Source organism: Bubalus bubalis, chromosome 1 (genome assembly GCF_019923935.1).
Source record: "Bubalus bubalis isolate 160015118507 breed Murrah chromosome 1, NDDB_SH_1, whole genome shotgun sequence".
In the NCBI taxonomy this organism is placed as follows: Eukaryota; Metazoa; Chordata; class Mammalia; order Artiodactyla; family Bovidae; genus Bubalus; species Bubalus bubalis.
This window is the reverse complement of record NC_059157.1, coordinates 92,141,005-92,285,183: the sequence shown is the minus strand read 5'-3', so window position 1 is coordinate 92,285,183 and position 144,179 is coordinate 92,141,005. Positions and strand designations below refer to the sequence as shown.

Sequence of the window (144,179 nt, the reverse complement as noted above, 5' to 3'; positions counted from 1 at the left end):
TCACCAACTCAGTGGACATGAACTTGAGCAAACTTTGGGAAATAGTGAAGGACGGAGGAGACTGTCATGCTACAGTCCATGGGGTTACAAACAGTCAGACACAACTTGACCATTGAACAAAATAAGAGCAATGGACTGAGGAATTAGATGTCAGTGTTTAGGGTAGCTGAAGCAGCTGGAATCTGAGGGCATCAGACAGGAAGAAGCTGTGGAAGGGATAGATAGAAATTTATATGAGGGTTCAGGCAAGCCCTTCATTAAAGGCTAAGTTGCATATGTACAAGGTGAGCCTTCAGTAGACCTACCAGAAAACAGCTGGTATAGGGTTCAGAGCCAACATTAGGTATTGGACAGCAGTGGAAGTTTTGGTCTTGTCCAGATAGACAGTGTAGATCTATATATTTATAAAACACTAGGGGTATCCTGGGAATCCAGGTGAGACATCACAAGGTTTAGAACAGATTTCTCTAGATTTGCCCAACAAAATGAAAAACCAAATCCTAACAACAACAACAACAAAAACTCAAGTAAGATATAATTTGGAGGAATTTGAATCCTGGGAAGTTGCAGTATCTTGGGAAATACTTTATACTTTTGTGAGATATACATTAACCAAATGAAAACCATGCTTATAAAAACTCAAGGTGTTTAATAATTATTAAATTTTTTACTAGAACAAAATTAAGACACTTAGAAGGAAATGGCAGAATCCATATTCTCTACAATTTATTATTCCAAATATAGTACGTAATAATAAATTATATGATATACAAAGAAATAGGAAAATGTGATCCATAGACACAAGAAAGCAATCAACAGAAACCAGCCCTGTGACAGGCTTATTGTTGACTTTAGCAAACAAAGCTGTTAAACAAACTATTGTGAATACATTCTAGGAACTCAAGAAAAATATAAACAAAAAATTAAAGGAAAATATAGTAATAAAAAGTAAACTGAAAGGAGTCCTTAGCAGGAAAAAATGAAAATTTAGAATAATAAAAGAACATTCTAGAGCTGCAAAAGTAATGAAATGAAAAAGAAAATCACTAAAAGTCACTGCTTATCAACAGAAGGGACAAGGACTCAGTAAATTTGATGATGGGTCAGTAGATATTACCCCATCTGAAGAATAGCAAGAAGAATAAAGAAAACTGAAGAGAGTAATAGTGACCTGCTGGAAGGCAGAAAGAATGGTCTAAACAGGTATGTAACCTGAGCCTTAGGAGCAGAAAAGATAGTGAATGTAACAAAGTATTTGAGGCAATCAATTTTTCCCTGTTTTGATGCAAAACATTGATTTATGTATCCATAAACTCAACAAACATCAAATAGTATAAATGCAAAGAAAACAATATCATACTCAAATTACTAAAATATAACTATAAAGAGAAACTCTTGGAAAATAGAGAAAAGAGATTCATTACACACAAGAAGAAAACAATGAACTTATAGCTAACAATGATATAAATTATAATTGTTTTCTCATAAGAAATAATGTAAATCAGACAACAATGGAAGAAAATATGTTAAGTGCTAAAAGAAAAAAAATGTTAACTCAGAATTCTGATCCAGTGAAACTATCCTTCAAAAATAAGAATGAATTATAAACATGTTGAAATATTAAATCTGATAGAATTCATTGCCCACAGAACTTCACAAAAGGTAAAAAAGGTGTTCTTCAAAATGAAGAAAAATAATGTAAGGTAGAAATCACATCTATTGGAAGGTAGAAAGAATACTGGAAATGGTAGATAAAGAGGCAAAATAAATAACTACATTTTTCTGGTCATAACTTTCTTAAAAGACATCTGACTCTAAGGCAAAATTAATAATGCTGTAAGGTGGTGTTTATAACATGTGTTGAAGAAAACAATATGAAAATAAGAGTACAAAAATGGATATAGGGTAAATGAAATTAAATGTCATGTTTTTTACATTTATCAAGAAGGAAATGGAAGATGGAGACTATCAGATATGAAATGAAAAGTGGAAAGTAGAAATTCATGCAATATTAAATTTACATAGAATTTGATAAGTTAGGCTGCATGTTGTTAGGCTTAGAGCAACAATAACAACAAAACAACTTAATTAATTAAAAATGAATAGAAATAGATAAAATACAATTTACTGCTAAAAGCATTGAATTAGTCTCAAAGAAGTAGGAAAGGAATATAGAGTAATAAAAAGACAAAAGAATAAATGGAGCAGAAATATCAAAGGGGAAAAGGCAACCTACTAAATGGGAAAATATATTTTACAAATCATATACCCAATAAGAGGCTAATATCCAAAATAGATAAAGAACACATATAACTCAAAAACAGCAACAAATTCAATTAGAACCAGAGATCAAATTGCCAACATTCATTGGATCATTGAAAAATCAAGAGAGTTCCAGAAAAACATCTACTTCTGCTTTATTGACTATGCCAAAGCCTTTGACAGTGTGGATCACAACAAACTGGAAAATTCTGAAAGAGATGGGAATACTAGACCACCTGACCTGCCTCTTGAGAAATCTGTATGCAGGTCAGGAAGCAAAAGTTAGAACTGGACATGGAACAACAGACTGGCTCCAAATAGGAAAAGGAATATGTCAAGGCTGTATATTGTCACCTTGCTTATTTAACTTATATGCAGAGTACATCATGAGAAATGCTGGGCTGGATGAAGCCCAAGCTCGAATCAAGATTGCTGGGAGAAATATCCATAACCTCAGATATGCAGATGACACCACCCTTATGGCAGAAAGTGAAGAAGAACTAAAGAGCCTCTTGATGAAAGTGAAAGACGAGAGTGAAAAAGTTGGCTTAAAGCTCAACATTCAGAAAACTAAGATCATGGCATCTGGTCCCATCACTTCATGGCAAACAGATGGGGAAACAATGGAAACACTGACAGACTTCATTTGTTTGGTCTCAGAATCACTGCAGCTGGTGACTGCAGCCATGAAATTAAAAGACACTTACTCCCTGGAAGGAAAGTTATGACCAACCTAGACAGAATATTAAAAAGCAGAGACATTACTTTGCCAACAAAGGTCTGTCTAGTCAAAGCTATGGTTTTTCCAGTAGTCATGTATGGATGTGAGAGTTGGACTATAAAGAAAGCTGAGCACCGAAGAATTGATGCTTTTGAACTGTGGTGTTGGAGAAGACTATTGAAAGTCCCTTGGACTACAGGGAGATTCAACCAGTCCATCCTAAAAGAAATCAGTACTTAATATTCATTGGAAGGCCTGATTGCTGAAGCTGAAACTCCAACAGTTTGGCTGCCTGATGCAAAGAACTGACTTATTTGAAAAGACCCTGATGCTGGGAAAGATTGAAGGCAGGAGGAGAACAGTGTGACAGAGGATGAGATGGTTGGATGGCATCATCAGCTCAATGGACATGAGTCTAACTAAACTCCTGAAGTTGGTGATGGACAGGGAGGCCTGGTGTGCTGCATTCCATGCTCTCACAAAGAGTTGGACATGAGTGAGTGACTGAACTGAGCTGAGGACATGAACAAAGAATTTTCCAATGAATACACAGAGATAACCAACAGGTACATGAAGAGATGCTCAACATCACTAATAACCAGAGAAATGCAAATCAAAACCATAATGAGATATTATCTTACACCACTTAGAATGACTATTCTCTAAAACTTAAGAAAGAACAAATGTTGGAGAGGATATGAGAAAAGCGAACACTTATACACTATTGGTGTTACTATAAATTGGTACTGCTACTGCTAAGTCGTTCAGTCGTGTCCGACTCTGTGTGACCCCAGAGACGGCAGCCCACCAGGCTCCCCCATCCCTGGGATTCTCCAGGCAAGAACACTGGAGTGGGTTGCCATTTCCTACTCCAATGCATGAAAGTGAAAAGTGAAAGTGAAGTCGCTCAGTTGTGTCCGACTCCCAGCAACCCCATGGACTGCAGCCCACCAGGCTCCTCCATCCATGGGATTTTCCAGGCAAGAGTACTGGAATGGGGTGCCATTGCCTTCTCCGATAAATTGCTACAACCGCTATAAAAAACAGTATGGAGATATCTCAAAAAATTAAGAATAAAACTATCATATGACCCAGCTATCCCATTTTTCAGTATTTATCTGAAGCACACAAAAACACTAACTCAAAAATGTTGCATGTACTCCTATGTTCAATGCAGTGTTATTTACAATAGCCAAGATATGGAAACACCTAAGTGTCCATTGTTGGATGAATGGGGACAAATGGATAAAGAAGATGTGGTATATTATATGTATCCACACATACACATATATACATGTACATATTACATACACACAGAATGGAATGCTACTTAGTTATATAAAAGAATGAAATGTCTTGCTATTTGCAACAACATGGATAGACCTACCTAAGGAGACAAAAGACCTGTATTCAAAAAAGTATAAGATACTGATGAAAAACATCAAAGACAACACAAACAGAGATATATACCATGTTCCTGGATTGGAATAATCAATATTGTGAAAATGACCATACTACTAAAGCAATCTACAGATTCAGTGTAATCACTATCAAATCACCAATGGCAATTTTCCACAGAATTAGAAAAAAAAATATAATTTGTATGGAAACACAAAAGACCTCATATTTCAAAGCAAACTGGAGAAACAAAAATGGATCTGGGGAAATTAGGCTCTCTGACTTCAGACTATACTATAAAGTTATAGTCATCAAAACAGTATGGTATTGGCACAAAAACAGAAATGTAGATTAATGAAACAGGATAGAAAGTTCAGAGATAAACCCACACATAAATGCACCTATGGTAACCTAATCTATGACAAAGAGGGCAAGAATATGTAAGGAGAAAGTCTCTTCAATAAGTGGTGCTGGGAAAACTGTACAGTTACATGTAAAAGAACAAAATTAGGACACTCCTTAATGCCATACACAAAAATAAACTCAAATGGAGTGAGGACTTAAACCTGGACACTATAAAACTCTTAGAGGAAAACATAGGCAGAACACTCTGAAATAAATCTCAGCAAGATCTTTTTCAATCTACTTCCAAGAGTAATGAAAATAAAAGTAAAAAATAGGACCTAATTAAGGGCTTCCCTGGTGGCCCAGTGGTAAAAAATCCACCTGCCAATGCAGGAGAGGTAGATTCAATCCCTGGTCGAGGATGAGCCTCTGGATAAGGCAATGACAACCCACTCCAGTATTCTTGCCTGGAGAACTCCATGAAGCCTGGCATGCTACAGTTCATGGGGTTTCAAAGAGTCAGACACAGTAGCAACTGAACAACAACCACCACCTAATTAAACTTAAAAGCTTTTGCATAGCAAAGGAAACCATACACAAAATGAGAAGACAATCCTCAGAATGAGAAGAAGTATTTGAAAATGAAGCAATGAAGAAGGGATTAAATCTCCAAAATATACAAATAGCTCACACAGCTCAATATCAAAAAAATAAGCAACCCAGTCAAAAAATGGATAAATAGATATTTCTTCAAAGACATACTGATGACTAAAAAGCAAATGAAAAGAAGCTCAACATCACTAATTATTATAGAAATGCAAATACAAAACTACAATGAGGTACAGCCTCACACAAGTCAGAACAGCCATCATTAAAAAGTCTACAAACAATGAACATGGGAGAGGCTGTGGAAAAAAGGGAACCCTTCTACTCTGTAGGAATTAAATTTATGCAGCCACTATGGAGAACAGTATGGAGGTACTTAAAAAACTAAAACGAGAGCTACCATATGTCCCAGCAATCCCAATGCTGGGCATATATATGGAGAGAAAACCATAACTTGAAAAGATACATGCACCCCAAAGTTAACTGCCAACACTATTTATAATAGCCAAGACATGGAAGCAACCTAAATGTCCATTAACAGGGGAATGGATAAGAAGATGTGGTATATTATATATAATGGAATATTGTGTGCTGTGCTTAGTAGTTCAGTCATGTCCAACTCTTTGTGACCCCATGAACTGTTGCCCACCATGGGATTCTACATGAAAGAATACTGGAGTGAGTGACCATGCCCTCCTCCAGAGGATCTTCCCAACCCAGGATCAAACCCAGGCTTTCTGATTGCAGGAGAATTCTTTACCATCTGAGCCGCCAGTTTCCCTGGAGACACCAGAGACACAGATTCAATTCCTGTATCAGGAAGATCCCCTGAAGAAGGGAATGGCAACCCACTCCAGTATTCTTGCCTGCAGAATTGCATCCATTTGGTCACAAAGATTTGGACACAACTGAGTGGCTAACCCTAATGGAATATTACTTGGCCATTACAAAAAGAGAAAAAGAATCCTATTTGAAGCAACATGGATTGATCTAGAGATTGTCATACTGTGTAAGGTCAGACAGAGAAAGACAAATACCATATGATATCACTTATATGTGGAATTTTTTTAAAGGTACAAATGAACTAATCTATAAAACAGAAAGCTACAGATGTAGAAAGCAAACTTATGGTTACCAGGGATTAAGGGGTGGGGGGAGGGATAAATTGGAAGATTTGAACTGACATATACACACTACTATATGAAAAATAGATAATAATGACTTACTGTATAGTATGGGGAAATTTACCCAATACTCTGTAAAGCATTATATGGGAAAATAATCTTAAAAAGAATGCATATATGTATATGTATAAATGATTCATTTTACTGTATACCTGAAACTAACACAAACTGTAAATCACATATATGGTAATTAAAAAAAAATTTAATATATATATTATAAACAAAAATTTTTAAAAGCATATTCTATAGATCAGCAATTAATACCAGAATTTAAAATATGCAAAACAATATTGCCAAAATATGAAATATCAGGGGTTGTTCATTTAATTGAGCTGTAGATTCAACACAATTCCAAATATAATTCTAACAGGCCTTTTTTGGCAGACACTGACAAGTTTATTCTAAAATTTATATAGAACACAAAGTCTTAGAATAGAAAGAAACAATTTTGAAAAAGAACAAAAGTCGGATAGCTTATTGGACTTAGTTGCTAAAGCTACACTAATCAAGGGAGTGATATTAGCATAAAGGTAAGCATACAGATCAGTGGAAAAGCATAGTGTTCAACAGTAGACCTGTACATATAAATCAATCCATTTCAACAAAAGTGCCCACATAATTTAATAAAATCAAGCTTTATCAGGAAAAAGATATTCATTATTTTCTAAGCACAGCAGCTGAAGATGGGAGGTAGAAGAATCCCTCCCACAGATTCAAAAATTCTGCCTTAAGGACTAATATAACTACCAAGAAGTCACAGATAATTGGGCAAAACAGAGATTAGTTCCACAATTGCCAGGCTTCCTGTACTTGATTCAAATCACTGAGTCACTCTTTCCCTATATCTGATTTAAAGTAGCATATTAAAGGTTTTACAATTGACTTGTAAATAATTAGCAGCCAAATTGCAGTTATATTTTTAAAAATACATATATGGGATGAGCAACATAAAAAGAGGAGGGACTATTTTTTTTTTTTAATCAAATGGATTTAGGTTTCACTAATCTACTTCCTTGTTTGATAATAGAACTTCCTGGCAGAAAAAAGAAATAATGTATTTGCATTCATTAGATCTAACCTGCCTCAGTCATGGGTGAAGGCCCTTTAACAGAAAATTGATTTTTATTTTATATGATAAATAAGTGCATCTATATATAGAACATCAACTTTTGTCAAAAATATTATCTCTAAGTTATTTTTAATTGCATAGGCTCATTTTGGTAGAATCATTTCTTAATGAGATTTAGCTTGATTTGAGTAAGAAAAAAAATAATTGTATAAATGCCTCATTTGTTCCTGCTCATTTGAATGGCAGCCAAAGTAATACTGTCTCAAAGAGATGTTTTTTTCCAAATGTGGTTTATGCAGTAATGTTATTGATGTTAACATTTCCAGTCATTATTACTACGAAGCTAAATATCACCAATATCCATTCATTTCTGTTCAACACAGAAGATGTGGGGCAAGTTTGGGAGGCCCTATATTGACCATATTCCATTTTCCCTTTATCTCCTCACAAAGTCCATGAAGTTTATTTCTTTGTTGTTGTTGCATCATATTTTGATAGTGTGTCCATTTTTAAATGCCCTTCTTCCCAAATAACTGAAACACAAAAATAGTACAGGGAAGGAAAGTCATGTTAACACTGACCGCCCTTTAAATACAAAGGCTGTTACTGGTGGCAGATGGATTTTTGCCCTGAAGAGCTTCATCTTCTCCTTTTCTCCTGTCAAAACAAAATTAAGCTTTGGTAATTAAATATTTCAGTGAATTTGAATTGTGAAAAAAGCTAATTTGGACCTTAGACCATTTAGCATTTATTGCCTGTGAGAGAGAAAGGTGGATGCTTTAGCCTGAAGTATGTTAACTGTCTACAAAGTAATTTCAAGAGGTAATTCTAAATCCTGCAATGTAATTTGAGTCCTCTGGATCAGGCAGGAATTCCCTGCTCTATTTATTTATACTATTTCACCAAATATATGTAAACAAAATCGTGAACATATTCATTTTTATTCTCCCCTTTAACCAATTTTACCAATTTTATAAGGATCTAACTGAAATTTGTATTCACTGTTTCCATTTTTTTTTTCTTTTAGAAATAGGCAGATTATCATGGAACATGAAGAAGAAGTACAATACATAGGAATATAGGGAGTTCATTGTATATAAAATTTTTTTGCATTGTCTCAATGTTGAAACTGAGACATTTACGAATCGTGTCTCCAGGCATATTCTGCCATTACCATAATCATGTAACGGAGATGTATCATCATTAACGTGACTGAGGGTGACAGAAATAAGCTTCAGAGAAAAGGACACAACTGTTGGAGTCTTCAAATTCCAAGATTCAATTAATACAAATATGCACTGGCCGAGCAGTGGATACATCCTGGAATGTGAAGTCAAGAGGGCCTTAGGAAGCATCACTGAGAACAAAGCTAGTGGAGGTAATGGAATTCCAGTAGAGATATTTCAAATCCTAAAATGATGCTGTGAAAGTACTGCATTCAATATGCCAGAAAATTTGGAAAACTCAGCAGTGGCCATGGGACTGGAAAAGCTCAATTTTCATACCAATCCTTAAGAAAGGCAACGCGTGCCAAGAATGCTCAAACTATTGTACTCATCTCACACGCTAGTAATGCTCAAAATTCTCCAAATCAGGCTTCAACAATACATGAATCGTGAACTTCCAGATGTTCATGCCAGATTTAGAAAAAGGCAAAGGAAACAGAGATCAAATTGCCAGCATCTGTTGGATCATTGAAAAAGCAAAAGATTTCCAGAAAAACATCTATTTCTGCTTTATTGACTATGTCCAAGCCTTTGATTGTGTGGATCACAATAAACTGGAAAATTCTGCAAGAGATGGGAATACCAGACCACCTGACCTGCCTCTTGAGAAATCTGTAGGCAGGTCAGGAAGCAACAGTTAGAATTGGACATGAAACAATAGACTGGCTCAAAATTGGGAAAGGAGTCTGTCAAGGCTGTATATTGCCATCCTGCTTACTTAACTTATACGCAGAGTACATCATGAGAAACGCTGGGCTGGAGGAAGCACAAGCTGGAATCAAGATTGCCAGGAGAAACATCCATAACCTCAGATATGCAAATGACACCACCCTTATGGCAGAAAGTGAAGAGGAACTCAAAAGCCTCTTGATGAAAGTGAAAGACGAGAGTGAAAAAGTTGGCTTAAAGTTCAACATTCAGAAAATGAAGATCATGGTATCCAGTTCCATCATTTCATGGGAAATAGATGGAGAAACAGTGGAAACAGTGACAGACATTTTTTGGGTGGGGGCCTCCAAAATCACTGCAGATGGTGATTCCAGCCATGAAATTAAAAAAGGCTTACTCCTTGGAAGGAAAGCTATAACCAACCTAGACAGCATATTAAATAGAAGAGACATTTCTTTGCCAACAAAGGTCCATCTATTCAAGGCTATGGTTTTTCCAGTAGTCATGCATGGATGTGAGAGTTGGACTATAAAGAAAGCTGAGCACCGAAGAATTGATGCTTTTGAACTGTGGTGTTTGAGAAGACACTTGAGAGTCCCTTGGACTACAAGGAGATCCAACCAGTCCATCCTAAAGGAGATCAGTCCTGAGTGTTTATTGGAAAGACTGATGCTGAGACTGAAACTCCAACAGTTTGGCCACCTGGTGCAAAGAGCTGACTCATTTGAAAAGACCCTGATGCTGGGAAAGATTTAAGGTGAGAGGAGAAGGAGACGACAGAGGATGAGATGGTTGGATGGCATCACCGTTCAATGGCTATTAGTTTGGGTGGACTCTGGGAGTTGGTGAGGGACAGGGAGGCCTGGCTTGCTGCAGTCCATTGGGTCACAAAGAGTCAGACACAACTGAGCAACTGAACTGAACTGAAGATGTTGTCTTAGAAGCCATTCAAATTAGCATTGCCCATAGCATTTTCTTATATAGCAACATGTTGCTCATAATGGCAATACTGAAGAAAATACTTCTTCAGTATATGTCATACAACACCCCAGACTGTCAGAGAAACAGATTAAGCAGAGTTTAAAGGCAGCATTTGGAAAACAAAGGGACAAAGCATTAGGAATTATGCAAGCATTTATACATGACTGTTCCAAAAGTCTTATGTTTATACCTTTACTGCAATTTTAGACTATGTTTACATTGTAAAGAGGACATAACTCCTCTGTGTTGGGTTTTATAGAGGGTTTTTTCAGACATTTACATTAGGAATTTAGTTTTGAAATAAGCATCATTCCCAAATTAGGCCAATGTTATATATTAAAATGAAATTTGTCTCCAAACCCCAAAATGGCTCTGATGGTTATTAACCAAAATCAAGTACTGGAATACTGCAATTTTTAAAAACCAAGTTGACAGTTTTTAAAAGAAGACAGTCACTTACTGTAGATCAAATTTTAATGCATTTAATTAATCTGCCATTATTTCAAGAGCTTTGTCAAATGTTTCCTATTTTCCTATTAAAAAGAAAACAGTATCACATTAAAAGAAATCTCTGTACAGTGATATTTGCAGAAATGTACTCAGTTGAGCTTATTTATGTTAACTCTTCACTTGCAAACACTTGTTGCATTTTGTCAGTTGGTTAGTCAGTTTAGTCGCTCAGTTGTATCTGACTCTTTGCGACCCCATGAATCCCAGCACACCAGGCCTCCCTGTCCATCACCAACTCCCCGAGTTCACTCAGACTCACGTCCATCGAGTCAGTGATGCCATCCAGACATCTCATCCTCTGTCGTCCCCTTCTCCTCCTGACCCCAATCCCTCCCAGCATCAGAGTCTTTTCCAATGAGTCAACACTTCACACGAGGTGGCCAAAGTACTGGAGTGTCAGCTTTAGCATCATTCTTTCCAAAGAAATCCCAGGGCTGATCTCCTTCGGAATGGACTGGTTGGATCTCCTTACAGTCCAAGGGACTCTTAAGAGTCTTCTCCAACACCACAGTTCAAAAGTATCAATTCTTCGGCACTTAGCCTTCTTCACAGTCCAACTCTCACATCCATACATAAGCACAGGAAAAACCATAGCCTTGACTAGATGAACCTTTGTTGGCAAAGTAATGTCTCTGCTTTTCAATATGCTATCTAGGTTGGTCATAACTTTCCTTCCAAGGAGTAAGTGTCTTTTAATTTCATGGGTGGAATCACCATCTGCAGTGATTTTGGAGCCCCAAAAAATAAAGTCTGACACTGTTTCCACTGTTTCCCCATCTATTTCCCATGAAGTGATAGAACCAGATGCCATGATCTTCGTTTTCTGAATGTTGAACTTTAAGCCAACTTTTTCACTCTCGCCTTTCACTTTCATCAAGAGGCTTTTGAGTTCCTCTTCACTTTCTGCCATAAGGGTGGTGTCATCTGCATATCTGAGGTGACTGATATTTCTCCCGGCAATCATGATTCCAGCTTGTGCTTCTTCCAGTCCAGCGTTTCTCATGATGTACTCTGCATATAAGTTAAACAAGCAGGGTGACAATATACAGCCGTGATGTACTCCTTTTCCTATTTGGAACCAGTCTGTTGTTCCATGTTCAGTTATTTTAGTCATCACAGCATCTCCATAACATACTCCATCGTGTGTAGAAATTAGCATTTCCATTTTCCCAGCTGAGTAATTGAGAAAAAAGGTAACTCTTTTCTGGGGTCACTCAGATGAGAACTAGCCTAAATACCTAAACAGAATTTATGCCCAAGACACTTAGAATTCCTAAAATAGATTATGCAACTCCTTTGAGCTTTTCTTTCATGAATTGTGTGTGAACAAAATCCTACCATTATGTAGCACTTAAAGTTTACAGAAATCTTTAGCATTCATCATTACACATAATCCTTACAACTGTGTAAAGGTAGACGTTTTTATCCCATTTTGCTCATTAGAAAAAAATTGGAAGCTTGAAAGAGATAAATTGACTTTTCTAAGGTTCAGATATGATAATTGGCAGAGGTAGTCTAGAAGGCCAGGTGGATTTCAAAACCAGCATTCTTTCCTATTCCCTATGATTACAGTTGCCTTGTCTTGAGTCCTTGATGTCTCTGCCTGTAAAAGCATATTTTATACTTCAAGATCTATCTCAATACCACCTACCACACAAAGCTCCTAATGCCTCAACGTTCCCACAAGCAATTGATATAAATGTCTTAAATAGAATAATAAGATGTGGCTTATCCCTTTTTCTAGAATAAAGCAGTAAAAGGAAAGAACTGGTGAGTCTTGCATACAGTACTTGTTCCAAAGACATATTAGATTTAATATGAATTAAAGGATAAATTAATGGAATCGTTGCTGCTGCTGCTGCTGCTGCTAAGTCACTTCAGTTGTGTCCGACTGTGCGACCCCTGAGACAGCAGCCCACCAGGCTCCCCCATCCCTGGGATTCTCCAGGCAAGAACACTGGAGCGGGTTGCCATTTCCTTCTCCAATGCATGAAAGTGAAAAGTGAAAGTGAAGTTGCTCAGTTGTTTCCAACTCTGAACGACCCCATAGACTGTAGCCTACCAGGTTCTTCCGTCCATGGGATTTTCCAGGCAAGAGTACTGGAGTGGGGTGCCATTGCCTTCTCTGATGGAATCGTTAACCAAGGGAAATAATTGTTTTTTAATGTTTACATATCAACACTCATAATAGTTGACAGGATGTTTCCTAGAGGCCTCCCCTCCAGGAAAAAAGAACATCTGGTTCTACTCTGGCCTTGGGATAAGAGAAGGCAGGGGTGCATGTCTATGGTAAGGAGCAAGGTGGGAACTGAGTCCCAGCCTAGGTGAGGGTGGTGCAGGACACCTGGCAAGTTCTGAACATTCAAATCAGAGGGAGCAAGCAGGGATAAATCCCGGATGCTATAGAACTGTATATAGTCCTGCCATAACAGAAGCTTGGTAACCAAGTATTTTTATGAACCAAGAGATATTTCTCCTGTCTTAGCAACTTATCTACACAGGTCCCAAAGCATCTTATGTGTCTAAATCATCCTTAGTGTTTGTAGTCTCTGGCAGGCAGAAGTTAAGAGGAGAAGGGGATGACAGAGGATGAGATGGCTGGATGGTATCACCGACTCAATGGACGTGAGTTTGAGTGAACTCTGGGAGTTGGTGATGGACAGGGAGGCCTGGCGTGCTGCAATTCATGGTGTCGCAAAGAGTAGGACATGACTGAGCGACTGAACTGAACTGAACTGAAGACAGAAGAGGACTTGCACGCTTGTAATCTCACTTGACTCTAAGGTCATTGACAGCCAGGGCTGTGTCTTGGATCACCACTATGTTGCTGGTACAAAGTAAAGTGCCTGACACTTTAGGGATACTCAACACCTTTAAAAATAAATAAAAAACCAAAACCCCAGATTACCATAGAGGAGTAGGGGTTCTCTGTGGCAAACCAACTTGCCCTCCTCCCAAAATGCTTTGTGGGATGAGATTAGCTTGATAATTGCCCCATGGCAGCCCCTGGCCCTTTATCTTGAAGACAGTGAAGACTTGTCTGTCAGCACACATACAGTGATCTGTCTCTCAGCTGCAGACTTGTATTAACTGAACTCACAAAACTGATTAAATAAAACCAGAGTGACAAGTGACTTATTTTACTATAAAATCTACTTAATTCAGTTTCTCAATTCTAGCTGACACATTATTTCCCTAAAGACAAAATGTATGAGAAGTCCAAACATTTCCTTAATGAGAATACAATTGAAAACTTGGATATTCATATAAAGCCACCATCTCCTATAGGGCGAGGGAGGAGGGAAGAGGGTTCAGGATGGGGAACACATGTATACCTGTGGCGGATTCATTTTGATATTTGGCAAAACTAATACAATTATGTAAAGTTTAAAAATAAAATAAAATTTAAAAATAAATAAATAAATAAATAAATCATTAACCAAAGATCTTTTTCCACTTACCAGACTGTGCCAACGTGGATCTAGTCCCCCTTTACCTTTCTCTTTTTATTTGTCCTGGAGGCTGTTTTAACTGATATTAACATACTAAATTGAAAGTGAAGTGAAGTTTCTCAGTCATGTCCGACTCTTTGTGACCCCATGGACTGGACCTGCCAGGCTCCTCCGTCCATGGGATTTTCCAGGCAAGATTACTGGAGAGGGTTGCCATTTCCTTCTCCAGGGGATCTTCCCAATCCAGGGATCGAACCCAGGTCTCCTGCATTGCAGGCAGACTCTTTACCATCTGAGCCACAAGAGAAGCATACTAAATTGCATTACTATCAAATCTTACATACCTAGGAGAGTTACTATAAAATCTTATAGACCTAAGAGCTAGTCTGTCTCTTTGGCAGTTCTGTGGATTTCTCAGCTCAACTGACATTAAATTTTACTCAGAGCAATTAGACTTTCCTTATTTCAAAGTTCCTAGGGAAAGACCCACTGTATCATGATGTCATAACAATTAGATAAAAGAAAAACTAATAAGAGGAAAAAATGTTTCCCAGTAGGTAGAGAGTCAAATTTGTATAATCTTCAGAGGAGTCTAATTGCAGCTGTGCCTTGCCTGAGTCTGTGGTGCCCTCCTGACATCACAGATTAAGCTAGTTAGTTCCCTAGTTAGTTCATCTAGCCCACCCAGGTCTATGATCACAGCCAAAGGAGATCTAAGATCCTGCCCCACAAGTTGGATTTTTGCATCACTTGGTGTTCAGTTTTCTCTCTCCCTACTAGAGTATGACAATTGACATGTCACATTGCTAGTGACTGTGCTTCAGTAGCAGATGTTCTTTGAAATGAGGGACACAGGCAGCCTGACATGACCCGGTAGAGAGGGACCTGGGGGAAAAAGTAATTTGACCTCACTTTTCTCCCTAACTCGCTCTAACTTCCCTCTAACACTCTCCTGTCTGTCTCTTAGGGTAAAGATCGAGGTAAAGATCCAAGGGGCAAAGATTCAAGACGCCTATCTGAAATGGTAGATAAAAATGCAAATAAGACATCAGTTTCCCTTCTTTTAGAAGGAAAATAACAATATCTACAGAATTATTGTAATAAGTAAATGAGCTAGTTCATGGAATAATACTTCACAAAGCACCTGGTATATAGCAAGAGCTTTAGCTATGACTGCTACCATTCTTGCCGGTGTTATTAACACAACAACTACCCCCAATCCACCCCTCTGCCCCTTTCACTTTGAACAATCCTGTCAGTTAAACTCCATCTTCCTGAGGTTGGATTCTTGTTTATAAACCCTGGTTTGTAAGTTTGCCTTCATACCTGGTGATCCAAATGATGGATGGTGGGTCCTTGCCTTCCAGATTCCCCATAGCTGGGTTCCACTAACAATGATCACATCCTAACTTCACTGAAGAGAACAGCTTTACTGAATTACCCACTGATGAACTATGCTACACCTGCTGGATATTATAATTTTATACTATAAATTTAGGTAGGAGGACTCGGTTTCAGACTTACCCCATGTCTTTGTCCTAATTGGCTACAGTTGATAATCATAGTCCAAGATATAAAAAGGACAAAAGTTTTGTTTTTAAATTCTTAGTGCTATTCAGAACCATATGTACTACCTTAGCATTTAAGAGTGACATTTAGAGAATGAAAGGATGCACCATTAGGAATTATGGGTCTGTATCCAAATGAATACAAATACAAACACAAAATGCCTTGGTTATTCCCTGTTTCCTTCCGGAGTCTATGGTTTATGGGTGAAAGCTTCATTGGCCACAGAAACCATTCTGGAAGAATCATTACCAACTGCATAAAGTTTGACAGTTAAAACATATTAGGTGATTGTTGGCCATAAGTCACTGAAAATATGACCATAATTGGAGCAAAGCTGAGACTTGAGGACTGTTCTGAGACTCTGAATACCAACAACATATTTGAATCCAGTAATTTACTGTTGCCAGCTTAGGTTGGCTCTATGAAATGCTTTAAATTCAATTGCTGGCTGGAGTGGTCATTTGATGGGTGAGAGGTTTTTGTTTTATTTCCAACAGGTGTATTTGTATGTATTTGTTTTCTCTCCTTCATAATAAGATTCCACTATCGCTTTTCTACCTGCAAAGCCCTTCTCTCCTCTGTCCGGCTTGTAGTGTTAGTAAATGGTATGCAAAATGATTTTATCTTTACTCTAGGAGTGTGCCCTCCAAATGAAGCTCAAAGGCTAGCTTTGTTTTCTCAAGAATGTGAATCTAATAGGACTCTAACAGGCTGAGCTTCACAGGGATGAGAAAAGGGTGAACCTGAGAGAGGAAGACATCTATCACTTAACCTGGGCACTTGAAAGTGACTAAGTGGACATAATTTATACCTCAGGATTTCTCAGTTTGATTTAATTTCTTACACTTTAAAAGGCTGGCTTAATATGATATATTTTCCATGGAAGGTAACATTACAAAATTGTAATTGGGAGTATATAAATAACAATGTCGATAATAAAGGGTAATCAGAATATGTGAAATCTTCCAGTGCTGCAGATTCCTGGCTTAAGGTCTTGCATGTACGTTTGCAGAGCTTCAATGTGGCCATGAAATAAACCAAAAGAAAGCATAATTATGAACTGTATTGATGCTGTGACTCACAGTATGATCGCATCCTTTGAAAAATGTAAAATGGCATTACAATTTAGTGTGTATAAACATGGAGGAATAAATGAATTTAAGTATTTTAATGTGGAGAAATATAGCTATTTCAGCCATTTGTCAATAACTCAAATGAATTCTGTGGCCTTTCTTTGATCTGTTGATTAAGGATTTTAAGTGGTGAAGAAATCACTCGAAATAGGATTTCCCTGTCAGTATGCAGAAGCACTGCTCTCAGTGTTCTAGCTAAAACACAAAATCTAGAGGAAAAATGTTTTCTGCACCCATTTAACTAGTAATTCATAATGTAGCAGATAGACACTAATCAGCTGTGTGATCTCAGACCATTCACTTAGTCTATTCTTCAACTGCGAAATAAAAGCTTTGGGTAAGACAATCTATATCCCCTCATAACTATTAAGTTAAATATTCTAGGGTACTTACACCTGACTTCCTATATAGTGGCAGGACAGTTTCAATCTCTTGCAAACCAAGTTCAAATGAACAATTATATGCTATATTTTTTGTGGATGATTTGGTTGACAATTTCATTACCTAAGTTTTTTAAAGGGCTAAAAAAGAGCTCAAGGGTCTTCTCCATAACCAAAAATATTCAGTTCCAATGCATATGTCAATATTCTTTGGAACATATCACCCCAACACTTTGTTATCGTTGAAGAACCCATAAACCAAAGGCACTCAACCCTACAGAGACTTAGTCTGTGATGTGTGTCTTATAGTTAAACATCTACTTATTGTAAGTATTCCTTTCTGGACCATAATTATCTGCCCTGATTAGATCCCTTCTCCTGAGAAATTTGAATAAAAAATAATAAACATAGAATGTATAGTAGCACAGATGGAAAAATGCATGGAGAGTCTGCAATGAACTGGAGCCATGAGACAGGGGGACCATGTGTAAATGAAAGCAGAAGGTAGCCTGATCTCACTCAATAGCAGTAACAGCAGAGAAAGAATTACAGAGAATGTGAAACTTACATGGAGATAACACATTACTAGAATTATTGTTGGACCACTGTGTTAGTCACTCAGTCATGTCCGACTCTTTGTGACCCCACGGACTGTAGCCCAACAGGCTCTTCTGTCCATGGATATCTCCAGGCAAGAATATTGGAGTGGGTTGCCATTTCCTTCTCCAGTGTAGGACCACTAGAGCAGCTTTCATTCTTACCAAGTTCCAGTTCTCTATGAGGCCTGATTATGTATCTGCCTGATCATGTATCTGTTGAACAAAGTTCAACACATTGTTCAACACTTCCATGACTCCCCCATGTGAATCCAGACCAAAAACTCATATCATGAAAAGAAACTTTCATATCTTTCTATCCTTTGCAACCTGAAAGAGTACAACACAAGTAAGGTTCAAAAAGTGAAATAAGTCAGAGAAAGACAAATACTATATGATATCACGTATATGTGGAATCTAAAAAAATACAACAAACTAGTGGAGAAGGAAATGGCAACCCACTCCAGTGTTCTTGCCTGGAGAATCCCAGGGATGGGAGAGCCTGGTGGACTGCCATCTATGGGGTCGGACAGAGTCGGACATGACTGAAGCAACTTAGCAGTAGCAGCAGCAGTAAATATAACAAAAAAGAAGCAGACTCACAGATATAGAGAACAATCTAGTGGTTACCAAGGGGAGAAGAAAGGGGGGAGGCAATTAAGAGGTACAAACTATTAGGTATAAAATAAGCTAAAAGCGTATGCAGTACCACACAGGGGGTTTGGCCAATATTTTATAATAACTATAAATGGAATGAAAGTCGCTCAGTCTTGTCCGACTCTTTGTGACTCCATGGACTGTAGCCTGCCAGGCTCCTTTGTCCATGGGGATTCTCCAGGCCAGAATACTGAAATGGGCAGTCCTTCCCTTCTCTAGATCTTCCCAAACCAGGGATCTAACCCAGGTGTCCCACATTGCAGGCAGATTTATTACCATCTGACCCTCCAGGGAAGCCTGCCTATAAACAGAGTATAACCTTTAAAAACTGTGACTCACTATTTTGTGCACCTGTAACATATAATATTGTACATCAACTATACTTCAAATGTGTGTGCACTAAGTTGCCTCAGTCATGTCCAACTCTTTGCAACACTATAGACTGTAGCCTGCCAGGCTCCTCTGTCCATGGGATTTTCAAGACAAGAATACTGGAGTACATTGCCATTTTCTCCTCCAGGGGATATTCCCAACCCAGGGATGGAACCCTCATCTCATGTGTCTCCTGCATTGGCAGGAAGGATCTTTATCACTGGCTCCACCTACGTCAGCTATACTTCAAATATATACACATATATTTCAAAAACCCTGTATACAAGACAGCAAAAGAGACACTGAGGTATAGAACAGTCTTTTGGACTCTGTGGGAGAGGGAGAGGGTGGGATGATTTGGGAGAATGGCATTGAAACATGTATAATATCATATATGAAACGAGTCACCAGTCCAGGTTCGATGCACAATACTGGATGCTTGGGGCTGGTGCACTGGGACGACCCAGAGGGATGGTATGGGGAGGGAGGAGGGTTCAGGACGGGGAACACATGTATATTTGTGGTGGATTCATTTTGATATATGGCAAAACCAATACAATATTGTAAAGTTAAAAAAAAAAAACCTTTTGAAAAAAAATATATATAATCCAAATAAATAACTACATAATAAAATCAATGGTTGTATCTGGTCCACTTCAATTCAGTTGCTCAGCGGTGTCCAACTCTTTCTGACCACATGGACTGCAGCACACCAGGGCTCCCTGTCCATCACAAACTCCGAGAGCTTATTCAAACTCATACCCATTGAGTCAGTGAGGCCATCCAACCATTTCATCTTCTGTCATCCCCTTCTCCTCCCGCCTTCAATCTTTCCAGGCATCAGGGTCTTTTCAAATGTGTCAGCTCTCCACATCAGGTGGCCAAAGTATCAGAGTTTCAGTTTCAGCATCAGTCCTTCCAATGAACACTCAGGACTGATCTCCTTTAGGATGGACTGGTTGGATCTCCTTGCAGTCCAAGAGACTCTCAAGAGTCTTCTCCAACACCACAGTTCAAAAGCATTAATTCTTTGGCGCTTAGCTTTCTTTATAGTCCAACTCTCACATCCAAAGATGACTACTGAAAAACCATAGCTTTGATCAGACAGACCTTTGTTGGCAAAGTAATGTCTCTGCTTTATAATATTCTAAGTTGGTCTAACTTTTCTTCCAAGGAGCAAGCATCTTTTAAATTCACGGCTGCAGTCACCATCTGCAGTGATTTTGGAGCCCAAAAAAATAAAGTCTGCCACTGTTGCCACTGTTTCTCCATCTTTTTGACATAAAGTGATGGGACTGGGTGCCATGATCTTAATTTTCTGAATATTGAGCTTTAAACCAACATTTTCACTCTCATCTTTCACTTTCATCAAGAGACTCTTTAGTTCTTCTTCACTTTCTGCCATAAGGGTGGTGTCATCTGCATATCTGAGGTTATTGATATTTCTCCCAGCAATCTTTATATCAGCTTACACTTCATCCAGCCCAGAGTTTCTCATGATGTACTCTGCATATAAGTTAAATAAGCACAGTGACAATATACATACTTGACATACTCCTTTCCCAATTTGGAACCAGTCTGTTGTTCCGCGTCCAGTTCTAACTGTTGCTTCCTGACCTGCATACAGATTTCTCAGGAGGCAGGTCAGGTGGTCTGGTATTCCCATCTCTTTCAGAATTTTCCAGTTTGTTGTGATCCACAGAGTCAAAGGCTTTGGCCTAGTCAATAAAACAGAAGTAGATGTTTTTCTGAAACTCTCTTGTTTTTTCAATGATTCAGCAGATGTTGGCAATTTGATCTCTGGTTCCTCTGCCTTTTCTAAATCCAGCTTGAACATCTGGAAGTTCACGGTTCACATACTGTTAAAGCCTAGCTTGGAGAATTTTGAGCATTACTTTACTAGTGAGATGAGTGCAATTTTGTAGCAGTTTGAGCATTCTTTGGCCTTGCCTTTCTTTGGGATTGGAATGAAAACTGAGCTTTTCCAGTCCTGTGGCCACTGCTGAGTTTTCCAAATTTGCTGCCATATTGAGTGCAGCACTTTCACAGCATCACCTTTTAGCATTTGAAATAGCTCAACTGGAATTTCATCACTTCCACTAGATTTGTTCACAGTGATGCTTCCTAAGGCCCATTTGACTTCACATTCCAGGATGTCTGGCTCTAGGTCAGTGATCACACCATCATGATTATCTGGGTCATGAAGATCTTTTTTATACAGTTCTTCTGTGTATTCTTGCCACCTCTTCTTAATATCTTCCACTTCTGTTAGGTCCATACCATTTCTGTCCTTTATTGAGCCCATCTTTGCATGAAATGTTCCCTTGCTATCTCTAATTTTCTTGAAGAGATCTCTAGTCTTTCCCATTCTATTGCTTTCCTCTATTTCTTTGCACTGATCACTGAGGAAGGCTTTCTTGCTATTCTTTGGAACTCTCCATTCAGATGCTTATATCTTTCCTTTTCTCCTTTGCTTTTAACTTCTCTTCTTTTCACAGCTATTTGTAAGGTCTCCTCAGACAGCATTTTGCTTTTTTGCATTTCTTTTCTTGGGATGGTCTTGTTCCCTGTCTCCTGTACAATGTCACGGCCCTCCGTCCATAGTTCATCAGGCACTCTGTCTATCAGATCTAGTCCCTTAAATCTATTTCTCACTTCCACTGTATAATCATTGGGGATTTGATTTAGGTCATACCTGAATGATCTAGTGGTTTTCCCTGGTTTCTTCAATTTCAGTCTGAATTTGGCAATAAGGAGTTGATGATCTGAGCCTCAGTAAGCTCCCGGTCTTGTTTTTGCTCACTATATAGAGTTTCTCCATTTTTGGCTGCAAAGAATATAATCAATCTGATTTCAGTGTTGACCAATTGGTAATGTCCATGTGTAGAGTCTTCTATTGTGTTGTTGGAAGAGGGTGTTTGCTATGACCAGTGCGTTCTCTTAGCAAAACTCTCTTAGTCTTTGCCCTGTTTCAGTCTGTATTCCAAGGCCGAATTTGCCTGTTACTCAAGGTGTTTCTTGACTTCCTACTTTTGCATTCCAGTCCTCTATAATGAAAAGAACATCATTTTTGGGTGTTAGTTCTAGAAGGTCTTGTAGGTATTCACCGAATCTTTCAACTTCAGCTTCTTCAGCATTACTGGTCGGGGCATAGACTTTGATTACCATGATAAAGGGGCTTTTTCCTATATATGCAAAATCCCTGTGTATCTCAACAAGAGTAGGCAAAAAGGACTGACTGTAAAGCCCACATCAGTCTATATTTCAGGTTATAGTAAAGCATTTTAGGAAAGGGATAAAAAGCCAAGGAATCTAAAGCTAAAAACTAAAAGTTACATGAGATGAGTATCTATCAATTGCATTTATCCAAGCTGTTCTCATCCAGCATTTGCAGGCATATTCATGACTGAGGTTTAATGCAATTATTTTGTAAATAGAGTTTGGCTAATGTTATTATTGCTTTCATGAAAGCCTGATATCAGCAATATGGTTTATCATTCCCTACCAGAGAATGTCAGAAGAATTGTATAAATTAAACCACAGAATGCCAACTCTGTATACTAGTTGTTGAAGTATTTATCAGCATTCTAATTAGAGTCCTGTGTATGAGGCTGAAAGAGCTTGAGGCCAATTTCTCACATAGCTCCTGTTGGTGGGTATAGTTTCCAGAAAAGCTTGGTTACATCTGGTGTGTAACTTGTAGCACAGCGTTGATATTTTATTCATTTTATAGCTAGCAGCAGTTTTGCAGGCAATATCTTTCTGAAACAGTGGATTCGGTACAAATAGCAATGTATTCTGATATGGTTGTTCTGTTCCATCAAGTGGAAAACTTTAAAAAGAAAACCTGTGTGATTTGAATATCCCTGTAAACTGTGTTTAATGCACCTTTTAATGAAAGGAGAAGAGTTGGTCACAGAAACAAAAGCACTCAATACATCTCTTTTCGCAATCTGATGCAAAGTAAAACTCATGTGATGTTGGGAGAATGAAAGCCATCGCCACAGGACCATTTCAGGAACCAAGGAACCCAGAACAACATTTTGACACATGTGGTGGGGGGTGGGGAGGTAATGCTTTCTCCACTCTGTTCATTAATATTTTGTCAGTCAGGCGACCTGCCAACAACAAACTTATTGTTTTAACCAGTATAATTGCTAATTTGAGGATGAATGTATTTTCTTTATCTTTCAGTCCATCTATTCTTTTAAGTGGAATTTAAAACAGGAGGACTAAGATATTACATTCCTCACAATAAAGATGACTAGTCTTTATTGTCCATAGGGTGAGATACAACTGTAGTTGATGGCCAATTTCATTCATTTATTTAGAAAGATGAATGGCTCTCCCTAGATTTTAAAATTCTTAAAGGCACAATGCTTTTTATCCAGTTAATTACTCTATGAGAGGTACAACAAAAATTTATAACAGTATCTTACCCAGAGCTATCAATATTGTTGTGATTCCCAGGTGACCCTTCCCATTACATCTTCTGCAGAGTTCACAGTGATTTACATGAAGGATGAAAGAAGATTTGAGATGACTGAAGCAATCCTCTCGATGTTGCCTAATTGGTACTTGTGGTAAACACTGATAATCCTACACATTGGTGATGTGGAAGGCCAATAAAGTATTTTCTAATTGAATCTTTCAATCTTCCACATCTCACAGACACACATACAAAGCAATTTGGAGCTAAACAGACACCACAAAATACTGGGGTGGAGGTAGGAGCACAAAATGAGGACAATGGCCATTGAGAAAATGCTGTGTTGTTCTGTGAATTTTCACCTTACTCTGAATACCAAATGACCCCATCAGGCTAATACAGGTCGTCATCAAATGGAAAAAAAAAATAGAGTTATAGGTGTGTTTTCTGTTGTTGCTGTATGACAGGGAGGATGTGTCATACGTCTCAGTTAGACACTTCATTACAAAGATTCAGTCCACAGTGGAACTTTGGTTTGGGAAGAAACTTTGTTCTCCCTCCATCTTTCATCTGTGACCTTCGCCTACCATTTTTATCCTGGCGAATTCTGGTTAAAACAAATATCAAAATAATGTACAGACTAAGAGGAGTACATGAGAAAAGAGAAGGGGGCATCAAAGCCAATCTCTATGTCCTCTGGGGGGATATTGGGGGATTTTTTTCTTCAGTTTGCCTGCTGCTCAATCTTTTGTCCCTCTATTCCTTTACTGCAGGTTACTATTAGCAAATACATCTATAGAGAAAAAGACAGTGTCTTTTCTCCTAATTTAGCACCTTCCTTGTGAAAGATGTTACACAAGGCACTATGGAGGGTGGAGGGCAAATAACAACCCAGTCTTCGTCCTCCAGACTTCTCAGATTAAGTCATAAATGGCAAACTAAGAAGAAAGGATGAATATAGAGTCTAGAAAATGGAGAACAGGTAAAGAAGAGGTGGATTCCCACCTGAAAGATGCAAGAAAGTTAAATTTTAAAAAAAATTAAGTAGAGCTTTAGAGGATAGGAATTTAAGTAGTCAGGAGAGTAATAGACCATTCAGTACAAAGAGAAAGCATACAAAATTTTTTTCAATAAATATTTGTCCAACTAAAGAATCAACTACGATGTATATAATGGAATGTAAATTGTTTCAGCCACTATGGAAAATAGCAAGGAAGCTCCTTAAAAAATTTTAAATGTAATTATCATATGATCTAGCTATTCCACTTCTGGGTATTTATCAAAATGAAAACGAAAACACTAACTCAAAAAGATATACGTACCTCCATGTTCACTGAAAATTTTACAATAGCCAGGATATGGAAATATCCTAAGTATTCATCAATGAATATAATGTTATATCTCAATTATACCTCAATAAATATAAATCTTTAAATATTAGAACTACTTAGTTAACCATTCATATAAGGCAATGTTAGAACAAATTCAGAGGAAGACATCTTTTGAAGTGATGAAGAGAAGACTGTTAGTGGTATTTAAGGGGAAATGTTGGAAGGCAAGGTTAAAAAGAGAGGCAATGACCCACTTTAGTAGATTGTTGTCCATCTCCCCTATCATGCCTAGGGGAGATATAAAGTATTTGAGAAAGGTAGTGATCTAAAAAGAAATGCTTCAAAACATACCTATGGTAGCACTGCTAAGAATGGATTAGAATGTGAAGTGACTAGTGGCAGATATACCAGTTAATAAATTACCATAGTTCTGGGAAGTTGCAATAAAATATTAGAAATAACCAATAATTCTTTAGTCTACTAGAATTTATAAAGTTCTCTTGCACACACTTTCATTTGAATACAGGCCGATACAGAGCAGAAATCTAGGACTGAAAATAAAGCATAGATATAAGATATTGTGAGCTTCCTCAGTGAATCAGTAGTAAAAAAATTCACCTGCCAATGCCAGAGATGCAGGAGATGTGGGTTTGATCCCTGGGTCGAGAAGATCTCCTGGAGGGGGAAATGGCAACCCACTCCACTATTCTTGCCTGGATAATCCCATGAACAGAGGAGCCTAACAGCCTACAGTTCACGGGGTTACAAAAAGTCAGACATGACTGAGCAACTTGGCATGCACTCATGCACGCGTGAGTTATTGTAGAGGCTGAATTAAAGGGTCTGACTACTGCTTGAATATGGACAAAGGGAAAACTATCAAAGAACTTCAGTTTGAGTTGAAAGCTATTCACCATCATCACCAGGAACAAAGGATTTAGGACATACTAAGTCTTAGGTCCTATGTTCAAAATTTGTATTAGACAATCTCATTTAATCCTCACAACTACATGTGGTCACCTAATTTCACAGATGAGGAAACTGAGGTTTAGGGGATATTAAGAAGTTTGTGTAAGATCACATAGCTGGCAAGTGGCAGACCTAAGATTTGCCTGAATCCAAATCTGTCAACCACTTTAGCTTGTAGTACCTTCCATAATATCAGTCAGTGACAGGCACAGAAGCAAACTCTTTGTTTATATATGAATTTCCTATGTAAGATATGCAGATCTTATAAAAAATTTAATTTGGCTTTTTTTAGGTTATTATTTGATTCAAGGATAAACAGTACATCCTTTTAAAAATGAGCCAGGAGCTTGTCGGAATTGATTATAATGGCAACAGATCCCGTTTAGAGAAACTGGCAATCTCTTGTCACACTAGATTTTGATTAAAAGGGTTTACAAATAATGGGACGCTTTTCTGCCAAGATGCTGTAGCATTATAATAGAGTCACCTTCACTTTTGGACACTGGTTACATCAAAAATCCTCAAGCATCAAGGAAAGAAAACCATTTTCCTTTAATCACTTACTCACATATAATAACATTCATATTCTCAAAGTTATTATATGCAGTCACAAAATCATTTCCAGCATGCCTGACTTTTCGCACTCCTGTATAAACTATCATGGGCTTCTTCTGGAGCCTAACAAATCTTTCCAGCCAGTGAAGCCACTTAGAAGGTTATTGCTTCAGTCCACTAAACGGTCCTTGATGGCATGAAGCACTTAATGACTTGCCCAGAAATGCCTGGTGATAGCATCAAGAAAAAGAATGCAACTTTCTATTGCTACATCTTTTACAGTATATTTTTAAATAAGTGTACATGTATACATTTCAGATTGATTCTCTATGATTTTATTCAATGTTGTGTTTGAAACCAGAGGCCACTAAGTGAAGGTTTCTCTTTTTCTATGTATTTAATTTAATTACTTAATTATGTTCTCTAGAGTAGGGTTGTATTTGAAATGACCTAGGCAAAGGAGGGCTTAACAATGGAGAGTCATATAATTATGAACATTTACAGATCCTAGTTAAAATGACAAACACGCTCAGTCACATATATTAAAGAAATTATGAGTATCTTTTTTCACAAGGTAAATATTATCATGTTCCTCATCTTGTCTTTCCTTTGTATGGTGTGTTACTTATTTTATACATAAATTTGTCCTTGAGTAAGAGAAGAAATAAACAACAGTATGTGTTAAAACTCTTTGCAGAGAAAGAAATCACTAGCAGGGCAAAAAGCCTATTTAGAGTATTGTCTTTTTGGTAAAGCAGGAAATGAATCTGCTACAAAGGATTGGAAGCACTCTGATAGAATTGAAGGTAATTAAAAATCTAATGGTAGAATCTAACCATTTAAATTGCAATTTTAATTGGTCAAGTCAGATTGAAATCAGAATACCTGGCAACCTTAAAATTGGACTATAAGAGATTTCAGTGTGTGCGTATGAAATATTTGCTAACTCTGGACTGAAATGAACAGCACATGGATGAAATGAAATAGTCTCCCAATATATATGACTTTTCATTCATATAGAAAGATAGTTTTGAGGATTTGCCTCTTACAATATATAATGACAACAACTGACATAAAATTAAAAGCTTTTAAGTACAAACAAAAAATGATTATATGTTTGCTGTTTATAAGATCTTATTATTCTAGCATGTATAGTTTATTATATAAAGTCTGAAGATGCGAGTTTTAAAATACCAAATTATATTTATTGCTGGCTTAACCTAAATCTTCATAGTTAGGCTTTTAGTTTTTTTTTTCTTCATAGTTAGGCTTAACAGTTACCCTCTCTCCAAGGACAGACAACTTAAGGTTGCAATGCATATGTTTCTACATGTAATTATACCACTTTTGTTAAAATGTTAATGTATTAAAGTAGTTTGACACATGAAGTAGAAGAAATGCTGATTGCATTTCCAACAGGAAATTAATAAAGCACAAAAATAAGGGATCGAATGGAATTTTAGAGAAATTACGATTTGTCAAAGTGAATGTCAGTCTCTCAACTTCTTGTTCAATATTCTTTCTGGTATATCACCAATTGTTACTGCTTTGTATGTTACCTAAGACCCTGGGTACAGCTTACTTTGTTATCAACCTCCAGAAGTTCAGGGTTTTTGAGGATATTATGCACTGCAGCTGCATCTGTCAGATTCCATCTTGTTCCAGATGACCAGGGAAAGGGTTTTCAGCCTCACTGGCCAAATAAAATCTAGATCTCTGGACAAGACTGTGAACTAAAATATACTGAGAGAAGAGCAGTTAAAGTGCCAAAAATAAAAGACAGATATGGTTTAAATCAACTTTTATTTTCTATTTCAATAGCTTTTTTATTTTAAATGAAATTGCTTTCTAATTAAGGATTCTTTTCTTGGTTGTAATACATTTATATATACAACAACCCCCCATACTTACATGCATTGTTAAGAACGTTAGTTTCCTAAGAATTTAGTAACTCAGGAAATGAATGCTTCATTCACAGTAAAAGGTTCAACCACCACATGGCATGATCACATAACCTAAAAGGAAATCATTATCCCAAAAGGGAAAAATAAGGAGGGAAAAAGTTCTAACAGAAAGAAGAAAACCTAGGTCTCTGTCCTTTAGGTTTATTGAAACTATAAACAAGCAAATGTTCATGAAAGACAGTGTATTTATGTATTTTCCCATAGAAACAATGTTGAAATTGGGAGCTGTGCTCTTGTCAAGAGACTGGCATAAAAGTAAGGCTAGCTGAGGCCAATGATGTCATAAAAACAAGCATAAAATTCTTCCATACATTTAATACTAAAATGATGTTCAGAGCCCAATAAAATGAGCATCCCTATATGCATGGAATATACAAGAGGGCACTCTACACTATAAAGACTATATGCCACACATAAATTGCGCTATAAATTAAAACTACTTAAAATTAATATGCTAGCTATAATAAAGATTAAACATTTAATTAACAATATTTTTGCTTGCCTTCTTAGAAATTTTATGATTTGAATGGCTTGGGTCTCCTAAATTGCTGTTTAGGAAAGTTTGAAATGACCCTTTCTCCTCAATAGATTCCCTGCCTTGACCCACATGTTCCAGGCTGTAAGATTCTGAAACTGCTCAGCAGACTACAGCGTAAAAGAAATAAGCCAAAAATGCACACGGTTAAGAACCTACATGCAGTGACTCTCCTGAAGGCCAACCATCTAAAATTAAAAATCAAACCATGGTCAGAGTTAGACATAAGCTGGGCTGGTGTAAAATTCCATGGGGGAGAAGTGAAAGAAGAGTCCCCAGAGGGGAATCTTCTAATACTAGTGACACCTTTGGTCAGGAACAATGCAGCTCATGATTCTAGTTAACAGCAGGACAGGACCTGGTAGCAACTGGTAGGAGCAGAGGCAGAGAAAAGCGCTATGCAGGCTGTCAGGAAAATGGAGAACAAGTCAGGAATTAGAATCCAGTCGTGGAGGGTGACAAGTAACAGGAAAGTATGCGCCCTGATGGACACACAGATGTCCAGGGAGTTCCCAAAGATCCAGCAGCGATGAATCTGAAAAGCAGCAAGTCAAACTTAAGACCCTGTCATCACAGCCCTGAGGGAGAAAGGACCCTCATCACTGCCATGTTTCTTGGCTCTGAAGTGGATCTGTAGTAACCTGTAGTTCAGCAGCCTGGAGCAGGCAAGGAGCCACAGTGCCCCCAACACTCGGATGTCGTTCAGGGTGCAAGAATCCAGTCCTCGTTTTCAGAGTGTTATCTTGGTGGTTGATAAACTTTCTTTCCAACAAATAACCTTGGTAATATGCAACATTACAGTAGTGTCTAGAGCTTTAAGTTTTTGAAAAAGAGGAAAATCTTGTGAATTTGGCCTTTCTACTTTATTTCACACTTGTTAAATAGTTTGTTCTCACTCATCTCATCCTACTAAGAGCACGAAGGTTGTTAAAGAAAATACAAGTAGGAAGCTGGGGGATGTGTTTGGAAAGGAGGAGGAGTAGTTGTATTCCTCTACCCTGATGCTATGCTATTTGTATATGATTTGATTATATATGTAAGGTCTTGAGGCTTCTCATTTCAGTTTTTGGAATCTCATTTACTATCTCATTTTATTTACAACACTCTAACATGGATACAGAAAGAATTATTGTTATCCATGTTTTACAGATTAGAAAACTAACCTGGAGACCTGGAGAAGAAGTAAGTGGTAAATTCAACTACGTCTTTAAAAACAGATTTTGAACAGACAGGTTGAGGCAGCAATCTATTGCTGCTGTAGTCCTTTCACACAGTTCAGTTCAGTCACACAGTAGATCTTCAAAAATAATTGCTGAATGAATGAGTGAATAGATGATTTCTTTCCACTAAAGTACTATTTTCAGGGTACAAGCAGAATAATAAATAAAAGTGAAATCACAACAGGCTGAGGAATGAGGTTAAAAGTAATAGCTAACATTAATGGCATGCTTACTGTCTGTCAGTCATTTGAAAAGCACCTTATATTCATTTATTCCCTTCCCTTGTGAAGGTAAACAGTATTATTTTTCACACTGTACACATGAGGAAAACACAAATATGTGGGATTCAAACCCACAGCCCATGCTCTTAACTTCCCACCACCCTATTAGAAACAAAATTAAGTCAGAAATCACAATAATAGCCAACAAAGATGCAAAAGGAAGGGGAAATCAAGTTGAGTGGAGGGTCAAATATCTTCCAAGTGGCAGGCCTTTCCCTGGTGGCTCAGATAATATAGAGTCTACCTATAATGTAGGAGACCGGGGTTCAATCCCTGGGTGGGGAAGAGTCCCCTGGATAAGGAAATAGCAACCCACTCCAGTATTCTTGCCTGGAGAATTTCATGGAAGGAGGAGCCTGATGGGCTACAGACCATGGAGTCCCAGATAGTTGAACATGACTGAGTGACTTTCATTTCAGATTATCCCTAGTCCTCAAATTAACCCCAAAAGTTGGTATAAGAATCTTCACTTTCCTAGATAAAGAATCTGAAGTTCAAAGAAGCTAAATGACTTCCTCAAGGTCATACAGCTAACAAGTTACAACTGATTGAAATCAGGCCTGACTATTTTCTTCTACTATAGAATATTTCTGGAGACCAAATCAACACAATCTAGACAATAAAAACTTTCCAAATTCTGGAGCACTCTCTGTCCTTAAAGAATATGGTACAGAGGAATTCAGGGATGTGGACGTTTTTGACCAAAGAACCATCCTTCTCAATCTGGAATGTTCATCCCCTTTCACTAAGCATATAAAATACTAAGCATAGATAATAAGCAAGGAGAAATGAGGGAGAAGGTACACACCTGCCCAGCCAGTTCTGAATCAGCCCTGGTAATCATAAATGATGGATAATTGTAAACATTTGAGTCAAAATGCTATACATAATAGAGGACTTCTTAATCGAGGTGTTAAGAGCTCCACACACTAGGTAGTGGCTCCTTCTTTCTGTGTGGGGTTATACAGATGATGCCATATATCCATGGTCATCTCTTTTCAGCTTTCTGGAATTGCCTTCAAGCTTATTTCCAAGCAGTGGTTCTCAAACTTTAGAAAGCACCAAAATCAACTAGACAGCTTGCTAAATAGAAAATATGGGGTTCCACCTCCGGAGTTTCTGACTGAATAGATCTGAACTGGGTTCTGAGAAATTCCATTTCTGACAAGTAAGGGTCAGGGGATCATACATCCAGGACTAGCATTCTAGGGTTATTGTAAGTTTCCAGTTTATTTCTCTTTATTCCAGACCAATGTTGGCCATGATGTGCTATCAGCTCTCAGGAATGAGCAACTTGTTTTACAAGCAAGGTGCTCAATCTCTTGACTTCAAGTAAGGCCCCCAGGAAGCTCTAAGCACTGATTTTCAGAGCTTCTGCATTTCATAGTCAATTCTATATTTTCCCTGAGAGTAGAAAGCACAGATAAAGATATCATCTAAGATAAAAGTTAAAAACAATAATGCCTGTGTCTTTGCAATTTATGCATAGGTCCTCAAAACTCAATTTTGTCCTACATGGTTTAGATTCCTTGAGCTAGCCCTGCATAATCAATATAATCTAGAAAGCTTCACCTAGTCAATATTGTAGAACTTGCTCATTTTTCTGCCAATATCAGATAGAAATAAGGTTTTGCTCATGTTTTGCAAATGAGTTTTTTTAAAAAATTATTTTCATAGCTTCACTGTAAGCCTTAGACTTTTATGGTTGTCAGAGCTCAGCTAGGAAAAGCTATAACTGACTGTTTCATTTGACAGTTCCTTTGGAACAATTATTTAATGTGAGCATTATTTAAATGTGAGAGGGGAATGAATATATCTTGGTGTGGTTTTAAAATTTAGCCTCAACATCTTATCTTCCATCTACATTTAAAACAGCACATTATTCTTTGCTTCTCACCTTGCATTTAGAGTTAGCACAGAGTTCAGATATTGGGGCAAGTCATTTAAACTGAAGAGCAAAAGATACACATTTTTCTTTCTTCTGATGGGATTAAGAGAATAATCTTTCTTTTTTTTTTTTAGACACCCAAATATGTTTTATGCACACGGGGGTGCGGGGTGGGGGGCGCAGAACGTGGGTGTTGGTAGGTGGAAGGAGTGGTGAGGGAAGGGTCTCTCACTGCACAGCTTGTTTGCTCCTTGGCGCTGCTTCTTGAGTGATCACATCCGCAGCTCAGGTGAGCTGGAGACGGGCTCCATGCACAGGGCCTCAAATGCTCCATCTGCCCGGAAGGCTAGTCCCACATTGGCCAGCCTGAGAGCCACACTCACAGGCGTCCAGAAGCTGGCGCAGCTCGTCTGGCAGCGGCTTGAGGGTGCCCTTCAAGATGTGCTGCAGCTTCTATATGACGTCTAACTCCTTGGCGTCTGTAAAGATGGCAGTCTTGTAACGCCATACGACAAAGAACGTGTCCCTCAAGTCGGCTGCCTGCCCCTCTTGATGCACAGAGCAGCTAAACCCTCTTCCCAGCAGCTCTCCTGAGTGGGCCCTAGCATGCCTGGAGCCCAGTGACTTGGCCTCGCCCAACCCCGCACCCCTGGGTCCCCAAAATTCTCTGAATCCCATTCCAAGAAAGAAAAACGATGATTTTTGGCTGAGGCAAGATGTGATCCCTTTGAACTCTACAGTTACCAATGTAGAAAAAACCATGTACTATTCAAGGCATTATTTCAAACCCTCTGGGTATATATGAAGATACTGTCACTGGCTGACATTTTAAGAAAAGATCTCTGCTTTAAAAAATTTAACTCAAAGAGTTCGTGAGTTAATGCAGGAAAGCTGCTACAGCCTTTTCCCTGAAAGGTGCAGGAATTCAGACCTTACTGCTTTTGTTATAATGGAGTCCTGGCCACCCTATCCAAAGGATACTGAGTAGGGCATGGAGGGAATATAAACAAAGATGGGCAAAATATAGGACAGAAAGGGTAACTAGCAGAAGGACCTAACAGAAGGAGAACAGATTAAGAAGAGGTGGCAAGAATACACAGAGCAACTGTACAAAAAAGATCTTAATAACCTGGATAACCAGGATGGTGTAATCACTCCCCTAGAGCCAGACATCCTGTAGTATGAAGTCAAGTGAGCGATTGGGAAGCATTACTAGGAACAAAGCTACAAAAAGTGAAGAAATTCCAGCTGAGTTATTTCTAACCTAAAAGATGATGCTGTTAAAGTGCTACATTCATTATGCCAGCAAATTTGGAAAAGCAGCAGTGTCCACAGGTGGAAAATGTCAGTTTTCATTCAAATCCCAAAGAAAGGCAACACCAAAGAATCTTCAAACTAATGTACAATTGCACTTCACATGCTAGCAAGGTAATACTCAAAATCCTTCAAGCTAGGCTGCAGCAGTCTGTGAACCAAGAAATTCCAGATGTGCAAGCTAGATATAGAAAAGGCAGAGGAACCAGAGATCAAATTGCCAACATCCCTTGGATCATACATAGAAAAGGCAAGGGAATTAAAAAAAAAAAAAAAAAACTACTTCTACTTCATTGACTATGCTAAACCCTTTGACTGCATGGGTCAAAACAAAGTGGAAAATTCTTCAAGAGATGAGGATACCAGATCACCTTACCTGTCTCCTGAGAAATCTGTATGCAGGTCAAGAGGCAACACTAAGACTCAGACATGGAACAATGGACTGATTCAAAATTGGGAAAAGAGTACATCAAGGCTGTATATTATCACCCTGCTTATTTGTGCAGAGTACAACATGTTAAATGCTGGCTAGATGAAGCTCAAGCTGGAATCAAGAGTGCCAGGAGAAACACCTACAACTGCAGATATGCTGATGATACCACTCTCCTCTCAAAAAGTGAAGAGGAACTAAAGGGCATCTTGATGAGGGTGAGAGAGGAGAGTGAAAAATCTGGCTAAAATTCAACTTTCAAAAAACTAAGGTCATGGCATCCAGTCCCATCATTTTATGTCAATAGATGGGGAAAAAGTGGAAACAGTGACAGATTTTATTTTCTTGAGCTCCAAAATCACTGCAGATGCTGACTGCAGCCACAAAATTAAAAGATGCTTGCTCCTTGGAAGAAAAGCTATGACAAACCTAGACAGTGTATTAAAATGCAGAGACATTACTTTGCCAACAAGGGCCTGTATAGTCCAAGTTCTAGTTTTTCCAGTAGTCATGTATGGATGTGAGAGTTGGACCATAAATAAGGCTAAGAACCAAAGAATTGATGCTTTTGAACTGTTGTGCTGGGAAGACTCTTGAGAGTGCCTTGGACTGCAAGGAGATTAAACCAGTCAATCTTAAAGGAAATCAACCCTGAATATTCACTGGAAGGATTGATGCTGAAGCTGAAGTTCCAGTGCTTTGGCCCCTTGATGGGAAGAGCTGACTCATTGGAAAAGACTCTGATGCTGGGAAAGACTGAACTCAAAAGGAGAAGATGGCAACAGAGGATAAGATGGTTTGATAGTATCACTGACTCAATGGACATGAGTTTGAGCAAACTCTGAGAGATAGTGAAGGACACGGAAGCCTCGCATGCTGCAGTCCAGGAGGTCCCAAAGAGTGGCACACGACTTAGTGACTGAACAACAACAAAGCAATTTTCAGGATTTGATGAGATGACAGGGTAAGGCAAAAATGCACAGAAAATGGTCATTTATTCATTACAAAATATGAGTAGTGTTCAGCTAAAGGGGATAATGTTTCATAAGCCATTTCTCTCAAGAATCGACAGGCTGTGGCATTATACTTATTCTGGAAATTGCCTTTATGTACAAATAGCATTCATTACATGCAGTTTTTCTCAGTCTTAAAGGGCAAAGGGGAAACAGATTATTAGTAAAAATAATAATAATAATAATGTCAGTAGGTATATTTTTCCCCCAGAGTGAGAGGGAAAATGCCTGGATGTTGTTTTCAGACATTTCAGCCACCAGCTCCAGAGAACATGGACAAACATAATTTTCATTGTTGACAAAATGAAGATGGTGCTTTCCAGCATTTCCCAGAGCATAAACTCAGTTTCATTGTGAGCCTGGCTGTGTGACCATAATGAATACTAGTGATATGGGAGAAACAAATGCACAAATGAAAAACAAGTAAGACAGCTCATTTATTGTTGTCAGGAATCCTGAGTTCCCCAAATTTGCTTAGTGTCTTCCACTGTATAATCTTAAGTACTTTGCAGACCATTTTCATGTTGAGTAAAATGTTAGAATTGTTTTAGAATAAATAGAGTAGTTGCATTTCCATTGTCTCTCAGAAAGGTTTGGATTTTTGTTTTCTTCCTATATGTTCATTAGATTACATACAAAGAATTTTTTTTTTCAGTAGATGAAATAAAGTCAAGCATTGATACAATTATCTATAGACAATTATAATATAGACAAAACACTTTCTTCAGCTTCCAAATTACCAGACCACTGAAACTACCTTCTGGTAGTTTAAATTATCTGGATACTTTCTCAAAAAAAGGAAAAAAAAAAAGAGAGAAAAAAGAAAACATGTTAGAGAGTAGTAGTATAGGAAGGCTAATATCAAAACCAATTACTTTCCCGAACTGACCATAGTTAACCTTTCTATCAATTTCTTTCCTATCTTTTTTCTGTGTGAGCTCATATTATATATGTTGCTATTGTTTAGTCACTAAGTTGTGTCCCCATGACTACAGCACATAAGGCTTCCCTTTCACTATCTCCCAGAGTTTGCTCAGATTCATGTCCATTGAGTTGGAAATGTCTTCTTACCATCTCATCCTCTGCTGCCCTCTTCTCCTCCTGCCTTCAATCTTTCCCAGCATCAGAGTCTTTTCCAATGAGTCAGCTTTTTGCATCAGGTGGCCGAAGTATTGGAGCTCCAGCTTCAGCATCAGTCCTTCCAGTGAATATTCAGGGTTGATTTCCTTTAAGATTGACTGGTTTGATCTCCTTGCTGTCCATGGGACTCTCAAGAGCCTTCTCCAGCACCACAATTTCAGAGCATCAATTCTTTGGTTCTCAGCCTTCTTTGTGGTCCAACTCTCACATCCATACATCACTACTATAAAAACTAGAACTTTGACTATACAGGCCTTTTTGGCAAAGTAATGTCTCTGCTTTTTAATATACTGTCTAGGTTTGTCATAGCTTTCCTTCTAAGGAGCAAGCATCTCTTAATTTCATGGCTGCAGTCACCATCAGTGGTGATTTTGGAGCCCAAGAAAATAAAGTCTGTCACTTCTTCCACTTCTTCCCCTTCTATTCTATTCTGCCACTTTTCATGTTCTATCATATATACATTTTCTATTTGGGTAAAGATTTTTTCCTGGAGAAGGAAATGGCAACCCACTCCAGTATTTTTCCCTGGAAAATCCCATGGACAGAGGAGCCTAGTGGGCTGCACAGTCCATGGGGTCACAAAAAGTCAGACACAACTGAGTGACTGAGCACACAAAGGATTTTTATAAGCGATTTTAGTGCTTACATATCATTAAATTACAGCAAAGTACCATAATACATCTAAGAATTCTGTATTTAGAAATGTTTGTGGCATCTAATATTTTTATTAAAAATAATGGTGATAAAAGTCTTTGTACATACATCAATATATTTAATGTTTTAAAGCTGTGAGTAAATAATGACACTATTTTAGTAACATAGGTTTAAGTCAGATCCTCTGTTGACAGCTGGGCACATGAACACCCACAGCACATTTCCGGGACACCCGTGTTGGTAGTGTGACCATGTGATTAAGTTCCAACCAGTGAAATAATGAAATCGTCCTGTGGTAGCTTTCATGAAATTTCCTTAAAGTATTTATGGTGTGTGTATGCCTTTTATCTCTATTTTTGGACCTTTTTTCCATTTTGGACCATAGGACAAGGGCTACAGACCAGGGATTATGGAGTGTGAAATAAGAGAAATTCTCATTATGGATCTGTTGACAAACTGGAAAGAAGGCAGTATCAAAACTAAAATATTGAAAAATCTTTTAATGAGAGATAGTGAATAACCTTTGTTCCATATTGTGTTTTGAGAGTGAGAGTGATGCCAAAACAAATTGTGACTTACCTTTAGAGAATTTGAGATAAAATTTGTTCAGTTCTCTCTCAGTGGGCACTCCACCTTATTCTCTGCCATCTCAGTTTATGAACAACAAAATATATATTAGCAAATCAATAGCTTTTAAAATAAAATCAGTTCTAATCCCCAAGTGGTAAATAATTTCTAAAGTTAGAAAACTAAGTACTAAGGGAAAAATAGCTTCAGGACCTTTATAAGAGTTGCATGAAATTGTCAAACCCAAACTCTCCCAGCATCTTCCAGTGTTAATTGATTAGCCAAACCAGCAGGATTATTTAGTAATGGATTCCACTTTCGGCATTGCTAAAAAAGTTATCAGTTCAGTCACTCAGTCATGTCTAACTCTTTGTGACCCCATGGACTGTAGCCTGCCACGCTCCTCTGTCCATGGAATTCTCCAGGCAAGAATACTGGAGTGGGTAGCCATTCTTTTCTCCAGGGGATCTTCCCAACCCAGGGATCAAACCTGGGTCTCTTGCATTGCAGGTGGATTCTTTACCATCTGAGCCATCGGGGAAGCCCAAAACAGCTACGCTCCTGATGAAAACTAACCTCAACATCTGGGCCGAGTTGCCTTTGACTAAACTTCCATATCATGATGTCACTTCTCTTTTCAACATGGAAAATGGTAGAGAAAATTGAGGTGATTATGTTGGCAATTTAAGTAAAACAAAAAATAGCCAGATCCTCAGGTCAAAAGGGAACTGGAGGTTTGAACTGTGCAGAAAAGAATATGAGTTCTCAATTTCACTGCCAAGAATACAAAGCACTTTTTAAGTGAAGTTTATTGAACAGAGATTTCCAAATATTATGTCTAGAACCCAAAACAAATTCTCTCTTTTCTATCTAAGCAAAAAGTGGTATTAATCAAGGCTTTCTTAGTTCTCCTGTGTCATTCAAATTTGTAGAGACTAGTGCTTTTTATAAGCTATCAGGCAAGGTATTCTCAGAAACATGAAAGTATAATTTATATTTATCAAGTTTCCACTTCCTTTGAGCGTCTGGAGGAAACAAGTCACTGTCATGAGGAACATGGGTAACAATTCCCGGAGATTTGTTTTTTGTCTTCTACCAGTGAATTCATGGGCTTCCCTAGTGGCTCAGATGGTAAAGAATCTGCCTGCAATTCAGGAGATCCAGGTTCAATCCCTGGGTCAGGAAGATCCCCTGGAGAAAGGAATGGCTACTTACTCCAGTATTCTTGCCTGGAGAATTCCATGGACAGAAGAGCCTGGTGGGCTACAGTTTATGGGTCCCCAAAAGTGGGACACGACTGAGCAACTAACATTTTCACTTTTAGTGAACTCATACCCTCTGAGAAGCTGCCTCTCTTCCCAGATTTCAGCAATTTCCTTGTTGCATTTGCTCCTATTATTCTGCTTTGCTGTTTTATGTTGTTTAGTGTTTCTGGCCTGTTGTCACAGCTGATGATTTCCCTCAATCCACTCCTTGGCTCCCAGCACCCTCAATGCCAAGCCTGCAGGATGTAGATCCAATCAGTACTTTGATGCCAGGTCTTCTTCTGCTCTGTTTCTCCTGATAAGACGAGGGAGATAATTCACCATAATTTTCAAGCACATTGCTGCCCACCAACTCATGGCCCTGTTTTTTCTCTATTTGATTTGTATTTTTAGCTAAGGTGAAAGAGGACCCCCTGCTCACAAGCCCCTACCTCAAGACATTAAATATTTCAAAATAATTTCAAGTGGAGATTATCAAATTGTGTGCTATTTGTATTTATTCATTTCCTTAGTTCCCCCTAAAAAGAGAACATTAGGACGTGTTCTCTTCTAGTAGTGTGACACATATTGATGGTATGTTTGCAACCTTACGAGCTGTGATGGTTCATTTTGTGTCGATTTGACTGGGCCACAGCTTGCCCAGACATTTGGTCAAACATTACCCTGGATGTGTCTGTAGAATGTTTCTGGATGAGACCTAATATTTGAATACACAAGTAAAGCAGACTGTCCTCCCTAATGTGAGTTGGACCCCATTTATTCAGTTGAAAATCAGTATAGAACAAAAGTCTCTCTCTCCCATGACTAGGAGAAATTCCTCCCTGAAAGGCCCAGGAAGGCCTGATTGCCTTTCTAACTGGAGCACTGGTTTAATCCTTCCTTTAGATCTGAAACAAGAGCTCTTCTGGGGGCTTGAGCCTGCTGCCTTTCAGACTGGAAACACATCATCGGCTCACCTGGGTCTCTATCTTGCCCTTTGTAATCTTGGGACTTGTCAGCCTCCATAATAAAGAAAGCCAATTCCTTAAAAGAAATCTCTTTATATACATACATCCTATTTGTTCTTTTCCTCTGGAGAACCCTAAAACACCAGCTAATCCTGGTATTTGTTTTGTTTACTACCCAAGTATATATATTTTTTAAATTACAGATTTGGATTGTTTTGTATTAAATGTCTCCCCACTCATAAATAATTGAGGAACTTCATTTTTTAAAGCAATTGATCTATGGTCAGCTTGCTATTTCCCTTATAAATATAAAATGAAAGCAAATGTGTGTTAGCCTAATAGCCCCCACTGCCTTGACAGAAGGCTCTCCATCCTGTTACAGCTCTCTCCTGCCAAGTGCTCTGAGAATCCTTCAGATATGCCTCATGTGTGTTTGCAAACAAATGTCTCCCATATACTTCTCTGCTGCTCTTTTCTAACTTCTAGAAATTCTCTGCCTTACATTCTCCAGAGGGAATAATGCTCTTTCATGGACCATGATGTCTGTGCTGCTCCCAAAGCTAATTGCCAGTAGTTGAGGACCCAGAGAAGTACTCACTTCTGTAAGATTGGATTCTCCCTAAGTGAGGAAAAGGATTTCTCCTCAGCTCTATGTCATATTCCAAAACAAGGAATGACAGCCAGACCCTGACAGAACTGTCATGAGAGACTATGCAACTTTGGGCTGAAGCTGAGTTCCTATCTTTCCAGTTTTTACTTTCCCCTCAGAATTTCAAAAAAAAAAAAACAAACCCATAGGCTCAGTTTTAATCAGAGCCCAAACTCAAGGTAAAGCATTTCTTTACCCTCGGCTGATATCATGAATATGCTCCCATCACAGGGCTGCTGAAGCTCAGGGTGGAGAGGGCAGGCTTCATCTCTCCCAGAGCTACTGCCCTTCCCTGTCGCATTAGGCAGCTTATTTGAAGTTTAATCTTGCTTAAAGTTTGTAAAAGTAGGAATAATATGTTGAGAGTAGGACACAATGTATTTCCATTGTAACTTAAAAACAACATAAGAAATATATCTTAAAAAAATAAAAAACACCCAACAAAAAAGTCACTTTTTAAAAGATATTCATTTACAATTATTTTATTAAACAATCATCTTTTACATGTCATCACACCTTACCCCTGAAGTGCAAAAAACAGTTTGAGGTATTAAAACTGAAGGAATATTTGCACATATTTTGTAAGGTTTTCACACTATAATAACTGGAATATTCAGTATAATTAAATGCTACATATAACTGCAGGTATATAAGAATAAAGTTATTTAAAGCAAACTGGTTTGTCTCATTATAGCTTTGGACCTCACATTTGTGACATTAAAGGTGGCAAAAATAATATGTAATTTAAGTAGCTTGCAAATGGATATGCCCATTATTCTGTTTTAGAGAACAGTGTCTAGAATTTTAAAGGTTAACAACTGAAATGGTAGTCATCCCCAAAGCACAAAAACCAAACTGACAAACCAGTTTCAATGATATAATGTCCTATTCACGGGATTTAATACTTAGATCAATGGCAAGTCATTTACAGTATCTGAAACAGATTTACCAGAATATTCCAATGCTATCCATATATATGGAGGGTCATATAAATAGCATGGTTCATGCTTTTTTTGTACGATTTTTCCCTTTATATTAGTAAATAAATTGCTAATACAGACAAAGTTCAGAATGGTTACTTCAATCATTTTGAAATTAGTCTGAAGTAACATGAGGAAGAGGAGATTGGCTTTTTAAGTCTTAGACTTTGTTATATTGAAGAAATTATCCAGAGACTTTATAGATCCCACTTTCCTCTGTGTCTTTTCCTTGAAAGAGAAAGTTGAGGCAGTTATTACTCTATAGCTAATTAGTGTAATACAAATACTTTTTTCTGAACTGTTCAGGAAAATTGGAGAAAAGGTGTTTTTTTTATTTGATAACTGATTTAATTATTAACTTTAGCACATAGGCACTTCATTTAAAACAAATCTAAACTTGCATAGTGCTTTGCATCACAAACTTGTTTGGTAAAATTGAGTCCTGAATAATGGGTCACAAATATTAAATAGTAACTAGTCTCTACAGCAGTTTTTACAGTTAAAAACAGCACTTTTAGTAGCTGCACGTGCTAGGTTTTGGTGTTTATCACTGAGTTGTTTTATTTGCTCCACTGCATGAATAAATTAGACAAAGGAAAGGTTGATTTTTTTCTGTAAGAATATAGGTTTAAAAGTTGGCTTTTTAAAACTTTTTCCAAAACTGATAAAAAATAAAATGCTTCTTGTAGGTTACTATTAGAGGAAAATACTATTTCTGAAAAAGTAGGCCTCCTCCAGACTATATGTTTTCTCTACATGAGAAATTTGTAAGAAAAGAAATATTTTTTCCCCCATGGAAACCCCAACAAAGTTCTGCAAAACACATTTAACCTGTTTCCTCTTTGTTCTAGGGAAAGAAGGGAACCTAGGTTGTTAAAAACCCGCATAGGAACACTATGCTTGTGTGTGGGGACAATGTCCTCTCCCACAATTACCGTTTGTTTTCCCACATGATGGTTCCTGAATTAAGAAAAATCTGCAGTTGTTGCACAGCTGCAGAAGCAGCTGAGGGGTTTACCTGGGAGCAGAGTGAACACGTGATGATGTTCTTGCTTGAACCAGGAGAAAACTGATCACAGCTTCTTCTACCAGATGAATAATGATCAAGTGTCACTTAGTATCCTTTAGAGGCTTACAACTACTTTTACTGTTTGCTGCACAAATGGATGCTTCCTCCAGGTTAGGATACATTACCCGAGTTTTTGTTTTTTTAATGTATGTTTTCAGACATGGAAATCACCCAAAAACATAGGAGGTCATAGAATGAGAAATTAAATCTCAGGTGTCCAAATTGGCTAATCCAATTAAAACCTATCCCCAAGCTGCAGTTATCTGAATAAAACAAAAAACAACTTTCATTTCAGGACTATATATGCAAATCTAAGTGCCATCACAGTGATTTTTAATACTTAGGGGATAAAATGCAACAATTTTTTTTTCCTATGGCCACCTTTTCTCTCCAAAACCAATAATCAAAAGAAAATTGAAATGAAATGAAATAATGACAGATCTTGTAAGATCTAAATCCTGAATGTTGTTTGCTTATTGTCAGTATACCCAGAGGTGCCATACAAATAGGGTTGACCACAAACATAAGTGACAAAAGTAATATTATCAAAATTCTCTCACTATTGTTATGCTAACAAGCTATACTCTATCCAGCCTGCAAATATCAAATGCTGGCTGGCATTCAACTGCAGTCACACACTGTAGCGTCAGTGAAGCCCTTTCTCGAGAGCTGGGGCCTGTGACAGTCAGTCAAAGACTGGGTTGCGTATGCCATTCAACACCAAACTGGTGGGTGCCTTCCTATGTAACAGGGCCAGTGAGCACAGAAGAAGGGAAAAGCTCATGACTCCCAGAATGACCATTCCTGATATCAGGGCACTGGTGACAACGTTCAGCCGAAAAGGAGGTTCATTCGGAGAACCTGCAAGTAATAAACACACTCAATAAAAAGGTACAACATCAGATTTATCTTAACTTATCCCAATTTATGCCTGCAAAGCCTCTGTCAGCAGTATCTTGTAGAATAATAGCATCAGACTATGCTACAATAGTAGCATCAGATTATGCTACAATTTATTTGACTTCAATTCAAAAGTGTTAGTCACTCAGTCATGTCCAGCTCTTTGTGACTCCATGGCCTGTAGGCCTGCCAGGCTCCTCTGTCCACAGAATTCTCCAGGTAAGAATAATGGATTGGGTAGCCATTCCCTTCTCCAGGGAATTTTCCTGACCTAGGGATTGAACCTGGTCTCCTGCATCGCAGGCAGATTCTTTACAATCTGAGCTACCAGGGAAGCCCAAAGGACTGTACAATTTAGAGGCCTGGTATCCCCTGAGTAGCCAAAAATTTCACTTATAATATGTTACAAAAATTGACCAACAGATTGCATATGAGTTCAGAAATTCTCAGTGAACTGTTATTTAAAATGCAATAAACTTGTAAAACCAGAGCTCATTATATTTACTTGATGACAGTTTTGCAACTAATTACCAAAAAATACTTAACATTTTTAAAAATTATACTTTCACTTTCAATATATGTTAATTATCTTACCAAGCTGTGAATTGTTGGTCGGTGTCTCATCTGAGGGGAAGAAGAGAGAAACGAAAGTAATATTGTGTCTCCAAATATTTACCAATGTCTAATTCTGTAATTGCTTTTTACCTATATGTCCCCTCACCTTCATCCACAAGCTTCTTGGGAAAGGCAATAATGAAAGTCTCCTAGACTCTCTGCTTTCTCATTTCCTGTTCCACATGTCCAAGATTTCTTCATCTATCCATTCCTCCATATCTATACTCTGACACTACTCTGAGTGTACAAATAAAATCATACAACATACTATGCTAAATTCTTTCCTGCTGACTTCACTTTATCATTATATCTCTAGTCAGGTTAGTGGGGGAAGTAATTGTTAACATCTACTATTAATACATTTTTTAGAGCCATATAACCTGCTATTTAATTCTTTTATAGAGAAATATTCATTATTTAGTGCCACTCTATTTTAAGTGATGCTAATTTTTCCATCATATTCTGCAGAAAACATCAAGTTCCCAGAAGATAAATTCATACTTAATAACTAAATGAAAGGAAAGCATGACTCTTGAGCTTGAGTTGTAATTATTTGCATTTGTTAAGTAGGAGACTGAAGCTGCTGGTTCTTCACTTTTCCCTGACAAACACAACAGATGCAGTGGACACATTCACTTGGTTTCCCAGTTCTTGTTACCCATTTTTTAATCATATAGCAATTAACCCTTGAACTTATACAACAAGTGGATTTTATATTTGTGTTTAAACATGGGGGTGTATATGTGTGCCTGTATTATTTGAACCACAAAGTGTGTGCAGTTGGCTAGTGCTTCTGGAATATAAATATTATTATAATCAATATGTGTGTAATGCTACACAGTATACAAAGTGCTATCTCATATGTTATCACATTTATTTTCATAATTGCCATATGGTTTAGATATTATTGCTACTCCCATTTTACAGATGAAGAAACTTCCATCTGTCACAGCCTTTATAATAAAGTAAACATATACTAAAATAAAAGCTTAGTTTCAGAATCCTTTTCCTAAAATAATATAAACTAGCAAGTGTGAAAAATGTTTTTAATAAAAAGATAAATATCTCAAGTGACAAAACTCTAGGATTAATATTTGAAACAATTGATGGGAGAAGCTTGTAAGATGTTTATAAAACAGCTGATGGCATTCTTTTCAAACATATGAGTGTTGGCAGAAATGATGGTTCTGCTGTTTGGTCCTGAAGTACAATGTCCAAAATAAATAGAGCACTCATTCATAGTATTCTTTAAATGGTGTAGTGCATTGCTATAGGACAAAAAGAAAAAAATATCAGTTTTCATTATAAGACATGTTTAGGAAAATCCTAACCTCCAACTAACACTGTCCTACAAGGACAACTGCTTCTCATGGAAACAGATAGGATTTGCACACTGTGATTAATTGATCCAAAAGATCCGTGTGCCCAAAACGAGATGCCTCACTAGGATATGGAAGAGAATATCTAATGCTCTAAAATTCCTATCTAAAAATTATTCTTTGTTTAGGAATTACATTTATTTGCTATTTTAAAAAAAGGTTTATCTTAAAGAATAAAAAGCTTCCTGGTATATACCTCAAATTAAGCAAAAGTTCCATGACTGTAATGACCTATTTTCTGCACTTTCAGATTAACAGAAGAAATCAGAATATCCCCTCCTCTTTTACGTTACTACCAGCACTTTTGTAAGAACAACATCCCAGTTGTCACCCACAAGTACTTGGATGTGGACAAAATCTCCATGTGGGGACAAAAGTGCCAAAGGAGCTACATCAGCTGCAGGTTCCAGGACTCTGAAAAACTGAAAGCATCCTACGTTTGGCAGATGGCTGAAATCAGAATGTGTAATACTTGAATATTGTTTGCAAGTGTACTTGATACTAAATAAGGTTAGAGAGAATAAGGTTATCCGTTATCTGCTGTTTCCTGGCATCCTGCAATGTTAGGATCATTGCAATTAAAAGGAAAATCAAAGCTCTGTCTAGAAAGAGGTGGTAGTGACTTTCCAGGAACTTTCTATCACCACACATTTCAGTTTTTTTCTCACACCAACTTGGTCTTACACACATCTACACTAAAAGTCATCTTATGGAATTTGACCAGATTGGAAATCTAAACCTGGGGAGATCTTCAAAAAAACACATAGCTAGCTGAGGACTCATAGCAGGAAAGTGATAGCAGCAATACCACAGCTGTTTAAAAGCAAGAAGTGTATGAAATGAGATGCCAGTCCAGGTTCGATGCACAATACTGGATGCTTGGGGCTGGTGCACTGGGACGACCCAGAGGGATGGAATGGGGAGGGAGGAGGGAGGAGGGTTCAGGATGGGGAACACATGTATACCTGTGGCGGATTCATTTTGATATTTGGCAAATCTAATACAGTTATGTAAAGTTTAAAAATAAAATAAAATTAAAAAAAAAAATAAAAAATAAAAGCAAGAAGTGGCAGATAAATTGTCATTCTCTGCTTTTATCTCAGATAAGTAGCTGAAATAGATGGAAAACGTAAACATCTGTTCAAAGATATATACAGAATGAATATTCTCCTTTCTTAGCACAAGCAAACTTTTTTTTTTTTTTTTAAGTCTTCAATTATCTATGTGGTAAAAGAAACCACATATTTCAAGTTGAGAACCTTGGAAGTTTTTACTCTCCACTGTGTCATGGAGTGGCCATTTCATCTCTACCTTTGAATTCTGAGATCCCCGAGGGCAAAGAATGTGGCCTCTTCTCTGCTTTATTTCCAGTTCCTAGAAGAGTTGCTGTCCATGGAGGGACTAAATAAATGGGCTAGAGTGAATTATTCCCTATCCATGAAACTCAATGACCCTAGTTTAACAAGTATTTGGCTTGGACTTCTCCACAGGAATTTATATTAAAAAAAATTAGGTACTATTGTTTTTCAGTGATTGTACCTTTAAATTTCCAGAATTGTACCCCATGATAAGCATTTCCCTACCAAATAATTATAGCCTTTTAGAGCCTAAAATAAGAACATTTCATGAACTTTGAGGATTTTGAATTCTGAGGATGTATATAATTTTCTAAATCAGATAACAAAAGATAAACAATATTGGGTAAAAAATAACCAGAATGGATTTGATTTCATTAAAATAAAAACAAGACGGAAGTTCTGAGGTTTAACAACTTTTTAAACGTGACCCAAGACAGATGTCTATGGGAAGGAGTGGTTCAATGAGTAAACAGAGCAAAAATTCCAAGTATCAGAGAACTTTGAAGAGAGGAAATCATGCCTGAAATTAGACTTGCTTTTGAAAGTCACAGGATCTGCAGAGAGAAATTCTAGCTGAACTAAGGTAAAAATAAAGTGAAACTAAGGGAATAAGGTATCCCTGATCATTAAGCCGGACGTTTAATTTATATAGAATTTGCTTGTGGATGGATATGGCTTGATTTCTGAGTAGCATTTGTTGTTTAGTTGCTAAGTCATGTCTGACTCTTTTGCGACCCCGTGTGCTGTAGCCAACCAGGCTCCTCTAGCCATAGGATTTCTCAGGCAAGAATACTAGAGTAGGTTGCCATTTCCTTCTCCAGAGTCGTGTTTACATGGAATTAAAGTTTTTTAATTGTAAGGATATTATAGTATTATAGCGAAAACATTATTATACATGGTCCTCTAGGTAGTGAGGCCGCCGTGATATCCAAATAAAGACCATCCTACTGTTATTTATTAAAATCATGATAAATAAATCCACAGAGAGTGAGAGAGAAATGAAGTTTAAACATGACTCTGTGGAGCTGTACCAGTAGAGAGACCAAGGTGACTAAGAGACAATCTTAGTGCTTTGGGAAATAAATGTCATCTCTGAGGTGGAAATAAGTCTCAGTTGGAAAGGAAGAAATTCAGGCATGACATCAGATGTACTGTTTTGATGGAATGGGGAGGGAGGAGGAAGCAGGGTTCAGGATGGGGAACACATGTATACCTGTGGCGGATTCATTTTGATATTTGGCAAAACTAATACAATTATGTAAAGTTTAAAAATAAAATAAAATTGAAGAACAAAAAAATAAATAAATCTATCATGCCAAAAACAAACAAACAAACAAACAAAAACAAAAGCATTAGTTCTTTGAGGTTTTAACATAGATATTTTGGATGACTAGACATGATATGGGTGAAACTTATAAACCTGGATAGCTGGTTAGCTACAGTAGGAATAGAAACTGCTACTGGGATTTGGATATCTTAATAATTTTGATCTGTTTTTAAAATTATTTTATACTGAAAGTGAAAGTGTTAGTCACTCAGTCATGTCCAACTCTTTGAGACACTATGGACTCCGCCAGGCTTCTCTGTCCATGGGATTCTCCAGGCAAGAATACTGAAATGGGTTGCCATTTCCTCCTGCAGGGAATCTTTCCAACCCAGGGATTGAAACTGGGTCTCCTGCATTGCAGGAGGATTTTTTACCACTGAGCCAGCAGAGAAGCCCTATATTATAATTGCAAATTATTTAAAATTTGTTATCATTAGTTTGATTTGATCCATGTAAGAAAGAAGCAAGGAGGTTAATAAGGAAGAAAGTAATCCACTTTCCTACATCTCAACATCCACAGAGAGATGTGATTTTCAAGGTTCTTTTCTTACAACAAACTGAAATGCTCTATAGAAATAAGAATATTTTTCTTTGTGCCTACTCAAAAGCATTCATAATTATTGGCAATAAGAACTGAGTTTCCATGCAGCATAATTCTATGAGCTATTTCTGACAGCTAGAGATAAGAATTGGGCCTCTGACAAACCACAAACCAGTCATTTTCAAACCATTCAAAATATTCCAAATTATCAAGGAGGATGAACCAAGTTTGAAATTTTATATTTAATAAATTCATGCATTTTTTAAATGGCCTATTAGTTTGTTTGCTTTTTTTTAATTACTAATATGTCTACACAAACACAAAGAAGTAAATAATTAAAGCAATTATCTGGATTTTTCAGAACCAAGTGACTTTTTGCCTAATTATCTCTTTCAGATGAAACTTTCTTTTCACTTTGGGATAGGAGGTATGGGAGAAAAGGTAAAGATAATCTAATTGAAACATAATAATAACCTATGCCTAATATAAAATGGAGAAAAATGATTACCATATAATCCAAATCAGAACTCCACTTTTCTTTTTAGACAAATTTAGAACAATAGAGTTAGATAGAATCTGAAAGTCCACTTTTTCAAACCTTTTATTTTAAAAATAAAGAAATAAAGAAATATTTGCCCAGGGAAATGAAGTAATATCCCAAGTCCTACATCTTATTAGGACATAAGCTGAACTAGAACCAGTTTTTCAGACTTCAGTGTGTGTTATTTATAATGCATGTCTGTTTTATCCAACTCAGCAGTTCCCAAACTTTTGGCACCAGGGACCAGTTTCATCGAAGACAATTTTTCCATGGACCATGGTTGGGATAGGAGCATGGTTTCTGGATGAGTCAAGAGAAATACATTTATTGTGTACTTTATTTTTATTATTATTATATCAGCTTTACCTCAGATCTACATCAGGCATTAGATCCCAGAGGCTGGGGACTCCTGATCCAAGTTATTCTGGATGTCTCTGGGTTCACATTCATAAAAGCAGTATCCCTTTGGAGAGTGTTTGTAAGTGTATGTGTATGGACACACATGCACAGATAACTGTATATATGAGAATGTATTGTATAAACAACTGTGGCCATTAGATTCAAGAACACAAATGTGTGTACTGGTAGGGGTATTTGCATACTATTACTATTCAGGATCCTGGAAGGAAGCAATTGGCATTCAAACTGGTAATTTAAGGAGATTTAATAGGACAATCCTTCTAGTCAAGGCTATGGTTTTTCCTGTGCTCATGTATGGATGTGAAAGTTGGACTGTGAAGAAAGCTGAGCACCGAAGAATTGATGCTTTTGAACTGTGGTGTTGGAGAAGACTCTTGAGAGTCCCTTGGACTGCAAGGAGATCCAACCGGTCCATTCTAAAGATCAGCCCTGGGTGTTCTTTGGAAGGACTGATGCTAAAGCTGAAACTCCAATACTTTGGCCACCTCATGCGAAGAGTTGACTCATTGGAAAAGACCCTGATGTTAGGAGGGATTGGGGGCAGGAGGAGAAGGGGACGACAGAGGATGAGATGGCTGGATGGCATCAACGACTCGATGGACATGAGTTTGGGTGAACTCCAGGAGTTGGTGATGGACAGGGAGTCCTGGCGTGCTGCAATTCATGGGGTCACAAAGAGTCAGACATGACTGAGTGACTGAACTGAACCAACTAGGACAATTTATAAAGATGGGGGCTTCCCTGATAGCTCAGTTGGCAAAGAATTGCCTGCAATGCGGAAGACCCTGATTTGATTCCTGGGTTGGGAAGATCCCCTGGAGAAGGGATAGGCTACCTACTCCAGTGTTCTTGGGCTTACCTTGTGGCTCAGCTGGTAAAACATCTGCCTGCAATGCGGGAGACCTGGGTTCAATCCCTAGGTTGGAAAGATGCCCTGGAGAAGGGAAAGGCTACCCACTCCAGTATTCTGGCCTGGAAAATTCCATGAACAGTCCATGGGGTCGCAAAGAGTAGGACATAACTAAGAGATTTTCACTTCACTCACTTTATAAAGATGGAGGGAATTCACAAAAGAAAGTCAAGTTATCAGGACTATGGGTTAAAGGGAGAGATTCCAGAACTCTTGAGAGAGTAGTTGAATGGAGACTGTTTTCTGGTGGGAGCCATGTGAACCTCACACCCATCCTCTGACAGCGCCACCTATGGGTCTAGTCCAACCAGAAACTATACTTGGCAAGGCATCCATCCAGCGGATGCAGTTCACAGAGATAAGTGTTTTAGGTCAGAGAGGGGCTGGGAAAGGGCAGAGTAGATCTGGATGGGCAAATGAAACATGTCCAGAAGCATACTGTGTGTGTGTGTGTGTGTGTGTTTGTGTGTGTGTGTGCGTGTGTGTATGTATGAAAGGAAATGTGGTGAAGACAATATTGCCCTTTGTGAGTCAGTTGGATAAAGAGGAAACTACCATGAAATTAAAGTCGTCTAGCAATTTATCTTGTCTCACAGTTAATGCTATTTAGGAACTATTTTGAGTTATGCTTATAAGCCAAAGAACAAGCCGTTTTGGAACCATCTATTACTACACACAAAAGGAGGCGCACTCTTACCACTCCGAGTAATGATAGGACCCGCAGAGAGCACGGCGTTTCCAGAAGTACTCTGGGGACTCAAAGTGGTCCTCCTCCCCACATCTCGCCTTTCTCTGTGGCCGCAAACCTAAGGAGTTAATGAAAAAAGTGAAACTCCACACCAGCACAAAATTGGTTCTTTATGGCCATTTGGAAAGCAGATTCTTTTAAAAGAGATACCACATGTTTAATTTTATTCATTTACTTCTGTGCATTTAATTACTTTGCATATAACTGCTACAGTGTTTCTTATCCTGGCTTGGGCCACATTTCTTATTTCCTTCTGATGTAATTGTGCATCGCCTCATTAATTTACATAGCTCAACAACTCTCCTGAAAAAGAGATGTGTTTATCAAACTTTTCTACTTTTATTTCTCTCAAGCCTTTAATAAATTTTTCCCTGAAAAATTGGTCAGCACAGAACCAAGGAAATGCAGACTCTTCATTTAACCCCACCTGATACAGAATGAATATAATCAATGATTGTAAAGAAATACATGAATTTGAGCACACATATAAACACATTAAAGCTTGTTGTTGTTCAGTCACTCAGTCATGCCTAACTCTTTGTGACCCCATGGACACAAGGCTTCCCTTGACCTTCACCATCTCCCAGAGCTTGCTCAAACTCATGTCCACTGAGTTAGTGATGCCATCCAAACATCTCGTCCTCTGTTGTCCCCTTCTCCTGCTTTCAATCTTTACCAGCATCAGAGTCTTTTCCAATGAGTCAGCTCTTTGGATCAGGTGGCCAAAGTATTGGAGCTTTAGCCTCAGCATCAATCCCTCCAATGAATAGCCAGGATTGATTTCCTTTAGGATTAACTGGTTGGATCTCCTTGCAGTCCAAGGGACTCTCAAAAGTCTTCAACACCACAGTTCAAAAGCATCAACTCTTCAGCACTCAGCTCTCACATTCATATATGACTACTGAAAAAACATAGCGTTGACTATACAGACATTAAAGCTATTTTAAATCAAAAAAGTGACTGCATTTTTCTCAGGTTAATATTGAGTTTGTGTGTGTATTCTCAGTCATTTAGTCATGTCCAACTCTCCAACCCTATGAACTGTAGCCCACCAGGCTCCTCTGCCCAGGGAATTTTCCAGGCAAGAATACTGGAATGGCTTCTCATTACTTAATCCATGTTAATACTGGTATGACCCTAGAGGGCCTGTCAGAAATAGAATTTTATATCTTCACTAGTAAATGGGTATATATTTTAGTGGCAGCTATATGAGCTTCCCTGGTGGTTCAGACAGTACAGAATCTGCCTGCAATGCTGGAGACCCAGGTTTCAATCCCTGGATAAGCAAGACCCCATGAAAAAGGAAATGGCTACTCATTCCAGTAATTTTGCTTGGAGAACTCTATGGACAGAGGAACCTACTGGGCTATAGCCCATGGGATTGCAAAGTCTAACATGACTGAGTGACTAACATATATGTAGTACAGATCCACATCTTTTATAGTTTTTATCTTTTAATACCAGGGATTCCCTGCCATCTGGTCAATCAACCTTTCTAGTGCCAGTGCTGCCCCCACCACAGGCTTGCCCATCATCCTCTGATCTGCTCCGTAGCCCTACTGAGACTGGAAGTTCGCAGGTTACTCTATTTCTTGTGTCTGTGCTTTGACCATCCTTTGGTGTAGAGTGTCTCTGTCTTCAAAATCACATCTCTTCGATCAAGTCTCTCATCTTCTTCTGTTTCATCTCTCTCACAATGATGAATAGTGCCTTTTGCTACAACACATATATATGTCTGCCTTTGCATCATAACATTTTGTCATATTTTACTCCTTGACTATCTCATGCTTCTAACAATTAAGCTAATTAAATTCAAAATTCATGCACACATCTCTGTATTCCCAGTATAATGCTTGGCACAAAGTAGGTATTCAAGACATCTTTACTGGATGAATGAAAAAATTGTACTTCAAACTATCTGACCTGATGCATATTCACTTTCTATGTAGAAATAAGTTCCTAACACTTGATAACCTTCAGCTTAGATTAATACAACAGTTCAGAATAAAGTTATCAAAAACCTACTGGCATGAGGAAGGGGCAGTCATCAGCTCTGCAGAGCTTGGTAACGCAGTGCAGGAAGACAGTAGACATTTTCTGATTCTTGTGTTTGACAAATCGGAACACTTCAAAAGAAAATCGGCCCCGCTGGCTTCTGCCGTTTTCAATGACGGTAGTTTGAGGATCTTTGTCACAGCTGCATGTTAGAGAAAGCGACAACAATTAATACTGGAAAGTACCAACCCACCATGACTTGTACATTAATTTCTGCAATATTAAGAGGGTTTCCCCAGCGCCCATTACATTAAGAGCTAACAAAATTATGCCGTGTTACAGATTTGTTAATAGGAAAATAAGCTAACTCAACAGAGGTAGGAGTAACATAGTTCATAAAGTTTAAACAAATAAGTTTATGATTACAATATTTCTGCCAAATTTTAGAGAAATCATACTCTTATAGGTTGAAAAATCCAAACAGCATAAAATATACAAAGTAAAACATCTATCTTCGCCCTTGTCCATGCCCTTGCACCTGCCTGAGATGATCTCACATGTTACTGCAGCCTCACAGGACATATGCAAGTAGAAACAGAAGCCATATTCTCAATGTTCCCCTCTTCTTAAACAAATCATAGCAAACTCTCTATATTGTTTTGTATCTTGCCTTTTTAAAGGTTAACAATGTAACTTAGAGATCTCTCTGTATCAATAGAGAGCCTCCTTCATCTTTTCTCACAGTTGTACACTATTTCATCATGCACATGTGCCGGAGTTGACAAAACCTGTGTCCCATGTATATTTCCTTGCTTTGTTTTGAGTCTTTTGAATTTTACAAATAATAATGAACAGGCTTACAATAAATATATCATTTGGAGAATGTGCAGGGTTATCTACACAATATGTCTGTAAGGATCATTCAACAGACTTTGCCATATTGCCCTAAGTATTGCTGCATTTTGTACTGCCCCAGTAATGTATAAAAAATACTTAATTTCCCCCAGAGCTATATCAACAAAGTATATGCATAAAATTCTGGATTATTCCCTATTTGACAGGGACAATAAACCATCGTCATGTAATATTATTTCAGCTTTTTGTTAGTGTGAATGGATATGTGCATTTATCATATATATTAGAGCCATTTGTATTTCTTTATCTGAAATTTGTTTATATTTTTTGCCCAAATTTTAATTGTATTATTGGCCTTTCCTTTCTGATTCCTTTAAATCCTTGGCTTTTAAGAAATGTGGTTCCTTGTTTGTTACGTAAATTGTGAATTGTTTTACTTTGTTGCTTGGCTTTGGCCAGTCCTCACTGTGTGTGTGTGTCTGTGTGTGCATGTGCCTGTGTGCATATGTTTGAGAAATTTTATTTTTATATAATTTAATTTTAAATATTTTATTTTATGGCTTCTAGTATGTGGGCTAAAGATGATTTTCCATACTCCAAAGTTCTAATGATATTTTGCATTTTCTCTCCCATCACTTTTAAAGCTGTAGTTTTTACATTTAAATTAATAATCCATTTAAAGTTTATCATGGTATAATGAGCAAAGTACAGATCTCATACTTTATTTTTCTTATGATTATCTACTGTCCTGCACTGTTTTTAAAACTCTCTGTCAATCCCACTGATTTGCATATTATCACACTCTATTGGGATTTCTTTGGAAGGAATGACGCTAAAGCTGAAACTCCAGTACTTTGGCCACCTCATGCGAAGAATTGACTCATTGGAAAAGACTGATGCTGGGAGGGATTGGGGGCAGGAGGAGAAGGGGAAGACAGAGGATGAGATGGCTGGATGGCATCACTGACTCCATGGACGTGAATCTGAGTGAACTCCGGGAGTTGGTGATGGACAGGGAGGCCTGGCGTGCTGCAGTTCATGGGGTCGCAAAGAGTTGGACATGACTGAGCGACTGAACTGAACTGACTGATCACCTAATAAATTACCATGCTTTGGATCTATTTTCAACTGAGTATTGTAAATTTTTATCTACGTCTATCTATGTATCTATGTCTAGCCTCACATAATATCATACTTCTTAATAACTTTAGAGTGTCTATTAACTGCAACATCTGGTAGTATCATATCCTTCTCATTTCCTTGTAGATTTCCCCCTTTCTTTTGTATTTTATAAATTTTTTGTTCATCTGTTTTTTCTCGATTCAGTTAGCTTATGATTCTCTGTTCTTGTAGGTGTGCATTTCTCCAGGTTGTTTCTAGGTTCTATGGCACTGGCACCCTCAGCATTCACTTTTCTTCCCCACTTCTCCTGCCACCTTTTCCCACACAACTTCCTCCCAGCCTTTTCCTATACTGTATGTTTTGATCTTATTAACTAATTTTATCAACACTAACAAATATTTTGTAATTTCTAGGTTTTCTTTTCATCCTAATCTCACTGAAAATGTCATTTGGGGAACCATTTCGGTCTCTATAGTTTCCAAGAAGAAAACTGAAAGAACTAAGATGAAACCATAGTTATACTAGAAATCTAACGATCATATTCCAGATTATAATATGCAATGATTATAGAAATTGTGAAATTTCTATAGATTATAGAAAAACAAAAAAGTCAAAGCAAAATGATCCAGAATCTCATTGTGCATACATAACCATGGTGAATCTTAATGTATTAATATTTCCTTACACTCTTTTCTATAATATATAATTGAGGTCAATTGTACAGTTGTGTATACTAATTCTTTCATTTCATATTTTAATACATTTAAATTGTAAAGAACCACATATTTATAAAGATAGGACTACCGAGAAGACAGAAGGGGAAGAGATAAATAGAACAAATCTTTTTTTCTATTTTATAAATAACTTTGTGTGATTATAATGCCTACGTGAGCTTTCAACTTGCTGGTTCTCCATAATTCACCTACCCCTTTCCTTGCTGCTGAACATGCAGTTGGTTCCTATTTTTACTATTCTAAATAGCACTGATAGACAAGAAGATGATAAATACTTTTAGAATATGCTTCCTAACTCACAAATGTAGAATCAAAAGATATGAAATCTTTTAAGGATTTTTTTTAAGGATATTGTTTCCCAAAAATGTTAACCAAATGAACACTTCCAGCAATAGGATGAGTGTCAGTTTGATCATACACTCTGAGTAGCACCTTAACCTTGATTAACCAATAAAATTTATTCTTTTGATTTCCCATCATATTATTCCCATCATGTGTCAATAAGCAGCAGTGATCAGAGCCAACTGTATTTTATAAGCATGATTAGAAGTCATTGCTTGACTCTCAAGTCTGTTCTCCTGTCAGATAAAAAAGCTGAAAAGGAACTAGGATAACTGAATGTTTTTATGATCAATGTCCCTTTTTCCCAAATGTAGATTACATTCACTCTATCACTGTCTATTGGGGAATGAAGTCAAAGTTATTGCATCTGATTTAAAAAAAAAAAGTGGTAGGTTTTCATTTTAAATGCTGATAAATGAATAAAAGCATTATGGGGTCTAAATTATCTAGACCATTACTTTAATTTTACTCTCCTTTTGACATACCATGAGACAGCCCAGTTTCATAAAAATAGTCACTGCCTTTCTCTTATTGCCAATAATCTCTTAACCATGCTTTTCCTAAGACAATGAAATATTCCCGTATGACCTAAACGTGAATAAAACATCTTTGATGTGCCAAACTTACTTGTAACTTTCATCCAACAATAGCCTTTTCAGCATTTCATGTTGAAAACTGTTCTCTACTTTTAGACTTCCAACTATATTTAATTTTTGTTCAGAATGTTCAGAACTTTAAATTTAAAAGCTTTAAAAGTACCTTATAATTCATCTATCTGTCTTCAATTTTCTATTGGAATTATCTACAATACAAGACTTAGACACCTACCTAAGGAAGAGATCATATCGAGTTTCATCATTTGGGTTCCCTGATGGGGTCGTGTAGCAATAATCCATTAAGACATTCCATCTGCAAGGAAAAGGAAGAATAATCTAGAGTCAGAGTCTCCTTTGGATATTAGTTATTAACCCAAAGGAAGTAGATATTCACAAACATCTTACTCCAGGGAATATAGTTGTTTAATTATTTCCTGAGACTTCTTGTTTAATAAAATGTTCTCCTAAACTCAGAGTGTTTAAAAGTATGCAACAAATTGCCATTGCACATCAAATATCACATAAAACCAAGAACAGAAATGCCAAGAAGACAAAAAGGGAGAAGGCAAAGTAGAACCAAATTTCTCAAGACCACAATCTCTTCAGGATGCAAAGTTTAAATAATAATATACGAGAAACCCAAAATAAATCATATACATGTTACAATTTTTTATTAAGGTAGAAATGGATCTTTACTTTTGAATTTCCTTTCAATTTTGATCATCCTGGATTTTCTAAGAATCAGACGAAATGACTTATTTGGTTATTTTGCAGAGGTGTTTCTGGGGATTGTTAAATATAGTTGTGGGCCAGAGTTCTTTTGTTTTTTTAAATAAACATTTATTGAATATTAGCACACACATAGGATGGCTTCCCCTGTGGCTCAGCAATAAAGAATCCACCTGTAAAGCAGAAAATGCAGGAGATGCAGGTGCAATTCCTGGGTCAGGAAGATCCCTTGGATGAGGGCATGGAAATCCATTCCAGTATTCTTTCCTGGAGAATCCCATGAACAGAGGAGCTTGGTGGGCTATAGTCCATGGGGTCACAAAGAGTCGGACACTACTAGAGCAATTGAGCACACAGACACACACACATAGAAAATGTACAGACCACGTGTTCACAAAAGTACTGTATCTGACTAATCATCTTTCAATGAAAAAGCAGAATATTCTGGTATCCCAGAGCTCTCCCCATGCCCTCTTCCCATCACTATCTCTCCTTCTTTAAGGGAAAAAATGTTATTTTCCAATTAATGACTTAAAGTATCACCCTTTCATCCTGTAATTTGTTATTTCTATTTATTAGGCATTCCTAAATGATGCGGCAATGACAATATTTTTTTTAAGTGAATGAGCTAACTTTATGATTCATCAGGCTTTGCTGCTGCTAAGTCGCTTCAGTCGTGTCGGACTCTGTGCGACCCCATAGACCACGGCAGCCCACCAGGCTCCCCCGTCCCTGGGATTCTCCAAGCAAGAACACTGGAGTGGGTTGCCATTTCCTTCCCCAATGCATGAAAGTGAAAAGTGAAAGTGAAGTCGCTCAGTCGTGTCCAACTCTTTGCGATCCCATGGACTGCAGCCTACCAGGCTCCTCCTTCCATGGGATTTTCCAGGCAAGAGTATTGGAGTGGGGTGCCATTGCCTTCTCCGACATCAGGCTTTAGGCAGCCAAAATGTATTAACCAACAAAAGATAGGAGCTTGAAATTACCTGCCATCCAGATTAGTGGCTTGTACAGCTGCAAATACTTTGGTTTTCAAAGGTAGTCCTATACTCGGGATAATTAACTGCTGATTGTAGGTCGAATCCTAATAATAAAAAATAAATAAGCAATTAACCCATCATTGCCTTCCCAACAACAGCACGTTTACTTAAGACAATTATGGCCTATTAAAAAAAAGAGAGGGCAAATCAACATAAATTTACCGAACCAGCTCCTAAAAGGACCTAGTTAATCCTCTAGTTTTTGGCAGAACTGTTCTTAAATCATATCCAAGTAACAAACTCACTTCCATGCATAAATCTTTTCATGTCCATAGTTTATCATTTATGATGATTAATGTTCAATGTATTTAAATTACATGCAATGGTTACTAGTAAGAGGTTAGTATTTAGTTTGGCTAATATTCAACTATCACTATTCAGTTTATTTAAATTCATATTTCATTTATTTAAATTATATTAGTAGCTAATATTCAGTTTATTTAAATTATATCTGCTTCAGTTTAAGCCCTTTGCCACTGGAGTTGTAAATCTTTATACTCTTAATAATCTCTCATTAACCCAAAGTCACTTATCTCGCAATTTTAAATTACAATAATTTAACTGAAAACAAAAACAAAAAAGGGACCAGTGTGTTCTCCAAGTTGCCAAAAATGTATGTCATGGAATTCCTGTACTAGATAACGTGGTGAGGACTTACAGAAGGGTGTCTTAGGGCTTAATTTCTACCTTTTACTGTTAGTTTAGATCAATTCTGCAGAGCTTATTTATGCAATTCCCCAATTTACAGTAGATTAAGGCAGTAAATTAGAAATTGATAGTAAAGAAAAGCAGAAAAAAAAATGAAGAATAAAGAAAAAACTCAAAATCTAAGTTGTCAAATCATTTATCATGGAGGCAAATTGTTTCCCCCATATTTAGTAACTCTGAAGATAAAGCTATTTTGCAGCAAAGGGAAATATTTAATGAAATCTCAGTATCATCAAGCAAAGGCAGAATACAGAGCTCACTCTGTTTCAGAAGGCTGGGAAGAAACAACAGATACTGAATTTTGAGACTTAACGCAATAATAACTTGGATGCTTCACTTTTGAAAGAGTTGTATTCATGTGGAACATTTCATTCCCAAATGAAGCCTGATAAATGAGGGATTATTTGCTGTACTTATTTTCTAAATTTCTGTGATAAATGATAACAGCTCCTCTAACCATTTCTCATAGGTAATATTTTTAATTAATTCTCTTCCTGGCTCCCTTTTCCAACTTCTTCAAGTTATACACACTTCATCGACTATTATGGCTCATTCATCTTGTACTTGCATCAGTATTGTCCCAAAGGATCTTACTTCATTTTTTTTACAAATATTATACTACAAAGTCATTTGCAAATGATATGACTCAGCTATGGTTTAATTTTAATTATCACCTTTTTCTCCTAAAATTCTTCTAAACAGTAATGTTTAGATTTTATTTTGTATAGTTGCCTTACTCTTATTAGTAAATATTGTCCCTAAAATCAATTATATTTATTTTAGATTTTTTTCTTCAACTTTAAAAATAATTCATAGTTACCATAGCACAGTTTTAGATTTACTCTGTTTCTTTATCTGCTCAGAAGACACTATTACTTAGGTGCAATTCAAATTCAAAATCATCCTCACTTAATTTCCACAGAGAAGAAAACTAATATATTTATACTATGTAAGAATAAGGGCCAAGGTCAACTCAAAGTAAACTGCACATATTGAAATCACAAAATCAATAAATATCATTTTTTTACAAGTAAAATTTTCCTAAGTACATTCAATGAATCCCATAACACACAGAAATAATTGTACTGAATCCATATTAAGTACAACTTTTCCTTTTCAAATAGCTAACCACAGAATAAGAGTAGTAGGTAAATAATATAACTTTTCATAATTCCCAAGGGTTAGAAATCAAAACCTTTGCATGTAAAATAGGGAAATATGGCCCCAAATGGTTGTAACATAATACTTAGTTTGAAATGCTGCAATAAAATCACATTTGGGTAGCTAAGTGTTAGAGTTCCAAACAAATAATAAATATGGTTTTGGATAATTTCATTAAAGTACACCAAAGTTCTGTTTAGTTAAAACTATAGTTTTTTTTTTTTTTTCAGTAGTCATGTACAGATGTGAAAGTTGGACCAGAAAGAAGCCTGAGCACGAAAGAATTGATGTTTTCAAATGGTGGTGCTGGAGAAGACTCTTGAGAATCCCTGGGAAAGCAAGTAGATCAAACCAGTCAATCCTAAAGGAAATCAACTCAAAATATTCATTGGAAGGACTGCTGCTGAAGTTGAAGCTTCAATACCTTGGCCACCTGATTTGAAGAGCCGAGTCATTGAAAAAGACCCTGATGCTGGGAAAGATTGAGGGCAGGAAGATAAGGGGACGACAGAGGATGATGATTGGATGGCATCACTGACTCAATGGACATGCATTTGAGCAAACTCTGGGAGATAGTAAAGGAAAGGGAACCCTGGCGTGCTGCTGTCCATGGGGTTGCAAAGTGTCAGATGTGACTTAGTGACTGAACAATAACAAAAATTCTTTTCCAGTATAAATTGCTAGTTTTTTTTAATGTCCTGAAAGATGGCAAAATACTACAATGGTGCCAAGTTAAAAAACTAGTTTGAGGCAGTGAAACTCTTCTGTATGATGCAACAATAATGGACACATGCCATTCACAGTTTTCAAAACCCATAGGATATATAAGATGAAGCATTAACCTAAATGTAAATTATGAAAATTACTTAATATATCAATATTGGCTCATAAATTATAAGAAATATGCTACATGCCCCATAATGCAAGGTGTAAGTAATAAAGGAAATTGTATGTAGGCCCTGGAGGTCTACAGGAATTCTCTGTACTTTTAGATAAATTTTTCTATAAACCTAAAACTGCTCTTAAAAAACAGTCTGCTGATTTAAAAAAAAAAAAAAAACTAGTTTGTAGGAAAGTGGTTGAATTTTATTAAATAACTGTTTAGTAAACAAATTTTAAATTTCAATGTGTTAATTCAACCATTAGTAATATCATTGCCAATTGGTTAAAAATGAGAATGATTTTGGTACTGTGTATTTTGTTCATAGTCATATCAAATAATTACCTTTTAACCATCAAATTAAAATCTTAGGTTATCATCAAATTATAGGCTTTTATTTGGCACTAAGATTCTAGGAACTCTTTGAAGGATTAGGTCTGGTTTAACAATAGGACTACTGTACTATTTCTAATGATAAAGGAAAGAGCTTAATAGCAAAGCTCTCCTCAAGTCCACACTTCTAAATTTTTATTAAGAGAATAGCTTAATTTCACAAAAAATAGTGGTATCCTTAAATGTCATGTGAGTATATTTTTCACTCTTTTGATCAGGAATTCTCATCTTTGTTTCAGTCAATTGGAACAAATAATATTGAATCCAAGGCAGTCATCACAGTGCTATCTCAGGGAGATTACACATATAAATTAACAGAAACTTTCCAATTTAAAAATATTGCTTACAACAATAATAAATATCTGGTCATACTGGGAATGAATATTGGCACATATTTGCTGAGTATTGTAAAACCAAGTATCTTGGCAGCTTCTCCTTGCAGAAGAAAGTTTAGAAATGACAGAAAGGCAATCTTTATTCCAACACATTTTAATTTGTTGTTTAGAACTCTGTGGTGTCAGACTACAAACTTATAAACATGATTTTCTAAATGCCTTTGGAAAGTGTCCTACTACAATATTTATAGCTCATTATATGCAAAGTATAAAGCACTGACTTTTAAATCAGTTGCATGAATTATAACTCAGTGCCATGATGACATGAATAATAATGTAAAAATCAGATTTATAATTTACAAAAATGTTGGTTGATATATTGAAAAATTGATATTTAAATCAGGCATTTAAATGTATGAATAAAATTTTTAATCAACATGAAAATATCATTTGGGGGATTAATGTTAGAGTTATAAATAGAAATTCATATATTTTTCACATTTTGCTGCCACTGTCAATATTTATATGACAAAAGTTTAGACAATACTATGTAGTCAAACCCAAACTATTTCAGATACGACAGAATTGACAACAGTCAAAACCCACACTGGAAATGTTAACACACTGAACACCAAGTATCTTGCCTTCAAATGAAGTATCGTTTGGACTTTTCCTATCTTTTTATCACATATATATTATTTCCAAAATCTTGACCCTGACTATGTTTATACACACACACACACACAAATAAATACATATGTATAAATGTAGATAGACACTTGGAGTAACTATGCAGAATCACATATATGAAGTAAAATTTAAATCATTTATCAACTTCTGGAAAATAATGGAATTGTTAGCATACCTTTATCACTAAAATATTTGGAAATGGTGGTGAAGATGAATAAACGTTACCAAAGTATAACAGGGTTAATGTAACTTTTGGTGGATTTTTATAGGAAAGCCATTCACATAAATAGCTCCTCAGAACAGTGAGAGAAAAAAAAATTACACCCTTCAACTGTCAACTTACATTATAAAGGAGCAGGTTCAAAGTGCTGACAAACGTACCATTGTTCTCCCTCACAGAAATGGCAGCTGAGGACCTAAAACAGATTGAGGAAAAGGGAGGCATTGATGAGATTTTTAAATTAACAGCTTCAATCACACCTTAATGTTAGATTCAAGGCACCAAAACTGTTGAGCAATCCTGACATAACTAGGTCTGGAAAGGGCATATTGTTTAAATCACTGAACAGATAAATAATCAGAAAGCAAGAGGGACTAAATAAAGGCAAACTGCTCTTTCTGATCTTTTCATTTATAAAGGAATCTTTTTTTTACATTTTTATTACATATATGAGACTTGCAGAAAAAAAAAGTCATTCCAATAAAGTTTGAATCTAATATGAATACATTTTCATCAATTCCATTTCTATACAAGCTTCATGAGACCAGGAATTTTGTCTTACTTTTTTCACTGTTAGAACTTTGCATGGTACATATTAGGTGTATAATAAATATTTGTTGAATAAAGAAAAAGTGAAAGTGAAGTCGTTCAGTCCTGTCCGACTCTTTGCAACCCCATGGACTAGTTCTCCAGGCCAGAATACGGGAGTGGGTAGCTTTTCCCCTTCTCCAGTAGATCTTCCCTCCAAGAAATTGAAGGTCTCCTGCATTGCAGGCAGATTCTTTACCAACTGAGCTATCAGGGAAGTCCCATTTAAATGAATGCATATCCATGTGCACTGAAGTTCAGGAATGAATTTAGTGAGGAAGTTGAGGGGAGCAGAGTGAAAGACTATGACCCATTTCTCTCTGCACCTGCTTCTTTTTGACTCAAGGCCTTTCTTTTCTTGTTTTCCACATCGAAATCTTGCTTTTGACCAAGTCGTTTATCATAACTGTACCATTAAATTATCTATGAATATTTTTTAAACTGAAGCAAAATGTGTCCTCCATGTTCCCTTGTGACTGAGATTAAACAATAACTTTATTTTTGTGAAAGAAAACCCTACAGCTGAAGAGGGAAAGTTTTTATTTAATCACCGCATTTTGTCAAAAATATTTCACAAATCTATATGATTATATTACAATATGGTTGTAAACACATCTTGGAGTGTGTGCTTTGGGAGTAATGAATGAATGTGGTAGTGGTTTAGTTGCTAAGTCTGATACGACTCTCTGAGATCCCACGGACTGTAGCCTGCCGGGTTCCTCTGTCCATGGGATTCCTCATAGCAACTGGAGAGGATTGCTGTTTCCTCCTCCAGGGGATCTTCCTGACCCAGGGATTTTAAGCCTGCGTCTCCAGTTTGGCAGGTGGATTCTTTACCACTAGCCACCTGGGCAATGAATCCATGTCTGAAGCTCTTTGGCTATGAGTGATACCACCTTTTCTGGGAATCATCAGCATCTGTGCAGGGGACACCTCAGCAGGAGGCATGGAGGCCTCAGATTCTGAGGCAGCAGTCCAACAGTGAGCACAGACGGCAGAGACTGAACCCAAGCAGGACCCAACAATACAGTGACCAAATGATCTACACACTGGAAACATGACAGGTCCTCTGGACTGCATAAGCCCCAGGATTCTTGGGTTCTTGGGCAGTTCTGAAGGTAGCCAGGAGAACCAAAGGCAGATATTTGACTAACATAAGCTGGTTTTAATTTAGGGAAAAAATTAAAACTGAATTGTTTATGTTCTTCAAAACAATAATCATTATAGATGGATAAGTTCAGTTGAGTTCAGTCACTCCATCGTGTCCGACTCTTTGCAACCCCATGAACCACACGCAGCACGCCAGGCCTCCCTGTCCATCACTAACTCCCAGAGTCCACCCAAATCCATGCCCATTGTATCGGTGATGCCATTCAACCATCTCATCCTCTGTCATCCCCTTCTCCTCCTGCCCTCAATCTTTCCCAGCATCAGGGTCTTTTCCAATGAGTCAGCTCTCCGCATCAGGGGGCCAAAATTTTGGAGTTTCAGCTTCAACATCGGTCCTTCCAATGAACACTCAGGACTGATCTCCTTTAGGATGGACTGGTTGGATCTCCTTTCAGTCCAAGGGACTCTCAAGAGTCTTCTCCAACACCACAGTTCAAAAGCATCAATTCTTCGGCACTCAGCTTTCTTTATAGAAAACTCTCACATCCATATATGACTACTGGAAAAACCATAGCCTTAAGTAGATAGATAAATAAGACCATATACAGTTTCCATTAGATTCAGTTTAACTTTCTTAACAAATCCTGCTATTAATATCTTTGTAATTTCCTCAAGGATAAAAATGACCCAAATAAAAAGACAACATGAGAAAGTAAGAATAAAATGCGACTTACGAAGCAAGTTGGGTATTATTAACCAGGTATTCCAATGGATAACTACAGCTAAATTTGTAAAGAAGCCCAGGTAGATAGCTGATGATTGTTGGTGGGTCTGGAGTATCAATATATCCTGAAATATTTCCTATTTGTACTGAAGTTGCATTTCCGTAAGCACTGACTCCAGGAACTGTGGATACCTGTTAGAATTGTAGGTCAAGCTCAGTGATTAAATAGTTCCTCATAAATCTAGGAATTTCATATGCAAAATAAAACATTAGATCATGTCATTTCCAGGGGCTGTTGCAACTATAACATGACATAATTTTGAAATTATACACACATAATTCTAAGTTATAAGCAATCATATGTCTTTTTTCTCTCAATAAGAGGGTGATTTAATTTTTTAATTAATTTTTATTGAAGTATAGTTGATTTACAATGTTAGTTTACAATGTGTTAGTTTCTGTGATACAGCAACGTGAATCAATTATACATATATTTACTCTTTTTTAAATGTTATTCCCATGTAGATCATTACAGAGTATTGAGTAGAGGTCCCTGTGCTATACAGTAGATTCTTATTAATTATCTATCTTATATATAGTAGTATGGATATGTCAATCCCAGTCTCCCAATTTTTCCCTTGCCTGCCACTTTCCCCCTTGGTACCTACAACTTTATTTTCTATATCTGTAGCTCTGTTTCTGTTTTGTACATAAGTTCATTTGTAACATTTTTTTAGATTCAACATATAAGCAGTATCATATTTGTCTTTCTCTACACAACTTATATGTTTCTTTTAAATAAATAAAACTTCATATTACCAGAGATGGTTTACTCATATTTCATAAATAAGAAAGGAGAGAAACTATATGTTACTTGTTGTGCAAGAGCAAGAAATTTGAAAATACTCACGGGTAAAGCCAAATTTCATGGCCTGGACTAAAAGCCCCCTGTTAATATATGATCTTGTTTTCAGTGTTAGCTTCATATCTCCAGGCTCCCATTCTTGGTTAGTAATGCCCCAGCACCAAGGCCCTTGTTGCTCTAGCATTTGTGCATACTCCTGCCTCTTCTCTGGCCTTCTTCACCACAACATATCCTACTTCCCTGGATCTCATCTTCCTTGGGAACTTCTCCCAACCCCCCGTACTTTCTGTCTCACAGAAGCAGTCATAGTGCATGAGTGGTCTGACTCAGCACACCTCCACCCATAATCACAGAGCTCTTTGCAGGCAGGGACCCTCTAGGTCTTATTTGCCTTTGTCCCTTCAGTGACACCAGTATCCTGGGACCCCTGAGATAAATTTTAAACAAATAAATGAAGGTCACAAATTTTCTGATGATTGATCTCCCTAGGGTCTTCCTCTGGTACATGGAGATTCTCATCTCCTTTCAGGGCAATAGTTCACAGGGATGTTGCAGAGGGATCATGAACTTCTAGAATTTATATAAAAATATTGTCCATGTGTGTATTCTCTTGGGACTGATTAGTTTTCACTGGATTCTCCAATTCCACTAAAATTTAATAACCACCATTTAAGGAATTGTTAATATTTTTTGTTACACTTAGCACAAATGATTTTATTCTTGTTGATCAGTTGCTAAATCGTGTCCAACTCTTTGCTACCCCATGGCTGCAGCACACCAGGTTTCCCTGTCCTTCACTGTCTCCCGGAGTTTGCTCAAATTCATGTCCATTGAGTTGTTGATGCTATCTAAGCATCTCATCCTCTGCCACTTATTTTATTACATGTTAATATCTTAATTAAAAAGTTAATATAAAATTCAAACATTGAAATTGCAATTCCAAATCTGAAATATCTAGAATAAGTCAAAGAAGGAAGACTTTCAAAAAGTGAGGCCTTAAATTATGTTACCATAGTTATAGATGTTTTTCAAGTCTATAACTAGATGAAGATTTTTCTGATGAAATATTGTTTGGGTGAAGTTGACATCATACATGTTATTGGGAAGCACTAGGCTCACAGTTGGGCTTCCTTGTAGCTCAGATGGTAAAGAATCCACCTGCAACGCAAGAGACCCTGGTTCGATTCCTGGGTCAGGAAGATCCTCTGGAGAAGGGATAGACTACCCACTCCAGTATTCTTGGGCTTCCCTGGTGGCTCAGCTGGTAAAGAATCCAACTGCAATGTGGGAAACCTGGGTTGGGAAGATCCCCTGGAAGAGAGCATGGCAACTCATTCCAGTATTCTTGCCTGGAGAATCACCATGGACAGAGGAGCCTGGCAAGCTACAGTCTTTGGGGTTGCAAAGAGTCAGACATGACTGAGAGACTAAGCATAGCACAGCACAGGCTCACAGTCACGTATTTGAACCTGGAGGTCAAGGATTTTGGATGAATTCTGTCTCTGATGATAGTATCAATATCTTAGAACACTCAGATGGTAATGACATACAAGAAAGACTGCCTATTAGACTTCTTAGATGGCACTTGTAGTAAAGAATCTACCTGCCAATGCAGGGACATAAAAGACATGGGTTTGATCCCTGGGTTCAGCAGATCCCTGGAGAAGGAAATGACAATTCACTCCGGTATTCTTGCCTGGAAAATTCCATGGGCACAGGAGCCTGGCAGCCTATAGTCCAAGGGGCTGCAAAGAGTTGTACATGACTAAGTGACTCAGATATAAGGTTATTATTGCCCAGTCTCTCTGTTCTCATGTGTGAATTACCAAGTAGAGGGTCACCTGAATACTTCTTTTATCAATAGTGAGTACTAGCAGTATGTTTCTCAAAATTCAGGTTCTCCAGTGAGACAAACTTTGTATGGACCTATGATCATTAAACTCTGAGGATTTTTAAACCATGGTAACATATTATTTGAGTCAGCACAGGCTATGTAATATGGCAGTAACAATTCAACCCCTATATCTCAGTATATTAACACAACAAAAGTTCACCTTTTGTTTATGCTACATGTCCAATACAGTTTGGTAAAGGGGGTTCCATTCCAAGTGTTTACACAGTGTTTTTGCCTCAGACTGGGTCTATTTCCCTGTAGCACTGCCATCTCAGCATGTGGCTTCTAGTACTGCTAAGACAGAGAACACCAGAGCTAGTAGGTCATGTAGAGGCTTTTTGCTGTGTACATGTCAAGTCCAATAAGAGTCTACAGGACTAAACCAGTTACAAAGCCCTCACTAACTGCAAAGGGGCTGGGAAGGGTAGCCTCCCCTGCGCTCATGGAGAACTAACAATTCTGACATCAATAATGTTCTTGGTTGTCATAATACCTTTGAACTTCTCCCCCCATGTCAAATACAATATGATGATCAATTAATATTCTAGCAGCTATTATGGAGACCTGTAACATTTAATTTTCAACAAGAGAATACACTTTATACATGGACCTAAGAGCACATGGGCAAAGCTGAAGCAATTATCTAACTGATTCATGAAGAGAACCAGAACCCTTATGAAAAAACATTTTGATTCTAATCCATATGATTTAGTAGTCTACTTAATTTTTCCCATACAGAACTGTCCTTGGAGCAGATACCAAAGCTGGTGATATCTAAGACAAAAATATAAACTAAGTAAATCTTCCTCTCTACACATTGCCTGCCTGACTGGCTAGTTAAACATGCAAATTCTATCTATGAAAAAATAATATGTGTGTTCACACATACACGTACATTACATACCAGACTCATTCAGTTTAAAAAAAAAAAACACAAAGAAATGATACATACACACACACACACACACACATGCACACACAAATGTGGGTGCTTTGCCTGGCATTTCTCTGGAATTGTTTTCTTTTTTTGGCAACAGGGAGCAGGATAAGACTGAAATGGAGAATAGGAAGCTCCCTGAAGCAGAGTCCTTGAGAGGAGGGGCTGTGCTGCTTCTCTCCACTTGAGCTCCCTCCCTTCCTCCCTACTTCCCTCTATCCCCTCCTTTCCCCCTCCCTCCCTCCCTCCACAAGAAAACTTGGATGTATAATAATCAACCTGCCTCACTTCCCCTCACTCTCCCTTAGGCCCACTTCATAACCTCTCTGCACACAACCAAGAGAGATGAATAAACGTTTTTAATAAAAAGAGTCAACAATACTCAAGCTGTATATTTGGAAACTGTCATGGGCACAATATTCTAACTGCCCTCTGAGAAAAGATAAAGGAGATTCAAAGAAATCCCTTTTTCCTGTCTCCTATCTCCCATCAAGTCTTAAAAGCCCTGCCCTTAGAATAATCAAGCTTTCCCCCTTAGTCCCAAACAATAACTTATCAAGAGGAAAAGCCAAGCTCTCCTTCTTTACTGGCCTAAGTGGACATGTTCAATGAATCTTTTTTGTCTTTGCTAGGATTAACCAATAAAACTATATTTAAACAAGCAAAAGGAAAAACTGTTTTAAATAAATTTTAGCCTAACACCCCCACCAAATCACAATTATCTTTTACTTCAATTAATTTTTAATTCCCAGGAGAGTGAATGCCTGTTATAATTCTATTTTTGGTATTCAATACATGAATAAGTAAATGAATAGTGTAGATAAGTGGTTCTCATTCAAGGTAGAAATATCTGAAGTGGTATTTTAATTTTCACAGTGACTGGATGGAGCATGTTTCAGGGATTTCATGGGTAAGATTTCATATGATAAGCATTTTTTAATTCAAAGGATAGATCCACAGTATGAAGAAACTCATGCTGGAAATGCTAACAGCCCTCTTTTACAAAACAGTGTTGTGGCTCATTCAATGGTAAACACGATACCTAGAACATTCTAAGTTTCTCATTCGATATTCCATCTTTCTTCCTGAATGAGGTCACCAAGAAATAATAGGCCAAGTGATTCATTGCCAAACTCACTGGAATATAAAAGATACTTCCATAAAAAGCATGAGGAACACAGCTAATGAAAAACTGTATAGAAATACTCCTCAATGTCTCTCATACAAAATAATGTTGGTTAGAGTAGCACAGTTAATCTCAGGCCCCTCAACCACCAGCTACAATAAACAGAACCACTACTGGAAAATGAAATCATACGTTTGGGATCAGAAGCCTCAAACAGGCAAAGGAAAGTGGTTTGTTCGTTTTATTGGGGTTTTGTTCTTAAAAGATAGATTGGGTTTTTGACTATTTCATGATATGGGGAGTTTTGTTTTGGTTTTTTTAGTTATAAGCCCCAAACTTAACACATAGTTTCACTCTAATCTTACCACTAAACTGTTTCCACAGCCCTCCAAGGTGCTGAGATTGATGATGAAAATGACCACAGCAGGAAAGGTGTTGTTATTGATGAACCCCCTGCAGTGGGAATCCCCATGCCTTCCGTTTAGTGCCAGGTCTGCTTCAGAATAACCAGAGAAAAGAACTGTGCAAAAATTAATCTTCATTGTAATGGCCTGGACCCCACAGTAGACATTGATGTCTCTTTCAGCTGAAATAAAAAACATAAAAAACAAACAAGTCACAAAAGCATAGCACAGGGTCCAAGAATAACTTTAACATCCTCTGAGTTATTTTCATCCCCTCTGTCTGTTTAACTGGCTTGTATACTTGAACACACCATAATCCACTGTGAAAGTATTAAGATAAATACCCAGTAAAAGCAGTTGTTGACTTTGCTATTTCCGGAGAGATCTTCGAGTGTAGATATTATATTTCATCTCTGTTTCCTTGTGCTTGGTATACAGTGGATGTGCATTAAATGTTGGTCAAGTGGTGTAAAATGATTGTTGGAGAATTGAGTGGAAAAAATTAGGTCTCAAGGAAATTCCGAAGAAAGTAACTGAACTATTTAGAACACATGTCTAGAGTAGCGAGACTCATTACAAACGATGCATTTTCCCAAGTATAAGGAAGAAATCTATCCTAAGCCAAATTTTTGAGCACCTTGGTGTTTTGTAACCTATCTTATCCAGGATATAGAAACAGAAGCCATCCATCCAGATTGTTGTATTTTACTAAGCTATGCTAGAGAGGAAGAAAATGAAAACTAATCTGTTGATATTTCATTCAGAATTGCATCAGTTCAGTTCAGTTCAGTTGCTCAGTCGTGTCCGACTCTTTGCAACCCCATGAATCGCAGCACGCCAGGCCTCCCTCTCCATCACCAACTCCCGGAGTTCACTCAGACTCATGTCCATTGAGTCAGTGATGCCATCCAGCCATCTCATCCTCTGTCGTCCCCTTCTCCTCCTGCCCCCAATCCCTCCCAGCATCAGAGTCTTTTCCAATGAGTCAACTCTTCGCATGAGATGGCCAAAGTATTGGAGTTTCAGCTTTAGCATCAGTCCTTCCAAAGAACACCCAGGGCTGATCTTTAGAATGGACCGGTTGGATCTCCTTGCAGTCCAAGGGACTCTCAAGAGTCTTCTCCAACACCACAGTTCAAAAGCATCAATTCTTCGGCGCTCAGCTTTCTTTGGAGTCCAACTCTCACATCCATACATGACCACAGGAAAAACCATAGCCTTAACTAGACGAACCTTTGTTGGCAAAGTAATGTCTCTGCTTTTGAATATGCTATTTAGGTTGGTGGTCAACCCTAAAAAAAATTTTCCAGTGACTATGACTGAATAAAAGCAATGAACTCAGGATTAAAACGTAAGACAAATTTGCAGTTTTCATGATTCCATGAGTTATCAGTGATGGGATCCATTCCAGGTCTATAGAGGTGAGCAGGCATGCCTACACACACACACACATACACACACAACATTTTCATATATCTATTTAGTTATTTTTCTACATGTAATGAAGAAAATATATGTAAAAAATGGCGAATTCAATTGCTGCTAGGTAATTTCACAGTGGCAGAAGCTCTGATTTTATTGGATTTGGTAACAGTTACAGGTTGAATTACTTCCCTCCTTTCAAGAAATAGAAGAAAAAGATACATTGACTCTTAACCCCCAGTACCTCAAAATGTGACCTTATGTGGAAATAGGGTTATTGAAGTTGTAATTAGTTTAGATGAGTTCATACTGGATAGGATGGGTTTCTAATTCAATATGATTGGTGTTATCATTTGAAGAGACAGAGGCACAGGAAAAATGCCATGTGAAGACAAAGAATTACAGTGATGCACCTAAAAGCCCAAGGAACAGCAAAGACCACCAGCAAACCACCAGGAAGATGCCAGGAAGAATTCTGTTCAGAGTCTGAGGGAGCTTAACCCTACTAAACCTTGATTTTGAACTTTTGGCCTCTGGAATTGCAAAACGATAAATTTCTGTTGTTTCAAGTCACTCTCTTGTGGCACTTTGTTACAGCAGATTTAGGAAATTAATACAGTAACCTTATCACTCTTTACCACTCTTGCTATTACCACTGGGATAAAAATCTGAAACATACAACTGGTTTTCAAAAGGTGAAAAAAAAAAAAAAATTGGATTAGGTTATTTGGAGAAATCACCTTAATTGTTCCAAAAAAGTAAAACAAGCAAAATAAAATATTTTTGGCTAATGATATAAGTAATATGTAAATCTCATTCATGATTTTTTAGCATAAAGTAAATTTTCTTAAATATATCAGTTCTAACCTCAGGGCAAAAATGTTCAATGGCATGTTTCTTTGGAGTGTTTATTCTCCATACTGGTTTTCGTTGGTAAAATGAGTCATATTTTGAGGACATGAATAAATCAAAATGGAAATTTCTATGTTTGATTATGATTTTAAACTCAATACAAAAAATTTAAAAATTTTTCATAGTGAAAGAAAGACGGAAAATCTTTTTTATGGCCAAAGGGCAAATATTAGACTAGTTCGTATGGAAAACTCCAAGCAACATTCCCTTTACAGGTAGAAAATAAAATGAATTCATTGTGAAGTTATACTGTGCCAAGATAGAATATAATAAATACCATTTAAAATTCAGAGAATATATCTATTAGCTTTCAATGACAGTGGCTGTTCAAATGCAACTATAATTTTTAAATGATGCTCTTATTAAAATAATGAGTTCTTTTTAACAAATGTTTAAGTGTTTCAAACATTTAAACTTCAAATTACCTCTTAAATCTGTTGATTTTTCTCCATCTTCATGCTGTTCCTTTGCACATGTAACCATTATCTTTTCTCTTAGAATATTACATTAACTTCCTAACTGGTTCCTTTAATTCTGCTCTTAATGCCCTCTGTTTAGTATAACTGTTAAATGTGAATCTAATCATTTTATTTCTTTGCGCAGATTTTCAACAGCTATTCATTTCATTCATTCCAGCCAAAAGTTAAAATCTTGAACCAGTTCCTCAAGATTCTCTGTGGCCCACCACCTACCTACCTCTGCATTCTCATCTCCTCTCTATTATCCCCCTTGGTCTCTACAACCATTTCATTGAACTTTTTTCAGTTCTTTAAATGTATCTAAGTGACAGAAGCCAGAATAGTGGCTACCTCCGGGGGGAAACTGTCTAGAATAGAGGAAAGTGAAAATGAAGTCGCTCAGTTGTGTCTGACTCTTTGCGACCCCATGGACTGTAGCCTACCAGGCTCCCCTGTCCATGGGATTTTCCAGGCAATAGTACTGGAGTGGATTGCCATTTCCTTCTCCAGGGGATCTTCCCAACCCAGAGATTGAACCTGGGTCTCCTGCATTGTAGACAGACGCTTTACCATCTGAGCCACCAGGGAATTCCTTAAATGAAAGTGAAAGTTTCTCTGTCATGTCCAACTCTTTGTGACCCCATGGACTGTAGCCCTCCTGGCTCCTCTGTCTGTGGGAATTCTCCAGGCAAGAATACTGGAATGGGTTGTCATGCCCTCCTCAGGGGATCTTCCCAACCTAGGGATTGAACCCAGGTCTCCCACATTGCAGGCAGATTCTTTACCATCTGAGCCATGAGGGAAGCTAGAATAGGGGAAATAAAGAAAATTTGGAGGGTGATAAAATTGTTCTCTATCTTAATCTGAGTGTTGATAATGAGTGTAAACATATGGTGAAATTTTAAGCCACACCCTTAAAATTGGTATATGTTATTTTATATGTTTGTCCTCAATAAAATACTGTGAGCACTTTAAAAAGCCTAACAAAGCTTACATAAGACCTTTAAATGGTCTTCTTCACCTCCATAGATGCTTCTCTTATCCCCAGTCCTTATCTGAGAAACTCCTACTCACCCCTCAGGTCTCGAGTTTCATTGTCTCTTTCCCAAACACATTCATGATCCCAAACCTAAAGTATGCTACTCTATTCCTATACTATCATATTAACTTTGAATCACATACACATTTTCATAATTGTTTTCTCAATAAATTGAAAGTCCCAGAGAGCAGGAAACTAAGATATTCAATGATGTACTCCAGTGAGTAAATTGCCAATATCTGTTGGATCATCGAAAAAGCCAGAGAGTTCCAGAAAAACATTTACTTCTGCTTTATTGACTATGCCAAAGACTTTGATTGTGTGGATCACAACAAACTGTGGAAAATTCTTAAAGTGATGGGAATACCAGACCACCTGACCTGCCTCCTGAGAAATCTGTATGCAGGTCAGGAAGGAACAGTTAGAACTGGACATGGAACAACAGACTAGTTCCAAATTGGGAAAGGAGAATGTAAAAGCTGTATGTTGTCACTCTCCTTATTTAACTTATATGCATAGTACGTCATGAGAAATGCTGGGCTGAATGAGGCACAAGTTAGAATCAAGATTGCCATGAGAAATATCAATAACCTCAGACATGCAGATGACAACACCCTTATGGCAGAAAGTAAAGAACTAAAGAGCCTCTTGATGAAATTGAAAGAGGAGAGTGAAAAAGTTGGCTTAAAACTCAACATTCAGAAAACTAAGATCATGGCATCTGGTCCCATCACTTCACGGCAAATAGTTGGGGAAGCAATGGAAACAGTGACAGACCTTATTTTGGGGGGCTCCAAAATCACTGCAGATGGTGACTGCAGCCATGAAATTAAAAGATGCTGGCTCCTTGGAAGAAAAGTTATGATCAACCTAGACAGCATATTAAAAAGCAGAGACATTACTTTGCCAACAAAGGTCCATCTAGTCAAAGTTATTGTTTTTCCAGTAGTCATGTATGGATGTGAGAGTTGGACTCCAAAGAAAGCTGAGTGCTGAAGAATTGATGCTTTTAAACTGTGGTGTTGGAGAAGACTCTTGAGAGTCCCTTGGACAGCAAGGAGATCCAACCAGTCCATCCTAAAGAAGATCAGTCCTGAATATTCATTGGAAGGACTGATGTTGAAGCTGAAACTCCAATACTTTGGCCACCTGATATGAAGAGCTGACTCATTTGAAAAGACCCTGATGCTGGGAAAGATTGAAGGCAGGAGGAGAAGGGGATGACAGAGGATGAGATGGTTGGATGGCATCACCGACTCAACGGACATGAGTTTGAATAAACTCCGGTAGTTGATGACGGACAGGGAGGCATGCTGCAGTCCATGCTGTTGCAAAGAGTCAGACATGACTGAGCAACTGAAGTGAACTGAATTGAACTGATTGTTCAAAGGATTGTTGCAATTCTGGCCAGGGATTGGACAATAAAAAGGCTAAAAAAATTTGTTGTTGAGAGCAACTGTTAACAATGGAAAAAAATGTCTCTACTTTTGACAGAAGTGCCCTTTGGCAACATGAAGTAGCATTTTTTTCTTCCCTCAAAGCCTCACAAATGGAAAAGGTGTGCTGAATAGATGTCTTTACTATATACAACCAGGGAAGAATGTGTTTCTCTGGAGAGTGACAAGTCTTCAGAAAGCTAGATTAGGATGGATTTGAACAGGTCCCTTTCTTAAAATGTAAAATCTTTAGTTTGTTATCATTTCTCCAAGTGGGATCAGCTTGTAGCAAATTCAGTTCCATTCCACCGGTTAGTCTCCAGTTATAAAACAGAAAAGAAAAGAGAGCACAAAGTCTGGACAAAGCAATCATTGCCCTTGTTAAGCTAGCATAGGCATCAATTAATTCCTCTCGAACAAAGGTGAAGAAGATAAAATCTTCAGTTGGTTTAAATTAAGGGAATTATATCTCTCTTGTGACATATTTAATGCTATCTATTCACTTCCATACATTTATGGTAAGCCAAATAAGGCAGTGATACTCACTCTCTATTTCCCTAGGCATAAATAGAGTTCTCAGTGCATGCTCTAGTAGTTGACAATTTGATTTCATATTTAAGTAGATATTTTGCTACCTTACAGAGATTATTTTGCATGGGAAGGTTTCCTGTGGTCTTGCCTGTGTGCTTGCTACTTGATCTCATTCCCCACCATTTACTTCTTTGCTTTTTAAAGTCAAAGGAAAATGGAATCATCCAGCTCCTAACCAGCCTGAGCATGTTTACTTCACATTTGTGTCCTGATTCATGCTGTCCCGTTTGTGCTGTTTTCCACTCCTTTATGTTGTTACCTCCTACTGATACTTCAAAATTTAGCTCAGTGCCATCTTCTCCAGGAAACTTCCTTATCAGCTAGTATGGGCGAGGCTCTCTTTCTATTCCACTCCACTATCTGCCCAATTGTTCTGTAAATGTGCACCATACTTATCTCCCATTATGGACTGTGATGTCTTTGAGAAGAAGGACCACTACTTTGTAATCCTTAGAGCAATCTATTGCTTCATAATTTATATGAGTTCAGTTCAGCTCAGTTCAATCGCTCAGTTGTGTTCGAGTCTTTGCAACCCCATGGACTGCAGCACACCAGGCCTCCCTCTAATATTTAGAGGATAGTAAAGAGTAAGAATTATAAACTTGATAATCATCAATACTCAGTATATCAATAATAGATGAAATATTCATTGATAGCAGTCAGGTAAGAGAAGTGGGCTGAGAACAGAAAAGTAATTTCTAAGGTGTCCTTTTATAAGACTTCACTTTTCCAATGATATGTAATCATTCTCTTCTGCCCTATTCCACATTACCCTATGGGTCTACAAAGCTTCATACATTATTCCTGAGAGTGGATATTTGCTTCTCCACTAGATTATGAAATCATTAAATGCTGTGGGTTTTGTCAGAGTGCCCAACAAATACTCTGCTGCTAAGTCACGTCAGTCGTGTCCAACTCTGTGCGATCCCATAGACGGCAGCCCACCAAGCTCCCCCGTCCCTGGGATTCTCCAGGCAAGAACGCTGGAGTGGGTTGCCATTTCCTTCTCCAATGCATGAAAGTGAAAAGTGAAAGTGAAGTCTATCAGTCCTGTCCGACTCTTAACAAACCCATGGACTGCAGCCCACCAGGCTCCTCCGTCTATAGGATTTTCCAGGCAGGAGTACTGGAGTGCGGTGCCATCGCCTTCTCCGACAAATACTCAGGAAGTGTCTATTAAAATATGCAGCACTGTTTATAATAGCCAGGACATGGAAGCAACCTAGATGTCCATCAGCAGATGAATGGATAAGAAAGCTGTTGTACATATACACAATGGAGTATTACTCAGCCATTAAAAAGAATACATTTGAATCAGTTCTAATGAGGTGGATGAAACTGGAGCCTATTATACAGAGTGAAGTAAGCCAGAAAGAAAAACACCAATACAGTATACTAACGCATATATATGGAATTTAGAAAGATGGTAACAATAACCCTGTGTACGAGACAGCAAAAGAGACACTGATGTATAGAACAGTCTTATGGACTCTGTGAGAGAGGGAGAGGGTGGGAAGATTTGGGAGAATGACATTGAAACATGTAAAATATCATGTATGAAACGAGTTGCCAGTCCAGGTTCGATGCACGATACTGGATGCTTGGGGCTGGTGCACTGGGACAACCCAGAGGGATGGAATGGGGAGGGAGGAGGGAGGAGGGTTCAGGATGGGGAACACATGTATACCTGTGGCGGATTCATTTTGATATTTGGCAAAACTAATACAGTTATGTAAAGTTTAAAAATAAAATTAAATTAAAAAAAAATATGTTTAATTAAACTCTTTGACAAACTGCATTCACAGTGTCTAACTTTTTAATATTAACTTTCAAGATTCACAGAGAAAATATGTACACAATGATATGGGCTCATCTTGACTGTTCATCCAGAACTCATATATCCTATCCTTTCTCTGCCAATTGCTTGAGATTCAGAATTTTAAATGAACATCAAATTTCTCTACATCAGATATTTTCTAATTCAATATGGTAAATAATATGAAATTAATGAATTTTTGCTATTTGTTTAGGTATTTAGCCTTTTTAAGTGTATTATTAGTCTAGCAATTATCTTGCTTTATTATTAATAATTCATCTTACAAATCACTCCCCCTTAATAGCAATAGATTTGCTAATCCCTCATGTCATTAACAGTGAGCAAGTATGTGGCACCCAGTTGGGGTTAGCATAAATACTGTGGTTATGTAACAACACAAATCTGGCAAGATATCATGAGTACCATGCCCCAATCAGCACTTATGAATATGCATTACAGAGAATCTTATTAAAATGCAGATTCTGATTCAGTAGATCTAGGATGAGGCCTCATTTTTGCATTTCTCACAAGTTCCCATGTGATGCCAGTGTTGTAAGTGAAGGGGAGAATTTGCCACCTCAAAATATGCCTCCTGGGCAGAAGGACTATCTTAAGTTGATTAGGTTTTTGAAACAGCATACATAAGAGAATCCCTGAAAACAAGTGGAAGTTACACTTCTCAAAGAGACATTTACATTTATAAGGGAACTCTCCATTTGTGTGTCTCCCTCTCCCTACCAGGAAGGAAGAGTAGAACAACTAGATCTTCAGAAACTCTTAAAAATGGAGGCTACTGACCTAAATCTGCATAACAACAATACTCTTGTTTGCTATGCTTTGCTTGATAACCTCCCATAGCCAGCTTCCCCAACATCTCTTTTATCTTTAACTGGAGACAGTATTTAAAGAGGTGACTTGGGCCATTTCAGGGAGTTACTCAGTTTTTTTAAGTATCACCCATGAATATAGGAGGTTTTGTTGTTCATTTGCCCAGTCGTATCCAACTCTTTGAGACCTCATGGACTGCAGCACACCAGGCCTCCCCTGACCCTCACCATCTTCTGGAGTTTGCCCAAGTTCATGTTTATTGCATGAGTGACTCCATCCAGCCATCTTGTTCTCTGATGCCCTCTTCTCCTGCCCTCGATCTTTCCCAGCATCAGGGACTTTTCCAATGAGTTGGCTGTTTACATCAAATGAACAAAATACTGGAGCTTTAGCATCAGTCCTTCCAGGGAACACTGAGGGTTGATCTTCCTTAAGATTGACTGGTTTGATCTCCTTGCTGTCCAAGGGACTTTGAGGAGTCTTCTCCAGCAGCACAGTTCAGAGACATCAATTCTTTGGCGTTCTGCCTTCTTTATGGTCCAACTCTCCCAACCATACGTGACCACTGGGAAGACCCTAGCTTTGTCTATACAGACCTTTGAAAGCAGAGTAATGTCTCTGCTTTTCAACACAGTGCCTAGGTTTGTCATCCCTTTCCTGACAAGAAGCAATCATTTTCTGATTTCATGGATGCAGTCACCGTCCACAGTGATTTTGGAGCCTGAAAAGGTTAACATGTTATGAAACTTCTGTTTGTTTTTCTCCTGTTAATCTCTCTTTAATTACAGGGACCCTCAGCTAAGGACCTAGAAGGGTAAAGGGAAATTATTTTTTCTCCCCTACACAATACATTTTGATTAGGCAGAAGCAAATCCTTAGATGGGTTCCATCTGGTGGGATTAAGCACTCCCACTAAATTGTAAGATTTATATGCTTATAAGTGGGAGAGATTTAAATGGAAAAGGAACATGAAAGAGAGAGAAATGAATAATGAAGGGGATGGGTGTGAGTCTCATTCACTTTCTTTCTGAGCAACTTACTAGTTTCAATTGCAGTGAAAGAGCACTTGTGAAAGGCTTTGTGAGATTGAGCCCAAATAGGTCTACTTTAGTGCTCGGGTGGCCATGTGTGAAGTAAAATTAGAAATAGAACCTTTTTCTCCTACATTACTCAACCCCATTCCACAATCCATAGCAGTTTACTTTTTATTTATTTATTTTTTCCATAGCAGTTTAGTAACCAGAAGAGCAGGACATTCACTTCAAATGGCAACTATGCCCTGAACACTGTTTGAAACAATTAAAGAGACATGGGTGAGGCTGGGTGAATCTATTGTGAGCAGACAAGGGCTCTGTGCACTTCTGAGGCAGGTATTCCTGTGAATGTGATTGTCCCTGTATCAATGGGCTTTAAGGTGGCATTAGTTTAAAATTGATCATAGGAACCAAAACCTATTCGATACAATAGGAAAAGCCTTTTCTGTATGCTGAAGAGTGCACTTTGTGAGTTCATGCCCAGTCACTAGTTCTGTCTGACTCTGTGCAATCCCATGGACTATACCCAGCCAGGCTCCTCTGGCAATGGGATTTCCCAGGCAAGAAGACTTGAATGGGTTGCTGTTTCCTCCTCCAGGCAATCTTCCCAACCCAGGGATCGAATTCAGGTCTCCTGCATTGGCAGGCAGATTCATTACCATTCATTACCACCTGGAAGCCCCATGCTGCCTTGTAGTACCATAGAAATCTCACCTGGAAATACAGGACAGTCATCCCTCAATACCCATGTGGGGTTGACTCTAGAATCATCCTTGGATACCAAAATTTAAAAAAAAAATCCACAGATGCACAAATCCCTTAATTAAAATGGCATGCATAGTATTTGCAAATAGCCTACATGCACATCCTACTGTATACTTTAAATCATTTTTAGATTATTTATAATACAATGTAAATTTTATGTAAATCATTGTAAATGCTATGTAAATTCTTTGTAAATATTTATTGGCATACAGCAAATTCAAGTTTTACTTTTGGAACTTCATGGAATTTTTTTTTTTCCTCAATATTTTCAACCCAAGTTTGGTTGAATCCACAGAATGGGACCTGTGGATACAGAGGGTCAACTCTATTTATTTCTTGTACTCCAATAGATATTCGAAAACTGTATAATCTTAGCAGATTATAAAAGCAATTTATATATTATTTCCATCTCTATCTCTATAAAATGAGAGTAGTGATATTTGACACTACATAAACTTTAAAAAAATTGCTTAGAAAACAGATGCTATTTGTGTTGTTTTAACTCATTTTTGAAAACTACTCCTCCTGAGTTTTTATACAATATTGAGGTTTTGGCGCTAAAAATGCAAGAAGTTTAAAGGGATACTGATATTTTATCTACCCCAAATATCAACAGTTGATGAAGAATTTAAAGTGGATTAGGAATTCAGGTTTCCTCTCTGTATTGAACAGGTACCTGGCCACCTCAATTTTCCACATCTGTCTTTCATTAGTGAATGAAAGCTGTGGTTTGCAGAATTGTAAGAAATGAATATACAATCTCAGACAAACTGCAGACTTCTATTTGCACTTGCTGCTTCACATTCTTTAGAATTAGAAGAGTTCAGACTTTTTCAAGCAGAAGAAGGAATATAGGTTTTACTCACACAAGTAGAAGAAATAAAAAATTCCATGCAGTAAAGAACTTCATTATTAAAATAAAGAAAGGGAGGGACTCTGAATCGTTCAGTCATTGCACTTGCTGAGGAATTCCTCTTCTCAACAGTGCACTTTATCACTGAAGATTAATCAGGATGTGATCAGCAATCGCTGTCTGGATCAGTTCTTCTGCCTCATCAGGTACAGTAATTGCAGTCACAGATGCAAAGTGAAAGCAGGCATCCTCTTCACAGCTTGGGGCCAAAACACTACTGCTGTGTAGGAAAGAAGGAGTGCTGGCCTTTCTTATCTGCACAGAGGGCCAGAGCATATTCCCTGGAATAATTATCCCATTTTCCACCCTGGCTTTGGGCACAGAACAGTGTAATGGGCAAGCAAAGTCTAACACAAAATAGGACACCTCATTTTGATTGACTCACCCAAGAAGTCTATCAATGAAATAAGCTGATTAACTATTGTATTTCCTGTGAAATACTGGTACTCATTCAAATAACAGGAATCCCTCAGAAGAAATGGAGTAGCCATCATGGTCAACAAAACAGTTTGAAATGCAGTACTTGGATGCAATCTCAAAAATGACAGAATGATCTCTGTTCGTTTCCAAGGCAAACCATTCAATATCACAGTAATCCAAGTCGATGCCTCAACCAGTAACGCTGAAGAAGCTGAAGTTCAACGGTTCTATGAAGACCTACAAGACCTTTTAGAACTAACACCCAAAAAAGATGTCCTTTTCATTATAGGGGACTGGAATGCAAAAGTAGGAAGTCAAGAAACACCTGGAATAACAGGCAAATTTGGCCTTGGAATACGGAATGAAGCAGGGCAAAGACTAATAGAGTTTTGCCAAGAAAATGCACTGGTCATAGCAAACACCCTCTTCGAACAATACAAGAGAAGACTCTACACATGGACATCACCAGATGGTCAACACTGAAATCAGATTGATTATATTCTTTGCAGCCAAAGATGGCGAAGCTCTGTACAGTCAGCAAAAACAAGACCAGGAGCTGACTGTGGCTCAGATCATGAACTCCTTATTGCCAAATTCAGACTTAAATTGAAGAAAGTAGGGAAAACCACTAGACCATTAATATATGAACTAAATCAAATCCCTTATGATTATACAGTGGAAGTGAGAAATAGATTTAAGGGACTAAATCTGATAGATAGAGTGCCTGATGAACTATGGATGGAGGTTCATGACATTGTACACGAGACAGGGATCAAGACCATCCCCATGGAAAAGAAATGAAAAAAAGCAAAATGGCTGTCTGGGGAAGCCTTACAAATAACTGTGAAAAGAAGAGAAGCGAAAAGCAAAGGAGAAAAGGAAAGATATAAGCATCTGAATGCAGAGTTCCAAAGAATAGCAAGAAGAGATAAGAAAGCCTTCCTCAGCGATCAATGCAAAGAAATAGAGGAAAACAACAGAATGGGAAAAACTAGAGATCTCTTCAAGAAAATTAGAGATAGCAAGGGAACATTTCATGCAAAGATGGGCTCAATAAAGGACAGAAATGATATGGACCTAACAGAAGCAGAAGATATTAAGAAGAGGTGGCAAGAATATACAGAAGAACTGTACAAAAAAGATCTTCATGACCCAGATAATCACAATGGTATGATCACTGACCTAGAGCCAGACATCCTGGAATGTGAAGTCAAGTAGGCCTTAGAAAGCAACACTACGAACAAAGCTAGTGGAGGTGATGGCATTCCAGTTGAGCTATTTCAAATCCTGAAAGATGATGCTGTGAAAGTGCTGCACTCAATATGCCAGCAAATTTGGAAAACTCAGCAGTGGCCACAGGACTGGAAAAGGTCAGTTTTCATTCCAATCCCAAAGAAAGGCAATGCCAAAGAATGCTCAAACTACCGCACAATTGCACTCATCTCACACGCTGGTAAAGTAATGCTCAAAATTCTCCAAGCCAGGCTTCAGCAATACATGAACCATGAACTTCCAGTTGTTCAAGCTGGTTTTAGAAAAGGCAGAGGAACCAGAGAGCAAATTGCCAACATCCACTGGATCATGGAAAAAGCAAGAGACTTGCACAAAAACATCTATTTCTTCTTTATTGACTATGTCAAAGCCTTTGACTGTGTGGATCACATTAACTGTGGAAAATTCTGAAAGAGATGGGAATACCAGACCACCTGACCTGCCTCTTAAGAAATCTGTATGCAGGTCAGGAAGCAACAGTTAGAACTGGACATGGAACAACAGACTGGTTCCAAATAGGAAAAGGAGTACATCAAAGCTGTATATTGTCACCCTGCTTATTTAACTTATATGCAGAGCACATCATGAGAAACATGGGACTGGAAGAAACACAAGCTGGAATCAAGATTGCCGGGAGAAATATCAATGACCTCACATGTGCAGATGACACCATCATATGGCAGAAAGTGAAGAGGAACTAAAAAGCCTTTTGATGAAGGTGAAAGAGGAGAGTGAAAATGTTGGCTTAAAACTCAACATTCAGAAACCGAAGATCATGGCATCCGGTCCCACCACTTCATGGGAAATAGATGAAGAAACAGTGGAAACAGTGTCAGACTTTATTTTGGGGGGCTCCAAAATCACTGCAGATGGTGACTGCAGCCATGAAATTAAAAGACGCTTACTCTTTGGAAGGAAAGTTATGATCAACCTAGATAGCATATTGAAAAGCAGAGACATTACTTTGCCAACAAAGGTCCGTCTAGTCAAGGCTATGGTTTTTCCAGTGGTCATGTATGGATGTGAGAGTTGGACTGTGAAGGAAGCTGAGCGCCAAAGAATTGATGCTTTTGAACTGTGGAGCTGGAGAAGACTCTTGAGAGTCCCTTGGACTGCAAGGAGATCCAACCAGTCCATTCTGAAGGAGATCAGCCCTGGGATTTCTTTGGAAGGAATGATGCTAAAGCTGAAACTCCAGTACTTTGGCCACCTCATGTGAAGAGTTGACTCATTGGAAAAGTCTCTGATGCTGGGAGGGATTGTGGGCAGGAGGAGAAGGGGACGACAGAGGATGAGATGGCTGGATGGCATCACTGACTCGATGGACGTGAGTCTCAGTGAACTCCGGGAATTGGTGATGGACAGGGAGGCCTGGAGTGCTGCGATTCATGGGGTCGCAAAGAGTCGGACACATAGAGCGACTGAACTGAACTGAACTAGGGAAAAAAAAGATTTCCTTAGTAAAGATGCTTCTGGATAAAAGCTAAATAAATTTTTCTACCACAGGATTTTTCAAATTCTTTAATATGGCAATTTCTATTGTGATTCTCCATTGGCATGCTGTTTTTACATTTCAGTTCAGTTCAGTTCAGTCACTCAGTCATGTCTGACTCTTTTCGACCCCGTGGATTGCAGCACACCAGGCCTCCCTGTCCATCATCAACTCCCGGAGTTTACTGAAACTCATGTCCATTGAGTCAGTGATGCCATCCAACAATCTCATCCTCTGTCGTCCCCTTCTTTTCCTGCCTTCAATCTTTCCCACCATCAGGGTCCTTTCAAATGAGTCAGCTCTTTGTATCAGGAGATACAAACTGCCAAAGTATTGGAGTTTCAGCTTCAGCGTCAGGCCTTCCAATGAATATTCAGGACTGATTTACTTTATGATGGACTGGTTGGATCTACTTGCAGTCCAAGGGACTCTCAAGAGTCTTCTCCAACACCACAATTAGAAAGCATCAATTCTTCAGTGCTCAGCTTTCCTTATAGTCCAACTCTCACATCCATACATGACTACAGGAAAAACCATAGCTTTGACTAAATGGACCTTTGTTGACAAAGTAATGTCTCTGATTTTTAATATGCTATTTAGGTTGGTCGTAACTTTTCTTCCAAGGAGCAAGCGTCTTTGAATTTCATGGCTGTAATCATCATCTGGAGTGATTTTGGAGCCCCCAAAAATAAAGGATGTCACTGTTTCCATTGTTTCCCCAACTATTTGCCATGAAGTGATGGGACCAGATGCCATGATCTTAGTTTTCTGAATGGTGAGTTAAGCAAACTTTTTCACTCTCCTCTTCACTTTCATCAAGAGGCTCTTCAGTTCTTATTAGCTTCCTGTCAGAACAGTGGTGTCATCTGCATATCTGATGTTATTGAGCAAATTTCACATTTATTGAGATACAATTGATTGATTCAATTCCTAGGCAGGTTGATAAGAAGTCCAGAGTCCTAGAGGAAGAGAGAGGGATCTGGAATTCTCAAGGAGGAGAAAAGGACAAACATTTATTTTCTCTACATTCCTTAGTCTTAGTCACATAAAATGTTTTTCCTTTAAGCCCAGAGCAGATGATTACACAACAAAACAACTAGGTTTAAACTCTGTACTAAGGATCATATAACAAAAATGTGTCCTTCTTGAGGACAGTTTCTCCTTCTTGAAAACCTTCTGACTAATCCTGTTATCCTAAAATGTATTCTATGGGAGTTGGTCTGGTAAAATCTTTCTACTGTTAGTTCTAAACCTGTCATCTTAAAATGTAAATGGTGAGAGTGGGTCTAGTGAGATCTATACAGCATTGAGACATTCTTTTGATTTACTGTAATAACCAATTAACCCTGCTTATTTAATTTATATGAAGAGTATATCATGAGAAACACTGGGCTGGAGGAAGCACAAGCTGGAATCAAGATTGCTGGGAGAAATATTAATAACCTCAGATATGCAGATGACACCACCCTTAGGGCAGAAAGTGAAGAAGAACTAAACAGCCTCTTGATGAAAGTGAAAGAGGAGAGTGAAAAAGTTGGCTTAAAGCTCAACATTCAGAAAACTAAGATCATGGCATCCAGTCCCATCACTTCATAGCAAATAGATGGGAAAACAGTGGAAACAGTGTCAGACTTTATTTTTGAAGGGCTCCAAAATCACGTCAGATGGTGATTGCAGCCATGATATTAAAAGACACTTACTCCTTGGGAGAAAAGTTATGACCAACCTAGATAGCATATTAAAAAGCAGAGACATTATTTTGTCAACAAAGGTACATCTAGTCAAGGCTATGGTTTTTCCAGTAGTCATGTATGGATGTGAGAGTTGGACTATAAAGAAATCTGAGAGCAGAAGAATTGATGCTTTTGAACTGTGTTGGAGAAGACTCTTGAGAGTCCCTTGGACTGCAAGGAGATCCATCCTAAAGGAGATCAGTCCTGGGTGTTCATTGGAAGGACTGATGTTGAGGCTGAAACTCCAATCCTTTGGCCACCTGATGTGAAGATCTGACTCATTTGAAAAGATCCTAATGCTGGGAAAGATTGAGGGCAGGAGGAGAAGGGGACGACAGAGGATGAGATGGCTGGATGGCATCACCTACTCAATGGACATGAGTTTGGGTGAACTCCACGAGTTGGTGATGAACAGGGAGGCCTGGTGTGCTGTGGTTCTTGGGGTCAAAAAGAGTCGGACACGATTGAGTGACTGAACTGAACTGAATAACCAATTAAATAAGTATATAGCTCCCTTGTAAAGACTAGTGAGTGGGGGACACTCTCTGTCCCCCTTTTGAAATCTGTGTCAGAAGCTTTCTCTATCCCTCTTCATACTTTAATAAAACTATGCTACACAAAAGCTTTTGAGTGATCAAGCCTGGTCTCTAGTCCCAAAGCTAAATCTTCTTTGGAAATCAAGAATCCAGCACCATTCGCTGTAAGCTTTGTTTCCTAACTGACATACAACACCATATAAGTTTAAGGTTTACAGCATAATGAATTGACTTACATTTATTGTGAAATGATTATAAAAATAAATTTAAGTAATAAATTTAATATAAATTTAATGTTGAGCCATCATTCATATAGATACCAAACACACACACACACACACACACACACAAGGAAAAAGTGCTTTTTTCCCCTTGTAATGAGAAATTTTAGGATTTACTATCTTAGCAATTTTTAATATATTTTAAATATACAACAGTGTAAACTATAATCTCATGTTTAACATTCAGTTCAGTTCAGTCATTCAGTAGTGTCTGACTCTTTGCGACCCCATGAATCACAGCACTTTAGGCCTCCCTGTTCATCACCAACTCCCAGAGTTCACCCAGACTCATGTGCATCGAGTCAGTGATGCCATCCAGCCATCTCATCCTCAGTTGTCCCCTTTTCCTCCTGCACCCAATCCCTCCCTGCATCAGAGTCTTTTCCAATGAGTCAACTCTTTGCATGAAGGCCGAAGTATTGGAGTTTCAGCCTCAGCCTCAGTCCTTCCAATGAACATTACACCCCTAGTATTTACTTATCTTATAATGGGAAGTCTGTACCTTTTCACCATTCTCTTTCATTTTCCTATGTCCCCACCGCTGAGTCTGGTAACAAAAAATCTATTCTCATTTTCTATGAGCTATGGTTTTGCCTTTTGGATTCTACCTATGAATGAGATCATGTAGATTTGTATTTCTCTGTATTGCATTTTGCTTAATATAATAACCTTTACAGCCCATCCATGTTATCACAAATGGCAGAATTTCCCTCCTTTTTAGAGTTGAATTGTGCACATATGTGTGTGTGTGTGTATCTCACATCTTCTTCATCAATTCATCTATTGATAACCATTTCAATTGTTTCCATGTCTTGGCTATTTGTAAATAATGCTACAGTGAATATATGGGTACAGATGTCTCTTTGTCACAATGATTTTATTTCCTTCACATAATATGCACAGAAATGGAATTGCTGGATTGTATGGTAGTCCTGTTTTTACTCTCTTGAGGAATCTTTATAAAACTGTTTTCCGTAGGGGCTACACCAATTTACATTTCCATCAGTAGTGCCCAAGTGTTCTTGTTTTTCCTACAGTCTCACGAGCATTTGTTATCTATTGTCTCTTTCATAATACCGATTATGAAAAATGTAAGATAATATCTCATTGTGGTTTTGACTTGCATTTCCTTGAGGATTAGTGATATTGAGTATCTTTTCATGTGCTTCTTGGCCATCTATACAGCTTTTCTGAAAAAAAAAATGTCCATTCATTTGTTTGCCCACTTATAATTGGATTGTTTGGTTTTCTATAGATAACATTTTTTAAACTTAGTGTTCAAAATTACTTTAAGCATCATGGTTTGATGAAAAGAGTTCTAGTTTTATATCTCTGACAATTGCTAGCTTCCCAGTACTAGACAAATTCTAATCCTCAATCTCTGTATTGTAAAATGAAAATTAAAAACAGTTTTGTAGGTTTGTTTTAAGAAATAAAAGAGAAAATTATGTAATGTATTGTATTTACTCCTTCTTAGTGCTATTTCAAATAGAATACAAAATGACAAGTTATATAACACTAACATTCAGTTTCCTGTGACTCATTAGTTCATCATAAAATAATGTCAGGTCACAAAGTTTCTGGTGTCATAAACCTAATCTTTTCCTTGATTGTGCCTTTATCATTAAAGACTTCTTTAGGGGCTTAGAAGCTCAAGCAGACTCTTATATATACCGTCTTCTAAAAGAGAGACTAGTGTACATTATTGCAGAGGCCAAAAAGACTTACCTGTATATTTCACTTTGGCAGCCAAGTAATTCCTTGGTACTTGAAAAGTCAACTATGGTTTGAGTTTTATTCTTGGAAGAGCATAATTATAATGTCAGTGGGGCAAGAGTCTATTCCCTACTACTAGTTTGGATAGCCAAGAGTTAACTACCTTTAAAATTAAATGGTGTCCCTTTAAATTTAAAAGAAATTAAACCATGATAGTTCCCTTGACTCAAGGATAAATGCCATGGAAATTAAAGAAAATAGTTCTAATGTCATGAAACAGCAAAGGTCAGATAGGGTGAGATGATTACTCTCATCATTATTAACATTACTTTGCATTTAGATAGCTCCTTCCTTTGCCAGACTCATTCTCATTCTAGGCCTTTGCTTAGTATCTGAGCAGCTTGTGGAGCTCTTGATGACATCAGGGTGATCTTGATGTGGAAGAGAAGCCACAAGTCAAGAGGGAAGTGAGCAATTAACCTTCAGGCTTTATTTATTCACTCTGATCTTCTTTTGCAAGCAATCTGCACAAATGGGTTTAAAAACTGGGCTGCAAAAATTCTTGAAAAGAATATCCATATAACTAAAGCCTCTCTTGGGCTTTCTAATTTATCTGAATTTTAGATACTTTTTAATATAAATTTTAAATTGCAATAATATGTGTGTGTGTATGCATAGGTTTGGGAAGTTTGGATACTTGTCTAAGCCCAACAGAAATAAAAGTGCAAAAATGTGTAAGAACAAATACAAATTTTAATTTTCCCTGTTGAAAATACAGAGATCATTTATATCAGAAAACACATAAGTACTTTCTCATCTTCGTGAAATGTATATAAATTCTTTTGAAAATTAGCTTTACGACTGAGGGACTTCTTTCTCAAGGACTTGGGAACTATCTCTTAGAAATATAAACATCAAGGAAAGTAGTACCCTTATATCACAGTCTGCGAAGGCTGGGAGCCTAACTTCAGTTGGAACCTTGCTTCAAATTGCAAAAGTACCTCCTTTCATAAAGATGTGAGAATTTTATTTTTTCTCTGGTTAAAGCTAATACACTAGCATGAATGATCACCCCAATAACCAGGTAAATTTAGGATGAACTATACATGACAAATGGTGCTGCCAAGCCCTCTTACTTTAGGACAGTTGTTACTTATTTTGAAAATATGCATATAATTTGTTGTCTCTGCTTGACTATGTAAAAGAGGGAAACTCCTTTCTGCCTTTGCAAACTTTCAGTGAATTGCCTGTATTGAACATCATATCCTGGTTTAATGCTAATTCAATGAGTGTTTTCATGTCTGCTATGTTAGTGGAAAGGATTTCTGGGTTGGGAGAAGATTTTGTTTTTAGTTATATTTCCTTAATACATGATTATGCTTTTGACTGGAATAATGGACTCAATAATCTAACACATTATTGTCAATTGTTCTCAATCATAATGCATATGAGACTCATCTGCAGGACTTTTTAAAAATGCCCAGTACTACACTCAGAGATTTTGACACTATATATCGGAGGGAACGGCTTCCCTGGTTGCTCAGTCAGTAAAGAATCTGCCTGCAATGCAGGAGAGCTAGTTTCGATCCCTGGGTTGGGAAGATCCCCTGGAGAAGGCATGGCAGCCACTCCAGTATTCTTGCTTAGAGAATCCCCATGGACAGAGGAGCCTGATGGGCTGCAGTCCATGGAGTCACAAACAGTCAGATATGACTGAGCAACTAAGCACAGCACAGCACATCTGGGGTGAAGTGATGAAGTCCAAACATAACAACTATCTCAGCTGATTTTGATGCTGGTGATCTGCAAGTGCTACTGTAGACGGAAGCTTCCACATCATTTTTAAAATTTACCACATTAAAAAAAAAAAAAAAATGGTGACTTCCCTGGTGGCTCAGATAGTAAAGCATCTGCCTACAATGTGTGAGTCCCGGGTTCGATCCCTGGGTTGAGAAGATCTCCTGCAGAAGGAAATAGCAACCCACTCCAATATCCTTGCCTGGAAAATCCCATGGACAGAGAAACCTGGTAGGCTATAGTCCATAGGGTCGCAAAGAGTCGGACACAACTGAGCAACTTCACTTTCACTTTCACATGAAAAATACTTCCTTTTGCTGTCCTAGTCACTCCTTGGCTCATTTACATGTTCAATTTACCTTTACAAGTATAATAACTACAACATCAGCTATATTCTCTCTACTGAGTAATCTTCCTACATTTTGGCTTTCCTTTCCATCCGTAATAGAGTAAGACTTGACTACCCTTCCCAGGCCTCGGCCAGGCCCCTCCTCTCTGAGGGCTTATGCCTCCCACTTCACTGAGGAGATGAACACAATTAAAACCTCTCAACTTCTCAGCCTATATCTTTTATTTCTCTTCTTTCCTAAATCAAGTAAATAGCTACTACCACTCTTCCAAAATGAACTCCTACCCACCTGTACCTTTGATCTCTTCCATATTTTCTTTCCTCATTACATGAAGTATTTCTTTGTTAGTATTCCAGTCTCTGAATACTTTCCCTTTGCTCGTGTATATACTTTGTTAGTATTTTTTTTGGTTAGTATCCCCAGTCTCTGAATATTTCCCCTTTGCTGATTCATATTCTTATGTAATAGATTAGGTGTCTCTAGTCCTCTAATCCCCAAATACTCTTTTTTCACTTAATTGCTGGCTCAGCTTATTCCCCCTCTTTCCTTTACCACCAGTTATTTAAAGAGTAATGTATTTCCACACCTTTCCTTCTGCCTTCTCCTGTCTCTCATTGATTGCTCACTCGCTGCACGGGGATTCAACTCTCACACAGCTTTTTTCAGTTTTCAGCCTCTCTCCTCAAACCAGGTCTGTATTTCCTACTTCTGGGTAGAGGCTGCCTCTCTACATTCTAAAAGTACTTCAAAATCATTCTTTTCAAATCCAAACTTCCTTTCTAAAACATGTAAATGCCCTATGCTTTCAGTGTCAGTTAACAGTATCAACATTCAATTATTCAATTTCAAAATACCCTCTCATCTTCTTGGCTCACCTCCCAAATCAAATCAGTTCTCAAGTTCTGATGTATCCACCACAAAATACTGTATCTCTTAATAGCTGCCTCCTTCTACCTCTTCCGTTGCCGTGGCTTCGTGACATTTCTCTCTGCCTCTATTCTTTTCTAACTTGATTCTGTCTTTCACACTTTTTCCCAATGTCTACTTTCTCAAATGAAATGTGACCACATAAAATCCTTAAAAAGGTGTGTTTAAAAAGATGCAATGGCTCTTCACTGCATACAAAATAAAGTTGAAACACTTTCATTACACAAATTACTTTTGCCCAAACAACTGAACCTGCATTTATTTATTCAAACCTCTAGATCTAATAAGTTAACAGGTTATATAGGAAAAGAGGAGTATGTTAAATGACACAAAGGAGTTACACTCAACCAGATCCAAAGTGTTGGAATTCTAAGAAACAAATGACCAAGTTACTTATAGAGATAAATGGCATTTTAGGAAAGCTAAGGCATGCTATAAATTAAAACAGACTCAAGAAATGCATCAACAAATGTACCATATTGATTTAGAGGCAACTTGGCTGAATATTGAACAATATTAAGGAATTATTATTAAGTTTATTAAACAAATAAGTGTAATGATTTTAAAAGTTCTTGTCACTTATATATAATGAAACATGAATAATGAATTTATTTTAAATATTTTAGAGATGGGAGTAGTAGGAAAGACATATGAAACAAAATTTATAAATGCTGACAACTGATGAAGCTGGATGATTACTATGGGTGTGTGTTTTTGTTTTTGTTTTTGTTTTTTTACTAATCTCTACTTTTGAATATGTTTTAAATTTTCCATAGTAAAAAGGTTTAAAAAAAAAATCCTATTATTTGTGTATTCAAAATCATTAAGAACCCTGCCTGAACTTACCTTTGTATACTTGCTTTTAGACAGTCCCCATCCTGAACTCCTTATTTTACTTAACCTACCAAATAGTCTCCTACTAGATCTGGGCTCATGAAGATATTCTACATATTCTTTCTTTATTCTGGAGCAAGCCAGATTACCTGTGTTCAAATAAATTAGAAACTTCACATCAACTAAATAATTACCTACTGATTGCTCTGTCTAGGTGTGCTGTTGCTCTGCTGTCCTCCAAACACAGGAGTATGTAAAACATGGCAGAATGTATCTCAGTTTGCAATACATATGTAGAAACATAGTTTCAGATTACCTAATCCTTTTTTTTGTAAATATTGAACTAGAGCTCTATAACTTCAGATGATATAAAAAGATGAATACTTAAGTGAAACCTTAAATTACCTCTAAAAAAATGCAGATTTTAACAACCTGTGGGACACACCCATCAAGATGGTCAAAGTCTCATGTTTGTCAAAATATTAATGGATTGCTTGAAATGCATTCTGAAGCTGGCCTGTGTACTTTTGGTGACCAACATTTCATTGAAAGAGTATTTTGTTTGAGTGCTGTATAATATTTCACAATCATTTTCTAAGTATTCCTCCTAAATAAATCTATTAGAATATAATGGAAATTTTTAAAGTCTGAATTCATTTATGAGAAAAAAATCTATCACGTAGACAAATTTTGAATGACATTAGCCTCTCCCAATTTTATGAATCATTAGCTAATAGTTTTCACATCTGTGAGCAACCATTATAATATTATAAACTAATACAATGAACACTTTATATGTTAATGTGGTTATAAATTACAACTTCAGAAAAATGTCTTTTGTCATTTTCCATTTGTTAATATCCACTTAATAAAGACAGATATCCTCCTCATTTTACATATGCATTTAAATGATTTTCTATTTAAACATAATCACTCTTTACAGATACAATTAGAGAAAAGATTGGTTTCAGACTTACCAGGAAATCTACTGTGGAGATTGGCATCACAATTGTAGCCATTGAACTGAGCAGACCCTGGAAGCACTCTAGTTGTTAGTAGCAACAGCAACCATATCTGTTCCATTGCAAAACCTAGAAAAGAGTTATTCTTCATGTGGACATCACCAGCCTTCACTCTTACTTGCTGGGAAGACTGAGGCTGATCTCAACTCACTCTTGGATAAGTCTACATCCATGCAGGCCTAAGGACTATCGGAAATAATTATCAACAATAAGGCAGAGATTTTGGCTACAACATTGCAAAATTATTTTCATTCTTTGACTCCAGTTTGCTAAGTATAACAAAGCTATACTTTTGTAGTAGAAGAGCTAAGATATAAATCAAAACATTTGTAAATGAAAGATTTTTATTATAAATAGGAAGAACTCAAACCAAGTATTTGGTAGACTAGAACACCATAGCAAAGCAGACTGATGATGTGGAGGCAATGACACCATTTAAAGTAGAATATCCATAGTCTGAGGGATTTAATCCCCAAGAATCAATTTTCAGAGAATCCTCAATGCTATTAATGAACAAATAATGTCAAGAAATCTTTCCTCTCAGCAAAGGAATTCCAGGATACTTATATTTCTCAAAATCGATGGTTTATATATCATTTTCTCAGGAAACAAAGGAGTAAAGAAAAGGGAGAACAGAAAAATACTATGTGTGGAATAATATTATGGTTCCTCCAGTGACTGCTCATTAGTGGATGATATCTGATATAGAATTATGAAAACCTTGAATTCTTAGAAGAGTATAATAGAAGTTGTCAATATGTGTTGAACAAATAAATATAAATTGACTTTAACACTTAAATACCAGTCAGCCTGATGTTTAATTTTTTTTTCCTAAGTCTTTTACTGGCCTTATAGAGTTAAAATATCTTCTAGAAATGCCCAGCTTGTTATCAGAGCACAGTCTGTGCATTGGGAAAAAAAAATTATTTTGGGTTGGTGGTTTTTGTCTGTGAATAAAAAACAAAAAGAAAATAAAATTGTAAATAGCTTACTCAAATAATTTATTGCATGTTTAAAGCTTTTGGGTTTTGGGGAATAATAATGTCTAAGCTGTTTTTAATGATCTTCCCTTAGATGACCAAGTGTAGTCTTTAGCAAAAGGAAGGAAATACATCTTGCTTTTGAATCATGTTTTTAGTATAACATGTTTATTATTAACAAAGTTACATTGTTGAGGATGTGGGAAAGGAAAGCAGGACTTTCTTCCCAAAAATAAACAGAAAAAAATGTTAATTCAACAGGAGCTTCCTTCTTTGTCACTGTCACTTACCACTCAGACACAAACCTAATGACTTTTGGAAGAACAACAATATGCCTGATCTGGTAGGACACTCTATAACAAAAGGCTCACACAAATGGCTGACCCAGACCCCAGGGTCTCTTGACCACACCTATGCCTTCAATATCTAGTTCCTCAGGACATTTCAGATAGATTACAACAGCCTTGTTCTTTTGGAGTCTACAGAAGATTGTTAGGAAAGACAGCAGCTTATGTCTGAAAGGTACATCCCACCACACATACAGTGAAGTCTCCACAACTTCCTGCTCATGATGAACTCCATTAATTTCTAGAAGGCACTGGAGACACACACTGTTGTCTCTCTATCTAGAGAGGTCTCGCAGCCTGAGGGACTCAGTTAGGAATTTTCATTGGTGAGTCATTTTTATTATTCAAAAATGCTTTCTAGCTTTTATATTCTCTCACAGGAGAAAAATAATATTTATTGAGTGGATGCTGTATACAAAGAAAGCAGTGTGTTGCCAGATAATTTTCCTATAGTCCCTCATTCATACCCTTATAAACACTAGATGATATTGAATTTACTACTCTGTGTACTGAAAAAGAAAAATTAGTCTCAGGATACTAGAGTGACATGGAAAACAAGTGGAGGGACTAGAATTCAACTCCAGATCTTTCTGATGAGAGTTTTCTGCATAAGCTACCTAAACATCATCTGTTATTAAATACATTTAGTGTTATTTTGGTTGCCGTTTATCATCTTTTTTTTTTTTTTTTTTTTTTTTTAGCTTTTAAAATTGTGTACCCTTTAATAGATCTTTTCATATAAAAACAAATTCTTGAGTAGTGAATGCAATTTGTTTAATAGATGTATTTTATAATATGGGCATTGTGAGGGAGAAAATTACTTTTTAAAATCAGAGAGGAGGGCCTCATTGTGGAAGAATTGAGAATTATTATTACAGGCTAAACTGGACACATCTATGTTTACCAAAAATAGTTAAGAAACACATGTTACTTGAAACAGCCCACTAACAGCAGTTTAGTAAAGCCTTTGCTTTACAACTTTAGATCAGATCTGAGGTTGTCTAAAAGATGTAGCCCTACACTTTGAACAAGACTTACAGCCTGTCATAGATATTAAAACTCTTAATAAGTAATTTTTTGAAGAGTAGAAGGTAGAGGTAGAAGGCAGCTTGCTTTAACAGAAAACCCACTGGTTTTTATTTTAGCAGATACAGATTCAAGTCCTCCCTCAGGCATCCTCTATATGTAACATTTGAAAACCAAGATGATGATCATAAGACTTTATAAACTACAAACACAAAAGGGACATAGTGAGAGAGTTAATTCTTAGGTGGGTTGATAAGGAGTCCGGGGCCCTCAAGGAGGAAAGGGCCCAGGGCTCTGGAGCAGGAGAAAAGGACAAACTTTTTTTTCTACATTGTTTTGTCTTAGTCACATAAGACATAAGTTATTTTCTTTAAGCCCAGAGATAATGATTACACAACAAAACATATTTCTCAAGGTTATGTTTTCCCTTAAGCTCTGTACTAATTATATAACAACAATGTATCTTGCTTAAGGACATGTTTCTCCTTAACAGGAACCTTCTGACTACTTCTGTAATTTTATGTGGGAGTGGGTCTGGTAAGACCTTTCTATTGTTAGTTCTAATCTTGTAAATTTAAAATGTATGTTGTGGGAGTGGGTCTGGTAAAAGTATGAAAGGCCTTGACAAGACTATTAAGTGGGACACTCTCCATTGCTCTTCTGATGTCTATGTCAGAAGCATTCTCTGTCCTTATTCACTGTAATAAAACTTTGGCCACACAAAAGCTCTGAGTATTCAAGCCTGGCCTCTGGTCCCAAAGCTAAATCTTTCTTGGAGACCACAAATCTGATATCGTTCACCATAAGGGATATAAATCAGTCCATATAAATGGAGCTCAGGGGGAAAAAAAACAACTTCAGTTATGAACTACTATAACTACTTGTGTTTAATTTGTACTGCACATTTTTTTTTCTTGTTAGGAATGTCCTAAATAAAACAGAGTTTCAGTGCATAAATTATTCTCTGAGAACAACTTGGACACTTTTAACAGCTGCATTAACCTTTTCAGATGAATAAAGGTGGCTCTTAGCACCCAAGAAAAGTAATTTATTAAATAGCACTCCTGTGACCTGAGAAAAAGTGAATCTGTTCAAAAGCACTTTATCTACTCTTGAGAAATAACTTCTGCAGAAACAATTCATCAAAGTTTCATACGTGTTTAATTTTATTGCCTTTATACATGCCACTCTATATAATACATTTCTAGTTGGGAAAAAATAGAAAATTTAAACCAAAAATCATTTCTTCAAATATTTAATCATCAATCTAAGATATGAATTTTTTAGTAAACCAAAGCATACTGTTTAATCATACAGATTCACAAAAATATGAAATTGGCTCTTAGACATCGGTGATCACCCTAATCCTCTCATTCTGAGCCCTCCTCTGCACTTACTGACCTGTACGGACTTGCTGTCCCCTACAGGGAGCTTAACCTCTTTTCTGGTGCTTCTATGGTACACACCCAAGTCTGTTCCTCAGAAAAAGTTGATTAAGCTTTAATTAACTACAAATAGATGGAAGAGTTTGCAGAGAAAAGGAGAAGGAATGTGTTATTTTAAAAGAGATCAAAGTTTAAATCAAAAGAATAAAGTCCTATGTTAGCCTTCAAAGGAGCCAACGGGACCCAGGTAAGATCTGAGGCAAAGAGGCCCTGTAGTTGTACAGGTAGGCAGCTGTCTTTCTCAGTCAAGTTTTACAGTGTTACATGGTCTTGCCTCTAGAAGAAAGACATATTAGCTCACCTTCCAAAATCACCAGTTTTACCATGCTAGAGACAATACTATTTGAAGAATACTCTAATGAAGTAATCTGTTTTCTGATCAGGTGTCTAGACTGAAGCTGTATGTTCTTTATTTCTGTGTTGCACTGAGACATTAGAGGCAACATATATAATAAAAGGGAAATGAAAATATAAAACTTTCATCAGAAATATATTTCAACAAATATATTATTTTGTATATACATTCCTTAACATAGAACATTCTTGTCTTGCTCAGCAAAGAATAAAATACACTGTGTGCTTCCTGAATAATGCCTCAAACAAAGAAAGAAACCAGTTTAGTCATCAAGAAGACATCTAGAAATTTTATGACTCTAAAGATCCTAATGTATACCATGAGGAAATATGAATGCTGAAGGCTGTTCCTTAGAATAAAACCTACTCCAATCTTCTCTGACACAAAGTGAGTGTTCATTTATTTCCCTTTGCTTGTGTTTCTCATTTGTCTTTTTGTTGAGGGTTTTCTCAAGCAGTCTATAGCATTTAAATGATCTACAGTGTTTAGTTTAGAACATTTATTCTGTACCTTAGTTCTGGGGGTACTGACAGATTGAACTAAGTCACTCTAAAAAACTCTTTTTAAAATAATTTACTACGTTCATTTTTTTTTAATTTTATTTTATTTTTAAACTTTACATAACTGTATTAGTTTTGCCAAATATCAAAATGAATCTGCCACAGGTATACATGTGTTCCCCATCCTGAACCCTCCTCCCTCCTCCCTCCCCATTCCATCCCTCTGGGTCATCCCAGTGCACCAGCCCCAAGCATCCAGTATCGTGCATCGAACCTTAAGATATGGGTACATTTTATTATTCTGAAGCAACTTTGAAGATACATATTAGTATATTGACTTTCTTTATCCTTTCATGAAATATAACAACAAATTAATAATAAAGTGATAATTTAGCTATTTATCTTAAATGCTCATTTCCTTCAATTAATTAAACAATTGACTATTAGTGTGATCATTTCAGAATGACAATATTTCTCAATAGAGGTGATATACAAAATACATATGAGCAAGCATAGCACAGTAATCAGCCAAAGAGAAGGGACACTGTGCTGATATATTCTGGCTGAATATCAACCCACCTCCAAAAAATCAATGGTATTTGTATGGGTACCAATAACAATAAAGATTACTTCATACTTTGGTACACTTTTACATAAGAATAGAAGAGCCCTTTTCTATCTGTACTCCACTATTTGGTATTCCTTGGTTAATTCTTTCATTTATTTATTCATTCCAAAACTTTTTATAAACAGTTTCTATGTTAGACTCAAGGTACTTGGAATTAATCCAGCAGTGAACAAAACAAACATGGTCTTTACCCTCACAGAGTTTACAAACTAGAGAGGGGAAAGTCAATAATGGCATACATTAAAATATATTTGGTAAGTGCTATGGAAAGAAGTCAAGGAGTGACTCAAGAAAGTATATAGTATGTATTTACAGGAGAATATTTCTTACACATTCAGAGGGATAGCACTTTATTGATCAGTTAGGATCTTCAGCTCATATAGTCATATATGAGTCATACCTCATACAGTCAAAATTACTCTTGAAATTCCTCAAGTTCCCCATATTCATGCAGAATTCCTGAGTAATATGACAATATTTTGAATGAGTTTCCTGACAATCATCTCTGTTGCCCCTCGGTTCTTGATCCTTTTAGGAAGATGAGAATAGAACCTATATTAAAAGAAAAACATTGCCTAACTCTGACTTCCAAAGAGTCTTATTTTAACTCAAGGTGAAGAAAACTGCATAGTTTTTGACTGCCAGAGACATAGAAGATTTTGGTTCTCAACATCTTGGCTTTAAGAGCCAGAGTTGGAAGACTGAAGAGGTTGGAAGCCTAGAGTTAGTGTTAAAGTCCACAGAGAAGATGTGAGATATGCCAGCCATGGTGGACACAGCAAGGGCAATGATGCTACCTAAAGACCAAGCAGATGAGCATTACATGCTAAGGCCCATAGGACCACATGATGATACATAGGACTAAATGCCCTTACCAATGCCAGAACAATAAATATTTTTAAAGTAACTAATGTATAGAATAATTTACTACTTTTAATTTATTTTTTTATTTTAATTTTTTCCTTTTTAAAATTTTTATTTAGTTACTCCAACATATTAACAGACTGACTGACCCATTTGGCCTATGCTGCTACTGCTAAGTTGCTTCAGTCGTGTCCAACTCTTAGCAACCCCATGGATTGCAGCCTACCAGGCTCCTCCGTCCATGGGATTTTCCAGGCAAGAGTACCGGAGTGGGTTGCCATTGCCTTCTCCATTTGGCCTATGGGTATGTGGAAAAACTGCAATGTGTCCCTTTCCTTAGGCCTGGGTGGAGGATACAACATCACATCAAGGGAACAGTGTTCAAGGATTCTAGTAGTTATAACAGTTAAAAGGGGTAATTGAAGAAATGGAAGCCAAGGTCATAATCTAGAATACTTGAGACACTTCTTCTTTCAAAATTTCTGCAAAGAGATAATCAAAGGTTTGTTGGTTAGAACTGACACCTGTCGCACACTTCATGTTCTCCTTTCACCGGGCTGTTTCCTCTCCCCTACAACCTCCTTCTCAAAACACAAAGGTACTGCCCTACTGCTCGTCTCTTTACTTGGAAACTTGCTTCAAAAATTAGTACATTCTAAATCTCTAGTTCACTAACTTTTGTCCGCTCTCCCCTGGGAGTTTCCTTGTTCCTTTATTTCTGCTAAAATTACTCTTCTATTTGTTCTAGGAACCCTCTCATGACCAAATCCAACAACCTCTTTCTCATGCAACTTTGTGATTCTTTGTGACATGTGCAGTGTTGTTTACATACCTTGAGAAATGCTTTCCTGCCCTAGTGTTCATGCCCTCTATACTCCTGTTTCTCCTTCATTTATGATTTCTCACTTACTACCATACGAATCACACTTCTACTCTGTCTATGCTTGAAAATTCCCAACTTTATAGAAATTTAAAGTTCCAGTCCCTATACTTCCCTTGTCATCAAATTCTCAGCCCTTCTCTCTCTCCTAACATTCAGATTTGTATTTCCAGTCTAAGTGTTCTGTATCCAAGTTCTATGTGTATATCTTATGCAATACACACAAACCTTAACTTTTCACCAAATCACATTTTTCTCCTGTATTTTTAGCCCTATATTTCACTCAGTAACTCCAACTACAGTTTTTACAGTTATTTGTAACTTTATTGATCCTCCTCCTCACCTAGATGCCAAAGGCTTCCCTCCTGTCATCTGCAACCTTGAAAGTGTAAACGTGTTAGTCACTCTGTCATGTCTGACTCTTTGCAACCCCATGGACTGTAGCCCGCCAGACTCCTCTGTCCATATAATTCTCAAAGCAAGAATATTGGAGGGGGTACTATTTCCTTCTCCAGAGGATCTTCCCAGCACAGGGATCAAACCTGGGTCTCCTTCATTGCAGACAGATTCTTTACCATCTGAACCACCAGGGAAGCCCATCTGCAACCTTACTGGCATCTTTGTTTAAGTTTCTCATCATTTCTCTATCAGACTACAATGTTACCTATTAGCTCATTTTACCTCTTCCTTACTCACCCCAACTTCACACAATACATGGTCCAGCATTTGCTCTTGTCACAAATTCCAGAACATGTCACACTTGTGTTTGCTTTCTTGTTCTCATATGCATTCTCCTCTGCTCAAATGCTCTTTTTCTCTAGGTCAGATGCCTCCTTTGTGGAGACTTTTCTGATTCTGCTTCCCTCCTGAGTTATTCTCACTTCTAATTTGCTTTGAATATATTTGGCAATCTGCTAAGTATTTACAGTTTGTTGCTATCTGTATTTTAACCCTGGATCAGGTTCAAACTAAAGTCAAGTACATCTTTTGCTCCAGAGCTGCTAATAATCCATGATATAGACTGTTGTCTTTGATTTTTCCTATGAAAGAAACTCATTTTCCTTGCCTTTTCCCCCCAACTCTCACATTTACCCTTAATCATCCTGGTAGAAAAGGATTTTTTGTTTGTTTAAATTTTGTGGTTGGAACTCAGGCCTACTTGAAATATGATAATTGTGCCCTCTAAGATCAAGAGAATGACAAACCTAGATGACCCAATGAAGTAGTATGAGGTTCCTGGGGTAGACTGGAGCCACCTGGATTTATTTTTACCCATTCAAACATCTGCTTGTATTATGATAGCTGTTTTTTGAGGGATCAAAAGAGCTGGTGTGGAAATGTTGTTTTCCTGACTGTGCAACACACAAAAGTCATTTAAATGTTCCCTCACCATGCACAAAACCATCCAAAACCATGCAAAACCCATTAGGAATCAGACAGCAATAGGGACTGGTACCATGCCCACATTGTTAGCCTTGCTGCATTATGATGGAAACAACTAACAAAACAGAGACAGATAACAAGGAAAGACGTGGGGTATATAGTGACACGGAGACACAGTGTCTGTAACATAATATTTGAATTTCCAATTTTGTTTTGAGAAAACAAATCAATCTGAGGACAGCTCTACAATCTCCATGGCTGCAGGTGATTTGTCAAAAAGCTCCTCTTCTATCTCTATGGAGATAGAGCTTGATGGCCACATGAGACCTTAGCATTGAGATTAATTCTCATTTGGAAGGCAGATGTGGGCAAAATAAGCAGTGTGCATGACTGAGCAGGCTGAATGCCAGAGGCCAAATAGCAAAATATGTCAGCAAGCAGCAATGTTTCTGGCCATTCTCCTCCCAGGATTCTGTTCCTTTCAGCACACTGTGAGTGTATTTCACAGGATGATTTTTGTAACATTCATTTATCAAATATATTATGCTGTTCAACTGACTTTGATATTTATCCATTTATTGGGAACTTACATCTCTCCTGTAACACCATAAAGCCTTAGAGCTGGAAAATTCCTTGGAAATCATTTTTCTGACATCTGCATTTACTAAAAGCCAAAGAGATCATGTATGGATGCGAGAGTTGCACTGTGAAGAAAGCTGAGCACCGAAGAATTGATGCTTTTGAACTGTGGTGTTGGAGAAGACTCTTGAGAGTCCCTTGGACTGCAAGGAGATCCAACCAGTCCATTCTAAAGGAGATCAGCCCTGGGTGTTCTTTGGAAGGAATGATGCTAAAGCTGAAACTCCAATACTTTGGCCACCTCATGCAAAGAGTTGACTCATTGGAAAAGACTCTGATGCTGGGAGGGACTGGGGGCAGGAGGAGAAGGGGACGACAGAGGATGAGATGGCTGGATGGCATTACCGACTCGATGGATGTGGGTTTGAGTGAACTCCAGGAGTTGGTGATGGACAGGGATGCCTGGCGTGCTGCGATTCATGGGGTCACAAAGAGACAGACACGACTGAGCCACTGAATTGAACTGAACTGAACTGAACTGAAAGAGGTCTTGCTATGTTGCTACATGAGTGCATGCTCAGTCATATCTGACTCTGTGCGACCCCATGGACTGTAGCCCACCAGGTTCCTCTGTCCATGGAATTTGCCAGGCAAGAATACTGGAGTAGGTTGCCATTCCCTTCTCCAGATCTTCCCAACCCAGGGATTGAACCTGGGTTCCCTGCATTGCAGGCAGATTCTTTACTGTTTGAGCCACCAGGGAAGATCTTAGTTTGCCTAAAATCCTACTAGTAGTTAGTAATACTGAATACTGATCTGACTTTGACAAATCTCACTCTGATAGCTTTCTCCCAAAAGCTCTAATAAGCCACTTAGGCAAGAAATTGTTCATCATATTCTTTATCAATTCTTATAATTTATCTGTTTACATAATTACTATGGATAACAATTCAGTTCAGTTCAGTTCAGTAGCTCAGTCGTGTCCAACTCTTTGCAACCCCATGAACTGCAGCATGCCAGGCCTCCCTGTCCATCACAACTCCAGGAGTTCACCCAAACTCATGATAACCATTATTTAATAGTTATTAAATATTATTTAAATTCTCACTGAAAACTTATGAAACAAGTACTATAATTGCCCCCATTTTAAAGGTGAGGAAATTGAAGTACAGTACTGTTAAATAACTGATGCAAAGGTTTATGCTTTGCATTTAGTTTATGATAACCCTTTAGTCTCTTGTAATATAGAAAATCTGACTGTTTTGCAGCACTTTACATTGGTAAGAATCCTATGTTCCTACCAGTTCAAACAATGTGAGAAAATGCAAGATTGTGTCCAAGTCAGAAATACAATAGATGAAATTCATTCAAATGGCTTGAGTCCATAAGTATAAAATTTAATCAAATATATACAATATTGATACTGTGTATAAAATAGAGAACATACTGTGTATCATAGGGAACTCTACTTAGTGCACTGTGGAGACTGTCCCTTGAATGGGAAGGGAGTCCAAAAGGGAGGGGAGATATGTATATGTATGATTGATTCATTCTGCTATGAGTAGAAACTCACACACATTGTAAAACAATACTTCAATAAAGATTAATTTTTAAAAAATTATTTTTCAGTGGGGCCTTGCAGGAAAAAAAAAAAAAAGAGCTGCATGACTGAGACTGTAGAGAGAAAATCTGAGTAATAGGTAATATGAATCCAAAGCACATTAGAAATGTGGATTATATGGGATGGATGAGTCATGTGGGGTACAACAATTCTTCCCTAATTTATCAAGTCCTTGTAAAGACTGTAAAGAAGGTTATGCTGTATGGTGATTTGTCCCATTCAAAGCCTCTGGCTATTAAGCAATTTCAATTAGAAGATAATTGCTTTCCAAGTGTGTTAACATCTATTAACCCCAGGATTACATAGGCATAGAAATGTTAAAAATGATAATAGAGAATCGTTTTTTTCATGCTATAGAATCTATACATGTTGGTATTCTTAATAATTCAAATGTGTTAGAGAATTTGCTCTATGTAACTAATAAGTTGATCTTTTTTTTTTTTGAGGTGTGTAAGTGAGGAAACAATTTAGACTTTTAATGTAAAATTGACATGCTACCAAGATCATATATATTATTGAGATATTTAAGAAAATGTAAGATTGAATAAGTTTTAAAATCTATTATAAGCACTAAATACTTTATATATGGATTATTATGGAAGATAATCAAACTCTTTCAAACATATTAACTTGCGTTTTATAAAAAAATTAGTATATTCAACCTATTTGTACACCAATTAACTACTTGCATATGAAATCAAATATTACTCAAAGTCCCATTAAAAATGACTATTAAAGTCTGCTTATACTTACAGATAAATAGTCAGAATTTGAGCTTGAAATCTTCAAGAATAGCTAAGTTTGGTCATTTATAGTTTTAATTACTTATTAATCCTTAAAAATTTCAGAATATAATTTTAAATTACTCACAGGACATCAAGAAAATTTCACACTAAACACTAAGCAAATGGTTGCTTTGCTTCTGAAGCCATGATAAAAGCCAAAATAGAATCATATCTTTACAATGCTAAAATCATATACCAGACCTTGAGATGTTTACACTCAGTTACAGGGGAACTAAGATCAAGTGAGGAATATCAGTTTGATGTTGTCTCTCTCACACTTACATAAAATCATAAATAAATATGTTGACTGGAATAACAGGGAGACTGCACATGCTTTCTAAATTAATTCTGCTTTTTTCTTTCTCCAAGATTATATAGTTGAATTTGTTGATGATAAATGCCGGTTTGATGCAACTTCACTAAATACACACAATATGCATTCTGAATATGTGTTTCTCTCCTCTGAAAGTTTCCAATAAAAAGGGAGACATTTCAGCTTCATATATTACATTATTAGCATTAGGACTTCTGGAGGCTAATTTATGTAGAACATCCTTACGACCTTGGGATAATGAAAGATTTCTTCATGACCTGGGACAATATCTTTTTGATCTCGGGGCAATGAAAGCTTTCATAGGAAAAAACATTGTTGTATCATCATAAATTATAGGCTGGGCCTCCCAACAACTTCCTTCTAGAGGCTTATTGAGATATTTTTATTTTCACGTTACCCATTAATTCATATAATGTGACATTTATGCTACACTAATATACCTTCGAATAAATATAACCATAGGCTTGGGCTCCAGTTCCCGTTTCATCACTAATTGTGGTCTCAGGGAAGTCACTTAATGTGCCTTCCCCTCAGTTACTTCATGTGTGAAATGAAATGTTTGGGTAGAAATGAGTAAGATGACTTCCAGTTATAAAGAGCCAATGAATGTATGACATTTTAACAACTGTAGGAGAATATAATGACAAATTCCCTGGAGCCTTCTTTTTAAAATCACTTCCCTTATCAGAATTTAGGCTTTACCATATCAGGAGGATTTAGAAATACTGTACTGCCTTTTTCACTCTGTCCACAGCCATCAATGAGGTGGCAAATATTGCATCTAGAACACCCTCATATCTATCTCTTGTCATTTTATAAGAAATAAAACCATAAGAGGTCTCTCAGCCTAATCTCAATAATGTTTAAAAAAGGCAATAGCCTTTTGAACAGCACTGTCATTCCCCAGACAAAAGTGGTAAAATTAAAACTACATGAAAATAAGTTGCTATTGGTTTTACACTTTTATTTCTCTTTGCGTCTATATCTTTGTTTGTTTCTCAAAGGTCTCAAAAGCTTTTAGGAAGCAATAATCACAAAATAAAATAGGTTGCTGGTAATTTATAATAGTGCTTTATTCTGCCTCAAATACATTTTCAACCCTGTTCTCATTAACATTCATAATTTTTTTGTCATGTTGAACTATTTGGGGGGGATTGTAATATTAACTTTCATGACATCACTCTGAGGAATACATTGAAGTGAACAGAGCTGCTTTTGTGTTTTAGATGTGGGAATTGATGCCAAGCAGCTAAATTTTTTGCTAGGCAGTGCATGCTTGTAATAGGTAATATAAAAGGAGGTAACTAAAAGCAGCTTTCATAGTAATAATTTCTAATATCTCTAACTCAGTTATCTGCTAACAAAATTGCATCCACAAGTATGACACTTGGGACATAATGAAATGAGATTGAGCAAAGTTTCAGCTAGTTGGATCTAGTAGCATGTATGCACAAAAGCATTACTCAAGAATCGATGTTAAAGCCAAGAAAACCTAAAATGTAAATCTTTCTATTTAAACATTTCAATAAGCACCACATTGTTTCTGTTTTATGAATTTAAAAGGTTAGTCATCAATCACTGGAAGTGATTATTATATCAAATTCTTACTCTGAAAATCATAATTAAGGGAAAAGATTAAGCATTAATCTTGCCTTTCAAGGAAAGGCAGTATTTCTGTTTTAAAATGACTCATCAAAAAAAAAAGTTTGTACATGTAGGAAATACAGTAAAAATATTAAAGATTATCCTGTTATTTCAATATCTTTTTTTAATTTATTATCATTATTATTTTACTTTACAATAATGTATTGATTTTGCATTTTAAATTTTCAATTTATCTTAATAAAAACTCAAATTAAGGAAACAACTGGTTACTTATTCTCTAACTGTGATAGGAGGAACTCACTTTGCTTCTCTTGGTCTTTCTTGTTATCTGTAAAATAAGGGCCTACATGATCTAAGTAATGGCCTAAAGCTGGGTTATAGAACCTTTGAAAAAGGACATTTCATCTTTTATTAAGGAAAGTTAACGGGGGGAAAAGGCAGAAGTCAACCTAACATTTACAGGATGAGTCAATGATGTCAAGATATTAGAGAATGAGAGTTCTGAAGGGGAGGAGAATTATCACTTCTTAAGAAGATAGCTTATGAGCTTTTGTATTTCAGATGAGATGAACATAATTCCAATAAAATTACAGCCCTACAATATCCAGGATTAGGAATGAAGACATAATTTTAAATATAATTTTTCAGCTCTCTCTCACAAACCAAAATGGATTCTGGGATCTGAAGCACCAAGCAAGCTCTAGAGATAGCTGTGGGTCACAAGAGACAAGGTGAACTGCCCTTGTGGTCACTCTCCAGCAAAGGTAAGTGAGGGGAAGGAGGTGAGCAAAGGTAAAAGGTGAGCAAAAGGGTGTATTATTTAAGTGGATGAGATTCCAGACAGTGTTTCATTGTAACTAGTACCTTTGGCAAATTTAAACATAAATCCTCAGAGGTGAGGAGACCATACCTCTTAAGATCATTTTGGTTAACAGTCTGTCAGGAGCAGCATGAAAACCAAGGCTTATCATGACAAATGTCTCTGACCCAAAGAATTACACAAAAAGTGTCATCCAGCAATACATACTTAATTGCTAAGTAAATTTCAATGGGTGTTTAGTGTGGTCCATTCATTGAAGGACTCCATGAAAAAGATAAAATATAAATGGAATTTAAAGAAAAGTAAGAATTAGATCTTTCAAAAACATTAAAATAATCTCATTTCTCCTTCTTATGATATTTGAAAATCTAAATAAATAAACTCCCTTCACAAACAGAAATCAAAGCAATGGAACAAAAAACAGCTTTATTTTCAAGCTATCTGAATATCCCTTGAGTTTATCTGACCCATTTAGAAGAATGCTATAACCCAAAGGCTGTGCTGAAAATGGTGGGTTTAGATTAGAAAAACCTTTTGAAATAATTACTGTGCTAGTATATTAGTGGGTCAGGAACAACAACAATGTTGCTGTATATATCCCATACTATATACAAGATAGTGTATATCCCATACTATATATGGGATAGTATAGGATGGAGTGGATAGACTATTTTTGTAAAATGTATATGTGCTGTACATGTATGGATGGATGTGTGATTACTAGTCTACAATGCAAAATATCTGACTGTGAGTTATAGTCAGAGGTTTGAAACTCAGGAGTTTAGAAACATAAGAGTCTAAAGGTACTGAAATTGGAAACATAAGAGACTACAGACTAAATGTAGAAACATGGTACCCAAGGGTTAAATGGTCTCTACCCACAAACATGTTGCCACACAAAAGAAGCAAGCAAAAGGAAAACAGCATTCCCAGCCTTAACTGTTCACAAGAACAGTGATGAAAGAAAACATATTCCATGTTCTGAGTAAGGACTCAAAGCTGGATTATAGAGTCATTATTTATGTCTTAGAGGATTAATGTTATAAATATAAATTAAGGAAGTAGAGGTGATAAATATTTATATAAGGAATCTTCTGAATTTAAGGAGAAAATGAGGAAGATAGCTAAAGGGCAATTAGTATCTAGAGGAAATTTTTCACAAAGGGATCACTGATACTAGAAAAGAGAAATACAATTGAAAAATATTCAAGGGGCTGGAGAGAAGACAATTTGTAATGATAGTGTTTCCTCTTTTGTTCATTGGTACAATGTTGTAAATCCATAGAGAATGAAGACTGAACCCTCTTTGACTAGATTCTGTTTCTTGATAGAGGGAGAAAAAAAAAGGCAGCCTCTTGCACAGAATTAGATAATTAATATCTATCTGATGAGTAAACAAAAAATTGTTGTTGCTAAGTTGTGTCTAACTTCCGGAACCCATGGACTGTAGCCCATCAGGCTTGTCTGTCCATGGAATTTCCCAGGCAAGAATACTAGAATTTCCTTTTCCAAGGGATCTTCCTGATCCAGGAATCCAACTCACATCTCTTATGTTTCCTGCACTGGCAGGCGGATTCTTTACCACTGAGCCACCTGAGAAGCCCAAACAAAAGACTGGGGCTGGTATTTTTAATTACTCTTTACAGGAATGAATTCATGTCAATACAACCACAGTGGCACCGTACAATTTTCTCCAGCATTTTACCAAGAAAACTCAACAATTTCAAAAGTGCTGTCTAGACCAGAGAATATAATCTATGGCTAAAGAAGACGGAATGAGCCATAGGAAGCTCAAACTCAGCCCTGCTTCATTGCACCACATTCACTAGCCACGGGAACCACATGATCACAGAAATGCGCACACACAATAAGACTTTTTGAAAATGTAAATATCATTGTTCAAAGCTTCATGTTCAAATCTCTAGTTATTGCTCTGTGACACACATGAGACTCATTCAACTTGTGAATCATGTAAGAAATTACACACTAGTTCCCTCTTGTCATGTTACACTTGTAACCAGAAAGCTACTCTTTGAAAGTTGGCATATGCTAAAAAACAAACAAACAAAAAAAAAGAGTCATTTTAAATTTTAATGAAAATAAGATGTGTTTACAATGAAAAAAATCTAAAAAGAAATCATTGCAAAGCCAAAGTATGAGGTTAATTTTCTGTATCCATAGCAGAGCTGTCTGCATTAACCTCGGGAGTTTTAAGAAATACTGAAATCTAAATCTCTCCCTCCAGTGATTCTACTGAGTACGTATCCCTCCCAGATGGTGCTAGTGGTAAAGAACCAGCCAATGCAGGAGATGTAAGAGACTCAGGTTCAATACCTGGGTTGGGAAGATCCCCTGGAGGAGGGCGTGGCAATCCACTCCAATATTCTTGCCTGGAGAATCCCATGGACAGAGGAGCCTGGTGGGCTATAGTCCATGGGTTGCAAAGGGTCAGACACGACTGAAGCGACTTAGCATGCATGCAACATCCAAAATTGAGAACCACTGAGACAGAAGAATAAGGTTTTGCTACAATTAAGATTTCAGTTATAGTTGTCTATTTTTTATTGGTAAGCAGATTATTTTTTTTTCTTCACCATGGATCTGCAACAGGAGTCTGAAAATAGAACCTCCAAAGAAGGGCAGTGCCACATGGTGTTACAACATGCAGCTTTTGTCCATAAGAGTCACCAGTCAGCAATATAACATATTTATGAAACTACAGAAAATGAGTTAAGGTTCAACTATGGTTGCTTTGATATAGTTCTGACAAATAAAATGAAAGATATTGAATCAGAAACAAAACATTTATAGGAAAAGAAGTAGGGAATCTTCTTTCCCAGTGAGACTTATCCTCTTGTGGTTCTTCTCTAGTCAAGTGAAAAAGGATTTTATTGTTTCCTCAAATAATCATGACACTTCACACCATGGCTGATGAATCCTACAAATGGACTGCTTTGATCTTATGCACCTGCTAAAATTCCTTCATCATTTCTAATACCTTTTCCTACTCACCTGCCCAACTTCAGGTCTTTAAAATCCCACATCCAACCAACCAACCCACTCTAGACTTTGCATAGTTCCCAAAAATTAGAAGTTATTTTACACATCTATAGCTTTGCTTGCTTGGCTGACTTTGTTTGGAAAACTCTTCTTTCCAATTCAATTCAGCCTTTCAAGAATCAGCTCAAACGGTTTACAGGTCTTTTTTCAATATATTCCTCTATCATGACAACTGTTCTTGCTTATTGAGTTGTCAAATTGACCATCAGAGTCTTTACATCATTCTATAATAGTTTTAAAAATGTGTTACACTTACAACAAGGTTTATCAAAGCCAGCACTATTGACATTTTAGACTGGATAAATTCTTTGTTGTAGGATGTTTTAACAGCATTGTAGGATGTTTAAAGGCATCCCTGGCTTCTACCAACTGTCTGCCAGAACTCCCCCTCAAGTAATGAGCACTTCATATCCCAGACACTGCCAAATGTCTCCTGCTGTCAAAATCATCCCAGATGTGCATCTTTGATATCCCTTAATAAACCTGTAAATTTCATGAAGGCAAGAACATTATATTCATCTTTGTATTTAGAATTTAGCATAATGCCAGGTCCACTGTAGATTCTCAAGATATGTTTGTTAAATGAATGATTACTGCTGCTGCTGCTAAGTCCCTTCAGTCGTGTCCGACTCTGTGTGACCCCATGGACTGCAGCCTACCAGGCTTCTCCGTCCATGGGATTCTCCAGGCAAGAACACTGGAGTGGGTTACCATTTCCTTCTCCAATGCTTGAAAGAGGAAAGTGAAAGTGAAGTCGTTCAGTCGTGTCTGACTCTTAGCAACCCCATGGACTGCAGCCTACCAGGCTCCTCCGTCCATGGGATTTTCTGGGCAGCAGTACTGGAGTAGGGTGCCATTGCCATCTCCCAATGAATGATTATCTTGTTACAAAAGTGCAATTGATAGTAAAACACTGTGAAAATGTAGAAAATCAAGTATATCAACATCTATCCTGACCATGATAATACTTAATTTAAGAATCACATCACTAATGAAGTTAAAATTTTCAATTTCATCAAAACGTCACTTAAAATCCTCAAATTCACACACTCATCACTAGAAATTATTTGTATTGACTTTTATGTGGTTTTAATTTTTAAATTAAACTAGTGGAGGTGATGGAATTCCACCTGAGGTATTTCAAACCCTAAAAGATGATGCTGTGAAAGTGCTGCACTCAATATGCCAGCAAAATTGGAAAACTCAGCAGTGGCCACAGGACCGGAAAAGGTCAGTTTTCATTCCAATATCAAAGAAAGGCACTGCAAAGGATGTTCAAACTACCACACAATTGCACTTATCTCACACGCTAGCAAAGTAATTCTCAAAATTCTCCAAGCCGGGCTTCAACAGTATGTGAACTGTGGACTTCCAGATGTTCAAGCTGCATTTAGAAAAGGCGGGGAATCAAAGACCAAGTAGCCAACATGTGTTGGATCATAGAAAAAGCCAGAGAGTTCCAGAAAAACAACTATTTCTGCTTTATTGATAACACTAATGCCTTTGACTGTGTGGATCACAACAAACTGTGGAAAATTCTGAAAGAGATGGGAATACCAAACCACCTGACCTGCTTCCTGAGAAATCTGTATGAAGGTCAGGAAGCAACAGTTAGAACTGGACATGAAACTAGGAAAAGGAGTACGTCAAGGCTGTATATTGTCACCCTGCTTATTTAACTTATATGCAGAGTACATCATGAGAAGTGCTGGGATGGATGAAGCACAAACTGGAATCGAGATTGCTTGGAGAAATATCAATAATCTCAGATATGCAGATGACACCACCCTTAGGACAGAAAGTGAAGAAGAACTACAGAGTCTCTTGATGAAAGTGAAAGAGGAGAGTAAAAAAGTTGGCTTAAAACTCAACATTCAGAAAACTAAGATCATGGCATCCGGTCCCATCACTTCATGGCAAATTGATGGGGAAGCAATGGAAGCAGTGACAGATTTTATTTTGGGGGCTCCAAAATCACTGAAGATGGTGACTGCAGCCATGAAATTAAAAGATGCTTGCTCCTTGGAAGCAAAGTTATGACCAACTTAGACAGCATATTAAAAAGCAGAGACATTACTTTGCCAACAAATGTCCATCTAATCAAGGCTATGGTTTTTCCAGTGGTCATGTATGGATGTGAGAGTTGGACTCTAAAGAAAGCTGAGCGCTGAAGAATTGATGCTTTTGAACTGTGGTGTTGGAGAAGACTCTTGAGAGTCCCTTGGACTGCAAGGAGATCCAACCAGTCCATCCTAAAGGAAATCAGTCTTGAATATTCATTGGAAGGACTGATGTCGAAGCTGAAACTCCAATAATTTGGCCACCTGATGTGAAGAACTGACTCTTTAGAAAAGACCCTGATGCTGGGAAAGATTGAAGGCAAGAGGAGAAGGGAATGACAGAGGATAAGATGGTTGGATGGCATCATCAACTCAATAGACATGAGTTTGAGTAGGCTCTGGGAGTTGGTAATGGACAAGGAAGTCGGGAATGCTGAAGTCCAAAGAGTTGGACACGACTCAGCAACTGAACTGAATTTTTTTTAAATGAGATTTTAGGTCTAGAACTCTGATTTGAAATTACACCTAAATATATAAAACTTAGAGTAAAAATTCATTGAATTTAGTTTCCTGATTCCAAGTTTTTTTAAACATTCAGCTAGCATTTTTATGTTCTTTGAATAGCTTTCATTACTTCACTTTAAAAAAAAATGTTCATCTAATACCTTTATGTCCTGTAAATAATATTTCCAAGCTCTTAAATTTTTTTACAAATTAAAACCCACCAAAGTTAATTAATTATAGTCCCTTCCTAAGTCTCCTTTCACTCCACTATCATTGATGGAACACATTCTATGATAGAATTGATAAAGTAAGGAATTTTAAAATGCAGATATATATACTTTAATTTTAAATACTTATTCAAAATAAGTTCTTAGAGTTGCTGTGCCAGAATTCAACCATATGAATACAAATATACATAGTACACAAATAAAGGTAAGTTTTTAAAATGTATTCTATGATAATGATTTAAAATTTCTAGATTAGTATTTTAAAAACTATCAAATATATTAATTTCTTATATCTGAAGTATTATTAATTACATTTGAAACAAAAAGAAAAATTAGCCATGAGTTTTTTCTTTCCAATTCCATAGTATATCTTACCTAGAAGAAAATGGCTTAATTTGAAAGTATAATTCATGTAATGTACAAAAAATTTTCATTCAGTGGTTTAATGATGGTATGTTCCAATAAGAGTGCTGTTATATGAACACTGGCTATTTATTAGATAAGCATATTTAAACAAATATCATATTTTAAATTCTACATTTTGACAATAAATGGTCTTCCTTCTTATTCTAATGATTTGATTTCATATTAAATGACTATAATATTATTGAAAGTTTAAAGTTAACCTCATTTTAAAGAAAATCTTAACATAACAAATAAAGCCACTGACATTTTCATTTGGTCTCAGTTACCTTTTAAACAAGCAAAACTTTTTGTGTATCCAGTATCTGAATTTTTCACATACACAGCAATAGAAATAACAAAATGTCATATTAATATAAATTTAACTTTGCTGAGTTGGTTCTCTATATGACTTTGTTACTTTAAAAAAGCCCATAGAACAGTCTTTTGGACTCTGTGGGAGAAGGAGAGGTTGGGATGATTAGGGAGAATGGCATTAAAACATGTATATTATCATATGTGAAACGAATCGCCAGTCCAGGTTTGGTGCATGATACAGGGTGCTCGGGGCTGGTGCACCGGGATGACCCAGAGGAATGGGATGGGGAGGGAGGTGGGAGGGGGGTTCAGGATGGGGAACACATGTATAACTGTGGCGGATTCATTTTGATATTTGGCAAATCTAATACAGTTATGCTAAGTTTAAAAATAAAATAAAATTTAAAAAAATAAAAAATAAAAAAAATAAAAATAAAAAGTATTTACTTATAAATATAAATAAATAAATAAATTATTGGCTGCATTGAGTCTTAAAAAAATAAAAATAAAAAAGCCCATAAATAAACATGTATTTAATTTTGGTTTTCATATTTCTTGAAGTACTAGTACATATAGCCTACTGTGAATTCTAGAAAATTAATACTTTAAACCAGGGCTCAGTAAACAGTAGGCTGAATTCTACCCATCCTCTATTTTTGTATGTATCATGAACAAAAGCAGTTTTCACATTTTTAAATGATTGAAAAAATCTTTCATTTCTTTCATTTCATGAAAAGCCAAAATTATATGAAATTTTAAAATTCTAGACTTTTTGTAATTCTCTGGTTGCCCAGTAGTTAAGATTGTGCTTCCACTGCAGGAGGCAAGAGTTTGATCCCTGATCAAGGAACTAAGATCCAAGCTAAGGTGCAGTTTGGCCAAAAAAATTTTTAAAAATTCCATTGTCTGCAAATGAAATATTATTGAAATATCACTACACTCACTTGTGTATGTATTTTTCTAAGGCTACCATATCAAATTTGAGTAGTCACGACTGAGACCAAAAAGACTAAAATAGTCACTGTCTACCCTTTACAGAGTTTAGAGATCCTGCTTTAAACAATTAGTATATGGATATCATACACACAACATGTAAGGATATCATACACACAACATGTAAATCTATGAAATAGGACACAGTACATTTCTAAGGGGGTTTCTTTCAGCCAGTATTGTTTTCTCAGTAACATATTTTTTCTGTAAACCTTGGTTAAAGGCCATTGTGTGCTAAGTGGCTTCAGTCGTGTAGGACTCTTTGTGACCCCATGGACTATAGCCAACCAGGCAACTCTGTTGATGGGATTCTCCGGGCAAAAATACTGGAGTGGGTTGCCATTTCTTCCTCCAGAGTATCTTCCTGACCCAGAAATCGAACCTGAGTCTCTTATATCTCCTGAATTTGCAAGTAGGTTCTTTACCACCAAATACTTACTACAATGTTCTTAAAATATTTGGAAAACTACTACTGAACTAGGGAATTGACCATTTACTTTTTTGAGGCATACCTTTTTTTTTCCTTTTACCTCATCACTGAAGTCTTTAGAGTTTGAAATTCCTATATTTCCTCACTTTAAGTCAAATAACAAGATATCTAATAACAATCATCAATGACTCTGAATCTGTAAACTCAGGCTAATATTAACTTTATCATATCTTAGTGAAGCTGTTCGGAGAAGGCAATGGCACCCCACTCCAGTACTCTTGCCTGGAAAATCCCATGGACAGAGGAGCCTGGTGGGCTGCAGTCCATGAGGTCATGAAGAGTTGGACACGACTGAGCGACTTCCCTTTCACTTTTCACTTTCATGCATTGGAGAAGGAAATGGCAACCCACTCCAGTGTTCTTGCCTGGAGAATCCCAGGGACAGGGGAGCCTGTTGGGTTGCCTTCTATGGGGTAATACAGAGTCAGACACGACTGAACTGACTTAGCAGCAGCAGCAGCAGTGAAGCTGTTACGCCTGGCTTCCAGGTATATCATTTTATAATGAAAACAAAACATAACAATCCAGATCAAGTTTAATTTTTATTCTTGACTCAGTTTACATTCCAGCTTAAATACAGGAAAAGAAAAAGCACATGAATTTGGTAAATTAAAGAAAAAGTTGAATTCATTGCAAGCAATACTGCTAATAGGTGTTTAAATGATGCAGAAGATTTATCATTCTCTCCTAATGAACTTAACACTATTCAAGCTTTTGAAAAAGCTACAGAAGCATAAATTGCCAGTAATTCTCTTTGATACCTTAATTAAATAGATAATAGTCTGAGCATCTGCACATAGTTCAAAAGTTACCTTTAAAATAAGATTTCCTTGCAGAAAAATTCAATTTTTATTATCTTCTCATATTATTATAGGCCTTCTTTAAAGAGGGGGCAAAAGTTTTAAATGTCTTACAAGGAATGTAGAATTTGTTTTAATATTTTACATGATCTTGCTACTACATTATATGACTATTAACTGAAGCCTGGTGTTCTGCAGTCCATGGAGTCACAAAGAGTCAGACACAACTGAGCGACTGAACTGAACTGAACCGAATGATGACTATAATTGATTTTCAGGACATTTCTGAAAATCTCTAAAGAAAATGGACATAGAGACATATATTCTTCTAACCATTATAACTATCAGTGAAGAAAAATCAAAATTCATTTAGGGACATTAAAAAATGTATAACTAGGAGCAATGGTTCAAATAATAGTTCTAATACGTGCCTCATAAGAAAGCATAATAAAGAAGTATTTTCTACTGTGTATTAAAAGAAATATTAAGGTTTTAACTAAAATCAACTCCTTTGTTTTGCTACCAAGTTTATTTAAACAAACAGTTTAGAATTGTTTTTCTTTGGCCCTTAAAATGAATTATGAGAAACCAATTTACAGTAGCAAAACAAATAATGTCACACTCCTAAAAACCAAAAAGATTATTATCTCCAACACTGGATTCGAAGAAGTGAGGTCTCTTTCTTAACACCCCAAACAACTGGTTTTGCCAAAGGCAATCTTGGGAAGAAGGAGCCTTAGAGATCACCCAAGAAATGGAAATCACAACATTACCCCTAAGTCACGGATGATTTTTCCCAGGTTATGTGAGATTCCATGTTAATTCTAACAATACTAGGTTCATCTTTAAAATAATTTTCATTAAAAAAAATAAATCATAATTATTTTCAACTATCATATCATCTTTGTAATGAGCAATGGTGCCATATTCAGCCAACATTTTATGGTATGATAGAACTCAGATAAGAAATCTCAAATGTAAACTGCCTGCTTGTTTCTATTAATGGAACATCTGTGGGCTGAAGCCAATTGTTGGTGGACCATGTATATGACTCAAGCCTGGAATACAATGGTGTGGCAAAAACCTGTCCAACATTTGACCTGAAGCTCTAACATTAGAATTGAAGAAGTTTCCCAAAAGGTCAGTTCTTTCTACAAATTTAATCAAAGTATTTTGGATGCATGGGACTACAGTTCACAAAATAAAGTTTTGTTTCTATCTTTCTGCTCCCAAATATGGGAAGATGTTTTTCCTTTTGGTACATTTAATTCCCAGTCTAGCTTCTATACGTCCCTGGAATCACACTATCAGAAGAGTTTTACTAGAGGCTTCCTTGTATCATAAAACACTATTAAATTAATATGAATTTTCCATGCTTACTAAAAAACGAACATTTGCAGTCACATTAGGTGGCTTAAGTGCTGGGCACTTACCCAAGTCCTCGGATCGGTGGAATCAGCTGTCTTCCATGTGCCTGGCTCTGTGGCGTGTGGCTGAGTGCTCAAATCCCTGGCCCTACCACACTTATTCAGAAAAGACTGTATCCTTCAAATGGGAGAAGAGCTGCTCATTATGAGAAGTCTAAAAAAAAACAAAACAAAACAAAACAAAAACTGGATTTTAGACAAGCAGATGTTTCCACAGGCCCCAGAAGGTTTTACAAGACTAATCATCACCAACATGAAACTTGAGCTCATCTTTTATAAACTTTTGTTTCCTTCCAACTATATCTCTTTCATTTTTCATTTCATTCCCTCTTTTTTCCTACCTGCTTTTGATCTTCTATTTTATACTATAGAGAAGTCTCGAGTGGTATGCATGAAGCGAGCCATCATCAGCCTGATGAGGGAAAGTCTGCTGGTCTAGAAAAAAAAAATCATAAAGTAAGAAACAAGACCTGAGACTGGATTGGGAGTTAATCTGCATGGTTATCAATGTCCTGTTGTGCTTCGTGAAAGATGCCTGGTCCTTTCAATACTATATTTCATGCAGCGATGAAAATGGGATATGGAATATCATAGTGAAAGCTGGTTTGATTGTGATAATAATGACTAAGAAGCCATCAATGCAAAAAACCCAATAGGAACCAATTATGAATAAAGAACCAGACACTGAACCTGCTTCATATTCTCTGCTTTTGATTAGAGGCCTCCACCAGGCTTTGGAGCCTTGGGATGGGTTTGGACTTCATCTAAGTATTTCACCCCAATAGCTATTATATTTCTCCTTGAGTAAAAAGTGGGAACCTGAGTCTTGGATGCCACGGGGAAAGTTTTTTGAAATATTCTGATCAGAGTAAAGCTTTTCTTCATGTACTACTGTGCTTAGGAATGACTGTGAGCTAGATTGAAGCCCATTGTATAGATTTATATTATTCCATAGGCTATTAAATCATAATGGCTATCCTGAAAAATCACATTATCTTATCAGTAATCCCTCTAGCTCATACCTTTATAAAATTTTACTTTATTCAATTGGCTCAGGGTTCTTTAACATTTACATTCTCAGTTGCCTCTGTAATAGAGGCAAGTTGCCTATAGCTTCTGTGAACTGAGATTAAAATCCAAGAGTTCAGCCTTTTAAGATTTCTAGTAAATCCCCTCAACCAAGCTCTTTCCCTAAATGGTGAGTGAATTTAAAGCTAATATAACTACTGAAAAAAAAAAAAAAAAAGCCAGAGGCTTTTCACATTGCCTTCTATCTCCTATTTAGTATTGAAAAAGAGTTTGGTGCTTTCTATACCTAACAAATTCAGGTTCATGTTTTTCAGGGAGGTGTCAGCTCCATAAACAAGCATAGTTATAATACTATTCTACTCATGAGCAAATATGAGGTACATGAATCTACCAATTTTTTGAATCCCATCAATATAAAATTCCTTGTATTTTTTTGGTTAAAAACATAAAAATGATCCTAAGAAACCTCTTTTTAGGCCTTCCTAATTATGTTGAACTGTGGTGTTGGAGAAGACTCTTGAGAGTCCCTTGGACTGCAAGGAGATCCAACCAGTCCTTTCTAAATGAAATCAGTCCTGGGTGTTTTTTGGAAGGACTGATGCTAAAGCTGAAACTCCAATACTTTGGCCACGTCATGCGAAGAGTTGACTCATTGAAAAAGACTCTGATTCTGGGAGGGATTGGGGGCAGGAGGAGAAGGGGACGACAGAGGATGAGATGGCTGGATGGCATCACCGACTCGATGGATGTGAGTTTGAGTGAACTCCGGGAGTTGGTAATGGACAGGGAGGCCTGGAGTGCTGTGATTCATGGGGTCGCAAAGAGTAGGACGTGACTGAGCGATTGAACTGAACTGAACTGAACTGAAATATGTTGACAGAACTGCAGCTTTATTCTCCAGAGGCTATTTTACTTTATAATGAAACTTTTCAGTTAGATGTTTTCAAGTAACGTTTCAGGTTTTACCTTGAATGCCATGGTTTCTGCCATGGTTTCTACTATTTTAAAAGTTAAATAGAAATGCAACATCAAGTAGCAATTAATAAATTCTGTCATTTATAGCAAAAAAAAAAAAAAAACAGTAGCTTCTATCCTATTTGAAAATGAGCATTTCATAAATATTGAATACCATTACCATTAGTTGGTTAGCTAAAAAGATAGTAATTCCATTAGAGGCTTTCAGCAAGGAAGATATAAAATAGTTAAGATGAAGTGGCTGACATTATTTGTTACTACTTTGCTTTAAAATTGCAGTGAGCAGCAATGTTGTATGTTCTACAGACTTCAAAGGGGAAATTTTACCAGTTGTTTGAAAACTCTGAGCCTTTTATTAACAGGATTTCCTGTCTTACAGTCTGTGAGACTTGGTTGAAAATATACTTAGTTGTCCATGTAGTATATGCTTGTATCAAAGAATAATTTTAGCCTTATAAAATATTCATCAGTATCTGATAGCACCAGAAGTGGAAATCTGACTGTCATCCTGTCCAGAAAAGGACTTACTTAATGTTTCATAATCAGAGGACGTGACCAATACCCTTTAGTTCCTAAAAAGGCTGAATTTAGGTTATGGAGGCACCCTGATTCATAACTGTTTCCTTAAACTAGATGGCTCCTTCCCAACTTCCTTTAAAGATTATATAACTAAAATCTCAATGACTGAATTCCTCCAGATGAAAAATGAAAGTAAAATGACTCCCTTGCCACATGGAGCAATAACAGTGCCCAGTTAATAAGTTGATGCTCTAGGACCTTGCTTTCAGGAGAGCCGCATTCTTCCTGTTATTTAATAAAAGCATCTTTCCAATATGCGGCATGAAGGTGAGATTTTTGTCTTCTTAGGTTTGTCTAGAGTCAAACCTAGAATGATGAAGTTGACGTTCACCAGCACTTTGTGTATTGAGGAAAGGACAAAGGTTGATTTCCGCTGTAGTCTCACAGAGTTACCTCTCAGCAGTGGAACTGCCTCCAGGGCTCGTTGTGTGCCCTCTGGGCTTCGCTATGTATTACACAATTGCTTCCTGGATGATTTATCTCATCCAGTTTTATAGCACTTATTTTCTAAAATAACTTCATAACTTAACTCATTGATAAGTCTTCTCCCTCCAGACACATACCTGAATGCAATCCCTGCTGTGGATTCTTCTTGTTCCCCAATGCTTCTCTAGTACTCAGAAGAAAGCCTGGCCTATATGAGGCACTCAATAATATATTTTGAATAAACAAATGAATGAAGAAAGATAGTGATGAATTACAGAAAATGTATTTGAAAGTAGGAAAAATATGTTTTTCTCAAAGTTAAAGGAAAAGATAAGAAAGACTAGTTTTAGCATAATTTTCTATTAAAGTTCTAGCTTCCCACTACAGCACTGTATTATAAAGTAAGAATTTTGTTGTGAAAACCTCTGTGCTTGATAAAGTTTGATGTTTAGTCTCATTTTCAGAGTTATTTTTTGTTTTAAGATGGACTTGATCTCATATAAATGACCCCTCATAAAAATATGTGTATACACACACTGACTGCTTATTTTTTGGCTGCATGGCAGAGCATGCGGAATCTCAATCACCCATCCAGGGATGGAACCTGGGCTCCCTGCAGTGGAAGTGCAGAGTCTTAAGCACTGGACCACCAGAAAGCCCCCACATTAATTTTTAAACTTTTCTTGATATACAATCAATTAAACCAGCAGCCAGAAAATAGTTTTTGACATCAGAGAGTGTCCTGCACAAATTTCCTTTACTATTCATTTTCATTTGGCATGTAGGCATCTCAGAGATGCACCCTGGCAGTTTTCTTACTATCGAGCTGGACTGTGGGAGTTGTAACAGGTTTCTCAGGTACTAACAGAAGCCGCTGTAGCTCTATGTCCTAATGGGATTTCAGGCCATGCAACATTATAGACAAATTATAAATACAGATTCAGTCACACTTGAAAGAGGACCCAAACAAGCTTTACCCATAAGTTCAATTGATTTCCCAACTCAACAAGGAATTTAACCAAATATTTCTAATCTCAAAAGTCTAAAAGCCAAATAAATTAGCCTTACTTCTTGATCAACATAAATTTCTGGTTGGTAAGTTAGCAAGCAGCTACAAGGCTACGCTAAAGTTTTATTGTGTTGTACCACAAAAAGGGAAAATGTCATTAAAGGAATGTTGAAGTTGTTATTTTAAGACTATTAGTGGAAATACTGCTACATTCTTGGTCATATATCACATGATATTTAAACCTCTGTTTTTTCAGGTATTTTTAGAGATTCCCCTTACATACAAGATTTACTGATATATTCTAGACACTTTCAATTAAGAGTTCATAATTACTACAATATTTATAGTACTACAATTTCTTGGGTTGTTTATTTACAAATGATCAAATCCAGAAATAGCTTTACTTGGTGTCTGATTAACTTTAGGAAAGCTTTTAAATTATTCTTAGATTTATAAGGCATTTCCTTGATTCTTAGATTACTTAGGCACACTCATTTCTGGAAATGCCTAATCAAAAGCATTAAATTTAAAATAATTGTAAATTGCAGTGCTGATGGCTATAAAAGTACAATTATTGTATCAGTTCACCAATATTGCCCTATTTGCCAATAAAAGTACTGAAACTGTGGTTTGTATTTCCAGCAAATCTATGTTGAAAGCCACATAATGGCAGGAAAAATCATTCTAATCATATCAGTATTGTCATAAGATGGGCCTATTACTTTTAAAACCAAGGATTCTAAGAAATGTCTAAGCTAGGCACATACTGCAATTGTTCAATACACATTCGAGGATGGTGGGAATCTCTTTTTAACTCTTTAGTTAAACTGTGAGCATCACCACTTTCCTAAGACAGGAAACAAACTGCAAAGACTAACTGCGTGAGCCACTTGGTGAATGGGCACATGGGCACATTGAGTGGAAAACTGGAACTTTGTCGAATGAAAGGGCCCAAAGCTCTCCTCAAGGCAGCAATGGTTACACTCTTTCAGGAAACTTGCCATACAGGAATACATTACTCAACTTTGCCAGACATCCCAGTGTTCTCAAGAAAAGAGTAGATCAATATTTTTGTTTGTTGAATACCATTACAAATCTGGAAAGGAGTAATATCTAAATTTTATGTGCTTTCTCATGCTCTTAAATCATTTGCAAATATTGGTACTGAATATTTCCTTATTTAAATCTTTGAGCTACTAGTTTGCCATCTTGTCTAGAAGTCAGAAGAGTCAACTTTCTTACTATAAAAATATGAGACACTCTCCTGTTAAAATCTTGTTCTTTTTAGATGGTAGTGCCCAATTAGCAGTAGTGGAATTTTCCTATGTCATAGAGTGAATTTCCTATACCCATTTATGCATTCATAATACTGAATGTCCTTGAAGTCCAAAATCACAGTTTCATGTACATATTTTTATCATATAAAACACACTATCGTGAAGGGGAAAAATGATACACCCCAGGCACTATATTGATGTTAGTTTTATAATAATCATTTCAAAGCAGATTGGTCATAACATTATATTTTTTTGTCACATTCAGGAAGGTATTTTGTAACATTATCCTTAGAACAGAGGCTGAGAAAGAGAGCAAAAATAGCATTTTATACTTTTTTTTTTAAACCTATGGTTTTGACCTTCAGAAACATGTCAATTAAGGATGAAAAACAGTGTATATGGAAAAGTCTTCACTCCATGAACTTCATAAATGGAAAAATAATCAATTTTTATTCAGCATTTTTAAAAAAAGCTTTTAAATGTTCTACCTTCTAACCTCTCTCCATACAGCAAACATTAAATATATATGTAAATATATATTTAGGGAGAGAGAGCTGAGGAAAAGAAAAAGTATATACTTTACTTTTGGTTCTGCTTCTTTAGAGAATCCTGACTTATACAGTAATTAATTTTATACATATTGCTGCTAAATTGTATCTCCCTTATCTCATAACTTTATAGATGTTTTTTCTCAAAAGTTTTTATTTGCCTGCACTCAAAATAAAGGAATTTATATTTATTCATAATTAAATACAGTCAACTTATTATTCTTGGCTGAATGATTCTTTTGGAGGCTTAACTCTGTGCGTAACACTATCTGCCCAGATTTACCTCATATACAGAGGATACAATCATGCTTGCTTCATCAAGGCTAGTTTTTGAAGTCAGATTAATGTAAGAATTATTCGGCTCTCTATGGAAATGGTCTACATCAGCTGTAATGTGACTGTTGCACACCATGTTACTCTTGTTTTTCCCAAGGATAAAAAGCTACCTTAATAATTCTTTTGAATCACACTAGACAAATTATTATGCTCAAGTTGAATGACACAGATTATTCTTACCTAGCTTATTAAATTCTCAGGAGAGAGTATACTCTTTGAATGAATAATCTCAAACCAGTATTGAATTGAGCCCACATACCCAAAGGAGATTTAGATCATCTGCTAATTCTGCTGGGCAAAGACTTTCTTTCTATTCTCTGAGCTTTGGATAAGTATAATCAAATGTGCTTCCAGCTCCCATCTTTGTATCCCATGGTTAAATGTGTAGTCTATGTAAAACTAGACTTGTGTTATTTGAACCCAACGTACAATGTATTCCTTTCCCACAAAGAACATAGATGGATGTATTAAGGACACTGAAAGAGTATTTTGCAAATGAACACAATTCTTCCTTAGGATCTGATGTCTTTTAAAAACTATTTCCTAAAACATATGTTAACCTCTATTTAAAAAAATGATTAGTTCAAATAATTCTTTCCCTTTTGCCCAACAAATATTTTGGAAGGTGAAAGTTCTTACATTTTGAAATATCACAGAAATCTATTCATATTCTTATCTGACCCCTCTTCCCACCACCCATCACCACCCTCTTTCTGAAACAAGCATGTGCAGCAAGACTTTCAAAACAAGGAATCCATTCAGGACTCAGACACCTGGGCCAATTTCCACTCAACAGGTTTCCTATGCACTTGTAGATGCCAAACAGCAACTCTTGTTTCTCCAAAAGAATTCTTAATAGAGAGGGGATTACACTCTAAGTGGCTTCCTGTTTTCACCATTTCTGAAGCTCAGTGTTAGATTGCTGAAAGCTCACTTCATTTGTACTGTCAGAAGCCTAATAAGCTTTAGAAACTGACTGAGTGATATAACATTTTGTGTGTGTACAGATGAAACATTGTAGTACCTAACAATCTGTTACATTAAAGGCACATACACATTTTTGAGTATTTCTCTAATTTATGAAGATAGTTCCATCACATTCTGAATTTCAGCTTTAAATGAAGAATGTGAGATGAAAATTATTACAACTCTAATAATAATCTGTATGGTAACATAAAGACAAAAGTAAAGAAATGCATGTATTTAAATACTGATTCTCAACAACTCTGTAAGCAAATATCTACTCATTATCTGAACATAAAAATTAAAATGTCTTCACAGTGGTAATGCACTGGTAAATGTCTGGCCTATAGATGCCAAAAGTCAGACTGTGTTAATGGTCCCACCTACTAATGTTCAATAAAGTCAGTGTACAATCAAGTTGAAAAAGGAAACACTGAATGAGGAACTCTACAAATTATCAAACATGAAATTAACACTAAAACTATTGCCTTTAAGAATTTAATCAGTAATCTGGAAAATTAGTTTCATACAGATGTAATGAGTTCCCAAGAATAATTTGTGCAATGTCCAATTCATGGTGTTAGGCTTGTATAAACCTTGCCTCATGCCATCTTGGTAGAGCTTTTTTCATCACAGGCATTATCCAACATCTCCTGTGTTCTCTGAAGCATGAGACTGCCAAATATCCACATTTGAATCACATGATCATGCTAGGTTATTTGTGAAGATTAATTTTATTTCTTTATCTATCTGGACCCACAGTTGAGCTCTCATCTTGAAATCAAAAAGGAGCACTGCTGGAATAAACAACTTTGCTAGAGTCACTTTATAATCACTGCTTTGGCAACACATGGAAATTCCATAGACAAAGGTTATTTACTGATATTCATTCTAAGTAATTTTCGTGTTTGTCAAGGAGGTATGCCTTTCTCCATTTTTAAGAAATGAAAGCTACAAAGTCTGAGAAGGATCAGGAAACAAATACTCCATATAATCTGAAATTAAGGGATCACAATGAGAAGGCTGCACATTGCAACAAAGAGTAGCCCCTGCTCACCACACTGCAGCTAGAGAAAGTCATGCTCACCAACAAAGACCCACTGCAGTCAAAAATATTATAAAGAAACAAATTTTAAAAATGCAAAAGGGATCAAATTAATACTTTTGATAATTTACACTGTTTTAAAATTAATTTTATTTTGTATAATTTCTATATTCAGTTCAGTTCAGTCACTCAGTTGTGTCTGACTCTTTGCGACCCCATGAACCGCAGCACCCCAGGCCTCCCTGTCCATCACCAACTCCCGGAGTCCACCCAAACCCATGTCCACTGAGTCAGTGATGCCATCCAACCATCTCATCCTGTGTCGTCCCCTTCTCTTCCTGCCCTCAATCTTTCCCAGCATCAGGGTATTTTCAAATGAGTCAGTTCTTCGCATCACGTGGCCAAAGGATTGGAGTTTCAGCTTCAGCATCAGTACTTCCAGTGAACACCCAGGACAGATCTCCTTTAGGATGGACTGGTTGGATCTCCTTGAAGTCCAAGGGACTCTCAAGAGTCTTCTCCAACACTACAGTTCAAAAGAATCAATTTTTCAGCGCTCAGCTTTCTTTATAGTCCAACTCTCACATCCATACATGACTATTGGAAAAACCATAGCCTTGACTAGACAGACCTTTGTTGACAAAGTGATGTCTCTGCTTTTTAATATGCTGTCTAGGTTGGTCATAACTTTCCTTCCAAGGAGTAAGCGTCTTTTAATTTCATGGCTGCAATCACCATCTGCAGTGATTTTGGAGCCCCCCAAAATAAAGTCAGCCACTGTTTCCACTGTTTCCCATCTATTTGCCATGAAGTGATTGGACCAGATGCCATCTTAGTTTTCTGAATGTTGAGCTTTAAGCCAACTTTTTCACCCTCCTCTTTCACTTTCATCAGGAGGCCTTTTAGTTCTTCTTCACTTTCTTCCATAAGGATGGTGTCATCTGCATATCTGAGGTTATTGATATTTCTCCCAGCAATCTTGATTCCAGCCTGTGCTTCTTTCAGCCCAGCATTTCTCATGATGTACTCTGCATATAAGTTAAATAAGCAGGGTGACAATTTACAGCCTTGATGTACTCCTTTTCCTATTTGGAACCAGTCTGTTGTTCCATGTCCGGTTCTAACTGTTGCTTCCTGACCTGAGGTTTCTCAACAGGTAGGTCAGGTGGTCTAGTATTCCCATCTCTTTCAGAATTTTCCACAGTTTATTGTGATCCACACAGTCAAAGGCTTTGGCATAGTCAATAAAGCGGAAGTAGATGTTTTTCTGGAACTCTCTTGCTTTTTCAATGATCCAGCAGATGTTGGCAATTTGATCTCTGGTTCCTCTGCCTTTTCAAAATCCAGCTTGAACATCTGGAAGTTCACGGTTCACGTATTGCTGAAGCCTGGCTTGGAGAATTTTGAGTATTACTTTACTAGCGTGTGAGATGAGTGCAATTATGCAGTAGTTTGAGCATTCTTTAGTATTGTCTTTCTTTGGGTTTGGAGTGAAAACTGACCTTTTCCAGTCCTGTGGAATATTCTGACCAGTGATATATGTAGGGCTGTTCTTGTCAAAAACCATGTACTCTGTTCACTGCGGACTGACCCCAAGGTCTATTGTAATAGATATTCAGTTAATAAAATCTCTTAAAGATCAAATGCATTATCCCAAGCTCACTATATTATTACATTTGGTTTTCTTTTCAGTCATAGCTGAAGTAAGTGGTTTCTACCTATTTCTAAACTGATTTAAGTGATAAGTAAGAGAAACAGATACAAATATTGATGATATCTGTTTTATAATCATGTTATTCTAAAAAACATAAAGGACAAGAGTCAAACAATGAAAGAGGGATTTAGTTTAAGAGTCTTAAAGGAACATTCACACTGTCTTCAATATGAACTGTCTTTAACAGGAACTTCACCGAATAATGAAGAACACAGAGATTCTTTTTTCTACTGTTTCTTATCACTGCTCTTAAAAATAAAAATTAGAGTTGAAAAGAAAAGGTTAAGTGATAGGAATTTTTTTCTTTCCTGTAAGTATCTCAATGATCTTCTGAGAATTTTTCTTTCAAGTCTCCGTTCTTGCTTTCTATAGAAATCATCCCTGTGCCTGACATTTTTAATCATCCTCAAATATCTATTCACTTTCTTTCTAAATGAATACACATTAATTAAATGAGCAATGTTTCTGTTTAAAAATACTTAGCTTTCCACACTCCCATAAATCTGAAGATGAGTATGTGACCACCCCTGGATGAAGAGGTGTACACAACAGTTAAGGGTGGGGCTTTTCAGAGCCTTGTCTTCCTAACAGAGCAAACGAACCTAGTCCATGTACCTTGTGCCTTTTGTCTTTTCTCTTTCTTCCTTCCTAGAATTTAAAAGTGATATCTAGAAGGGCAATAACTTTTTTGTAAATATGAGAATGGCCTTGCACTAAGGACGACAATGCTGAAAGCTTTGGGGAGGCTGAGATCCTGATGCTGTCATGTCACCATAACAATAACCCTGGATTACTGTCTGCCTCCAGACTCAGTGTTACATGAAAAATAAAATAAATAGAGCAAAATAAAATAATAAAATAAGCACATCAACTGAGTTTTTGTGACCCAGCTGAATACAACCTTAACTCTCAGACTTACTTTATGTGTCTCTGCACTCCTCTGGCTTAGGTGTTCCTCCTTATTTCCATGGCATCTCCTATAATCCCAAACACAATACTTCCTGCCCCTCACTGCATCATTAATTTCAGGAAGACAGAAATCGTGTTTATCTTTTAATTGGTGATGTCCCTTGAACTTTGCACATATATTCATAGCACATAGTAGGCATCCAATACATTTGATAGATGGGGAAATGATAAAGAAATGACTAAGTACAATTCCAGTTTTTCTATATCTACTACTAACAAATAATCCAAAACTCTTCATTTTACTTAGACTATTGCAGTACGTTCCTCATGGTTCTCCCTGCATCCCATTGCTTAAAAATCCTCCCAGAGTTTCTGCATTACCTTTATAATTAAATCCTAATCTTTTACACATTCTTTGAAGCTTAGTATGATCTGTCTTCCCTCTGCAGCTCTGGATATGCACGCTAAGGTGCTTCAGTCATGTCCTACTCTTTGTGACCCTATGGACATTAGACCACCAGGCTCCTCTGTCCATGGGATTCTCCAGGCAAGAATACGGGAGTGGATTGCCATGCCCTCCTCCAGGGGATCTGCCCAACCCAGGGATCAAACTCATGTCTCTTACCTCTCCTGCACTGGCAGGCAGGTTCTTTACCACTAGCGCCACCTGGGAAACTCTGGATATAACCGCATTCAATTTTCTTCACTATATGCTAATTGAAGGCAGGAGGCGAAGGGGAGACAGAAGATGAGATGGTTGGATGGCATCACCAACTCGATGGACATGAGTTTGAGCAAGATCTGGGAGTTGGTGATGGACAGGGCGGCCTGACGTGCTGCAGTCCATGGGGTCGCAAAGAGTCAGACACGACTGAGCCACTGAACTGATATGCTAACTATGCTGGTTTTCTTTCAGTTATTGAAAGCTTCCAAGCTCATTTTCACCTAAGATCTCTATGCTAGGTGTTTCATTTCCATAGGTATCCACACAGCTGACTTCTGGTCTTCTAGATCTCGTTTCAGATCAGTTCCTCAGAGAAGTCATCGCTGAAGAACTCTATCTAAAGGAATTCATCAAGCTCTCTATTCCATAACCCTCTTGTAGAGTGGTTGAGAAAATACTTTTATTTATGCACAGCTAGGGATTTCTGAGACAATTTTTTTGAAACTTGGATCCTGGGCTGCAGTGCAATCCTTAGAAGGTAATTTATGATTGAATAAATAATAAGAACTCCAGAGAGATTTACTTTCCAGAGGAACACATTTACATTTCAAGGGGAGTTGAGACTCAGGACTATAGAGACATTTCAAAAAGTGAGGGCCTAGGATTATCCCCATTACTTTTTCAAGGAAACTCTCTCAAAAGAGGAAGGAAGACAGCTGCCCCTCTCTCCTATATAAATGCCAGATTCATTTTTTTTTTTGGTGGGGAATGGAGGGCTTACTCACCTACAGTTCAGAACCAGTGTGTGTGGGGAGTAGCATCTGGCTCTTACAGCATTGCCTTGGAGGGAGGACCACATAATACAAGGGAAACAACACATTATTAATTGCTGTAAAGAAGTAGTGATAAATCTCTGCTCCAGAAACCTTATGCTGGCTTTCAGGGTAATATTGATAAATACAGTATCGAAAAAAAACCCTAATAGTGCCTTTATTCTTTTACAGTTCTCATCATTTGATATTGGGTATTCACATTATGCAGAGTGGTCCATGAGTTCAGAATCTTTGTTAGGTTTATAACTCATGCCTGAAAGAGCTCCTAATAGGATATTGATAAGTACTAGAGGAATGAATAAATGAATCAATCACTGAAACAACAACTTTTGGAGAACTAGATTGAGTAGCTTTCAACTGATTTGGCTTAAAGTGAAGGGGAGATTAAAAACCTTGAAAAATAATTGTTTTTCACAGATGACCTGCTAAAGCATAGTATATATAACATATCTCTGAAAATTAAGATTTTTCATAAATGTCTGAAATGAAGACATTTTGGATTTTCTTAACAAACTGATTTACTTATGACTTAGCTACTGGCTGTGTACTTAATGAGATTTATATTTTATATAAAGATTGAATAATTTATATTTTATATAAATATTAAATAATTTATCTGTATTCCTGCCCAGCTGCACAGCAGTTCAGATGAAAAGGACCAAACTAATGCAACTTTAGTTCTTGCAGAGCTCTGAACAAAAACACAATTAGTTCTCAGAGGTATGTATCATAAGTTAAGTGGAAAATTTTAAAAGAGTATACTTTAATAATTCCCAATTTCTATCACGAGTGCTGACAACAATTTAAATTTGAGGAAGACTTCACCTTAATGGCATTGCAAGATGAGTTACTCCCAAAATACACTAAGCAGAATCCGCAGAGTAGACTTAGTAAGCATCATACTTGAATATTGAAAGAGATCTTCAGAAAACAATTGTTTTCATTTTGAGGGAGTTGATACTGAGCCCTTATTTCTGATAACACTTGCACTATTTGTTCAAGTTGATCCTATCATTGTAGAAACAAAACAAAGATATTGATGGCATAAATATTTGACAAATGTAATTCTTGAAGCTTTTGTTCAAAGAGAAAAATGAGTTCTGAATTATTGTGGTGGATTCAAGTATGGCTAGAATTAATTAGGCATTCTCTTTAAACTTTAAATAATTTAAACCATAGGTTACAGTAAAAATTTTTTCTTCTTTAAGCACTTCTGAATGTAATAAGTATTTTAAAATTGTTATCAAAGTACGTCAGCTGAAATTACCCAGAATTTGAGAAGAAGATAAATGTCCATCATGGATGGATAAAGATATATATACAATGGAATATTATTCAGCTATACAAAAAATGAAATAATGCCATTTGCAGCAACATGGATGGAACTAGAGATTATCATACTAAGTGAAGTAAATCAGACAGAGAAAGACAAATATTATACTATATCCCTTATATATGGAATCTAAAAAATAAATGAATGTATTGACAAAAAATAAATAGACTCACAGACATGGAAAATAAACTTTAGGTTACCAAAGTGTTAAGGTGGGAGAGGAAGAGGGATAAATTAGGAGTGTGGGATTAACAAATACACACTCCTAAACATTAGGTTTGCCCAAAAGTTTCTTCAGGTTTTTCTGAAAAATACTACAGAAAAAGCTCAAACAAACTTTTTGGCCAACCCAATATATAATATATAAATGACAAGGACCAACTGTATAGCACAGGGAACTACACTGAGTGTCTTACAATAACTTAAAATGGAAAAGACTCTGATATATATATGTGTGTGTGTGTATATGACACATATATATATGTCACTTTGCTGTACACTTGAAACTAACACAATATTTTAAACCAACTATACTTCAATAAAAAATAAGCAAAACCAAAAAGGCCCTTCTCAAGTAAACCTGAAAATGTATCTCTTGGTATATATGTTATTACTTCTAAGGCAGCATGGGTTCCCTGATGTGTCAGTTCAGGTTCTCTGGAGGAGGTGCTGAGGTGAAGTGAGGAGAGCAAGGGGTCTGCTGACAAAGACAAGAGGAAGAAGCAGAAGAGAGCAGGAAAAGCTTTCAGGCACAACACAAATCCAACACTAAGGAAAGGGAAGTAGAGAGAGAGAAGAAATGGGCAAAGAAGGCCTCAGAGTGTGATAGGGAGGTCCAGAGCAAAGACAGTGGTTTGGAGAGCTTTCTTTGGTGGGGTACAGAGGATCATCAGGAAAGTGCCTCAGATCAAACTCGGAAAGGTTTCCTGAGGTCCTACTGCTAGAGGTGCTCATCTAACTGAAAATACTTTCTTGAGGAGAGATCCATGGAGTACAACTCCATGACTACTGCCTCTGATTACATTAATTATAAAAGCAACCCATGGATGTTAGAAAGCTAGGTGTTTTTGTCAGATCCCATTATAGTCTTAGGTTTCTAGGCCCCAGTTCTAGTGTTTTTAAAGTGAGGGTACAGCTGATCATCATTAATGAGTATTTTATAATTAAATAGGATTAAAATATTTTTAAAAAACTGTGTGGAGTAGAGAAATTTAGAGTTAGAAGAAATCATAAAAATTATTAGCCTAACCCTTTAATTTGACAAAGAGAAAACTGAGGCCCACGGGGAATAACTACCCAACATGACCATTGGACTAGTTACACCAGGGTAAAAATGGAGTCCATACCTTCTCATTGCCAGCCCAGAGCTCTTTTTTTTTTTTTTTTTAACATCTCAATTTATTTATTTATAATTGAAGGATAATTGCTTTACAATATTGTGTTAGTTTCTGCCATACATCAACATGAGTCAGTTATAAGTATACATATTCCCCCTCCCTCTTTTTCCTTCCTCCCACCCAATCCCACCTCTCTGCTGCTGCTGCTGCTTCTGCTAAGTCCCTTCAGTTGTGTCTGACTCTGTGTGACCCCATAGACGGCAGCCCACTAGGCTCCTCCATCCACGGGATTTTCAAGGCAAGAGTACTGGAGTGGAGTGCCATTGCCTTCTCTGATCCCACATCTCTGGGTTGTCACAAAGCCCCAGTTTGAGCTCCCTGAGTCATACAGCAAATTCCTACTGCCTAATCTATTTTATATATGGTAGTGTATATGTTTCCAAGCTACACTACCTATTCATCCCACCCTCTCCTTCACCTCAGCCTGCTGTGTCCACAAGTCTCTTCTCTATGTCTGCATCTCCATTACTGCCCTGAAAATAGGTTCATGAGTACCATCTTTCTAGATTCCATATATATGCATTGCTGCTGCTGCTAAGTCGCTTCAGTCGTATCCAACTCTGTGCGACCCCATAAACGGCAGCCTACCAGGCTCCACTGTCCCTGGGATTCTCCAGGCAAGAATACTGGAGTGGGTTGCCATTTCCTTCTCCAATGCATGAAAGTGAAAAGTGAAAATGAAGTCGCTCAGTCGTGTCCGACTCTTAGCAACCTCATGAACTGCAGCCTACCAAGCTCCTCTATCCATGGGGTTTTCCAGGCAAGAGTACTGGAGTGGGTTGCCATTGCCTTCTCCATGTATATGCATTAGTATACAATATTTGTTATTCTTTTCCTGGCTTCACTCTATATAATAGGCTCTAAGTTCATCCACCTCATTAGAACGGACTCAAATGTGTTATTTTTATGGCTGAATAATATTCCATTGTATATACGTACCACAGCTTCTCTATCCATTCATCTGTCAATGCACATGTAGCTTGCCTCCATGTCCTAGCTGTTGCAAATAGTGCTGCAGTGAACACTGTGGTATTTGTGTCTTTTTCACTTATAGTTTTCTCAGGGTGTATGCCCAGTAGTGGAGTTGTTGCCAACCCAGTCCTCTTTTAAAGAAGCTGAACAAGACACAAAGAGAGAGAAACTTTATTTCACCAACAGTTCAGACTTCAAAAAAAATATTCAGAATTGGGAACATCTATTCTCTCACACTGATGGGGCAGTCTAGTAAAAGTGTAGAAAAGAAATCAGAACCACAAAAGCCATATGAAGTGAATCATATTACAGCTGACCCTTGAACAACACGGGTTTGAACTGCTTAGATCCACTTACACATAGATTCTTTTCTAGTAGTAAATACTGCTTGATGGATCTGCAGTTGGTTGAATCTGTGGATTCAGAATCTGGATACAGGGAACCAAACCATGTATTAGAAGGAGTAGATTTTCAACTGAGCAGAGGGCTGGTATCCCTAGGCCCTGCATTGTTCAAAGGTCAACTGTCTTTGGTTTCCAATGAATAAGGAGGTGACACATTGATAAAAACTGCTTTAGATTTTATTTAACATATTTTAGCTTTGAGTCCACAGATCCCTAGAAGATGTGTCCATAGTTCTAAATCTGTAAATTCCTGTTCCTTTCACCAAAATTTCTGTCACCTAGACAACCCCAAATATTCTGTTATTTTTCTTTGCTTACTGCTATTGATAGTCAACATGGCTATCTGATTTAACTTAAACATTTAAGTAAACATTCTGCTTCCACAAGGCAGAGGTTTGTAATAATGAAAACTGAGGAATCATCTTGATCTTTGGACAAGTGTGAATAGGATCAGGTAAGCCAAAAACCTTGAAGAGCTGGGTAAAAGAGAGATGTACTCTATCCTTACTCTGCAAACCAGAGAGTAAGACAAATGAGTTCATCTTAACAAGTTATTTATTTAACAAAAGTGTTTTTTGGCTAAATAAATTTTATTTATTATAGGATAAATAAGTATGACAGATTATAAGATAAATAAGTATGACACCTATTTGGGGATCACCATAATACTAAATGAACTAAGTGAACTTCCTGACGTTCAAGCTGGCTTTAGAAAAGGTGGAGGAACCAGAGATCAAATTGCCAACATCTGCTGGATCATAGAAAAAGCAAGAGAGTTCCAGAAAAACATCTATTTCTGCTTTATTGACTATGCCAAAGCCTTTGACTGTGTGGATCACAATAAACTGTGGAAAATCCTGAAAGAGATGGGAATACCAGACCACCTGATCTGCCCCTTGAGAAATTTGTATGCAGGTCAGGAAGCAACAGTTAGAACTGGACATGGAACAACAGACTGGTTCCAAATAGGAAAAGGAATACATCAAGGCTGTATATTGTCACCCTGTTTATTTAACTTATATACAGAGTACAACATGAGAAATGCTGGACTGGAAGAAACACAAGCTGGAATCAAGATTGCCAGGAGAAATATCAATAACCTCAGATATGCAGATGACACCATCCTTATGGCAGAAAGTGAAGAGGAACTAAAAAGCCTCTTGGTGAAAGTGAAAGTGAAGAGTGAAAAGGTTGGCTTGAGGCTCAACATTCAGAAAACGAAGATCATGGCATCAGGTCCCATCACTTCCTGGGAAATAGATGGGGGAACAGTGGAAACAGTGTCAGACTTTATTTTTCTGGGCTCCAAAATCACTGCAGATGGTGAGTGCAGCCATGAAATTAAAAGATGCTTACTCCTTGGAAGGAAAGTTATGACCAACCTAGATAGCATATTCAAAAGCAGAGACATTACTTTGCCAACAAAGGTTCGTCTAGTCGAATGGTTTTTTCCTGTGGTCATGTATGGATATGAGAGTTGGACTGTGAAGAAGGCTGAGTGCCAAAGAATTGATGCTTTTGAACTGTGGTGTTGGAGAAGACTCTTGAGAGTCCCTTGGACTGCAAGGAGATCCAACAAGTCTATTCTGAAGGAAATCAGCCCTGGGATTTCTTTGGAAGGAATGATGCTAAAGCTGAAACTCCAGTACTTTGGCTACCTCATGTGAAGAGTTGACTCATTGGAAAAGACTCTGATGCTGGGAGGGATTGTGGGCAGGAAGAGAAGGGGACGACAGAGGATGAGATGGCTGGATGGCATCACTGACTCAATGGACATGAGTCTGAGTGAACTTCGGGAGTTGGTGATGGACAGGGAGGCCTGGCATGCTGCAATTCATGGGGTCGCAAAGAGTCAGACACGACTGAGTGACTGATCTGATCTGATCTGATAATACTAAATGGGATTCCCTAGTGATTCAGATGATAAAGAATTTGCCTGCAATGCAGGAGACCCAGGTTCAATCCCTGGGTCAAAAAGATCCATGGAGAAGGGAATGGCAAGCCACCCCAGTATTCTTGCCTGGAGAATCCCATGGACAAAGCCACCTGGCGGGCTATAGTCCATGGGGTTGCAGAGTCAGACACGACTGATTGACTGAGCATGCATACATATTACTAAATGCTTTTCTCATGAGTCTACTCCAGTTACAACATTTCTAATGCAGAAAATAGTCATCTACAGCCATTATCATTTTCAGGTAAATAAATATTATAGCAGGGTGTTACAAGCTTGAAAGACACTGATGCCTCCTAAAAACACCAAAAAAATATTTTGTTGATTGAAGGACAAAGAGAAGTATATACTACTAAAGCTAAGTGGCCCTTGAGGGAAGGGTTCTGAGACTACAGCTCTGATTTGGCACCTTCTGTTACATAAAATGTGACCTCATGTCTCAGAAGACCACTTGCTGAAGGAGTTCTGCCTACTGGCAACTACTACACTGGGTGCTATCTCTAGGCAGGAAAGTAAAGAGAAACTTTTTTTAATCAAGGCATTTGTGGTTGAAATGGAATATGGATCACATATAAGAGATACTGAAGAGTTAGTGTGTCATGCTCTGTCTTGGGTCTGGTCTTGTAGAGTTGTGTCACTGCTTAGATCTAGATCAGTTGAGTTTTGTTGACAGAGGCAAGGAGAAATTCTCTGTCATGTGATAAGGAATCCTAACAAAAACTCCTGGAGTACAAAAGCAGAAGCACAAACCTGGACAGTGTATTAAAAAAAGAGAGAGACATTACTTTGCCAACAAAGGTCTGTCTAGTCAAAGCTATGGTTTTTCCAGTAGTCACATATGGATGTGAGAGTTGGACCATAAGGAAGGCTGAGCACCGAAGAATTGGTGCTTTTGAACTGAGATGAGGAAGAAGACTCTTGAGAGTCACTTGGACTGCAAGGAGATCAAACCAGTCAATCATTAAGGAAATCAATCCTGAATATTCATTGGAAGGACTGATGCTGAACTGAGGCTCCAATACTTTGACTCTACACATCTGATGCATAGAGCTGATTCATTAGAAAAGACCCTGATTCTGGGAAAGATTAAAGGCACGAGGAGAAGGGGATGACAGAGGACAAGATGGTTGGATGGCATCACCAACTCAATGAACATAAGTTTGAGCAAACTCCTGGAGATGGTGAAGGACAGGGATGCCTGTCATGCTGCAGTCCATGGGGTTGCAAAGAGTCAGACACGGCTGAGCGACTGTCCAACAACAATAATTTACTATCAACTCACCCTTACCTAAAACATTATCTCAATCCTAGTTTTGGTTAACACAAAGTCTCTGGCTTTGTTCTCTGGGACAGTTTCTACACCCTCTAGAATTTCTAACTGAATGCTTATATGAAGGCAGAGTACTCAGGCAATCTGTGCTTCAAAAGGTTCAAAATGAAAAAGGCAGAGTAAAATAAATCAGTTTGGCTACTTAGTGGTAAATGCCTCATTTTCTTGCTGTGTTTACCCTTCTGACCCAAAGGAATATAATGTATATCCTCTCACTGCATTCTTAATAAGGTTATTTACACAGCATATCCAATGAGTTTGTGCCCTATGCAATAAATTCTAGCTCTGAAATGTGTGTGAGAATGTAGACATCATTATTGGAGGAATTAACCTTGTAAATGAGGAGCACCCTTATTGAAACTCTGGATTTTGATTATTGAAGAATGGCACAGAATACAGACAGTTTTGTGTAGATTTATAATAATCAGCCTTGCAAATAGCCACTGACTATGAATAAGTAATGATATTTTGGCAACAAGTGAAGAATTCTGACCTCATTTCTAAAATACTTCTGTGTTGCTTTGTAATTTCCAGTGCCAGCAGAAGAAAAAAATTACTGGTGTATCTCAATGTATAGAATTAAGGGCTTCATCATCAGTAGTGATTGTGTTTTGAGCTGGCTGAGCTGAACAAATCAGAAAGAAGAAACACAGAGTAGAATTTTTTCAACACTACTTATTGTCTGTGCTGCTGCTGCTGCTGCTAAGTCACTTCAGTGTGTCCGACTCTGTGCGACCCCATAGACGGCAGCCCACCAGGCTCCCCCGGCCCTGGGATTCTCCAGGCAAGAACACTGGAGTGGGTTGCCATTTCCTTCTCCATTGCATGAAAGTGAAAAGTGAAAGTGAAGACGCTCAGTCCTTTCCGACTCTTAGTGACCCCATGGACTTCAGCTTACCAGGCTCCTCCGTCCATGGGATTTTCCAGGCAAGAGTACCGGAGTCGGGTGCCATTGCCTTCTCCGTCTTATTGTCTCTGCTGCTGCTGCTGCTGAGTCACTTCAGTCGTGTCCGACTCTGTGCAACCCCACAAACGGCAGCCCACCAGGCTCCCCCTTCCCTCAGATTCTCCAGGCAAGAACACTGGAGTGTGTTGCCATTTCCTTCTCCAATGCATGAAAGTGAAAAGTGAAAGTGAAGTCGCTCAGTCGTGTCCGACCCTCAGCGACCCCATGGACTGCAGCCTAGCAGGCTCCTCCGTCCATGGGATTTTCCAGGCAAGAGTACTGGAGTGGGGTGCCATTGCCTTCTCTGTATCGTCCCTAGCGTATTCTAATATTTTCCGCAGATATTCACCTACGTCTCAACCTCCACTCAACAACACTTATGTCCCTTCAATGACCACAGCTAAAATATACAGGATAAATTATAATTTTATTAATTTCCTGATTCATTAAGAAGCTACAGAAATCTAAGGGAAGGATGATGCTACCACGTTATAATCCTAAAGCAAAGGATCAAATAAAAACCAAGTGTTTTCTGACTTAGGTAAAAGTCTGAGATACATCACCTGACTTTAATTTCAGTTTCCTAACAAAGGGAAAATCTTGAAGATTAACAAGGGCCTTGGTGATTCTACTTCTCCTTCTCCCTCCTCCAGTTCATGATAGCTATTTCCTCTTCTTTGTACCTTGAGGAGACACAAGGGGAGGATATTTCAGAACCTATTATGAAGAAGACTATTTAAAAGCTTTTAGCTTGAAAGCAAAAGCCCATTAATCTAATGTTCTTTAAGCCCATGTATAAGATCCTATTGCCAGGTCAGAGCAACAGGGCAAAGGTGGAAGGAGAATTTGCCTCTCTTCCATATGAATACCTACAGAATTACAGTAGCCACAATAATAAATACAGATCCCACTGCTGATCGTAGTATAGGTGGAGTTACAAGAGTGTATTTATCTGTGAAAATTATACATCTAAAATCTGTACATTTCAATGTCTTTATATTATAACTCAGAAAGAACTGCAAATACTACTAGTAATAATTGAGTAGGGATGGGGAGTGGGTGGAAGAAAAAATAAAAGATGAATGGCTGAATATTGATAATATTTTAAGCTGGGTGATGGATACACAGGAGTTCACTATACTATTTTATTTATTATGTATGTGCTTGAAATTTCTCATAATAAAAAGTTAACAATGTTGTTTGTTTTATCCCCAACTCACAGGCCAACTTTTATCAATATGAGGCTTGTGATTAAAACACACTCAAACATTTGACATTTATCAATGCAGGATGAAGACAACACATTCACACACTCCAACCTGAAGGAAAGAGCTGGATCTGCTTTTCTTTTTTTCAGTTCTGAATCTTTGCTTGGATAAGATGGGACATTAAAGAAGCTTGCTCATAATCATCAAACAGTCTACTGCCTCTGGAAGTGAGGGACATCAAATGAACATTGTAAATGGTCAGAGTTTTCAGTCTGTGTTGTTGTATGTACTTCTTTACACCACATCTGGATTTAGCAAAGTCCCTTCAACTACTTAAGTAGCTTTTAATGTATTCTACTATTGCCAACATTCCTGATTAGGAACACTAAGTTTCTGTACCATTATACAACATCCTATTTGACGTACCAATATGGAAATACAGAAATCTTTCTAAAAATGTTTATTTTATCTTCAAATATTGGTACCATCCCAACCAAAGATGAAACTGCTTTATCAACAGACATGTTTTCATATTATATGAGAAAGGGTTCATGCTCAATAAAAAGAATTGAATGAATAAATGGAAGAGAGATATTTAAATGATTAAAAGAACTATTTAATGGATTTCAAAGATTGGAATGAAGGAAAGTAATAAAATACTTAAGCAAAAGCATTTGTAAAGATTTTAAAAATTAAGTTCATTTGAAAGCATTTATGGGGTTATTGTGGGCAAGAAATGCCACAATATACTAAAGCTTTTAAACATTACATATTTGTTACTTATAAAAAGCACTATTGGTTTAAGAGCTGCTAAAGGAAGCAGTCAAACATCTAGGGGAAAAACTATCTTTGCTAACAATACATTTATTACATGGATAACCTTATGTTCTTAAGTTTGGATGAAATTGGTTACAAAAGATCTAAACCTAAAAACTTAAAATGAGACAAAAAGGTTTGTGGAGTCTAAATCACCTGAATAATTACTTTTTATTGCCCCTTTCCTTTAGCTTGTATGTCAATATTGAGTAGCAACAGCATGAGAATTCAAATAATTCTAACCACTCATAAACAAAGGGCTACATCAAATCTGCGCTAACACAATAACTATCTTTTTACAACAAAGAGTAACAAAACAATAACTACCAATATTAAAGACCCAACTTAATAATTTAAAACTTATACAAAGTAAACTAATTTTGGAAAAGTTGTGGGTAATGGTACCTAAATGCTTAATCCCTCATTTCAAAGAGCAGTATATACAGTCAATGCCCTCTCCCTAGGAACCAGACCAAAAGAAGTACCTGCAATCTTTTAAGGTATCTCACATAAACATCCAATCAATTAGATGGACTGAGTGTCCATAAGATGCAAAGCTTCCAAAAAAGATCAGAACAAAATCTTCCTAGCACCACATGCACTATTGAAACACTTAGCTCTGCAGCAACAAAAGCAAAAAAAATGTGCAGACTTGTCAAATGCTACTGTGCCAGGATATGAAAACATCAATAATGACTGCATCTAGAAATTTAAATTCAGTAGTCTTTTGTGATATATAAAAGGATCACTGCATTGCTCATTACAGAGGAAGCGTACTGAGGCTGACACGGCAGATAGACTGACCATATAACCCTAATTTTCTCTTACTGGCAACTTTTTGATGCTTTTTTCCTCCAACGCTATAGTTTGTTTTCTTCTTAGAGTCAGCTTAACAATGAGTTGTAATGGAAATATTACCTTAAAATTGTTTAGTCATGCGTTCAGTTGGTTAGAAAACAGCTAACCAAGCCAAGGTCACAGGTTCATCCTGATATGAGATTCATATGGAAGTAAAATATTCCACACTGGAGATCAGCTCCTGCTAAGGGTCAGTAGCCTCCTGTTGGAATATCATAGGCTAAAGGGATACTGATTCAAAGAATGGAGAGAGGAACAGATCCTATTAGCTGTTGTGGATAGTCAGTAACATAATCATTCTGCTTTTTGTTTTAGAATGAGTGAGTTGCTGAATGAGATTTGGAAATGAGAAAAGGGGTGTGACAACATTTCTGTGCTTGAGCACCATACAATCCAAGTGAGAGAAGGAAGACATATAAGAGACAAATAGTAAATTATAAGGTGTAGTGTATTCTTATATGGTGCAGTGGTTAAGAATCTGCCTACGAATGCAGGAGACACAAGAGAGACAGATTCAATCCCTGGATTGAGATCCCCGAGAGAGGAAATAGCAACACATTCCTGGAAAACTCCATGGACAGAGAGCCTGGCAGGCTACAATCTATGGGGTAGCAAAGAGTCAGATATGACTGAGAGCACACACACACATACACACACACACACACACACACACACAGGATATTTTTGGGTCAATAGTGCAGCCAGTAAGTGTGGAAGGAGTGAAGAAAAGGGAAAGATGGTCTTTTTTTGCTGTAGTCAGAAGAAACACAAGGAGGCAACCTTGGTTCTTGCCCTTCTGAACATGGAGAAGGCAGAGAGTGAGTGTTCAGTCAATAGAACAGTCTGGCTTATTCCCATAGAGAAGCTTGGGATGCTCGATTCAGCCAAAAATATAGCTCAAGCTTTTCAGTGTGCATAGCGGGAGGTCAGCTCTCCTTTTTTTTCCATACCACTAAGGCTCTGGCTCATTCTTTAGTTGGTTACAAGGAATGCACAAGGTTGTGTTCAGAAAATAATTCATATCTAAAAACCTGCTGAGAAAAGTACACATCAAGGAAACTCATTTAAGACAACCAATCCTGAAGGCTTTCAAAATTCTATCCTTGGATCAAGTTAGAGCTTCATAAAGCTACACGTTATCAGTACCTTAGCTTCAGTTCAGTTCAGTTCAGTAGCCAACTCTTTGCAACCCCATGGACTGCAGCAAGCCAGGCTTCCCTGTCCATTACCAACTCCCAGAGCTTATTCAAACTCATGTCCATTGAGTTGGTGATGACATCCAATCATCTCATCCTCTGTCATCCCCTTCTCCTCCTGCCTTCAATTATTTCCAGCATCAGGGTCTTTTCAAATGAGTCAGTTCTTCGCATCAGGTGGCCAAAGTATTGGAGTTTCAGCTTCAGCATCAGTCCTTCCAATGAATATTCAGGACTGATCTCCTTTAGGAGGTACTGGCTGGATCTCCTTGCAGTCTAAGGGACTCTCAAGAGTCTTCTCCAACACCACAGTTCAAAAGCATCAATTCTTCGACACTCAGCTTTCTTTATAGTCCAACTCTCACATCCATACATGACTACTGGGAAAACCAAACTTTTGACTAGATGGACCTTTGTTGGCAAAATAATGTCTCTGCTTTTTAATATGCTGCCTTTAAAAATGTCCTTCACTGGATTATGCTTTAAAATTAAACTCTCTGAGTAGAACAGTAGTCACCAAGGGCTGATGAGAAAAATGGGGTGATGTTAGTCAAATGTACAAGCTTTCACTTATAAGATGAATGAGTTCTGGGATCTGATACACAGCATGCTACAGTCCATGGGGTCACAAAGAGTCGGATATGACCGAACAACAATATACAGCGTGATGACTATGGTTAATAATACTATATTATATGCTTGAAACTTTCTGAAAGAATAGGTCTTCCACATTCAAACAAACAAACAAAAAAATCAATAGGTGAGGTGATGGATGTGTTCATTAACTTGATTGAGATAATTATTTCACACCATATATTTTGATATATGGTATTCATATATCAAATCATCAATGTAGTACTCCTTAAATATATAGTTTTTGTCAATTTTACCTAAATAAAGCTGTAAAAATAAAA

The 144,179-nt window shown here is 37.3% G+C and overlaps 1 protein-coding gene across 1 annotated transcript; it reads right to left on the bottom strand.

Annotated features, from left to right (window-relative positions):
• Positions 1 to 40,747: 40,747 nt before the first annotated feature.
• Positions 40,748 to 94,512, bottom strand: ZPLD1 (zona pellucida like domain containing 1). The gene is made up of 10 exons (XM_006067677.4): positions 94,067 to 94,512; positions 70,479 to 70,699; positions 65,302 to 65,483; positions 62,993 to 63,065; positions 58,429 to 58,526; positions 56,946 to 57,026; positions 53,095 to 53,266; positions 51,019 to 51,127; positions 43,825 to 43,854; positions 40,748 to 43,191 (listed from the first exon to the last, which is right to left on the bottom strand). The coding sequence occupies exons 1-10, from the start codon at positions 94,200 to 94,202 to the stop codon at positions 43,016 to 43,018; spliced, it is 1,278 nt and encodes a 425-aa protein (XP_006067739.3). The 5' UTR covers positions 94,203 to 94,512; the 3' UTR covers positions 40,748 to 43,015.
• Between the last annotated feature and the right edge of the window lie 49,667 nt (positions 94,513 to 144,179).

Coding starts and splice junctions, on each gene's coding strand:
- ZPLD1 (XM_006067677.4), bottom strand. CDS start 94,202: ATGAAGAATAACTCTTTTCTAGGTTTTGCAATGGAACAGATATGGTTG. Junction 57,027..58,428: donor GCCACTAATCTGGATGGCAG/GTAATTTCAAGC, acceptor TTTTCCTTGCAG/ATGGAATGTCTTAATGGATT. Junction 43,192..43,824: donor GACCAACAATTCACAGCTTG/GTAAGATAATTA, acceptor TATTACTTGCAG/GTTCTCCGAATGAACCTCCT.